This window comes from Phyllobates terribilis, unplaced genomic scaffold (genome assembly GCF_046119375.1).
Source record: "Phyllobates terribilis strain yellow unplaced genomic scaffold, ASM4611937v1 Scaffold_4__5_contigs__length_816908805, whole genome shotgun sequence".
Classification (NCBI taxonomy): Eukaryota; Metazoa; Chordata; class Amphibia; order Anura; family Dendrobatidae; genus Phyllobates; species Phyllobates terribilis.
Window position 1 is genome coordinate 508,508,021 of NW_027362764.1, and position 144,179 is coordinate 508,652,199.

The following is a 144,179-nucleotide window of genomic DNA, read 5'->3' on the forward strand; positions in this document are numbered from 1 at the left end:
ATAGCCGGCACACTGTACCGCAGCGCGGCTCCACTCCCATGGGTTGTAGTGAATATCCATGGTCTTTAATAGTGGGCACATAGACCGCAGAGCGCAGCAGGAACCACGCTGCAGTACAGTGTGCGCGCTCTCACACTGTGTGAGGGCGAATGGAAGGGACGCCATGCGTGCCCTGCCATGCGCGGCCCACACAGTGAGAGTGTCAGCAGCGCGGGACAGCACTGGAGGAGAGAGGAGGTGAGTATGATTGTTTATTTTTTTGTGGGCAGCAGGATGGAGGCTCAAGGGGGCCAAGCATACCAGGATGGGGGCTCAAGGGGTGCCAAGCATACCAGGATGGGGGCTCAAGGGGTGCCAAGCATACTAGGATGGGGGCTCAAGGGGTGCCATACATACCAGGATGGGGGCTCAAGGGGTGCCATGCATACCAGGATGGGAGCTCAAGGGGTGCCATACATACCAGGATGGGTGATCAAGGGGTGCCATACATACCAGGATGGGGATCAGGGGGGTGTCATGCATACCAGGATGGGGTATCAAGGGGTGGCATGCATACCAGGATGGGGGAATCAAGGGGTGCCATGCATACAAGGATGGGGATGAGGGGGTCCATACATACCAGGATATGTGATCAAGTGGTGCCATGCATACCTGGATGGGGGCTCAAGGGGTGCCATACATACCAGGATGGGAGCTCAAGGGGTTCCATACATACCAGGATGGGTGATCAAGGGGTGCCATACATACCAGGATGGGGATCAGGGGGGTGCCATGCATACCAGGATGGGGTATCAAGGGGTACCATGCATACCAGGATGGGGGAGTCTAGGGTTGCCATGCATACCAGGATGGGGGTGAGGGGGGCCATACATACCAGGATGTGTGATCAAGGGGTGCCATGCATGCCTGGATGGGGGCTCAAGGGGTGCCATACATACTAGAATGGGGGATCAAGGGGTGCCATGCATACCAGGATGGGTGATCAAGGGGTGCCATGCATACCAGGATGGGTGATCAAGGGGCGTCATGAATACTAGGATGGGGGATCAAGGGGTGCCATGCATTCCAGGATGGGGATGAGGGCCACGTATACCAAGACGGGATGGGGACCACGTATACCAAGAAGGAGGGGTCATACATACCAGGATGGAGGATATTAACAGAATTGGGGAACATTAATCCAATACAAGTGTCAGCAGCAGACTCCCTCCCCTATAACAGGGCATCATGACCACATTTTTTGCTTAAATATTTTTTTTCCTATTTTCCTCCTCTAAAACCTAGGTGCGTCTTATGGTCCGTTGCGTCTTATAGTCCAAAAAATACAGTATGTATATTTTACCAAAATAGCTCTCCAACCATTCTTCCATTTTAAAAGTCTCACAAGATCCTTTGTAATGGAGGATGGAGGAGGTAATGTGACTGCTATGATGTAGTTTTCTAAACTTGCCCATCTATATTGATCTTGTTTTTGGTTTGCTGTGGACAAATATAACCTTGAAATGAGGACAAAATTTTGCTGCAGAACTTTAGGAAACACACATACGTTTATTCCGAAATATCAGTCAGTGAGAAATAAACTTTGACAAGTCAGGTATTAAAACTTTACAATATATTACAGTCTTTTAAATACTATAAGGCTGTGTGCCCACGTAGCGTTTTTCAAGCGTATATGCTGCGGAATTTCCGCAGCGTAAACGCTTGAAAAACGCATGTAGATCCGCACCCCATGGTCCCCAATGGCATTCCGCAATGTCAATGCCCATGCTGCGGATTTTTCCGCAGCGTATATGCTGCAGTCAAAAATCCGCAGCATGTTCATTAATTTTGCGGAAGCGCTGCGGAATCAATGTGCGGATGGTACCCAAGTCTGGAGGAGAGGAGACTCTCCTCCAGACCTGGGTACCAAAGAACCTGTAAAAAAAAGAATAAAATAAAGTTTATACTTATCTTCTGATGTTTTCCCTCCGTCGCGCTGTTGTCTGAAGGACCTGCCACGTCATTGAGTCATGTGACCCACCACATGACTCAATGACGTCACCGCAGGTCCTGCACACAACAGCGTGAGCCGCTCAAGACTCCGGACGGGGCAGAGAATGCATCAGAAGGTGAGTATAAAGTTTATTTTTTTATTTTTTACCATTCTGAACAAGTTGTCAAGCACTTTTCCAAGTGATGCTTGGAGAAGTGCTTGATAACCCGCATGCGGAAATGCATGCAAAGACGCCTCACAAACGCTTCTACCTGGCGGGAAAACCGCATGTAATATCCGCATGCGATTTTCCCGCCAGGGAGAAGCGTAAAAAATATGCTTCAGGTCCGCAACGTGGGCACATAGCCTAAAACTTCATAAAAAATAGTCGTCTTTGTTCCTATACTTCAGCAATGTCTCTTTGGTAGATGGCGGCCATTGTACATTGTTTCACCTCAAGTGGAATGAAAATTTACATAATCTATTGATTCTTTTTTACATGGTTTGTGGTAGATGAATCAGTCTTTTTAGTGAATGATCGTTGTGGATCATTAGATGACCTTTGTGACAGAAGAATAAGTACAATAAGCACTACAATATGGAAGTAAAAATATATGGACCTGAAAGACACAAGCACAATTTCACTACATCAGGATAAGCTTATTAAATGTTGACAATGCAATGAGATATCATTGTGAATGGTATCTTATGTGTCCACTAGTGATGAGCGAGCACTAAAATGCTCGGGTGCTCAAAGCTTGGGTCGAGCACATTGGAATACTCGGGTGCTCAACCCGAGCAACGAGCCCAATGTAAGTCTATGGGAAACTCGAGCATTTTTCTGGTGGTCCCCCCCGGCGGTCTGCAGAAGGTCAAAAATTGCCCAAATCGATGGGAACGGTGCTCAATTAAACGTCAGGCAGGCAGAATATATAGGCAGAAAGGCAGGCAGGGTATATAGGAGGGTGCATCAAAAAACATAGCAGGGCACTTGGAACACACTAGTACCCTCCGATTTTCATGCAACCGTCTCTTTAGAAAAGCTGGCCGGCAATTCATTAGCGGCATACACCGGTACCCGACAATTTAGAACAGAAAGAATAGAGCATCACACATAGATTAGATAGATAGAAACAATTCAGTCACATATATAATAACTACAGTGACAGTGTTGGTTACTGTACTTGTTATTTAGTGTTAAAATAAAGGATTTCTTAAAAAAAATAATAGTGTTTTTGTCTCTTTAAACCCTTCCCGACCCGTGTCACAGCGTCTGTGACATGGAAATCAGTTCGTTCCAGACCCATGTCACAGCGTCTGTGACATGGAGGGATCGCGCCCCTGCAGCGCCTGCGAGCGGGGTCGCTCAGGTGTCACAGTTGCTACTGCAACTGGACATCCTGAAGTTGACCCCACGGGGGGTGGATTAACCCCCCCGTGCCTGGGACCCCTCCGATTGGCAGTTTCATTTTCACTTTTAGTGAAACTGCCAATCGGAATGAATTAAATATTTCACCAATGAAAATTGGTGAAATATTTAAATCTGGGCATGGCCTGATGCTTATAGCATCAGCCATTGGCTGGGGGGAGTGTCACCTCTGTCCCCCTCTCCCCCCAGATCTGATTGGGGGGATAGCGTCACATGGATACTAGCCCCAATCAGATGTGGAGGGAGTTGTTCACGATGGCTGAAACTCCCCAGCTCCTTCCCATCCCTGGATCGTCCGCTGCCGCCGTGGACCCTCTGCTGCTGCCCCTGTGGACCCTCAGCTGCTGCCCCCGTGGACCCTCTGCTGCTGCCCCCGTGGACCCTCTGCTGCTGCCCCCGTGGATCGCTTCTGCCGCCGCTGCGGATCGTCTGCTGCCGCCGCCGCTGATCCGCAGCAGGTAGTATTGCCCCCACTCCCCCCCGACCCCCCCTCCACCCCACTCCACTCCCCCCCGACCCCCCCTCCACTTTCATACCTGCACCCCGACCTCCGCTCCCTTTGCTCCCTCTCCCACGTCTTCATCCACCGGCTGCAGCTCTCCTTCTGACAGCCGGTGGACTGTGATCACAGGCAGCAGCAGGCTCAGTGTAAATACCCTGCTCCTGTGATCACACCCACCATCCCCCAGTCCCAGTGATATCACCCCCCACCTCCCAATAATCACCCCCTCCCCCCAGTGTTCACCCCCCCTGTCCCCAGTGTTCACCCCCCCGTCCCCACCCCCCCGTCCCCAGTGTTCACCCCCCCTGTCCCCAGTGTCCACCCCCCCATCCCCAGTGTTCACCCCCCCATCCCAGTGATCATCCCCCCCGCCGCAAACGCAGTGATCACCCCCCTGCTGCTGCCGACTCCTGGTCCCCTTTCAGCCCCAGTAATCACCCCCCTGATGCTGCCGGCCTCCTACCCCCCTTGCTGCTGCCGGCTCCTGCCCCAGTGATCACCCCCCTTGCTGCTGGCTCCTCCATCTCCTCAGCCCCCTCCTACGCCTGACCACCCCCTCATGCGCCCCGTGTGCCTGAGCGCACCCCCTACGCCTGACAGCCCCCTACGCCTGACAGCCCCCACACATGACTGCAGAAGGTTACACCAAGCACACACACACACACGTACACTCACACTATAATAAAGTTTCGACTTATTTTTTTTTTTTTACACACGTACACAGCACACAAAACGTCCCGCCCGTCCTGCTCATCCCAGTCTAGGGCGTACTCAGCTGAGGAGGCTATGTCAGGTTGGTGTGTGTCTTGTAGTGTATGTGAGGTTGTGTGTGTGGTGTATACACTGCACTATACCACACCGCACACCAACCTGACATACACTACACAATGGTGTCCGCTAACAAATTGGAACCATGTTGCGTTTGGAGAGTCCCTGTGTGCCCAAACATTGGAGCTCCCCCACAAGTGACCCCATTTTGGAAACTAGACCCCCCAAGGCACCTATATAGATGCATAGTGAGCACTTGGAACCCCCAGGTGCTTCACAAATTGATTCATAAAAATGAAAAAGTGAAAAAAAAAACACTTTTTCATTTTTATGAATCATTTGTGAAGCACCTGGGGGTTCCAAGTGCTCACTATGCATCTAGATAGGTGCCTTGGGGGGTCTAGTTTCCAAAATGGGGTCACTTGTGGGGGAGCTCCAATGTTTGGACACACAGGGGCTCTCCAAACGCAACATGGTGTCTTCTAACATTTGAGCCGACAATTTGTTAGCGGACACCATGTTGCATTTGGAGAGTCCCTGTGTGCCCAAACATTGGAGCTCCCCCACAAGTGACCCCATTTTGGAAACTAGACCCCCCAAGGCACCTATCTAGATGCATAGTGAGCACTTGGAACCCCCAGGTGCTTCACAAATTGATTCACAAAAAGGAAAAAGTGAAAAAAAAACACTTTTTCATTTTTATGAATCAATTTGTGAAGCACCTGGGGGTTCCAAGTGCTCACTATGCATCTAGATAGGTGCCTTGGGGGGTCTAGTTTCCAAAATGGGGTCACTTATGGGGGAACTCCAATGTTTGGGCACACAGGGGCTCTCCAAATGCAACATGGTGTCTTCTAACAATTTGAGCCGACAATTTGTTAGCGGACACCATGTTGCATTTGGAGAGTCCCTGTGTGCCCAAACATTGGAGCTCCCCCACAAGTGACCACATTTTGGAAACTAGACCCCCCAAGGCACCTATCTAGATGCATAGTGAGCACTTGGAACCCCCAGGTGCTTCACAAATTGATTCGTAAAAATGAAAAAGTGGAAAAAAAAACACTTTTATTTTTACGGATTAATTTGTGAAGCACCTGGGGGTTCCAAGTGCTCACTATGCATCTAGATAGGTGCCGTTGGGGGGTCTAGTTTCCAAAATAGGGTCACTTGTGGGGGAGCTCCACTGTTTAGGCACATCAGGGGCTCTCCAAACGCGACATGGTGTCCGCTAACAAATTGAATGGAAAATCGGCTCAAATTGTTAGCGGACACCATGTTGAATATGGAGAGCCCCTAATGTGCCTAAACAGTGGAGGTCCCCCACAAGTGACCCCATTTTGGAAACTAGACCCTCCAAGGCACCTATCTAGATGCATAGTGAGCACTTGGAATCCCCAAGTGCTTCACAAATTGATCCGTGAAAACAAAAAAGTACTTTTTTTTCACAAAAATTTTCTTTTAGCCTAAATTTTTTAATTTTCACATGGGTAACAGGATAAAATGCATCCTAAAATTTGTTGGTCAATTTCTCCTGAGTACACTGATACCTCATATGTGGTCATAAACCACTGTTTTGGCGCATGGCAGGGCTCAGCAGGGAAGGAGCGCAATTTGACTTTTGGAGCTAATTTTCCATTCAAAAAGTGAAATGGCGCTCCTTCCCTTCTGAGCCCTGCCATGTGCCCAAACAGTGGTTTATGACCACATATGAGGTATCAGTGTACTCAGGAGAAATTGACCAACAAATTTTAGGATGCATTTTATCCTGTTACCCATGTGAAAATTAAATAATTTAGGCTAAAAGAAAATTTTTGTTAGAAAAATTAAAATGTTCATTTTTTTCTTCCATGTTGCTTTAGTTCCTGTGATGCACCTGAAGGGTTAATAATCTTCTTGAATGTAGTTTTGAATAGCTTGAGGGGTGCAGTTTTTGGAATGGTGTCACTTTTGGGTGTTTTCTGTCATGTACACCCCTCAAAGGAACTTCAAATGTGATGTGGTCACTAAAAAAATGGCTTTGTAAATTTTGCTGGAAAAAAGATAAATTGCTGATGAACTTTGAACCCTTCAAACTTCCTACCAAAATTTTTTTTTTTTCCAAAATTGTGCTGATGTAAAGTAGACATGTGGGAAATGTTATTTATTAACTATTTTGTGTCACATCACTCTCTAGTTTAGCAGAATAAAAATTAAAAATTTGAAAATTGCGAAATTTTCAAAATTTTTCCCAGATTTTTGATTTTTTCACAAATAAATGCAAATATTATCGACCTAAATTTAATACTAACATGAAGCCCAATATGTCACGAAAAAACAATCTCAGAATCGCTAGGATCCGTTGAAGTGTTCCAGAGTTTTTACTTCGTAAAGGGACACTGGTCAGAATTGACAAAAATGCCAAGGTCTTTAGGGTCAAAATAGGCTGGGTCCTGAAGGGGTTAAAAAAGCCGGCCGGCAATTCATCAGCAGCATACACCGGTACCAGACAATTTAGAACAGAAAGAATAGAGCATCACACATAGATTAGATAGATAGAAACATGTCAGTCACATATATAATAAGTACAGTGATAGTGTTGATTACTGTACTTGTCATTTACTGTTAAAATAAAGGATTTATTAAAAAAAAATTGGCGTGTGGTTGCCCGTAATTTCAGTCTCTAGCGGAGGTTAAGCAGACGACTGGGGCAGATGTTTGAAGCCTGGGAAGGGGGTAATACCCACGGAGCTTCCCAGGCTACTAATATCAGCCCCCAGCTGAATACCTAGCCTTTACTATTAAAATGGGGGACCCAAAAAAAAAATGACGTGGGGTCCCCCCTATTTTAATAGCTAGCAAAGGCTAGGCAGACAGCTGGGGGCTGATATTAATAGCCCAGGAAGGGTGCCATGAATATTGTCCCCCTCCCATGCTAGAAACACCAGCCGTCAGCCGCCCCAGAAATGGCGCATCCATAGGATGCGCCAATTCTGGCACTTAGCCTCGCTCTTCCCACTGCCCTGTAGCGGTGGCAGTGGGGTAATAGGGCTGGGGTTGATGTCAGCATATAATGCCAGCTGACATCAAGCCCAGGTTAGTAATGGAGAGGCGTCTATAAGACACCCCCATTACTAACCCCATAGTCAAAGTTAAAAAAAAACACAAACACCCAGAATAAAGTCCTTTAATTGAAATAAACACACAATTCTTTAATGTTCTAAATTAAACCATACTTACCATCACGCCCATTCCAGCTGAAGCCAATGTCTTCTGCAATAAAAGTAAAATAATAAAGCAACCTCATCCTTACCTTTCCATGGTTTCCAGGACGGCTCCAGCTCTGCTACATTCCCATGACAGGCTGGATCGCAGCCGAAAGCTGCCATCCAGCTTGCCATGCCGCAGACACTGAGAAGCGCAGGCATGTTTGCGGTCCTCAGTGTCTGGCTGTGACGGCATCCAGATGAGCCGAGTTCATGTCCAATGAATTCAGCTCACCTCATGCATGTCACTAACAGAGTGGGAGAATTCTCCTGCGCTTGCGGTGAGCATGAGAGAATTCTCCTGCGCTAGCCTGGGAGGGGGCCAATATTCATGGCACCCTTCCTGGGCTATTAATATCAGCCCCCAGCTGTCTGCCTAGCCTTTGCTAGATATTAAAATAGGGGGGACCCCATGTCACTTTTTTGGGGGGTCCCCCATTTTAATAGCTGGTAAAGGCTAGGTATTCAGCTGGGGGCTGATATTAGTAGCCTGGGAAGCTCCGTGGGTATTACCCCCTTCCCAGGCTTCAAACATCTGCCCCAGCCGTCTGCTTAACCTCCGATAGAGACTAAAATTACGGGGAACCCTACACCAATTTTTTTTTTAATAAATCCTTTATTTTAACACTAAATGACAAGTACAGTAACCAACACTGTCACTGTACTTATTATATATGTGACTGACATGTTTTTATCTATCTAATCTATGTGTGATGCTATATTCCTTCTGTTCTAAATTGTCGGGTACCGATGTATGCCGCTGAAGAATTGCCGGCCGGCTTTTTTAAAGAGACGTGTGCATGAAAACACTATTATTTTTTTTTTTTAATAAATCCTTTATTTTAACACTAAATAACAAGTATAGTAACCAACACTGTCACTGTACTTATTATATATGTGACTGACATGTTTTTATCTATCTAATCTTTCTGTTATATTCTTATATGCTATATTCTTTCTGTTCTAAATTGTCGGGTACCGGTGTATGCTGCTGATGAATTGCCGGCTTTTCATGTTTCACTGTGAGCACTGTTCCCATCGATTTGGGTAATCACTGTAATGCCATAACCACCATGGCTGTGACATTACAGTGAGTGGCAGACAATCCCTGCATGATTGTTGCTCTAAATAGCGCCAAACATGCAGGACGGGGACCCGAGCTCCCGCCTGAGCATCTCGAAAGTACTTGGCGAGCTCCGAGCATCTCGAGTACTGAGATGCTCAGGCGAGTACCGAGCAGTGGCGAGCATGCTCGCTCATCACTAGTGTCCACCCTTCTTTTCAGCAAATTTCTTTAAAGAGGACCTTAAAGCAGTTTAAACGTGGTAAACTGGCATATCAGGAAAACATAGTTTTTATTTTATTTTCCTCTCTGTTGTGGATATATTAGCTTGTAAAGTTTAGTTTATACTTTATGTTATAGTTCAACTGAGTTTTACCATAGTTTTGTCTCTGGGGCGTGTACTTCTTCCCCTGCAGGAGGTTGACCAATCATAAGCAGCAACACACAGGTGTCCTCTGGTGTTTGTTGATCTCTGAGTTTATTTTATCTATCATAACAAACACTTACAGATCTCATATCACAGTGCTGTCAGCTTTGACTATCCCCCCACACTGTCTGCCATGAGATGGGTTCTAGAAGGGTTAGTAATGATACATAAGTCAGCTCTGGTGTATCTCTACATAGTAACTGCAGAGATCAGTGAGGAGAGGAGGATGTGTCCTTTTTCCCTTGCAAGACACTCCCTTGTTATGATTGGTCAACCTCATGCAGGAAAAGAAGTACAGTGGCGACCAAAAGTTTTGTCTGGTTGTTGTGATGCCATTTCCAGGGTAATGAATGAAGTTGTCATCATGCTAGACCTTAATTTTAACCAAAATGCTTTTGAATATAGGTATGGTCAATTAATTAAAGAAAACTGACTGCAAAAAAGTTTTGCATATACTATTTTTTGATCACAACATAGACAGTAATTCATTGTTTCCGATGCCATAACGCAGTATTTTGTAGGATAACCTCTTGCTTTAATTACTGCACTACACTGACGGGGCATTGAAGCCACTAGGGTACTCAAGACATCTTGAGGGATCTTGCTCCATTCCATTTGCAAATCTGCAAACAATTCATCTTTATTGCTATGGGTATGGGCCCCAACCCATTGCCCTAACTCATCCCAAAGGAGCTCTATAGGGTTTAAATCAGGTGATTGGCTTGGCCATTGCAACAGGCGAATATTTTTGTTTGCTAACCAATTTTTGACAAATTGGATGTGTGCTTAGGATCATTGTCTTGCTGGAATTTCCATCCTTTGCTTACTTTGGTTTTACTATGTGGCAGCATTACCTTCTCCAGTATATCATTGTATAGGGTAGCATTCATATTTCCATCAATTCTATGCAGAAGACCAATGGCAGATGCAGAAACGTAGCCCCAAACCACGATATTGCTACCACCATGTTTTACTGTAGGTGTTTGTTACCTTACCATCATTACGTTTTCCAATTGGACGGTATATATGGAGCTTGCCATCACTATCAAACAGATTGAACTTGGATTCATCCGACCACAACACCTTAGACCAATCTGTCTCTTTCCATTGGTTCTGTTCTTTGGCAAATTCAAGTTGGACCTTACGGTTCTTTGCAGACATGAAAACCTTCTTTACTGGAACTCGTGCGTTCAACCCTACTGCTCTTAGCCATTGCACCACAGTTTGGCGACTCACTTTGACCCCATATTCTTCGTTCATTTCGTGCGAAATCTGTACAGCATTTTTATGGACAGATACTGACTTTTTCTTAATAATGTAATAAACTCTGGAGGAAGTTTTCCGTGATCGTCCACTTCTAGATTTGTCAGCTGTTCCATAACCTTCTTTTTCTTTCTTTAATATACATGACACCTGACTCAGAAAACAGTTGAATTCCACAGCTATCTCTTTTTGGCTTTTGCCTGACTTCACTCTCAGGATAATATGCTTTCTGACATCTGGTGATAAATTTGACTTTGTCTTTGCCATGTTTTAACCTAAAAACACACATAAAAAAATAAATAAAATTTTAGGCAAAATTCGACTACCCATGAGAAAATATGCAAAACATTTGGCCCAACAAATGTTGAAAATTAACAGATAAAGGGATAAAACAATGTCAAACACAATTTTCTTCCCTTTAGCTGACAACCATTTGCTTCCAGTTTACTAAAATCACCAGGAAAATGACATCACAACAACAAGACAGAAGTAATCACACGTTTAAAAAAAATGCAAAACTTTTGGTTGCCACTTTATGTGCCCCAGAAAATATCTCTGGTAACACTCAGTTGAACTATTGCATAAATTAGAATCTAAACTTTACAAGCTAATGACTCCGAAACAGAGACGGGAAATGAAAAAAATCAAAACTACAATTTGCTCAGCTCTGCAACCACAAGTCCATTATATCCATGATGTGGCCAGTTTAACGTGCTCAAACTGGTGAAAGGTCCTCTTTAATGACTCTAAATTCTCATTATACAAATTCAATAAATTATCAAGAAATACTAGCAAAAGTCTTGAGAAGATACAATCACATTACAACCCCTGAGAGCTTTGGCAATATATAGCATAAACATCTCCCAACAGAGTATTAGCATTTTTTTTTGAAAGCTGATAATCTCACGCCACCCATCTCGGAATACGTCTAGCCAAAAGAAAAGATAGTTAAAGTCTAGAGATGATGTGAATTAATTTACAGGGCCATGTCCAGCGGCCACGTCAGTAATCCATCACCGCTATATGGGAGGCCTGAGAACTGTCTCTTACCTGACAGCAGCCACGGCTCCTCTTTTGATTAGCTGGCATGGCGCTAGATAGTAATGCCAATAAAGTTATTTATACTTTAGTATCAGCAAATATTTTTTTAATACATACTTGTACAACTTAATGGTTGGTTCAGTTGCCAACAGGAAAAAGGGAGCAACAGTGTAGGAAATTGCCAGCTGGGTTACAATCCATGTGATGATGTCATAAACAAATTTTCTGAATTTGGAGGAAATAAAGTAATGGCGAAAAATATTCCGCATCTGTAAAAAGAAAATAGTTACATTCATTGCAGATTCCAAAATTTTGAACCAACTTGTCAGTAACAAATGGTAAAAGTTTCATCTTGGTGCTTGAACATGCTGACAAAGAAACCAGTATGACTTTTCCCAAAAATGTTTGCATGGATATTAGCATCAACAGACTTGCTAAGACACTATTTGTTTCCATAGAACTATTATCTGAGTGTGCTCTGATTTGGATAGAGGCCATTGTGAAAAAAGGAGGTGAGCTCTGACCATAACCTATTGTGGATGGCTCATCCTGTGTTATCTGCTAAAAATAGAGGTGTTACTTTTGATTGTAATCCTAACTCTGATGATAATGAGACTGCTGCAAAGTTGAAAGCTAAGTCTAGTATAAGGCCTAGTGGCCAGTGTGAAACTTACAAGATTTTTGTTTTGTGTATAGTGTTATGGAAAATTGTTGCATTTCACATAAAAAACATTTGTATGTGATGACATTCCCTTAAAGAGGATTTCTGCCAAAAATGTGTTAAAGTCACTGCTGAAATTACATGACTTGTGATTGTGTCTTCTTTCTTCTATTTTGACTGTGTAAAGTCAAAAAATTGCCAAAAATTTGAAATTAGAATGATACAGTTTGTGGTGGGTCCTAAACCCTTAAAATCCCCACTTATAGAGACTCTTCTATCTTATAAGATTCACCGGAAATTGTTAGCATATGCCATTACTTTATGATCAGTAGGTGCCCAGCATTGGAGAACCTTAACAATCCTTAGAATGAGGATGTTACAGCCCTGGTTTAGCTATGCTGCCACTGTGAAGTTTTCCTACACAAGTGCTCCCGTACAAGGAACTGCAGTCAACCCCATGTACTTGAAAAGCGGACGTGCTGCAGCCTTCATTGTCAGGATAAGTGGGCATCTGATCCCTAACGATATGCCATCACCTTATTTAACTGTCGCCATGGTAATAACAGTGACAGATTATTTATATGTTGCATGTATACCAACTCAAACTCAAGCTCAATGTGTATGCTTTTTCTTCGATTTTTGCATTTTGTGCAAGTTAGGACGCGGCCTCCCATCTTTGAGCAGGACAATACATTTAAAAAGCTTCCCAAGGCTGAGGTGTCCAGAGTTCGTGACCCAGTCCTTTGTATGCCTTTATTCACACAGATCATTTCTAACATATGGTAAGGTTTTAATATTACACAGTGTAGGACCTTCCTGAAGAGGGTCACCTTGCCGTGGTGGGATGGCTTTTAAGGTATTTTTGATAAAAAAAAAAACAGTGTTACTAAGAACCCTAGGTTACTTAAATGCACTTTTGCTTTTTACTCATATAGTTACAGCAGGGTTTATGTTCATTTTGTTTCTTGTAGGTTTGTCTGTTTTATGGCCAATGTGAACATGCGTTTATATGTTGCATGTACACCAACTCAAACTCAAGCTCAATGTGTGTGTTTTTTCTTAGATCATTCTAAAACCAGTTAAATAATACACTATCCCCATACTTACTCCTCTTGCAGCCCACATCACAGGGATGGCAGTAAGAAACGTGAAGTAGTATCCAGGATAAACACCATGCCAAACAGCAGAAAGAATAAATGTTAAACCTGTGCGATATTTCGGTGCTCTGTCATAGCAAACTCTGCAGGGGAAAAAAAGTTTCAAATAAAAAGACATCTGTTAAATACATTCTCTATTTCATATGCATTAGTTGATACCAAACAAGGATAGGCAGGATAATGAGCCCCAGAGTTACCCCAAATCCTGTACCCAGGGATCCAGTGTTTGACTCTCATTTCTACAGTACATGAAGCATTTCTCTCATAAAGCAGCAGAACATTTGGATTAATGATTTACATGTTATCAGATTATTGCCATGAATAAAAATAGGTAATTAACATATTTGTATAGAAGGAAAGCATGTAACATATTTTACCATTGATTTTAGTAGATTTAGCATATAATAATTTACCTTTTTAACCAAGCAGCAGTCTGGATATTCCAATTGTCTATATACATTTTAAAACTCGTAGCCATCTAGAAGAATGAGAGACGACAAACACATTTATTATTGCCAGTAGCTGCTTAAGATTCAATTATGTAACAAGGAATTCAGCGGTATATAGCCGTGCCTTAAGGCAACCTTGTCTCTAGACTGACTTAGTGGCAAGGACATTCTGGGTTCTTAACCTATGGCGTCTAGTCCACTCAGCTAAATTTTCACGCTCCAGTAACCATGTTTAATGAATAAAAGACTGTAATCAGAATGAACTAGTCAAACCATAAATTATACTGCAGTCTAAAATGAAAAACAAGCAATTCAAAATGTTCTAATTTTTTTTACAAATATTGACATATAAAAAATGCACCACTCAGCAAATAGGGAAAGATAAAAGTAACTGAATAAAAAACACTAGTTATCTGAAATATGTTTAACCCTTTCGCACCAGAGCCAGTTTTCACCTTCCTGACCAGACCCAATTTTTTCAATTCTGACCATTGTCACTTTATGAGATAACTCTGAAACATTTCAACGTATCCCAGTGACTCTGAGAATGTTTTTTCGTGACACATTATACTTCATGTTAGTGGTAAATTAAGGTCAATATTTTTTGCCATTATTTGTGAAAATATCAGAATTTTGGCAAAAATTTGGGAAATTTCACAATTTTTAAACTTTTTTTTATGCACTTAAACCAGAGAGTTATATCACATAAAATAGTTAATAAATAACATTTCCCACATGTCTATTTTACATCAGCATAATTTTTGAAACATAATTTTTTTGTTAGGAAGTTATAAGCGTTAAAAATGTATCAGCAATTTCATATTTTTCCCCAAAAATGTAGAAAACCAATTTTTTTAGGGGCCACATCACAGTCATATTGAAGTGACTTTGAGGGGCTTATGTGACAGAAAATACCCCAAAATGACACAATTTTAAAGACTGAACCCTTCAAAGTGCTCAAAACCACATTCAAGAAGTTTATTAACCCTTCAGGCGCTTCACATGAATTACAGCAATATGAAAGGAAAAAAAATGTAAATTAAATTTTTTTCCCTAAAAAATGAGGGAAAAAGCAACAAATTTTGCATTTTCGCAAGAGTAACAGGAGAAAATGGACCAAACAACTTGTTGTGCAACTTCTCCTGAGTATATAGATACCCCATATGTGGTGGAAAATTATTGTTTGGGTGCATGGCAGGGTTCGGAAGGGAAGGAGCGCCGTTTGACTTTTGGAACTCAAAATTCGCTAGAATAGATAGCGGACGCCATGTCGCGTTAGCAGAGTCCCTGATGTGGCTAAACAGTGGAAACCCCCCAAAAGTGACCCCATTTTGGAAACTACACCTCTCAAGGAATTTATCTAGATGTGTTGTGAGCACTTTTAACATGCAGGTGCTTCAAAGAATTTTATACCTCTCGAGAAATTCATCTAGGGGAGTAATGAGAATTTTTAACCCTCAGGCGACTCACAGAATTGTATAACATTGGGCTGAGTAAAAGAAAAATTACATATTTTTTCCACTACAATGTTGGTTTGGCCCTAAGTTTCTATTTTTCAAAAGGGGTAATAGAACAAATTGTGCAACAAATTGTACTGTTCATTTCCTCCTGAGTATGCCAATACCCCATATGTGGTTGAAAATTACTTTTGAGGCACAATGCAAAGCTCAGAAGGGAAGAAGAACCATACTACAGTGCATATTTGGCTGCTATGGTTTGCATGTGCCATGTCATGTTGGCAGAGCCACTGAGGTACTAGAACAGCAGAACTCGCCCATAAGTGACCCCATATTACAAACTACACCTCTCAATTAATTCCCAGCTTGTACTTCAGGAGACAATCACCCCGTAAATTAAGCGGGCTCTCATCACTAGAGAAATGCCAAACATGTGGACGCTAAATGTAGTTTAGGCACACCGTGGGGCTCAGAATGGAGGGAGATATTTGGATTGATTTGGGAGAGCAGATTTTGCTGGATTTCATTTTTTTTTGGGGGGGGGGGGTTCCAGAGTCTTTGTGCTACCAGTAACGTGGAAACCCCCTATGTTTCCGAATATATCCCCTAAGGGATCCATTCACTATAATGGGGCAGCAGAGTTTTAGACGTGCAAAAAACACTTTATAAGATGGACACAGATGGATTATAGGCCAGACAGCGTCCACAGTGCCTTCATCTGCCTCATTATAGGGAATCTTCCGCCGGGGGTTCTGTCTGAATCACGTATTTCAGAGATTCACACGGAAACCCTGGTGTAAGCGCTCAGCTTAGAGCACAGGATAAATGTGCCGAGCCTTACTGCGATCTTTGAGGAAGAATAAACAAATCAACAGGAGGTTAAGATGTGTTTTTATTTATTTTTTACGCCGTTCCTTGTGCGGTATAAGCGATTAGACAACTTTATTGTTCGGGTAGGTGCGATTAAAGCGATAACCAGATTCATATAGTTTTTTTTTTATGTTTGGCTGCTGTCACACACTAAAAGACGCTTTTTATAAAAAAAAAGTTTTGCATCGCCACATTTTGAGAGCTCTAATTTTTCTATATTTGCGGGATGAGCTGATGTTTTATTGGTACCATTTTCAGGCACATGACATTTTTTGATTGCTTTCTAATCAGATTTTTGGGATGCAGAATGAACAAAAACCAACAATTCAGGAATTGTTTTTTATGTTTTTTTTAATGTCATTTATCGTGTGGTAAAATTGATAAGGCAGCGTTATTCTTCGAGTCAGTATGATTATAGTGATAGCACATTATTATTTTTTTATGTTTTGACGTTTTTACACAATAAAAACTATTTTATAGAAAAAAAATTGTTTTTGCATCGCTATATTCTGAGATCTATAACTTTTATTTCTCAGCTGATAGAGCTGTATGGCGGCTTGCTTTTGCTGGATAAGATGATATTTTCAGCTATAATATTTTTATTTACTTTTGACTTTTTGACTGCGTTTTATTCCATTTTTATTGGGCAGTATGATGAAAAAGCATCGTTTTTTGTCAAGTTTGTTATTAATTTTGCTTCCTTTGTTCACTGAAGGGGTTAACTAATGTTACAGTTTTATAGATTGCGTCGTTCTGGCGATACCAAATATCAAATATGTGCACATTTTTTGTTTATTTATGTTTTTACATAAACATATACAGTTGAAACCACAAGTTTACATACACTATATAAAAAGACACATATGTATGTTTTTCTTAATATCTGACATGAAATCAGAATAAACTTTTCCCGTTTTAGGTCAATTAGGATTACCATAATTTTTAATATTTGCTAAATGCCAGAATAATGAGAGAGAGAGAATGTTTTAAGGCATTTTTATTACTTACTGCAAAGTCAAAAGTTTACATACATTTCATTAGTATTTGGTACCATTGCCCTTAAACTGAATGACTTGGGTCAAACGTTTGGGATATCCTTCCACAAGCTTTTTACAATAGTTGATCGGAATTTGGGCCCATTCCTCCTGACAAAACTGGTGTAACTGATCCAGGTTTGTAGGTTGCCTTGCTCACACCTGCCTTTTCAGCTTTGCCCATAAATTTTCAATAGGATTGAGATCAGGGCTTTGTGGTGGCCACTCCATTTTTTTTTTAAATCTAACTTTTTTTTACTTTGTCCCTCTATGGGACTCCAACTTTTATTTCTCTGCAAGTCTCTGTATTGCAAAGCATGAGACCTGTCAGTTTTAAAATGGCATATCGCCTGTTAGACCCTGCTTCTGGCTGGGTCTAACAGGCCACCATAGCTGGCAGACCCGAAGGTCATCATTTGACCTCTGGCTGCCATGACAACCCTCGGGTCCCCCATGATCACATCGCAGGGGTGCTAGAGGGCTGAGAGAAGGATCCCACTCCCTCTCACAATCTTCTAATTGCCATGATCGCTATTGATAGTGGCATCTAGAAGATAACACCCCATGTTAACATCATCGGAACCTAAGTCAATCAGGTCCTGATGGTGTGAAAAGCTAGCGTTCTACACCGGAATCTCGGCGCTTACAGATGTGTGGTTCCGAGTGCTGCAAAGCCGCCGATCGTAATCTAACATTGGCACTGCACAAAGCCCAGCAACCAGTGATATTTATTTACCATCGGCGGTTGGAAAGCGGTTAAACAAAAAAAAAAATAACATACTTCTGAAGAAGGGAAAAAAGCTATATTCACCCTCAATCCTGCATTCTCAGCAGGGGCAGCAAGTACTGATGTCCAGTTCTTTAGTTACCTTACTGCTGAGGCCTGTCACTGGCTGAGGCAGTCAGGTGGCTGGAACAAGATGTCATTCAAGGCACATCCACTGACATACAATTCCAGTCACCTGACTGCTGAAACCAATCATAGGGAAATTAACTAAAGAACAGGATGTCATAGCTTCATGTACCGGCTGAGAACAGGGCATTTCTAATTGTATTTTTACTGTGCTGGTTAAAGGGATTATCCCATGAAAAAAGTACATTTTAAGTAATAGATCTTGGAATAATAATAACTCCAATAACAATTGGATACGTTAAAAAAATGTTCCTGTGCTGAGATAAACTTATAAATGTGCCCCTGCTGTGTACTGTGTAATGGCCTTGTCTGACCATGCAGAGCTGCTCCAGTTCATGGTCAGCACTTACCACAGCTCCTGGACATGGGAGGAAGCATAAGTCACTTACTGTATAAGTAAGTATACAAAGGAGAAACAGCAGGGGCTCACAGCTGCTGTTTTCTTAGGCAACATGTTTTCTTGTCTGTTTTACACATTTGAATATAGTGAGTATTTTGAACCCACATGAGCCTCACAGAAGTTTATAACATTGTGAAGTGGAAATAAATTTCTACGATTAAAATGTTATATTAGCTGCAAATTTTTAATTTTCATAAGAGGTAATGGGTAAACTTTTTGCACTAAGAAGTCGCTAGAAAAGGTTAAGGACAAAAATAAAGAGAATATTATATTTTGCACAAAATGTATGAACTAGGTGCACTATTTTGCAGAATTTAGCGTAAAAACGTCAAAGAATACCATAAGACAAAACAAGAAAAGTGACAAAAAAAAATCTGCAAACGATGAATCGGGCCCAAAGTGTTTGCAAATGTTGAAAATAATGTAAAAGTACATTCACTTCATTATAATAATACTATTTTTTGTTTCTATACCGCCAACATATTTAAACTTTAAAATTCATTCATTATCGTATTAAAGGGAACCTGACAGGTGATTCATCCTGCCCAAACTGCAGGCAGCGTGAATTAGAGCATGGCTGCACGAGTATAGCCACTTGAGAGAGACCTGTCAATCACCTGCAGTGGTGCTGGGAAATGGCATGTGGAGGCAGTGTCGGACTAGTTTCATCTACTGCTATGGTCCCCAGCCAAATCTTTTGAGTACATGTTCTCTGAAATGCCGGAGCGTTTCAGAAAACAATCTACCTAGCTGCAATTGTGCAGCCAGGCTGCAAATCATGCTGCATACAGTTTGGGCAGCATGAATTGCCTGACAGGTTCTCTTTAATAAGAATGAGATTATTATTTACAAAACACATGTTTCTTTAATGAGCCATTTCATTGTAAACTCACCTCTATATTCCATATATTAAGATTACTAATTAGATCCCATCGAAAGTGGCCATTCTCATCTATTCCATTAAATCCATACCCTGCGGCATTATTTACTGCATCGGCTACACAAAGAAGAAATAGTACAAAGACAAGATATTAGTACCAATTAATAGCAAGCATAATATAACAAAAATATAATAAATGTAAGTAAATAACAGAAATGCAAACATTTCTAGGATTGCACCAGTTTCATTATCTATGTTACTACTTACAAGTAGATTGGGACCCATTTACCAAAGCAGTTAATATGTCAATTGATGTTTGCTTAGCTTGCATTTAAAGCACAACTCCGGTGTTTTTTTTATTGCACTGCAGGAGTGGTACTTAAAAAATAACTCCTCTACCCCCTGTCTCATAGTCAGCTTCTGGCGTTTTCATCTGTTTGGCATGTAAAAGTTTGGGCACCCGTGGTCAAAATTACTGTTATTGTGAACAGTTAAGCAAGTTGAAGATGAAAGGATCTCTGAAAGGACTAAGGTTAAAGATAACACATTTACTTTGTATTTTAGACAAAATATATATACATATATAAATACATATATATATATATATATATATATATATATGTATATATATTGTCATTTTTTACATTTTAAAGATTACAAAAAGGAAAATGGGCAGATACAAAAGTTTGGGCACCCTTGGAAATTTGTGTGCTCATATAACTTTGAAATGAAAAAGGTGGAGGCCCACAAAGCCGGAGAAGGCTATAAGAAGATAGCAAAGCGTTTTCAAGTTTCCCTTTCCTCAGTTCGAATTGGCAGTTAACAGGAACAGTGGAGGTCAAGATAAGGTCTGGAAGACCAAGCAAAATTTCAATAAGAGCTGCTTGTAGGATTGCTAGAGAGGCAAATCAGAATTCCCGCTTGACTGCAAAAGACTTTCAGAAAGATTTAGCAGACTCTGGAGTTGTGGTACATTGTTCTACTGTTCAGATACACCTTCACAAATATGGCCTTCATGGAAGAGTCATCAGAAGAAAACCTCTCCTGCGTCCTCACCATAAAATTCAGGGTCAGAAGTATGCAAAAGAACATCTAAACAAGTCTGATACATTTTGGAAACAAGTCCTGGGGACCGATGAGGTTAAAATAGAACTCTGGCCACAGTGATCAAAGGTATGTGTGGAGAAAAAAGGGCACAGAATTTCAGGAAAAGAACATCTCGTCAACCATTAAGCATGGGTGTGGATCATTCATACTATGGGGTTGTGTTGCAGCCAATGCGAACACGGGGAACATTTAACGGGTAGGGGGAAGAATGGATTCAATGAAATTTCAACAAATTCTTGATAAATGATGATGGAACTTGATATTCGGATTCAAAGAATTTTTATTTCAAACTAAAATACAACCGGTTTCGACTTCTTTGAGTCTTCCTCAGGTATAACATCATGCATATAAACAGATCTATCTACACACTTTTTATAGCAGATATCCTTGCTTGTCATTTTGGGTGGAGACTGAAAGATCTGTTTTTCAGACACACCCAGATACTCAGATATGCAGGATTTTGCACTCTGAGGAATCTAACAAAACCCATATACTAAATGACTTTCATAAAAAAAAAAAAAAAAATTTTTACACACAAATTTTTTCTTTTTTTTCCTCCTTTCCTTCCTTCCTTCACACAAAAAGTATTTTCTTTTCTAAAAACACTATAAATATAATTATAATTTTACCATATATAAAATGTCTTCTAAAATGTTATTGAACATACTAAAAGTTTAATTTCATACAGAAATGTAAAATCCTGCAAAAATGTACATTATGACAAAATTTAAAACCTTTTCTTTCTTCATATTAAAACCATTATCAAATACAATTTGGTAGAAAAAAAAAAAAAAAAAAAAAAAAAATATATATATATATATATATATACACATATATATATATATACATACATACACATATATACACATACATGCACACATGCATATATACACATGAAAAAATATATATATATATGCATGCAAATGCATACCTGTCGACATTTGCATGTCAAATACCCTCTATAATATCATTTAATCCATCTGGGTATAATGTACCCAGACGGAAGATCCAATATGATTCTTTCCGGTTTAAATTTTGTACCCTATTAGTACAATTCTCAGGTATTTGCTCCAACGGGGTCACGGAAATATTAAATATTTTATTATGCTTCAAACATAAGTGCCGAGATAAGCTCTGTTTTAAAAACCCATTTTTGGTATTGTGCCTGTGGCCATTCATACGGGATCGTAGGGACTGGATGGTCCGACCCACGTATTGCAGGCCACAGGTACAGGTAATGACATATATTACAAAATCACTATCACATGTTAATTTTTGTGTGATTGCTATAGTTTCACCCGTACTGTACGATGTAATGTACTGAGTCATATGATTGATGATTTTGCAGGTACAACATTTTCGGGAGCCACATCGATGGACCCCCGATTTGAAAGCATCCGTTTTATTTGTCCTAGTTTTTTCTTTTTTCTTAATACATTCCTGTTCCCCATCTTTGGTCATTCTGAGATTACTAGGGGCAATTATACCCTTCACTATTTGGCCCCTACGAAAGGTAATATTGGGTCTATCTGGTAGAAGTTTTTTCAAAAATGTATCCTTTTTCAACAAGTACCAGTATTTATTTAAAATGTTTCTTATCTCCGTATTACTACGATTGAAAGCGGTAATAAAGTTATACTGCCACCCATCTTTTTTTCTTTCCTTATTCTTATTAATTATCTGCTTGGGCTTTTCTCCTCCTTCCTTCGTTATCCCCTCCTCCACATCCTTATTTTTGTTATTCTCTCTAGATAAGCACTCCTGCTGAGTTCTTGCTAGATTAGTTCTGTATGCTGCCATAATTAATCGTTTTGGATATTTCTTATCTGTAAACCTATTGATCAGAATTTTTGATTGTTCCACATAATCTTCCTTATTTGTACGACCACAGAATCATTTTGTTTTTTCAAAAACCTATTATTATCTACCTCTAATGCGGTTCCTATGGAGTTTACCTGACCAGAGGTTTTTGGTTTTGTGGCAACTTCATTATTTTTAGTCACTCTCCACCCCGGCTGCGGTTTCTCCGGATGTTTATTCACAGGTCAATAAAGAAAAAATAAATTTCCTCGATTTAGAAATATCCCATAAAAATAAAAAAATCAGCACTAAAACGTACTTTAAGAAAACTGATACTAATGGCTTCCTTGATTTTCGGAGCGCACACCATCAAAAATGGAAGCAAAACATTCCTTATAGCCAATTTCGTCGAATTAGGAGAAATAATACAAATAAGGAAGATTATGTGGAACAATCAAAAATTCTGATCAATAGGTTTACAGATAAGAAATATCCAAAACGATTAATTATGGCAGCATACAGAACTAATCTAGCAAGAACTCAGCAGGAGTGCTTATCTAGAGAGAATAACAAAAATAAGGATGTGGAGGAGGGGATAACGAAGGAAGGAGGAGAAAAGCCCAAGCAGATAATTAATAAGAATAAGGAAAGAAAAAAAGATGGGTGGCAGTATAACTTTATTACCGCTTTCAATCGTAGTAATACGGAGATAAGAAACATTTTAAATAAATACTGGTACTTGTTGAAAAAGGATACATTTTTGAAAAAACTTCTACCAGATAGACCCAATATTACCTTTCGTAGGGGCCAAACAGTGAAGGGTATAATTGCCCCTAGTAATCTCAGAATGACCAAAGATGGGGAACAGGAATGTATTAAGAAAAAAGAAAAAACTAGGACAAATAAAACAGATGCTTTCAAATCGGGGGTCCATCGATGTGGCTCCCGAAAATGTTGTACCTGCAAAATCATCAATCATATGACTCAGTACATTACATCGTACAGTACGGGTGAAACTATAGCAATCACACAAAAATTAACATGTGATAGTGATTTTGTAATATATGTCATTACCTGTACCTGTGGCCTGCAATACGTGGGTCGGACCATCCAGTCCCTACGATCCCGTATGAATGGCCACAGGCACAATACCAAAAATGGGTTTTTAAAACAGAGCTTATCTCGGCACTTATGTTTGAAGCATAATAAAATATTTAATATTTCCGTGACCCCGTTGGAGCAAATACCTGAGAATTGTACTAATAGGGTACAAAATTTAAACCGGAAAGAATCATATTGGATCTTCCGTCTGGGTACATTATACCCAGATGGATTAAATGATATTATAGAGGGTATTTGACATGCAAATGTCGACAGGTATGCATGTGCATGCATATATATATATATTTTTTCGTGTGTATATATGCATGTGTGCATGTATGTGTATATATGTGTATGTATGTATATATATATGTGTATATATATATATATATTTTTTTTTTCTACCAAATTGTATTTGATAATGGTTTTAATATGAAGAAAGAAAAGGTTTTAAATTTTGTCATAATGTACATTTTTGCAGGATTTTACATTTCTGTATGAAATTAAACTTTTAGTATGTTCAATAACATTTTAGAAGACATTTTATATATGGTAAAATTATAATTATATTTATAGTGTTTTTAGAAAAGAAAATACTTTTTGTGTGAAGGAAGGAAGGAAAGGAGGAAAAAAAAGAAAAAATTTGTGTGTAAAAATTTTTTTTTCTTTTATGAAAGTCATTTAGTATATGGGTTTTGTTAGATTCCTCAGAGTGCAAAATCCTGCATATCTGAGTATCTGGGTGTGTCTGAAAAACAGATCTTTCAGTCTCCACCCAAAATGACAAGCAAGGATATCTGCTATAAAAAGTGTGTAGATAGATCTGTTTATATGCATGATGTTATACCTGAGGAAGACTCAAAGAAGTCGAAACCGGTTGTATTTTAGTTTGAAATAAAAATTCTTTGAATCCGAATATCAAGTTCCATCATCATCCTTCAGGAGCGCATATTGCTGGGAAAAAACATTTACAAAGTGGTATTGCCTATGAAAGCTCTGTCCAGTGCTCTCATCAGCTCCCAGATTTCTGCAGCAAACTGAATGGAAAGAGGAATGGAGTGATCCACTGATTGGATTTACATGCTTTACCTCAAGATACCAAATAGGTGAGTGGATTTATACTGAGTATATACCCTTGGAATCTAACTACTACACTTAGAAGCCTGCGCTTCCTATTTTCTCTCCCTACAATCCCCTCTTGTTTCATAACAAATTCTTGATGCCAACATAACACCATCTGTAAAAAAGCTGATGTTGAAAAGAGGATGCCTTCTAAAAATGGATAATGATCCTAAACACACATCAAAATCCACAATAGACTACTTCAAAAGGCACAAGCTGAAGGTTTTACAATGGCCCTCACAGTCCCCTGATCTGAACATCATTGAAAATCTGTGGCTACACCTCAAAATAGCAGTGCATGCAAGACAATCCAGGAATCTCATAGAACTGGAAGAATTTTCCAAGGAAGGAAGAATGAAAATCTCTCAGACAAGAGTTTAAAGACTCTTACCTGGCTACAAAAAGCGTTTACAAGCTGTGATACTTTCAAAAGGGGATGCTACTAGGTACTAACCACGCAGGGTGCCCAAACTTTTGCATCGGCCCATTTTCTATTTTGCAATTTTTAAAATGTAAGAGATGAAAATATATTTATTTATTTGCCTAAAATACAAAGGAAATGAGTCATCTTTAACTTTAGTCCTTTTAGAGATCATTTCATCTTCAACTTGCTTAACTGTTCACAATAACAGTAATTTTGACCAGGGGTGCCCAAACTTTTACATGTTACTGTATAAAAGATGAGGTCAACATCAAATGAGAACTTGCTTGTTTGCGAACTAATTAATGGCTTGTTTTACAGCGCAATGATCAAGAACAAGTTCCTATGAACATTTGTTTAACTCATCATCAGTCTGTGTCATTGGGCCCTTGTTATACTATTGTGCACTAATGAACTACATCTCTGGCATTTGGTTACTAGGTCAGGATCACCGATTTAACAATACACTGATTTTTTTATTATTTCATTTGATCTTATTACAATAGTTATCAGTTGTCCAAAAACTTTACTTACCTGCAGATATAGTGACAATCTGAGGATAAATAGCATTTAATTCATGTCTAGCTGGTTTACTTGTGCTGCGACTATAGGAAGAAAATGAAATTATATTGTCCGTGCCACCATTAATTTATAGCCATCGGGGTGGTGCAGGGAGTGGTTACAGTCCCTGCTCACCATTTAGTGTAATCCCTCCCTGGCACATTACTTGGCAGCCTGGTCTGCACACATAAACTGTAGAGCAGGCTGTCAAAGTTCCTGGGAGGGTTTACAGTTGCACTCACGAAAACAGTCAGCGGTGACTAACTGCACTGGTCCAATGACTAGAAGCGAGCGGCAGCAGAGAGGATAAAACTTCATTTTTTCCTAATAGCCGCAGCGCCAGTAAGCTGGTTAAAAATAATTTAAAAGCTATTTACTTGAAGATTACCCTTTTATCAGCAAGTAAATAGTGTTTCTGAATGTGACAGGTTCCCCTTGAAGGGAATCTGTCAGCAGATTTTTCTATTTAATCTGAGAGTAGCATAATATAGGGCAAGTGTCACGCAGGGTGTGGGAGAGACTTAGTGCAACACAGAGGGAAGAGGGAAAGAGAGCCCAGACACTAGGGAAAGGGGGAAGTAGAGACCTCTTAGTCCGGGCTAGTGTCACCCTGTCTCAACTACCGTCCCTATATTGGCTCTTCACCAATCGCCACACGAGTGCCTCGCCCTGACTTTCGCTGGCGTATGGCTAAGGCTAGGGAAGGGAGGAGATGAGCACTAGTCGATCTCCACTAAACTCTATAGACAACAAGGGTAGACAAACAGGGGGGCGATTGCCTAGCTTTAGACGACTCCAGACAAATGTGCACACGGCCTCAAGCTCCAGAGAGGACAAAATACTGCTGTGCTAAAGCCTCACAAGTAGTAATGAATATCGCCGCCACCTCCCTCTCCCCACACCAGGTATTTATACACTCAGGCCAGGGAGCTATTTCGCCAGAGGGAGGTAGTCCTAGAGAAAGCCAGCCTTTAAGAAGATGTCTGTAATACCAAACGTAGAGATCTCCTACTACCAACTGCAGGGCGACTGTCTGTCACCTCTGACGCACCTGTGACAGCAAGAGACCCCGATTCCAGGGATGTGTCACTTATTAGGCTATGTGTTGTTGCAATCAGCATTTTATCAGCAGGAGATTAACACTACAGGACTACAGCTCAAGCACAGCCCAGTCAGGCTAATCTGTATAACCCCGCCCCTACCACTGTGTAGCAGCTTGCTCACATTGCACAGTTTACACAGGAAGCTACCAGTCAGGGGTGTGGGCTGGATTATATACAGTTTAACTCTTAGATCAGCTACATCTCCAACAGAGGAAACAGGTATTCTATGAAAACTTCATCAAGTAGCCCAGTAAGTGATACATCCTTGGAATCTGGCTTTCTTGCCCTATACTATCCGGCTATCAGATTATATAGCAAAACCCTGCTGACAGAGTCCCTTTAATAAGATTCTGTCAGCAGGTTTTTACATATGGAAGTAGCAGTATGGCTGCATACATGCTTGTCACTCAACAGAAATTATACTTTTTTTTGTAGAGATCTGATGTGTCAGTCATAAGAAATCAAGTGTGGAAGCTGTATGTAAAGCAGGCTGGAAGTGGGCACTTGGGGGCGTGTCAGGGCACTTGGGCTGCTTTTTACAAGTGCATTGACATGTCCCAAGTGCACTTTTCTATTTCAACCTGTGTTTTTCGCATTGAATTTATCAAAATGGTGCACGTAATTTATTTATTTTGTACAAAGTCCAAAACTGACTTTGACTTTACCGCCTTCACAACATGGGCAATTTCTGTTTTTGCGTTTTTGTTTTTTCCTCCCCTTATTCCCACAGCCATAACTTTTTATTTTTCTTTCCACATAGACATATGAGGGCTTGTTTTTTTGCGGGACAAGTTGTACTTTTGAATAACACCATTCATTTTACCACATAGTGTACTGGAGACCAGGAAAAATTTCAAATGTGGAGAAATTGTGAAAAAAACGCAATTCTGACATTGTTTTTTGAGAATTGTTTTCACGGTGTACATTTTGTGATAAATATGACTTCACAATATGATTCTGATTATCAGTACGATTATGGCAATACCAAACATGTCTAGAATTATTTATCATTTTAGTGGTTAAAAAAAAAAATCTGAAGTTTGCAAAAAAATATTTTTTTGAGTGTCGCCATTTTCCGAGGCCCATAGCGGGTTTTATTGCTCGGTCGATGAAGTTGTGTGACGGCTTATTTTTTATAAGGTGAGACAAAGTTTTTTATACCATTTTGGAATAGATGTAACATTTTGATCATTATTACAGCATTTTTTGTGGAGTTACAGCGACCAAAAAAACGTAGTTTTTGACGTTCTTGATTTTTTTCATTTACGGTGTTTACCTTATCTTTATAGATCAGACTTTTTTGAATTAACTGATACCACATACTGTATGTGTAATTTTTTTCATTATCTTTATTTTTAATGGAGGAAAAGAGAGGTGCTTTGAACCTTTATGTTTTTTTACATTTTTTTATATATTTTTTAAAACATTTTTTTTTAGTTTCCACTGTTCTTGTTAGTCCCCTTTGGGGACTTGAAGCTGTGATCGTCTAATCGCCTAAGATATATACAGCAATGCTAAAAGCATTGCTGCATATAGCAAAAATCACAATCTCCTTTGAAGCCCGGCCACAGCCGATGGGCGCATGGAATGATGCCGGCACATGTTAAATGCCGCTGTCAGAGCTGGAAAGAAGCACTTAACAGGTTAATAACTGCGATTCTTAGAGGCAGGTCCTGGCTATAACACACAGTCATGACCTGCCGGACATGGGGCAGGTTCACCTTGTTAGCAGGCTCCATACTGCCGCTTCCGACGTTTAAACAGGAAAAATCACACGATTCGCAAAGTGTCGCTAAAAAATGAGCCAAGATAACTAGTGTTCATTAGACCACTGCAGCTGGGGACTGGAGTAGACTTGAGAAAATTTGCCAACTTTTTAAAACAGGTCGCATTTCATGAATCTATCTAAAACATCTGGAAAAGCTACATTAAAAAAAATCAAAACACTAACTAAAGGAAGGAACAACACATCCCACGATAGCTTAGAGCAGGTTTCTCCGCTGTGAAATGTAATGATACAGCCTTGATCTCCTGGTCTAACCTCCTGCACAATTCCTGTATTGTGGGGAGAGGGGCAGTGCAGCTGATTTTAGCCGTGTCACATTACAAACCTTTCTATCAGCTTTCCTGATTACTGTATGTGTCAGTATCACATTTATGTCTGCTGTGCTCAAGCAACTTGTAATCACGTTGCGGACAGATCAGGCTGCTATTATGTCTCACACAGGAGTAACCTGCTTGTTCTGGGCTACTCCCATGAAAGATGTAATGAGACCCTGCTTTTATCACACTGCAGAACCAGCTGAGCACAGCAGTCAAAAGAGTGATTACTGACACATCTCCGGACAGGCATTGTGGGGAGGTGAAGTACAGCAGAGGTGACCAAGTTCGGAGAGGAGGAGAGCTGATAGAAGGATTTGTAATGTGACACATCTAAACTGCCCATCTCCCCACACTGACACATGTAGAAGGTTAGAACAGGAGATCAAGGCAGTATTATTACATCTCACACACCAATAAAACAGCTCTAAGTTATTGTGGTGAGTGTTCTTCTCTCCTTTGAGAATTGCTGCCTGCTTATGATTGGTCAGCGTCCTATACTGGGGAAAAAAGTTCATAGGAAAGCAAATTAAAAACAAAGTTTTAGTCCGCTCTGCAGCCAGTGAAAGGTCCTCTTTTTATGAAATCAGTCAACCCCCTGAATCTCATTTTTTTCCTTAGCATTTAAAACAATATTTGATAATATATTAAAAGAAGAAAATTACTGTTATTTGACATCACAAACCCAATACAGCAGGACTTGGGTCTGTATTTCAGCCATTTGTCCACTCAGATAAAGTCTGCTGATCACAATGCGACTATTTCCTACCACTCATGATGGGCATAATCAGGGTTCAGCAACAAAGCAGTCTTTACCTTCTGTATGACATAAGAGTTTTCGTATATTACCGGCCATAGCCTGAAAGTAACTCACCTAATGTCCAAGCAAAGTAATATTTCGGTTTACAAGCCATTAAGGAAATATAGAGGTAAACAAGCTTCCAAAGTAAAGAAGATTCCTCAATGAACTTGTCGTCCAACATATACATAAGCGGGACAGCTTTGGATACAGTTAGGAAGAGAATCAGTGACACCACACAAATCAGGAGTTTGGCAATCACAGCTTTCTGGGGAAAACATGAACAAAACAGCAACAGTTAAATGTGTCAAATAAATACAATGCTTAAGAACGCTGACATTTTTCATTTTTGTGCTTTTGCTTTTTTCTATCCTTTTTTCAAGAGCCGAAACATTTTGATTTTAAAGACAACAAAGCCATATGAGGCCTTGTTTTTTGCTTGACAAATTATAGTTTTTCCCTTTATCATATGATGCCCTCAAAAATGGGAAAAAAAACTCCAAAGAGGATATAACAGTGCCTCAAATTCGCGATTGTTTTGGGTTTTTTTTTTTTTTTTACAGCTTTCATTGTGTGATAAAGGTGACCTGAAAACATGATAATTCACTTATGGCAACAAGAAATTTGTATACTTTATTAATATGTTAGTAATAAAAAACAAATTCAGAACTGGCTCTTCAGCAACTCTATCATGATCTTCGTAAATATCTAAATTAATATCACTATTAAGAAAAATGTTTATACCTGTCCATATGTACTAATTCTAAATCTCTGATACAACATTATGCACTTATGTAATCAAAAGACTGGTCAACCAACTGCAGGACTTTCCCCCTCCTTCCCTCAATATCCACTCTACGCACCTCCCTTAAAGGGAATCTGTCAGCAGGTTTTTGCTATGCAATCTGAAGACAGCAGGAGATAGTTGCTGAGACAGAATTCAGGGATGTGTCACTTGTCAAAGTGCATGCTGCTGTTTACTAACTGTGAAGGATTTATCACTTAAATATTAACATTGCCGGACTAGTCCAGCAACTAAGCACCTCACTGTCTATGGACTTTGTACATTGAGAGACTAGTGTGGGCGGGGTTAGCTTTCTCAGCTCTGCTTCATTCTAAATCTAAAAGCTTTGATTTTGTCAGAATGGCTGCACCCAGTAATCTAAGTGATACATCGTTGGATTCAGCTTCTCTTTGCCTACATCATACAGCTCTCAGATGAGGTAGCAAAAACATGCTAACAGATTCCCTTTAACCTGTATTTGCCCCCTAAATCATGATTGATTTTGTTGACTCCTTCTGCCCTATTTTCTCTGATCAAAAATAAATAGAAGAATACACGGATGTGTGTGTAATAGAAGGAAAAGTTGTAGCATTATTGAAATCACAGGATGGATAGACATGTTACTGATATACATATCATGAAAAAATGGAAATAACATTTTCAAAACATATCCATTTATGCAGCATCCAGTATGAGCACCATGCACCGAAATACAGGTAATACTTACAGGTCTTGGTTTGCTATCAATATGGTTATTAATGGTTGTAAACAAAGCCATATGTTACTTATACTAGTGGAAGCAGCCTGCATGGCCTAAACGTGCTACTATTGGCTGCAGTGTCTCTGGACTTTTCTTTCATCGTTCCAAGATCCAGCAGATCGTGATTTGTGTGCCCAAGTGCATTCAGCATGGCAGAAAATCCCTCAGTCAAACATTAATAACCTCAATAAAAACATGCCAAGGCATGTAAGTGCGTGTATTTCTGTGTGTGGCACTCATACTTGATACTCAAATATACTGAAGATGATGTTTTGAAACTGTTGTTTCCAGCTTTTCATCTTTTCATATCATTAGCATGTCTATCGATCCTTTTACATCTTGGTGTTGCAATTTCAATATTGAGATGTGTGTTTGTATTTAAAATTAATAATCCTATATGGCATTTTTTTCTAACTGAACACCAGAACTACTGTATTTCAGTCGCCATACCCCCCTCTCCACCCCAAAATGCATAAAAAGTGATCAAAAGTTGTTTATAACCCAAAACTATATAAATAAAAATATCAGCGCGGTCCCCCCTCCCCAAAAAAACAAAAGTCCATCAACTGAAAAATAAAAATGTTACAAATCTCAGAAAATGGCAAAACAAACCAAAGAATATATACCGTATTTTTCAGACTATAAGACACACCGGACCATAAGACGCACCTAGGTTTTAGAGGGGGAAATAGAAAAAAAAATTTAAGCAAAAAATGTGGTCATGATGCACTGTTAAGGGGAGGGGGCCTACTGCTGACACTGTTATAGGGGTAATGTTCCCCAATTCTGTTAATATCACCCATCATAGTATATATGGACCCCTCATCCTGTTATACATGGCCCTCATACCCATCCTGGTATGCATGGCACCCCAATCCTCCATCCTGGTATGCATGGCACCCCAATCCCCCATCCTGGTATGCATGGCATCCCCTGATCCCCATCCTGGTATGCAAAGCACCCCTCGTCCTGGTATGCATGAAATCCCTCATCCTGGTATGCATGGCACTCCTCATCCTGGTTCGCGTGGCACTCCTCATCCTGGTATGCATGGCACCCCTCATCCCTCATCCAAGTATGCATGGCACCCCTCATCCTGGTATTCATGGCCCCCCTCATCCCTCTTCCTGGTGTGTATGGCACCCTTCATCCCTCATCCTGAAATGTATGGCATTCTTCATCCCTCTTCCTGGTATTTATGGCACCCCCCATCCCTGATCCTGGTATGCATGGCACCCCTCATCCAAGTATGCTTGGCACCCCTCATCCTGGTATGTATGGCCCCCCTCATCCCTCTTCCTGGTATGCATGGCACCCCTCATCCATCTTCCTGGTATGCTTGGCACCCCTCCATTCTGGTATGCTTGGTACCCCTCATCCCTCTTCCTGGTATGCTTGGTACTCCTCATCCCTCATCCTGGTATGTATGGCCCCCCTCATCCCTCTTCCTGGTATGCATGGCACCTCTCATCCCTCTTCCTGGTATGCTTGGCACCCCAGCATCATGGTATGCTTGGCACCCCTCATCCCTCTTCCTGGTACAATTGGCACCCCTCATCCTGGTATGTATGGCCCCCCACCCCATCCCTCTTCCTGGTATGCATGGCACCTCTCATTCCTCTTTCTGGTATGCTTGGCAGCCCTCCATCCTTGTATGCATGGCACCCCTCATCCCTCTTCCTAGTATGCTTGGCACCACTCATCCCTCCTCCTGGTACGTATGGCACCCTTCATCCCTCATCCTGGTATGTATGACACCCCTCATCCTGGTATGCATGGCACCCCTCATCCAAGTATGCATGGCACCCCTCATCCTGGTATTCATGGCCCCCCTCATCCCTCTTCCTGGTGTGTATGGCACCCTTCATCCCTCATCCTGGTATGTATGACACCCCTCATCCTGGTATGTATGGCCCCCCACCCCATCCCTCTTCCTGGTATGCATGGCACCTCTCATTCCTCTTTCTGGTATGCTTGGCAGCCCTCCATCCTTGTATGCATGGCACCCCTCATCCCTCTTCCTAGTATGCTTGGCACCACTCATCCCTCCTCCTGGTACGTATGGCACCCTTCATCCCTCATCCTGGTATGTATGACACCCCTCATCCTGGTATGCATGGCACCCCTCATCCAAGTATGCATGGCACCCCTCATCCTGGTATGCATGGCCACCCTCATCCCTCCTCCTTGTATGTATGGCACCCTTCATCCTTCATCCTGATATGTATGGCATTCTTCATCCCTCTTCCTGGTATGTATGGCCCCCCTCATCCTGGTATGCATGGCACCCCTCATCCCTCTTCCTGGTATACTTGGCACCCCTCATCCTGGTATGTATGGCCTCCCTCATCCCTCTTCCTGGTATGCATGGCACCCCTCATCCATCTTCCTGGTATGCTTGGCACCCCTCCATCCTGGTATGCTTGGCACCCCTTATACCTCTTCCTGGTATGCTTGGCACTCCTCATCCCTCATCCTGGTATGTATGGCCCTCCCCTCATCCCTCTTCCTGGAATGCATGGCACCTCTCATCCCTCTTCCTGGTATGCTTGGCACCCCTGCATCCTGGTATGCTTGGCACCCCTCATCCCTCTTCCTGGTACGCTTGGCACCCCTCATCCTGGTATGTATGGCCCCCCACCCCATCCCTCTTCCTGGTATGTATGGCACCCCTCCATCCTGGTATGCTTGGCACCCCTCATCCCTCTTCCTAATATGCTAGGCACCACTCATCCCTCCTCCTGGTATGTATGGCACCCTTCATCCCCCATCCTGGTATGTATGGCATTCTTCATCCCTCTTCCTGGTATGTATGGCCCCCTCATTTTGGTATGCATGGTACCCCTCAGCCCTCTTCCTGGTATACTTGGCACCCCTCATCCTGGTATGCATGGCACCCCTCATTCCTCTTCCTGGCATGCTTGGTACCCCTCCATCCTGGTATGCTTGGCACCCCTCATCCCTCTTTTTGGTATGCTTGGCACCCCTCATCCTGGTATGTATGGCCCCCCCTCATCACTCTTCCTGGTATGCATGGCACCCCTCCATCCTGGTATGCTTGGCACCCCTCATCCTGGTATGCATGGCACCCCTCATCCCTCTTCCTGGTATGCTTGGCACCCCTCCATCCTGGTATGCTTGGCACCCCTCATCCCTCTTTTTGGTATGCTTGGCACCCCTCATCCCTCTTCCTGGTATGCTTGGAACCCCTCATCCCTCTTCCTGGTGTGCTTGGCACCCTTCATCCCTCCTCCTGGTATGTATGGCCCCCCACCTCATCCCTTTTCCTGGTATGCATGTCACCCCTCATCTCTCTTCCTGGTATGCTTGGCACCCCTCCATCCTGGTATGCTTGGCACCCCTCATCCCTCTTCCTAGTATGCTTGGCACCCCTCATCCCTCCTCCCGGTATGTATTGCACCCTTCATCCCTCATCCTGGTATGTATGGCATTCTTCATCCCTCTTCCTGGTATGTATGCCCCCCCTCATTTTGGTATGCATGGCACCCCTCATCCCTCACCCTGGTATACTTGCCACCCCTCATCCTGGTATGTATGGCCCCCCTCATCACTCTTCCTGGTATGTATGGCACCCCTCATCCCTCTTCCTGGTATGCTTGGCACCCCTCCATCCTGATATGCTTGGCACCCCACATCCCTCTTCTTGGTATGCTTGGCACCCCTCATCCTGGTATGTATGCCCCCCCCCATATTCCTCTTCCTGGTATGCATGGCACCCCTCATCCCTCTTCCTGGTATGCTTGGCATCCCTCCATCCTGGTAGGCTTGGCACCCCCTGATCCCCATCACGCTGCAAAAAAAAAGAGAAAAACAATTATACTCACCTCCTCTCTGCTCCAGAGCTGCAGCCCGCTCTGCTGCCGACACACTGATCTCACCGTGTGAGCCGCGCATTGGATCACTGCCATGCACCCTCACACTATGAGATGCTCTGCCAGAATAGTCACTGCTCCCCACACCGGGACTGTGTGCGTTGGGAGCAGTGACCATTCACTCTCTTTAATAGCGCGCACACTGTACCAAAGTGCGGCTCCTGCTGTGGCCGGCGGTCACGTGCGCCCGCTATTAAAGAGCATGAATATTCACTACAACCCATGGGAGTGGGTTGTAGAGAATATTCATGGTCTTTAATAGCGGGCATACATGACCGTCGAGCGCAGCAGGAGCCACGCTGCGGGTACAGTGTACGCTATTAAGGAACATGAATATTCACTGCTCTCCACGCCCATGGGCGTGGGGAGCAGTGAATATTTATTTTCTTTAGTAGCGGGCACAGTGTAGGCTGCAGCAGGTGCCTGCTGCCTCCTGTGCCCCGCTCATCTCCCACCACCCACAGCCATAGTATACCATATATATTCGGACTATAAGACGCACCCCCACTTTCCTTCACAATTTTGGAGAACAAAAGTCAGTCTTGTAGTCCGAAAAATATGGTATATTTTAAGTTCTAAATTATTATACGTATATGTACAGTATATATACACACACAGTATATCACAAAAGTGAGTACACCCCCTCACATGTTTGTAAATATTTGAATATTTTATTATCTCTTTTTTGGGACAACACTGAAGATATGACACTTTGATACAATGTAAATTAGTCAGTGTACAGCTTGTATAACAGTGTACATTTGGTGTGCCCTCTAAATAACTCAACATACAGCCATTAATATCTAAACTGCTGGCAACAAAAGTGAGTACACCACTAAGAGAAAATGGCCAAAGTCCCAAAGTCTAAAGCACACAAAGTATTTTCGGTTTACAATATATTTCTCAATATACAGGCCAATATGTTTGCCAGTTAACAATACTTTCATTTTTTCATAAGATAATCTAAAAACTATCTGGAAAACTAGAACATGGTATAAATGTAGTGCTTACATTAGGAGAAGGGTCTGTAAATGTAGTAGAGTCTTTTCCTTTGTTTCCTACTAATTTTGATTGTATATGTCGACCTTCAATAAATCCAACATACTCATTGAAATTGGTACATGGCCCTGCCAAGATACTCATAAAATTGAGATGATAGCTAATGTACTCCAGAAAAGTTGGTTTTCCCCTGCAAAAATAATCAGAGCAGAAACTACAGTAAGTAATAGTAGCATTTTGACTGTTCCCCAATATCAATAGCACAAGCTGTGAACCAACACAGACAGATATAAGTAAGTACATAAAATACAACTAATCATAGAATAATACTAGATCCATTGTCAGCAATAATATATTGACTCACACTATAGATTCCTTACTATAGGTAGATCTAAAACAGCAATTGAATGATTGAAATCAAATCTGCAAAGTTTTCAGATTAAAGAAAATCTGTAAGCGGGATTTCACACCCCAGTATATTTATATATGAATGTAGCTCTTTGAAAGACAAGTCTAGTAATACCTTTACATGGCCAGTCCGTTCCTCCATTACTGAGAAATCAACGTTTTAATTGACAAGAAAATGAGACTAACGAGATACTTGTAGATTTAAAGCCTATGTCACTTCACCTCTATTCCACGTCTATTTCACCTCCTCCTGCTTGACTGATGGCTCCTTTGCCTAAAGTCACACAGCAAAAAGGTTATCTGCCAAACAGGAGGAGGCAGCATTGAGCAGGGAATAGAGCTGGAGTAGCAGAGGCTTCAGATCTACAAATAGTTTTTCTGTGTCATTTTCATATCAATTCAAATGATGATTTCTCAGTAACGAAGGAATGGACTGGCCATGTATAAGTATCAATGAACTTAGAAAAACATTAAATGAAATTATAATTTAAAAGAATATCTGTCAGCATGATTTCACCCCACCCTCCACCCCTCCAAATTATTCATAAATTACAATGCAGCACAACAGATATTAAAAGCTACTCAAGATTTTCTTCTCATAAGACTTTTCTGAAATTAATGTTAACACCATTAGTTATTCTAGCTGCATGTTCACATGAGTGTGGATATTTTTTCCTATCTACATCCTAGAATCTGAATTTCCTCGCACTAATACTGTACAATGCAATAGAAAGTGCTTACATTATAGCATCTTTTAGTTGTTGCTTGCTGAGCATCTCTGGGTTTTTGCATATTCCTACAGGAAATACAGGACAAAAAAAATTAGCTGCTTTTTATTTATCAGATCATACTTGACCATTTTGTTTCCAAGTCTGCTGTAAATGTAAATGTTCCAGACGTCCTTCACCCTAAGGCTAAGTGCCCACGTTGCGGAACTGAAGCATATTTTTTACGCTTCTCCCTGGCGGGAAAATCGCATGCGGATTTTACATGCGGTTTTCCCGCCAGGTAGAAGTGTTTGTGAGGCGTCTTTGCAGCGTCTTTGCATGCATTTCCGCATGCGGGTTATCAAGCACTTCTCCAAGTGATTTAAGCATCACTTGGAAAAGTGCTTGACAACTTGTTCACACTATATAAATCCATGCAACCGGCATGGATTTATATAGTGTGACCAAGTAATAGTTAAAAAAAAGAATCAGAATGGTAAAAAATAAAAAAATAAAGTTTATACTCACCTTCCGATGCATTCTCTGCCCCGTCCGGAGTCTTGAGCGGCTCACGCTGTTGTGTGCAGGACCTGCTGTGAAGTCATTGAGTCATGTGATGGGTCACATGACTCAATGACGTGGCAGGTCCTTCACACAACAGCGCGACGGAGGGAAAACATCAGAAGATAAGTATAAACTTTATTTTATTCTTTTTTTTACAGGTTCTTTGGTACCCAGGTCTGGATGAGAGTCTCCTCTCATCCAGACTTGGGTACCATCTGCACATTGATTCCGCTGCGCTTCCGCAAAATTAATGAACATGCTGCGGATTTTTGACCGCAGCATATACGCTGCGGAAAAATCCGCAGCATGGGCATTGACATTGCGGAATGCCATTGGGGACCATGGGGTGCGGATATACATGCGTTTTACAAGCGTTTACGCTGCGGAAATTCCGCAGCATATACGCTTGTAATACGCAACGTGGGCACGCAGCCTAATACATTATAATTTGTAAAATAGGAGAGTGCAGAACATAATGTAGTTCTATCTGCAATGTATTCTCCAAATCAGGATAGGTTTCCCTACTAAACAGCATAAGAATAGTGGGTACGGAAAGTAATCAGACCCCGTTAAATTTTTCACTCTTTATTTCATTGCAGCCATTTGATAAATTCTAAAAAGTTCATTTTTTTTCTCATTAACCCCTTAAGCCCCGAGGGTGGTTTGCACGTTAATGACCAGGCCAATTTTTACAATTCTGACCACTGTCACTTTATGAGGTAATTACTCTGGAACGCTTCAACGGATCCCCCTGATTCTGAGACTGTTTTTTCGTGACATATTGTACTTCATGATTGTGGAAAAAATTCTTCGATATCACTTGCGTTTATTTGTGAAAATAACGGAAATTTGGCGAAAATTTTGAAAATTTTGCAATTTTCAAAATTTGAATTTTTAAGCCCTTAAATCAGAGAGATATGTCACACAAAAGAGTTAATAAATAACATTTCCCACATGTCTACTTTACATCAGCACAATTTTGGAACCAAAATTTTTTTTTGTTAGGGAGCTATCAGGGTTAAAAGTTGACCAGCGATTTCTCATTTTTCCAACAAAATTTACAAAACCATTTTTTTAGGGACCACATCACATTTGAAGTCACTTTGAGAGGTCTTTATGACAGAAAATACCCAAAAGTGACACCATTCTAAAAACTGCACTCCTCAAGGTGCTCAAAACCACATTCAAGAACTTTATTAACCCTTCAGGTGCTTCACAGGAATTTTTTGAATGTGGAAGAAAAAAATGAACATTTAACTTTTTTCACAAAAATGTTACTTTAGACCCAATTTTTTTATTTTCACAGGGGTAACAAGAAAAAATGGACCCCAAAATTTGTTGTGCAATTTCCCCTGGGCACACAGATACCCAATATTTGGGGAAAAAACACTGTTTGGGCGCACGGCAGGGCTCGGAAGGGAAGGAGCGCCATTTGACTTTTTGATTGTAAAATTTGCTTGAATAATTAGCGGACACCATGTTGTGTTTGGAGAGCCCCTCTGTGCTCAAACTTTGGAGCTCCCCCACAAGTGACCCCATTTTGGAAACTAGACCCCCCAAGGCACCTTTCTAGATGCATAGTGAGCACTTGGAACCCCCAGGTGCTTCACAAATTGATTCGTAAAAATGAAAAAGTGAAAAAAAAACACTTTTTCATTTTTACGAATCAATTTGTGAAGCACCTGGGGGTTCCAAGAGCTCACTATGCATCTAGATAGGTGCCTTGGGGGGTCTAGTTTCCAAAATGGGGTCACTTGTGGGGGAGCTCCAATGTTTGGGCACACAGGGACTCTCCAAATGCAACATGGTATCCGCTAACAAATTGAATGGAAAATCGGCTCAAATTGTTAGCGGACACCACGTTGCGTTTGGAGAGCCCCTCTGTGCCCAAACTTTGGAGCTCCCCCACAAGTGACCCCATTTTAGAAACTAGACCCCCCAAGGCACCTTTCTAGATGCATAGTGAGCACTTGGAACCCCCAGGTGCTTCACAAATTGATTCGTAAAAATGAAAAAGTGAAAAAAAAAACACTTTTTCATTTTTATGAATCAATTTGTGAAGCACCTGGGGTTCCAAGTGCTCACTATGAATCTAGATAGGTGCCTTGGGGGGTCTAGTTTCCAAAATGGGGACACTTGTGGGGGAGCTCCAAAGTTTGGGCACACAGGGGCTCTCCAAACGCAACATGGTGTCCGCTAACAATTTGAGCCGACAATTTGTTAGCGGATATCATGCTGCATTTGGAGAGTCCCTGTGTGCCCAAACATTGGAGCTCCCCCACAAGTGACCCCATTTTGGAAACTAGACCCCCCAAGGCACCTATCTAGATGCATAGTGAGCACTTGGAACCCCAGGTGCTTCACAAATTGATTCATAAAAATGAAAAAGTGTTTTTTTTTTTCACTTTTTCATTTTTACGAATCAATTTGTGAAGCACCTGGGGTTCCAAGTGCTCACTATGCATCTAGATAGGTGCCTTGGGGGGTCTAGTTTCCAAAATGGGGTCACTTGTGGGGGAGCTCCAAAGTTTGGGCACACAGGGGCTCTCCAAACGCAACATGGTGTCCGCTATCAATTTGAGCCGACAATTTGTTAGCGGATATCATGTTGCATTTGGAGAGTCCCTGTGTGCCCAAACATTGGAGCTCCCCCACAAGTGACCCCATTTTGGAAACTAGACCCCCCAAGGCACCTATCTAGATGCATAGTGAGCACTTGGAACCCCAGGTGCTTCACAAATTGATTCATAAAAATGAAAAAGTGTTTTTTTTTTCACTTTTTCATTTTTACAAATCAATTTGTGAAGCACCTGGGGGTTCCAAGTGCTCACTATGCATCTAGATAGGTGCCTTGGGGGGTCTAGTTTCCAAAATGGGGTCACTTGTGGAGGAGCTCCAAAGTTTGGGCACACAGGGGCTCTCCAAACGCAACATGGCGTCTGCTAACAATTTGAGCCGATTTTCCATTCAATTCGTTAGCGGACACCATGTCGCGTTTGGAGAGCCCGTGATGTGCCTAAACAGTGGAGCTCCCCCACAAGTGTCCCCATTTTGGAAACTATACCCCTCAAGGATTTTATTAAGGTGTATAGTGAACATTTTGAACCCAGAGGTACGGCACAGAATTTGTTTACATTAGGTCATCATATTGAATAAGTTGTCATTATTCTTGAGCGCAAGTGCTCGCTACTTGAGTTTGCATCGGGTACTCAGGTATGCACCATGTACAGCGTGTGCTCGAGTGACATGCTCGAGTCCCTGCTCCGCATGTTTCACGGTTATTAGACACCCAAAAAAAAACATGCGGGGATCGCTCGTGCATGGCAGGCAATCCCCGTAAAGTTTTTTTGGCCGCGAAGCATATGGGGCAGAGACTCGAGCATGTCACTCAAATACCCACGATACTCAATGCATACCAGAGTACCCGATGCAAACTCAAGTAGCGAGCACTTGGGCTCAACACTAGTCGCCATATCGTCATCTTTTTTTCTTACTTTTGAAAAAAATACCAACCCCAGCCCTAACCCTAGCACAACCCTAACCATAGCACAACCCTAGCCCTAGCAGAACCCTAGCCCCAGCACAACCCTAGCCAGAGCACAACCCTAGCCCCAGCACAACCCTAGCCCCAGCACAACCCTAGTCCCAAACCCAGCCCTAACCCTAGCCCAATCCTAACCCAAGAGTTTATTTTTGAAGCCGTTCCTTGTGCGGTATAAGTGATTAGACAACTTTATTCTTCAGGTCGGTGTGATTACAGCAATGCCAGAATCATATGGGGTTTTTATGACTGACAGCTGTCACACACTAAAAGACGCATTTTTTGTAAAATCTAGTTTTTGCATCGCCATATTTTGAGAGCTATAATTTTTCCAGATTTTGGCAGACAGTCATGTGACGGCTCGTTTTTTGCGGGATGACTTGACGTTGTTATTGGTGCCATTTTCAGGCACATGACATTTTTTGATCGCTTTCTATTCCGATTTTTGGGAGGCAGAATAAACAAAAACCAACAATTCAGGAATTGTTTTTTTTTTTTTTTTTTATTCTGTTCCGCGTGTGGTAAAATTGATGAGGTAGCTTTATTCTTCGGGTCAGTACGTTTACAGCGGTACCACATTTGTATCATTTTTCTATGTTTTGGCGCTTATACACAATAAAAGCTATTTTATAGAAAAAAATATTTTTTAGCATCGCTTTATTCTGAGAGCTATAACTTTTTTATTTTTCGGCTGATGGAGCTGTATGGCGGCTTGTTTTTTGCGGGACGAGATGACGTTTTCAGCGGTACCATTTTTATTTATATGCGTCTTTTTGATCGCGTGTTATTCCACTGGCGGTATGGTGATAAAGCATTGTTTTTTGCTTCGTTTTTTTTTTTTTTTTTTTACCGTGTTCCCTGAAGGGGTTAACTAGTGGGACAGTTTTATAGGTCAGGTTGTTCCGGACGCGGCGATACCAAATATGTGTACTTTTATTGTTTTTTGTTTTTTTTTTTATAATAATATTTATTGATGGGTACATTATATTTTTATTTTTGGTGGATTATTTTTTTTATATATTTTTGTAAATTTTTTTTTTTTTTTTCCACTTTCAGACAGTTTATACACTTTATTACTTTGTCCCACTCTGGGACTTTCACTTTTTTTTTCTCTGATCGCCTGCATGGCATAGGAATGGAGCACCATCCCTATGCCATGCAGGCTGTCAGCGGTGCACAGTGCGAAGATTGTTTGGAGATGCACTGCGCATGTCCAAACAATCTTCCTGCTGTCTGGTGACCCGGATGTTGTCATGACGACATCGGGTCGTCATGGCAACACCCAGGAAGCCTTTGCAGACTGCGCTGGAAGCCGGAAGAGGAGGTGAGTATCGGCGATCACCTCCCCTTGCCCCCGCAATGCCGCGATCGACTTCGATCGCAGCATCGCAGGGGTTAATGTGCTGGGAGCGGTGCAGGACCGCTCCCTGCACGTAGTACCGGGTGTCAGCTGTGACAATAAGCTGACACCCGGCGGCGATCGCGCCCGCACAGCCTGTGTGCGCGCGCGATCGCGATGACGTACTAATACGGGTCTGGCTCTTAAGTCCCAGGGCACAGACGCGTATTAGTACGTCAGATGTTGTTAAGGGGTTAAAGTACACTCTGCACCCCATTTTGACTGAAAAATAAACAGAAATGTAGACATTTTTGCAAATTTATTAATAAAGAAAAACTGAAATATCACAGTCATAAGTATTCAGACCCTTTGCTCAGACACCCATATTTAAATCACATGCTGTCCATTTTCTTGTGATCCTCCTTGAGATGGTTCTACTCCTTAGCAGTCTGTAAAAGGTTATGAAGCCATTTCTAAAGCTTTGGGACTCAAACCACAGTGAGAGCCATTATCCACAAATGGCAAAAACATGGAAAAGTGGTGAACCTTCCCAGAAGTGGCCAGCCAACCAAAATTACCCCAAGAACGCAACGACGACTCATTAAGAGGTCACAAAAGACCCCACAACAACATCCAAAGAACTGCAAGCCTCACTTGCCTCAGTTAGGCTGCGTGCCCACGATTACAAGAGTTTTTGATACGGAATTTCCGCAGCGGAAACGCTTGTAAAACGCTTGGTAATCCGCACCCCATGGTCCCCAATGAGAATCCGCAAGTTCTATGCCCATGCTGCGGATTTTTCCGCAGCGTCTATGCTGCGTTAAAAAATCCGTAGCATGTTCATTAATTTTGCGCTTCCGCAAGCGGAATTGCCTTATTCAATGCATGAAAAAATGCAAGGCAATTCCGCATGTCGAAAACGCGCGAAAAAACGCCCGATAAACGCTTGCGGAATTCCGCTTGCGTTTTTCCGGGAGAGGACTTGCAGAAATGAAGCAGAAATTTTCTGCTTCATTTCTGCAATGTGGGTACATAGCCTTAAGGTCAGTGTTCATGACTCCACCATAAGAAAGAGACTGGGCAAAAATGGCATTCATGGCAGAGTTCCAAGACAAAAACCACTGCTGAGCAAAAAGAACAAGACTTCTGGAAGAATACTCTGTGGACTGACAAGACAAAAGTAGAAGTAACACAGCATTTCAGAAAAAGAACATCATATCAACAGTAAAATATGGTGGTGGTAGTGTGACGGTCTGGGGCTGTTTTGCTGCTTACAGGACCTGGAAGACTTGCTGTAGTAAATGGATCCACAAATTCTGCTGTCTACCTGAATGAGAATGTCCGGCCATATGTTCGTGACCTCAAGCTAAAGCACACTTGAGTTATGCAGCAGGACAATGATCAAAAAAACACCAGCAAGTCCACCTCTGAATGACTTAAGAAAAACAAAATTAAGACTTTGGAGTGGCCTAGTCAAAGTCCTGACCTTAATCCGATTGAGATGTTGTGGCATGACCTTAAAAAGGTGGTTCATGCTAGGAAACCATCCAATGTGGCTGAATTACAACAATTTTGCAAGGATGAGTGGGCCAAAATTCCTCCAGAGCGTTGTAAAAGACTCATTGCCAGTTATCACAAACACTTGATGTAAATTGATGCTGCTAAGGGTGGCCCAAGCAGTTATTAGGTTTAGGGGCAATCACTTTCTCACACAGGGCCTTGTAGGTTTGGATTTCTTTTCCACTTAATAATAAAGACCTTCATTTAAAAACTGCATTTTGTGTTTACTTGTGTTATCTGAAACATTTTAGTGTGACAAACATGCAAAAGAATAAGAAATCAGGAAGGGGGCAAACACTTTTTCACACCACTGTATATATATATTTATATATATATATATATATATATATATATTCCATGCATTGGAATCGGAGGTGTATATTCCATACGCTCACTGGGAGTTCCCCAATAACCGGCCTAGCAGTGAGAACAGCCACGGCCACGTCCATCACTCATCAGTGTATGTATGTTGAGTACCCCGTTGTTATGTATGGTTGTCCTGAGGAAGGAGTCGGTGGACTCTAAAATGCGTAGACAATAAACCTACATTTTTATCCATACTAATGGTTTGTCGTGACTCCAGTGAGTGCAGAAACAACTTTCTTTCCCAATATCTACTGTATCTCTAAACCACATTTAGCGTCCACATGTTTGGCACTTCTGTAGTGATAAGAGTCTGCTTAAGTTACAGGGTGCGTATCTCCAGAAGCAAGAGCTCGGCATGAAGTACTGGGCACTACACTGGCAGATTTGCAATTTTCGCTTGGCAACATCCACTGCTGCTTGTTTCTGGAAAACACCCATGGAGTCAAAATAGTCATTAAACCTGTAGATAAATTCCCAGAGGGGTGTAATATCCAAAATATGGTCACTTGAGAGAAGATCCTGCTCTTCTGCCACTTAAGAGCTTTGATTATGGAGTCCGCAAACTATTGTATGATAAATTGTTCTCCAACAGTCAAATAGCGCTTCGTCCATCCCGAGTCTAAGAGGTACTGTACAGCCACATATGGGGTGTTGCCATTTTCAGCAGAAATTGCGTGACAAATTTTGATGCCATTTTTACCCATTATCCCATGTGAAAATGTTAAATTTGGGGCTAAAACAATATTTTTGTGATAAAAATTAAATTATTTTTTCTTCACTGCCCAATGGTATAAAATTCTGTGACACACTTCTGGTGTCAATTTGATCACAGCACACCTTGATGAATTCATTGGGGGGTGTAGTTTGTAAAATGGGGTTATTTATGGAGGGGTTCTGCTGTTCTGGCACCTCAGGGGCTCTGCCAATGTGACATGGCACCGTCAAGCCAGTCCAGCAAAATCTGAACTCCAGTATTGCGATTCTTCCCTTTTGAGCATAGCACTGTGCCTCAAAAGTATTTTTTGACCACATACGGGGTATTGGCGTACTCAAGAGAAATTGAGTAACAAATTGTACCATTTATTTTCTCTGATCATCTCTTTTGAAAATGAAAAACTTGTGGCCAAAGCAACATTGTAGCGGAAAAAATATTCCATTTACTCAACCCAATGTTATACAATTCAGTTAATCGCTTGAAGCAAAAATACTCACTACACCACTAGATGAATTCCTCAAGACGGTAGTTTCCAAAATGGGGTCACTTGTGCGGGTTTCTGCTGTTTTGGCATGTCAGGGGCTCTTCAAATGTGGCATAGCATCCCCAATCTATTCCAAAATTGAGCTCCAGAATTCATTTGGCACTCCTTCCCTTCCAAGCCCTGTGCCCAAACAGCAGTATTCTACCACATATGGGGTATCGGTGTAATCAGGAGAAAATGCACAAGAAATTGTATTGTCCACTTTGTCCTGTTTCCCTTGTGAAAATGAAAAATTTGGGGCAAAACCAACATTTTCTTTTCATTTTCTTGGCTCAACATTATAAAATTCTGTAAAGCACCTGTGGGTTCAAGGGTTCAAGGTGCTCACCACGCCTCTAGATAAGTTCCTTGAGGGATGTAGTTTTCAAAATGGGGTCACTTGTGGGGAGTTTACATTGTCTAGGCACATCAGGAGCTTTGCAAACACGACATGGCGTCCGCTATCGATTCCAGCCAATTTTGCGTTCCAAAAGTCAAATGGTGCTCCTTCCCAAACAGTAGTTTTCCACCACATATGGGGTATCAGTGTACTCAGGAGAAGTTGCACAACAAATTGTAAGGTCTATTTTCTTCTGATACATTTTTATGGGAAAATATCATTTTTTCATTTGCACGACCAGCTCTACCCTCACCTACTGTATCCTCACCTATCCCTTGTAGACTGTGAGCCCTCATGGGCAGAGTCCTCTCTCCTCCTCTACCAGTCGGTGACTTACCGTATTTTCCGGCGTATAAGACGACTTTTTAACCCCTGAAAATCTTCTCAAAAGTCAGGAGTCGCCTTATACGCCGGGTGTCATCTTATAGGGCGTATACCCTTATAGTCCGAATGTTGGGGCAGGAGGGGGTATATATATATATATATGTGTGGGGAGGGGGTGAATATTCATCCCCCTTAATAGCGCTGCGGCTACGCTGTGTGCTGGCTATTAAGGAGCATGAAGTCACTGCTCCCTGCGCACACAGTCCCGGCGTGGGAAGCAGTGACTTCCGGCAGCTGATCTCTCCTTGTGAGCCGCACATGGTAGTGTCGTCATGTGCGGCTCGCATGGAGAGATCAGTGCGGGCAGGCAGGACGCAGCGCTGGAGAGAAGAAAGGTGAGTAGGAGAGTTTATTTTTTTTATGTGAAGCATGATGGGGATTAGGGGGACCATGCATACTAAAATAAGGATGAGGGGGCATACATAACAGGATAAAGGTGAGGGGGCCATACATACCAGGTTAAGGCTGAGGGGGGCATACATAACAGGATAAAGATGAGGGGGCCATACATACCAGGATAAGGATGAGGGGCCATACATACCAGGATAAGGATGAGGGGTGCCATGCATACCAGGATAGGGATTAGGGGTGCCATGCATACCAGGATAGGGATGAGGTGTGCCATGCATACCAGGACAGGGATGAGGGTGCTATGCATACCAGGACAGGGATGAGGGGTGCCATGCATACTAGGACAGGGATGAGGGTTGCCATGAATACCAGGACAGGGATGAGGGGTGCCATGCATACCAGGATGGGGATTGCTGTGCCATGCATACCAGGATAGGGATGAGGGGTGTCATGCATACCAGGACAGGGATGAGGGGTGCCATGCATACCAGGACAGGGATGAGGGGTGCCATGCATATCAGGATGGGGATTGCTGTGCCATGCAGACCAGGATAGGGATTAGGGGTGCCATGCATATCAGGATAGGGATGAGGGGTGCCATGCATACCAAGATAGGGATGAGGGGTGCCATGCATACCAGGATAGGGATGAGGGGTGCCATGCATACCAGGATGGAGGGGTTCCATGCATACCAGAATGGAGGTATGCCAGGCATACCAGGATGGGGATGGGGGCCATATATAAAAAGAAGGGGGGGCATATATACCAGGATGGGGGATATTGTCAGAATTGGGGGACATTACCCCTATACCAGTGTCAGCAGAAGACTCCCTCCCCCTTAAAAGTGCATCGTGAACACATTTTTTGCTTAAATTTTTTTTCTATTTTCCTCCTCTACAACCTAGGTGCATCTTATGGTCCGGTGCGTCTTACAGTCCCGAAAAATACGGTATTTATGGTAATTTATAAGACCTCCCTGTCTCCAAGACTATCAGAGCGGTAGCACATTCCTCTGGCCCGCCCTTGTATCCTATTACTGGTACCTCCTCCTCGGCCTCCTGAGGACTGCAGTGAAGCGGCGCAGACGCGCATGTGCGCGAGTGAAAGAGGCGTGTTTTTCTGGGCACAGCACCGCTCTTTCTCTTTTTTCCATACCCCGGGCGTCCCAGGCGCCTGCAGCTTGCTTCACTTACACTTTACTGGTGAGGCACCCCCTCACCTCGTCACTGCAGTCCTCAGGAGCGAGATCAGAGAGGCGGAGAAGGAGGTACCGGTAATAGGATACAAGGCCGGGCCAGAGGGATGCGCTAACGCTCTGATAGTCTTGGAGACAGGGAGAGCTGGGCAGGCAGGGAGAGCTGACCAATCTAAGCAGGATTTGTATACAACAACCAGACAATCGCCGGTAAGGTTCATCACTTTAAAATTACCATATTGAAATAAAATCTGATTTTTTTTAAATTTTTACCATATGTGCGTTAGAAGAGGAGTAGTCTTATACGGTGAGTATATCCCAAACTCTATATTTTAACTGGAAAAGTTGGGGGTCGTCTTATACACCCAGTAGTCTTATACTCCGGAAAATACGATACATTGTTCATGATTATTGTACTTGTTTTTCATTACGTATACCCCTTTCACATATAAAGCGCCATGAAATAAATAACGCTATAATAATAAATAAGAATATTAAGAATAATAATAATAATTTTCAAGTTTCAACGTTATGAAATTCTTCAACATTGCTTTTATTCCTATTAAGCACGTGAATGGTTAATAAACTTAGTGAATGTTGTTTTGAGGACTTTGAGGGGTGCAGTTTTTAAAATGGTGTCACTTTTGGCTATCAGATAGGCCTCTCAAAGTCACTGAGGAAAACTGAGAAATTGACGTCACCGCTCATCACAGTCGCCAGGTGTCACGGAGTGCAGCGAGAGCCGGGAGTGGCTGCAGCTCAAAGTTCTGTGGAGCGTCAGAAAGAGGTTCAATAGCCCTTGATCGTTGGAATCGAGGAACGTCGTGGGAAGCGCTGGACTACGTTAGACCTGTGTGGTAACTTTGCTTTCTAATAAAATGGTGAATGAGGGACAGTCTCTTGTTTTTATTTCTTTTTATGACTTCTAGATTTCTATTTGTGGACTATGTCGGATTCCCTGGACTACGTCAGACCTGCATGTCTTTTTTTAAATAAATTGGTGAACCAGGCAAAGAGTTGGGAGTGTTTTCTAAAATAAAATATTTTAGTGCTTTTTTTGTTTTTACTTACTGGGTTAGTAATAGGGGTGTCTGATAGACACCTATCCATTACTAACACCGGGGCTTGTTGTCAGCTGTATTTTGTGACAATTCACAGCTGACATCAACTCTAACTACCATTACTCATATTGGCAACGCACCAGGGCAATCGGGAAGAAACAAAGCGAAGCACCAGAATTGGTGCATCTAATGTGATGCGCCACTTCTGTATCATACAAGCATTGTTTTTGAAGCAGAAGACTCTTAAGGAAAAACATTTTCCTTAAGCATCTCCTTTGATATCCTTTGCGCCAATTTTGCATTGGCTTTGCCACCTTTTATAGTTGATATACAGTACAGACCAAAAGTTTGGACACACCTTCTCATTTAAAGATTTTTCTGTATTTTCATGACTATGAAAATTGTACATTCACACTGAAGGCATCAAAACTATGAATTAACACATGTGGAATTAAATACTTAACAGAAAAGTGTGAAATAACTGAAAATATGTCTTATATTCTAGGTTCTTCAAAGTAGCCACCTTTCGCTTTGATGACTGCTTTGCACACTCTTGGCATTCTCTTGATGAACTTCAAGAGGTAGTCACCGGAAATGGTCTTCCAACAATCTTGAAGGAGTTCCCAGAGATGCTTAGCACTTGTTGGCCCTTTTGCCTTCACTCTGCGGTCCAGCTCAGGTCTGGTGACTGTGGAGGCCAGGTTATCTGGCGTAGCACCCCATCACTCTCCTTCTTGGTCAAATAGCCCTTACACAGCCTGTAGGTGTGTTTGGGGTCATTGTCCTGTTGAAAAATAAATGATGGTCCAACTAAACGCAAACCGGATGGAATAGCATGCCACTGCAAGATGCTGTGGTAGCCATGCTGGTTCAGTATGCCTTCAATTTTGAATAAATCCCCAACAGTGTCACCAGCAAAGCACCCCCACACCATCACACCTCCTCTTCCATGCTCCACGGTGGGAACCAGGCATGTAGAGTCCATCCGTTCACCTTTTCTGCGTCGCACAAAGACACGGTGGTTGGAACCAAAGATCTCAAATTTGGACTCATCAGACCAAAGCACAGATTTCCACTGGTCTAATGTCCATTCCTTGTGTTCTTTAGCCCAAACAAGTCTCTTCTGCTTGTTGTCTGTCCTTAGCAGTGGTTTCCTAGCAGCTATTTTACCATGAAGGCCTGCTGCACAAAGTCTCCTCTTAACAGTTGTTGTAGAGATGTGTCTGCTGCTAGAACTCTGTGTGGCATTGACCTGGTCTCTAATCTGAGCTGCTGTTAACCAGCGATTTCAGAGGCTGGTGACTCGGATAAACTTATCCTCAGAAGCAGAGGTGACTCTTGGTCTTCCTTTCCTGGGGCGGTCCTCATGTGAGCCAGTTTCTTTGTAGCGCTTGATGGTTTTTGCAGCTGCACTTGGGGACACTTTCAAAGTTTGCCCAATTTTTCGGACTGACTGACCTTTATTTCTTAAACTAATGATGGCCACTCGTTTTTCTTTACTTAGCTGCTTTTTTCTTGCCATAATACAAATTCTAACAGTCTATTCAGTAGGACTATCAGCTGTGTATCCACCAGACTTCTGCACAACACAACTGATGGTCCCCACCCCATTTATAAGGCAAGAAATCCCACTTATTAAACCTGAGAGGGCACACCTGTGAAGTGAAAACCATTTCCGGTGACTACCTCTTGAAGCTCATCAAGAGAATGCCAAGAGTGTGCAAAGCAGTCATCAAAGCAAAAGGTGGCTACTTTGAAGACCCTAGAATATAAGACATATTTTCAGTTGTTTCACACTTTTTGTTAAGTATATAATTCCACATGTGTTAATTCATAGTTTTGATGCCTTCAGTGTGAATGTACAATTTTCATAGTCATGAAAATACAGAAAAATCTTTAAATGAGAAGGTGTGTCCAAACTTTTGGTCTGTACTGTATAAGATATATCAACTTCCAAGTGGAAGCCACCTTAAAGAGGTTGTCCACTACTATACAAAATGCCCCAATGTATTTAAACAGTGGAGATAAGTGTTTTTGTAAATACCTTCTGCTGTGCGTCTTGCCTGTGAGCGGTGCTATCGGTGGCCGCTCACAGGCATCACGTGACCCCGGCTGTAGCCAGCTCTGGCATCCGCTGAAGTCACGTCAAGTTCCGTCTGCAGCCGGAAACACTTATCTCCACCGTTTAAATACATTGGGGCATTTTATATAGTAGTGGACAACCTCTTTAATAATGGTCAGGTCCCTTATTTCAGTCGCTTCATGGATTTCAAAGCTTGAAGCTGTTAAAAGAAGTGAAAAAAGATGGAATATATGAGCAAGTTGTTTTGACATTGCTGTACACATGTTCATTCATTTCGGCATTTTTTTGCCATTTTTTTTATAGGGGTTCCAGGAGGTACCTTCCTGGAAAAAAGTTGTGTACATGAACCCTGATGGTTCTCTTGTGGTAATCTTGTAGTGGAGGTGCCTTATGGGTTAAAAGACCGAACTCTGATAACTATACTGTAACTTTAAGGAGCTGTTTGTGTTCACAGAAAGGCTAGTAAAAGCTGAGTCACTGCCATTAAGTGAAATGTGTACACAGCCTGAGTGCTGTTCATTTTTATCAAGGAAAACAATGTCAAGTTTGACCAGGCATTGCTTTAATAGAATGGCATATTCATCAACACAGCGTGTGCCCTGTTGATTGCTTGATCGGACACAGGTGTTAGTATGGTGTGCCAATGTTCAAACATCTCACCCACTTAATTTAAAGTCAGACAAATATATTAGAACAATTAGCAATTAATTCTCATAATCCTAAGAAGATGGTAATAGGGTGTAAAAGATAAGGGAACGCTTCAGTTACGGAGATGGGAATGATGACACAAGCAGCACATGCTGACAACTTTCTCCCATGGGATTCAAAGAGCCATTTTCTAACAGAGATTTTAATAAGGCAGAAAATTTGTCCAAGTCCTCCTCAAAAAGTCAAAAGTCCCCAAAACTAGGAGGTTCTGCTCAGTTTCTGTTCCAAAAACTCTACAAAAAGACTTTGTGTGCACATATCCTAAGGGTTGTGTTCACACGGAGTCTTTTTGCTAAGTCTTTCGAGCGGAAACTCACCAAAATCGTCCTCAAAAACAAGGAGTTTCTGCTTTAGCAAGAAGACGCAGTGTGAACACACCTTTAGGCCTCTTTCACATGTCAGTATCTGAGGTACGAGTGGTGACAGTTTCCACACGTACCGGAGAAACTGACACACGTAGATCAATTCAATTCAAATCAATGGGTTTGCGCACATGTCAGTGTGTTTTCGCGGATACATGGTCCGCAAAACGTACCACACGGATGACATACGTGTGTCATCCGTGTGACACGTACCGGGGCCTAGGAATGGGGCTGTTCCCAACGCCGGTGCTGAACGCTGCCCTCATCTTGGTTCCCTGCCGGAGCTGTGATCAGCACCAGCAGGGACAATGATGAGGGAAGTCTGCTACCGTTGTCCCCACCTGTAAAATTAAGAATAAAATAATAAAATCCATGTATTAGCCTCTCCAAGGTGTCCCCTGCTGTAATCCATGCGACAGCTGAAGCCGAGGAGCCAGGGAGAATGAGCGGCTCCGGAGCTGCAGCTCAGGAGCGGTGTCCTGTCACTCACTGAGTGCAGCTCCGGAGCTCATTCTCCCCGGCTTCTTGGCTTCAGAGATCACATGGATTACAGTGGGGGACACCAAGGAGAGGTGAGTATATGGATTTTATTATTTTATTCTTATTTTTACAGTTGGGGACACTGGGAGTAGACTACCACTACCCTCATTATGGTCCTTGCTGGTGCTGTTGGGAACAGCACTAACTGTAGCGCTGATTCCCAGGTGCCTGTCCGTGTGATCCTGATGCGGCACACGTGCCGCACACGGATGCAGCACCTAAAACACACACGGGACACAGATATCTCTGGTACCGTTTTTTCCAGTACCGTAAATATCCGGACGTGTGAAACAGGCCTTAATCTGCTGTTCATAGCTGAAGCTCGGGCAAGATGGCTGTCCCTATAATAATGTAAAGAAAATGCAATACTAATAAACATAAGAAGCATCAGAAAATAATACCAGATTAGTCAAAAACAGGATGTATCAGAATATATTAAATATATGTTAATAAGATTCATTGCTCTCATCATAAAACGCTTTGAAAAACCTAGCAGCTGTACATCTAATGCCCCTCCAATAAAATAAGACATCTTACCGTCATGTAGCTGGAAAGCCAAAGTTGTGATTTTTTGTGTTACAATCATCAAGGGACTGCAATGAAAAAGTATGATGCCGTTAGACAGATCTCTACAAATATGTAATGCTCCCAAAATAAATGGCAATTAATATGATAAAAAGATCCCTCATTTTAATATATGACTATACAATGTTTCTTCATGGCGTCCGCTATGCATGTTACCGGAGACAATTAAATGCATATATTTTCAGATATCTCTCTCCCCTCACATCCCATTTTCTAATGTGCCCATCAACAGCTTCATTAGCATGTGGACATATCATTGAATGTACTAAATGTCAGAATAATGAGGAAGTTCCTGAAAGGCAGAGTATGCAGCAAGCAGAAGGAATACATACACAATACATGGGCAAAAGTACAGAATGTGAACAGCAAACATTACACCCATACGTTCCTGCTAATACTGCAACTTATGGTTAATATCTGTTTTCATTGAATACAGATTTTCCCATCAATGAGGTGACAATTGGTACTCATAAAATTCTATGGAGAACTGCAATTGTTAGGCCGGGGTCCAACTAGCGTATGGCATTCGATGTGATAGCATTGTGAGGTGACAATTGGTGCTCATGAAATTCTATGGAGAACTGCAATTGTTAGGCCGGGGTCCAACTAGCGTATGGCATCCAATGTGATAGCATCGGATGCGATATGCACATCGGATGCCATATGGTAATGACATTCACAGCAGAGCAGGAGCCAAATGTCAGTGCTCCGACCCTCTCGCACAGAGAGGATCGCAGCACAGCTGCGGAGGAGCCAGAGAAAGTAATTTCTCCATCTCCCCTGTTGCTGGCATCAGCGGGGATTGCACTGCACTCGGGTGATATCCAAGTGCAGTGCGATGTTTCACACACACCCGTATATGGGTGCGTGCGATCCTAATGCAGCATGCTGCGATTTCTTTCCAGCTTGATCCCAATTCGATCGGCGCTGGAGAAAAAACTGCCACTGAGCACAGAATCATAGGATTAAATTGGTCCAGATGCAATCCAATTTTTTATCGGATTGTATTTGTCCGATTTAATCGCAAGTGAGAGCGAGCCCTTATTTCAGGAAAACTTGCAGCATAATGTCTGTGTCGGCTTCTCCTCCTCTCCTCTCTATAAAATGTTACAATCACCAACTGTCATCTAAGTAATGAGAAAGTCTGTCTTCACTGAATGCAGATTTTACTTAGAATGGAGAGTAAATGATCAGTTCAGAGGAAGAAAGAAGCAAATTTCTCTTATCAGATATATTACAAAGATGCTTATTTTTAGGTGTACTATTGATTTATGGAATAAAAATATTAAAGTGACAGTTACTCTGTAATAATAAAAGTAATACCAAAAGGCATTTTAAAAAGGAAAAAAATATATATTTAACATTACATAATGAGACAAAAAAACATAGTTCAACTAAGGAAATGTGCACAAGATGACTTTTACACACGGGCACATTTTTTTGCATTTTTGTGGTGCAGAGTACAGAACATCTTCACAACGGAAAGCGCCTGAAGAATGGCCAGTGAGCGTCTTTTAACTGCTTTCACAAAAATGTTACTTTAGACCCAAATTTTTTTATTTTCGCAAGGGTAACAGGAAAAAATGGACCTCAAAATTTGTTGTACAATTTCTCCTGAGCACGCCGATACCCCATATGTGGGTGAAAACCACTGGTTGGGCGCACGGCAGAGTTCAGAAGGGAAGGAGCACTGTGTGACTTTTTGAACGCAAAACTGGCTGGAATCGAGAGTGGATGACATGTCGCATTTGCAGAGGAGCCCCTGATGAGCCTAAATAGTGGAAACTGCACTTTGACCCCATTTTGGAAACTACACCCATCAAGGATTTTATCAAGGGGTATAGTGAACATTTTGGACCCAGAGGTACGACACAGAATTTGATAACATTAGATCATCATATTGAATATGTTGTCATTAGTCTTGAGCGCAAGTGCTCGCTACTTGAGTTTGCATCAGGTACTCACCAAGTATCGCGGGTGCTCGAGTGACATGCTCGAGTCCCCACCCCGAATGTTTCACGGTTGTTAGATACCCAAAGAAAAACATGCGGGGATTGCTCGTGTATGGCTGGCAATCCCCGCATGGTAATTTTGGCTCTATAATAACCACGAAACATGCGGCGCGCGGACTCGAGCATGTCACTCGAGCACCCGATGCAAACTCAAGTAGTGAGCCCTTGCTAGTTGCCATATAGTCATTTTTTTTTCTTTACTTTTGAAAAAATCCCAACTTTAACACAACACTAATCCTAACCCTAACACAACCCTAACCCTAACACAACCCTAGCCCTAATCCTAACACAACCCTAACCTTAACATAACCCTAACACAACCCTAACCCTAATGCAACCCTAACCCTAACACAACCCTAACCCTAACATAACCCTATCCCAAGGGATCAATTCACTATAATGAGGCGGCAGAGTTACTCTGGACTCCGTGTGGCCTCTGTTTAGCGGTGTCCTATTTTTCAGAGGTTAACAAAACTGTGGCCAACGGTACTTTTATGCACACCTAATGAAAAGACGGACATCGTGGGATCACAGGCCAGACGGCATCCATGGTGCCTCCATCTGCCTCATTACAGCGAGTCTTCCGCCGGGATTCCTTCTGAATCACGTATATCAGAGATTTACGCGGAAACCCCGGTGTAAGCGCTCACCGCAGAGTGCAGAATAAATGTGCGCTGAGCCTTACTGTGATCTTTGGGAGGCAGAATGAACAAATCAGCAGCAGGTGAAGAATTGGTTTTATTTATTTTTTTACGCTGTTCCTCGTGCGTTGTAAGTGATTAGATGACTTTACTTTTTTACCGTGTTCACTAAAGGAGTTAATTAGTGGGACAGTTTTATAGGTGAGGTCGTTCCGGATGTGGCGATACCAAATATGTATACTTTTATAGTTTGTTTTTTTTCTTTTTTTCATAATAATATTTATTTATGGGTACAATATATAAATACAGTTAGGTCCATATATATTTGGACAGAGACAACATTTTTCTAATTTTGGTTCTAGACATTACCACAATGAATTTTAAACAAATCAATTCAGATGCAGTTGAAGTTCAGACTTTCAGCTTTCATTTGAGGGTATCCACATTAAAATTGGATGTAGGGTTTAGGAGTTTCAGCTCCTTAACATGTGCCACCTTGTTTTTAAAGGGACCAAAAGTAATTGGACAATTGACTCCAAGGCTATTTCATGGACAGGTGTGGGTAATCCCTTCATTATGTCATTCTCAATTAAGCAAATAAAAGGCCTGGAGTTGATTTGAGGGGTGGTGCTTGCATTTGGAAGGTTTTGCCGTGAAGTAAACATGCGGTCAAAGGAGCGCTCCATGCAGGTGAAACAAGCCGTCCTTAAGCTGCAAAAACAGAAAAAACCCATCCGAGAAATTGCTACAATATTAGGAGTGGCAAAATCTACAGTTTGGTACATCCTGAGAAAGAAAAAAAGCACTGGTGAACTCATCAATGCAAAAAGACCTGGGCACCCACGGAAGACAACAGTGGTGGATGATCGCAGAATAATCTCCATGGTGAAGAGAAACCCCTTCACAACAGCCAACCAAGTGAACAACACTCTCCAGGAGGTAGGCGTATCAATATCCAAATCTACCATAAAGAGAAGACTGCATGAAAGTAAATACAGAGGGTTCACTGCACGGTGCAAGCCACTCATAAGCATCAAGAATAAAAATTCTAGACTGGATTTTGCTAAAAAATATCTAAAAAAGCCAGCACAGTTCTGGAAGAACATTCTTTGGACAGATGAAACCAAGATCAACCTCTACCAGAATGATGGAAAGAGAAAAGTATGGCGAAGGCGTGGTACAGCTCATGATCCAAAGCATACCACATCATCTGTAAAACACGGCGGAGGCAGTGTGATGGCTTGGGCATGCATGGCTGCCAGTGGCACTGGGTCACTAGTATTTATTGATGATGTGATACAGGACAGAAGCAGCCGAATGAATTCTGATGTATTCAGAGCCATACTGTGTGCTCAGATCCAGCCAAATGCAACCAAACAGATTGGTCGTCGTTTCATACTACAGATGGACAATGACCCAAAACATAAAGCCAAAGCAACCCAGGAGTTTATTAAAGCAAAGAAGTGGAATATTCTTGAATGGCCAAGTCAGTCACCTGATCTCAACTCAATTGAGCATGTATTTCACTAGTTAAAGACTAAACTTCAGACAGAAAGGCCCACAAACACACAGCAACTGAAAACCACCGCAGTGAAGGCCTGGCAGAGCATCAAAAAGGAGGAAACAGCGTCTGGTGATGTCCATGAGTTCAAGACTTCAGGCAGTCATTGCCAACAAAGGGTTTTCAACCAAGTACTAGAAATGAACATTTTATTTACAATTATTTAATCTGTCCAATTACTTTTGGTCCCTTTAAAAACAGGGTGGCACATGTTAAGGAGCTGAGACTCCTAAACCCTTCATCCAATTTTAATGTGGATACCCTCAAATGAAAGCTGAAAGTCTGAACTTCAACTGCATCTGAATTGTTTTGTTTAAAATTCATTGTGGTAATGTCTAGAACCAAAATTAGAAAAATGTTGTCTCTGTCCAAATATATATGGACATAACTGTATATATATATATATATATATATATATATATATATATATATATATATATATATTTTTTTTTTTTTTTTTTTTTTGGCTGTTATTATTATTATTTTTTTTTTTAAATTTACAACTTTTTTTTACTTTATTCTCACTTTTTTACTTTGTCCCACTATGGGACTTTCACTTTCTGCAGTCTGATCGCAGTTATAATGTATAGCAGTGCAGGATCACTGCTATACATTATAACCTGTCAGCCCTGCAGACACAAGCTAGTTTGATCATGCACTGCGCATGATCAAAGTAACTTGCTGATGTCTGGTGACCCGGATGTCGTCATGGTGACATCGGGTCACAATGGATACGATCGGGAGCAGAGGGGCTGCTGTTTTAAAACAGCGATCGAGAATAAGTGTTTAGCACTGCCCGGCGGCCGCAATTCCCGCGGGTATAAACTGTATGTGACAGCTGACACCCTGCAGTATCGGCCTCAGCCGGTTTTGCAGATTAACACCTTAAATACAATTGTGTCAATCGTGACAGCAGTATTTAAACAGCTGCAAGGGGTTTGCAAGAAAGCCTTTTGTAACCATCGGACCCCCGCGATGAGACTCATGGATGCTGATGGTTACCATGGTATCCTGAGGTCAAATGATGACTCCAGGGTATGGTGGCTTGTGAGATCCAGCTAGAGGGCTCATACCGATCTGAGTTCCTGAAGAAAAGGACGAGTGTCATGCAAGTGTCATGCGAGTACAATGCGATTTTTCTCATCTGGCATCCGTATGACATCCGAATGACATGTGTATGCAATTCGTACAATGCGATTTTAACGTCAGCTTTTACATAGTTTTCAAAGTAAATATTCTTCAATACATACGGTATATAGATAGAAATATGTGAGTCAGATATATAATCAGTACTTTGCGTGTGTTGCTTACTGTACATGTATTTAAGTAATGAATAAATAAATAAATGAAAGAAAAAAATAGTGTGTTGTCCCCCATAATTGTTATTAACCAGCTGAGGGAAATCTGACAGCTGGGGTCTGATGTTTCTAGCCTGGGAAGGGGGTAATACACATGGAGCTTCCCAGGCTATTACTATCAGCTCACAGTTGTATACTTAGCCTTTACTGGTTATTAAAATGGGGGTCCCCCTATAATTAATAACCAGCAAAGGCTAGGCAGACAGCTGCGGGCTGATATTAATAGGCTAGGAAGGTACCATGGATATCGTCCCTCTCCCAGACTAAGAAAATCAGCTCTCAGCCCCCAGAAATGAGATGCGCCAATTCTGGCGCTTAGCCTCCACTCTTCCCACTTGCCCTGGTTAGGTGGCAAGTGGGGTAACAGTATTGGGGTTGATGTCAGCTTTTTATTGGCAGCTGACATCAAGCCCAGGGGTTAGTAATGGAGAGACGTCTATAAGACGTCCCAATTACTAACCCCATAGTCATATTGTAAAAAAAACACATCCAAAATAAAGTCCTTTAATTGAAAGAAAGACACTGACACCTTTATTTGAAATAAACAGTCCCCCCCTCTTTTACCCATTTATTATGGAAAAATGAAAAATAATAAAGCACTATATCTCTCACTTTTCCGACAAGAATATAAACCATTTTTCCCAGGACGAGTCTAGCTCTTCATCTAGATGCCTTGCTGAACGGTGGCATGATGCGACCTGTAGAGTCGGCATCTCTGCCTCCTGCTAGGCAGAGACGCCGATCCCCTCACCGCCGCCGTCCCGGTCCAGCGTCCTCCAGTTCCCCTGCTGCTGCCCTGGGTGCGCGCACCTCGCGCAGTTTCCCAGGCACTGTGCTTAGGGCGCGCGCGCGCGCTCCCTCCCTCTTAATGGGGCCACACGTGCCGTCCTAAAGAGTCACCGGCCAAAGGCCGGAAGACTACTCCTATTTAAAGCACCTCCTCCAAAATGGAGGTGCCTGTGCAAGATTGTTGTTTGCGTGCTAACACTCTCCTCAGTCCTCAGGTCCCTGTGCCCGCCCGCTTGTCTATCAGCCGTGCCCGCCAGCCTGTCTATCTGCCGTTCCCGCCAGCCTGTCTCTCAGCCGTGCCCGCCAGCCTGTTTACCTGCCGTGCTCGCCAGCCTGTTTACCTTCCATGCCGGCCTGCCTGCCTGCCTTGCTCACCTGCCTGTCTACCTGTATCACCTGTCTGTCTACCGGCTGTGCTCATCTGCCGTACCTGTCAGCTTCAGCCATCTGACCCGTGGGAGTCACCTGCTCTCACACAAAGTCGGTCCCAGAGTGGCACCTGGTTCACCTTCCCGGACCCTCCTTGGTTCACGGAGTCGACTAAGAAGCCGTGTGGCCAGGGTCGGTCCGGGTAGGCACTTAGTCACGCACCTCTGGTGCCTCCTTGCTTCACAGCACAGAGGTTCCACCACCCGGACCAATCCCGGCATCCAGAATAGACACTGAGCTGCACATGATAATGCAGCATCAGTACCTCGCGGTGATGTGAAAAGGGTGAACAGATTTCATAGCCAATGAACTCCGTTCACCTCACTGATGTCAGTACTAGCGTGAGAACTTTCTCATCTTTAGATTTAGTAGAGCTAAATGCATCGCAGGACAAATGGATTATCTTCTTGTCGGACAGGTGAGGAATATGGTGGCTTATAAAATTTCAGAGGACCCCACGCCATTTAGTAAATTAGCTAAATACATGAACATTAAACTACACACGCACTGTACTAATTATATATGTCTCTAACATCTCTCTATCTATCTATCTATCTATCAATCTATTCTATGTACAGGGGCATCTCACTAAATTAGAATATCACCAAAAAGTACATTTATTTCAGTTCTTCAATACAAAAAGTGAAACTCATATATTATATAGAGTCTTACAAACAGAGTGATCTATTTCAAGTGTTTAATTCTGTTAATGTTGATGATTATGGCTTACAGCCAATGAAAACACAACAGTTATTATCTCAGTAAATTAAAATAATTACCAAAAAAACACCTGCAAAGGCTTCCTAAGCGTTTAAAAAGGTTCCTTAGTCTGTTTCAGCAGGCTCCACAATCATGGGGAAGACTGCTGACTTGACAGATGTCCAGAAGGCAGTCATTGACACACTCCACAAGGTCCCAGAGTTCCAATTTTCATTTGGAAATCAAGGTCCCAGAGTAGGGAGGAAGAGTGGAGAGGCCCACAATCCAAGCTGCTTGAGGTCTAGTGTGAAGTTTCCACAATCAGTGATGGTTTGGGGAACTATGTCATCTGCTGGTGTAGGTCCACTGTGTTTTATCAAGACCAAAGTCAGCGCAGCCGTGTAACAGGAAATTTTAGAGCACTTCATGCTTCCCTCTGCCGACCAGCTTTTTGGAGATGGAAATTTCATTCTCCAGCAGGACTTGGCACCTGTCCACACTGCCAAAAGTACCAATACCTGGTTTAAAAACGACAGTATCACTGTGCTTGATTGGCCAGCAAACTCGCCTGACCTTAACCCCATAGAGAATCTATGCGGTATTGTCAAGAGGAAGATGAGAGACACCAGACCCAACAATGAAGACGAGCTGAAGGCTGCTATCAAAGCAACCTGGGCTTCCATAACACCTCAGCAGTTACACAGGCTGATCGCCTCCATGCCACGACGCATTGATGCAGTAATTGATGCAAAAGGAGCCCCGACCAAGTATTGAGTGCATTTACTGAACATACATTTCAGTAGGCCAACATTTCAAATTTTAAAAACATTTTTCAAGCTGTTGTTATAAAGTATTCTAATTTACTGAGATAATGACTCTTGTGTTTTCATTGGCTGTAAGCCATAATCAAGAATAACAGAAATAAACACTTGAAATAGATCACTCTGTTTGTAATGACTCTATATAATATATGAGTTTCACTTTTTGTATTGAAGAACTGAAATAAATTAACTTTTTGATGATATTCTAATTTAGTGAGATGCACCTGTATATACTGTATTTATTCTATTCTTATAGGTCACACTGTGAATTTACAGTACTCGGCTGATGAATTGTCGGGTTTTCTAAGAGATGGGTGCATAAAAATCAGTAGGCACACACATGGTCCATGTGCTGTGCGATTTTTTTTCCTTCACCCATTGACTTGCATTGGCAAGTCTCGTCCAACATACATGGACACTCGCAGCATGTTGCGATTTTTTTTCTCAGTCAAATCTGAGCTGAGAAAAAAATAAATCCCAGATGGGCAGGGAATCATTGAATAACATTAGTCACACACAAAACATAAGAGCAAAAATTTGCTATAGCAAACAATTGTTTTGATAGATTCTCAAAAAAGTGGTTAAGTTAGTCGGAAATTTTTTCTTAATCATCTAAATTTTGACGCTCAATTCTTCAAGTGGTTATAATTTTAACAGTATATGCATTTATCTTATTTGATTATTTAAATTTTATTGATACAAACCTTTGTAAACCTGAGTTCTTCCTTCTATATGTTTGTAATGTTTTTTTCCCTTGTATTTTCCCTTACCCTTGTAAACCTTCCCTTATTTTCTTTGTTAATTTGAAAATTAATAAAAATTATTGGAATTGAATAACATTAGTCAGAGTGCAATCCGATTTTTTGTCGGATTGCACTTGTCCGTTTTTCACGCAGATGAGTGAAAAATTACAGTCTCATACATTGCAGTACATGAGTACCGCAGTGTATGAGACCAGTGATCAAAATAAAAATTAAACATGTTCCACAGTGGGACTAAATAAAAAAAAAGTTAAATAAAATATGTAAAAAAGTTTTAAAAAAACACACAAATCACAAATAGCCGTTTCACCACTCAAAACTCAGTGTTTGTGATAAAACAAAAATAAACAAAAAACGCACACATAATTGGTATCGCCAAGTCCGGAACTACTCTCTCTATAAAACTGGCAAAAATATTTATTCTGTATGGCGAACACTGTAAAAAAAATAATAAAAAATCTGCCAAAAATATCACTTTTTCATCATACTGACTCACAAAAAAATGAATAAAAAGCGATCAAAAAGTTACATGTAAAAAAAAAGGTGTAAATGAAAACGCCAAACCATCCCACAAAAACAAGCCCTAATTTGGCTCATTCGGCAAAAAAAAAATAAAAAAATACAGTTCTCATAATATGACGGTGCAAAAACAAATTCATTTTTGTAAAATATTGCTTTTAGTGTGTAAAAATAGCAAACTATAAAAAAACTATATAAATCTGGTATCGCTGTAATCGTACCAACCCGACGAACAAATCATTCTTATCACTTTTACCGCACGGTGAACGGCGTAAAAGAAAATAGATGAACATAAAGGTAACAAAAAAGTCTGCAACTCGTCCCACAAAAAATAAGCCCTCATACAGCACTGTTCACCAATTAATGAAAAAGTTACAGCTCTCAGAATATGGCGACTAAAAAAACTACTTTTTATAAAAAAGCATTTTTACTGTGTGATAGCAGGAAAATCTAAAAAAAACTATACAAATCTGGTATCGCTGTAATATAACTTATACCGCACAGTCAACCGTGCAAAAATAAAAATAACTATTCTTTTACTGCTGTATATATATTCATTCTACCTCCCAAAAGTCGGAATAAGGCTGGGCTCACATTTATCCTGCGCTCTCCGCTGAGCGCTTACGTCGGGGTTTCGATGTAAATTCCTGAAAGTCGCGATTCAGACAAAACCCCCAATGTAACCACTCACTTATAAGGCAGATGGAGTCACTTTGGACTGGTCTCTGTTCCGACGGTGTCCCATCATTTTAGGTGTCTTTTTAGGGCACAAGTGTGAGCGACCGCAGATCTGTGCACGACTAAAAAGATGCCAAATGAACTCCAAAGTGTCTCCATGTGCCTTATTATGGTGGGAGGTTCCATCGGGGTTTCACCAGGAATTGCATTTTTGTGGGATTTACACGGAGCCCCAAAATAAGTGCTCAGCGTAGTACACAAGATTGTGACCCCAGCCTTATTCTGGAAGCGATCGAAAAATATTATGTACCCCAAAATGTTACCAATAAATACCCCAATTTATCCCGCACAAAACCAGCTCCCACTCAGGTCCGTCATATGTCACTGGAACTATAGGAGGTTCCCATGTTACTGGCAGAACAAAGACTCTAGAATGAACTCTCAAATGAAATCCAGCTAAAACTGTGCTCCCAAATCCAAATGTCCCCTCCTTCTGATCCCCACTGTGCTTAAACCGTAGTAAGCAGCCACATGTTTGGCTTTATTGTAGTGGGGAAAGAGGTCTTAACAATTTACGGTGTGTGTCGCCAGAAGCACAAGTTGGGCGCAATGTATGGAGTCTCTACACTTTTTGGGGGCACATTGTATGGGCACTAAACTGGCAGATTTGCAATTCTCCAGAAAAAAAGCCTTGTGTGGATGTTGCAAAATAGTCACTGCAGCCATAGATGAATCCATTGATAGGTGCAATTTCTACAATGGGGTCACTTTTGGGGGGTTTTCTGCTGTTCTTGCACTTTTGGGGCTCCACAAATGTAGCCTGTAAATTATTCTACCAAAATCTGTGCTCCAAAAGCCAAATAGCGCTCCTTCCCTTTCAGCCCTGACGTGTGGCCTAGCAGTAATTTCTGACGACATATGGGGTATCATCGCGTTCTAGAGAAATTGTGCAATAAATTATGGGGTCCAGTTTCACCTATTAACCCTTATGTACATGACAAATTTGAGGCAAATACAAAAATTTCATATTTCTACATTTCAATGTTAATAAATTCTGTGAGGCACCTATGGGTTCAAAATATTTACTACACACCTAGATGAATTCCTTAGGCAGTGAGGTTTCCAATATGGGGTCATCTGGGGGGGGGGGGTCTGCTGTTCTGGCACTTCAGGGGCTCAGCTTACATGGAGCCCACAATCTATTCAAACTAAATATGTGTTCTAAAAGTCAAGTTGTGCTCCTTCCCATCCGATCCCTGCTGTTTGCTCAAACAGTAGTCTACAACTACATTTGGGGTACTGCCACATGAGGGAGAAATTGCATAACAAATTTTGGGGTCCAATTTCTTCCATTACTCCTAGGGTAAATTATAAATTTGATGCTAAAACAGTATTCTATTGGAAAAATATTATTTTTTGTTCTCACTTTTAAATGTTATATATTTTCGAGAATCACCTGTAGGTTAAAAATGCTCAGTACACCCCTAGATGAATTCCTTGAGGGGTCTAGTTTCCAAAATGGGTTGACTTGTGTGAGAGTTTCTGTTGTTTTCGCATTTCAGGGGCTCTTCAAATGCAACATGGCATTTACAATCTTTTCCAGACAAATAGCGCTCTTTCGTTTTTCTGAGCCCAGCCATGTTCCCAAACAGAAGTTTTTGACCACATATGGGGTATCATCATGTTCAGGAGAAATTGCGTAACAAATTATGGGGTCCATTTTCACATATTATCTATTGTGAAAATTACAAATCTGGGGCTAAAACAACATCTTGGTGAAAAAAATGAAAATTTTCAATAGGATAACCTAATGTTATCAAATTCTGTGCAGTACCTGTGGGCTCAAAATGCTTACTATACTCCTGGATAAAATCATTGAGTGGTATAGTTTCCAAAATTGGGTCACTTGTGGGGTGTTTCCACTGTTTCGGCACATCAGGGGCTCTCCAAATGCGACATGGCATTCGGTCTCGATTCCAGCCAATTTTGCGTTCAAAAAGCCAAATGGTGCTCCTTCCCTTCCGAGCCCTGCTGTGCACCAAAACAGTGGTTTTCCCTCACATATGGGGTATCAGCCTGCTCAGGAGAAATTGCACAACAATTTTTGGCATCCATTTTTTACTGTTACTTTTGTGAAAATAAAAAATTTGAGGCTAAAAGACTATTTTTGTGGAAAAAATTTGATTTTTCATTTTCACGGCTCAACGTTATAAACTTCTGTGAAGCACCTGGGGCTTCAAGGTGCTCACCACGCATCTAGATAAGTTCCTTGAAGGGTCTAGATTCCAAAATGGGGTCACTTGTGGGTGCTTTCTACTGTTTAGGCACATCAGAGGCTCTCCAAACACGACATGGCGTCCACTCTCGATTCCAGCCATTTTTGCGTTCAAAAAGACAAACAGTGCTCCTTCCTTCCGAGCCGTGCCATGTGCCCAAACAGTAGTTTTCCCCCACATATGGGGTATTGACGTGCTCAGGAGAAATTGCACAACAAATTTTGGGGTAATTTTCTCCTGTTACCCTTGCGAAAATAAAAAAAATTGGTGCTAAAGTAAAATTGTTGTGAGTAAAAGTAAAATGTAAATTTTTTCCTTCCACATTGCTTTAGTTCATGTGAAGCACTTGAAGAGCTAATAAACTTCTTGAATGTGGTTTTGAGGACTTTGACGGTTGCATTTTTCAGAATGATGTCACTTTTGGGTATTTTCTGTCATAAAGGCCCCTCAAAGTCACTTCAAATGTGATGTGGTCCCTAAAAAAATGGTTTTGTAAATTTTGTTGGAAATATGAGAAATTGCTGATCAACTTTTAACCCTTCTAACTCCCTAACAAAAAAAATATGTTTCAAAAATTGTGCAGATGTAAACGAGACATGTGGCAAATGTCATTCACTAACTATTTTGTGTGACATAACTCTCTGAATTTAGAACACAAGACTGAAAAGTTTGAAAATTGCTAAATTCGCCAAATTTCCAATATTTTCACAAATAAACGCAAGTCATATAGAACAAATTTTACCACTATTAAGAAGTGAAATATGTCACAAAAAACAGTCTCAGAATCACTGGAATTCGTTGATGCGTTGCAGAGTTAGTACCTCATAAAGTGACAATGGTCAGATTTCACAAATTTGGCCTGGCCACTAATGTTAAAATTGGCTCAGTCAGTAAGGGGTTAAATAGGTTTTGGAGTGGACATGTTTGAAAATGAAGTTGTTTGCACATACTCAAAGCCTAGAATCTAAAAGTCATTATCTTCAATTCATAATTTTAGATTTTCACAAAAAAGTAACTATTTGTCTTGTGGTAATCGCTCACAGTTTTTGCACAAACTCATAAAAAATGGAGCCAGTGATTCATGCATTTTGCACAAAAATCAAAAATGCTCTTTAGTTTTATTCTTAACCTATTTTGTAACTTTTTAGAGCACATAGTATTGTGTTTAGTTAAATTGTTGCAAAAATTGCGCCACATTTTCAGGCATATATAAAATACACTGCTCAAAAAAATAAAGGGAACACTCAAATAACACATCCTAGATCTGAATGAATGAAATATTCTCATTGAATACTATGTTCTGTACAAAGTTGAATGTGCTGACAATAAAATCACACATGAAGTCTGCCATTGTCCTGCATTAGGAGCAACCCAGGGCCATCCGCACAAGAATATGGTCTCACAAGGGGTCTGAGGATCTCATCTCGGTACCTAATGGCAGTCAGGCTACCTCTGACGAGCACATGGAGGGCTGTGCGGCCCGCCAAAGAAATGCCAGCCCACACCATTACTGACCTGCTGCCAAACCGGTCATGCTGCAGGATGTTGCAGGCAGCAGATCGCTCTCCACGGCGTCTCCAGACTCTGTCACGTCTGTCACATGAGCTCAGTGTGATCCTGCTTTCATCTGTGATGAGCACAGGGCGCCAGTGGCGACTTTGCCAATCCTGGTGTTCTGTGGCAAATGCCAAGTGTCCTGCACGGTGTTGGACTGTGAGCTCAACCCCCATCTGTGGACTTCGGGCCCTCATACCACCCTCAAGGAGTCGGTTTCTAACCGTTTGTGCAGACACATGCACATTTGTGGCCTCCTGGAGGTCATTTTGCAGGGCTCTGGAAGTGCTCCTCCTGTTCCTCCTTGCACAAAGGCGGAGGTAGCGGTCCTGCTGCTGGGTTGTTGCCCTCCTACGGCCCCCTCCACGTATCCTGGTGTACTGCCTTATCTCATGGTAGAGCCTCCAGCCTCTGGACACTACGCTGACAGACACAGCAAACCTTCTTGCCACAGCTCGCATTGATGTGCCATCCTGGATGAGCTGCACTACCTGAGCAACTTCTGTGGGTTGTAGAGTCCGTCTCATGCTACCACGAGTGTGAAAGCACAGCCAACATTCAAAAGTGACCAAAACATCAGCCAGAAAGCATTGGTACTGAGGTGTGGTCTGTGATCCCCACCTGCAGAACCACTCCTTTATTGAGTGTGTCTTGATAATTGCCAATAATTTCCATCTATTGTCTATTCCATTTGCACAACAGCATGTGAAATTGATTGTCAGTGTTGCTTCCTAAGTGGACAGTTTGGTTTCACAGAAGTTTGATTTACTTGGATTCATATTCTGTTGTTTAAGTGTTCCCTTTATTTTTTTGAGCAGTGTAAATGTAGGTGGGGTTGGACTGGAGCACATTTACAACAAATTTGTGATTTTGAGAAGTTGGAAATGATAAATCAGGCGAAAATATCTGGATATCCTAAAGTCCATCCACAGTGACAAAGTTATAAATAAAACAGACAAAAAAAAAAATACTTTAAAAAAGGCGCAAGTGGAAAGATGAATAAGGTGCAAACAAAAGGAGCAAAAGAAAAAAGTAAAAAAACAGGTGCAAATACAATGATGAATCTGGCCTACAATGTCTGCAATTTCAGCTTTTACAGGGCTAGTCATGTTTACTTTGATTATTCAGGTTTATGATCATCATGCAAATGTGTGGATCATCAGAGTTATACAACTGATATCAGACGAACTAGACAAATGTTTTTACAAAAAGAAAATCCAGCTCCAATAGGCATAAAATCTTGGTTGGATTTATTGTATACCCAAAAAAGCATTTTGGATTGCTGGTGATAGCAATATAACAGTCATAGTATAACAAATGTACCAAACAGGCAGCTCTCTCTATATGTGCCTTATAACTACTGATGGTGGGAGTACAAGAACACATGGAATAGCAGGTGCAGAATAATAAAGAGTACAAGCACTTGACAAATCACATGTACACAACCTTCCAACAATATTCACATGACACAGGATAGACAAATAACAAGAACAAATACATATCATATCATCAAACCCCAAACGCCTCTCTGTTGAGAAGCTTTTGTTTAGATCACCTATGGGACATCATAATGTGTAAGTAGAAAAAAAATGCAGCACTCTAATGCAAAAAATGGTTTCAAAGAAACATCTTCTTTAATACTTAAAACATAAAAAACAACAATGTTTCAACTCACATCTGAGGCTTTATCAAGCTTAATAAAGATGCGAGTTGAAATGTTGCTGTTTTTTTATGTTTGAAATAATAAAGAAGATTTTCTATTGAAACCATTTTTGCATTGGAGTGCTGTTGTTCCTTTCTACTTATTTGTCTTGATGAGGGCCGATGTACTCAGGTCTTATACTACAAACACTATTCTATTAAATGGATCGACTTGATTAAGCTCATAATAACGGGCTGTTTTTTTTTCCCCTTTTTCCATTGTGTACGGTATGGTCACCATCATACTGTGTGTGGGGTGCTGTGGGGGCCATCATAATGTGCATGGGGAGCTAAGGACACGATTAGTGTTCAGCGAACGTGCTTGGATAAGGTGTTATCCGAGCACGCTCAGGTGCTAACAGAGTATCTTCGGCATGCTGTCTAACAGACACAAGACATGCAGCCGTGGCGACGTGAACATATTTTTTGAGCACGCCGAAGATACTCTGATAGCACCTGAGCGTGCTTGGATAACACCTTATCCAAGCACGTTCACTCAATACTACTCACGATCATATTGTGTGTGGAAGACTATGGGTGCATCATACTGTGCATGGGTGGACGTAGACAGGAGTCACAGTATAGACACGGCAGTTTAAAAAGGGACAATATAGAGAGGATGACACACTGAAGATGGGGACAAACTCATGAGGCAGCATGGCAATAGGGACAGCGGCGAGGGGGGAAATAGAAGAGAGAGGACAGCATAAAGTAGAAAAAAAGGGGTGGTAATGGTTCATAAGGGTTATGGTTCAGACATTTCTGGCCCTTTTCCCTGCGAGTGGTGGTTGTGTATCGCCCTCCAGGCCCCTTCCATCTGTTCCTGGGTCACTTTGCCTCCTGACTTCCACACTTGGTATCCTGTGATATTGCCACTCTCATCATGGGAGACTTTAACATCCTTATTGATAATCCGCTCTCCCCATCTGCCACCCATCTTTTATCTCCAACTTCACCTCCTGGCCTTTCACAGCATACTAACTCTTCTATGCATGAAGATGGGAATACATGGACATGATCTTCTCCCGTCTCTGCTCCTTACATGATTTTACTAACTCCCCTCTCCCATTCCCTGACCACAGCCTTCTTTCATTCTCTGTCAAGAACTGTCACCCAGCTCAGGACACTCCTACCTACCACACTTAAAGAAATATATGTGCAATTAATACCCAGAACCTTTATGAAGAATTTACAGCCACCATCGGGCCCAATCTTCTCCTTCTCATGTCCTGACTCAACTCAAACATTATAATGAAACACTGGAAAACGCCCTGGATGAAAATGCACCTCCTACACATAGAACGATTCAAATAGGATATACTGTAGATGTGGTTTTCTGCGCTCGTGATGAGGTTCCCCGGATGAAACCAGGACACACAGAATGAAGCAATATGCGGTTTTATTATCTACGCGTTTCAAAGATCTCCAACTTCTTCCTCAGGATACAACCACAGACGGTCTCCCGCTTACTAAGCTCTTCCTCCTCCAATCTATCCTGAATGCAGCAGCCAAGCTCATATGCCTGTCCAACCGCTACAACGATACCTCCACTTTGTGCCAGTCATTGCAATGGGTTCCCATTCGCTATAGAATACAATATAAACATCTCTCTCACCCATAAAGCTCTCCAGCTCTCCACAGTTCTGCACCACTCTACATCTCCTCCATCATCTCTGTCTACCACCCTACCCATGCCCTCCGTTTTGATAATGGACTAAGACTAATATTCTCAATCATCAGAACCTCCCACTCCTGTTTCCAAGACTTCTTACATACTGCTCCAATTCTCTGGAACACACTACCCCAGACAATTCGATTAATTACCAATACCAACAGTTTTAAGCATGCCCTAAAAATGCATTTCTTTAGACTGGCCTATCACCTCACTTATGTTACTATTAACGTTTTGACCTTCCAACATTTTCCTCTGAATCTAGTCCCTTGTATCATCTGTCTACACACCCTCCATGCACTTTATAGCACTCTGTATCTGTGCATTACTTGAATACCCTATTTGTTTTATTGATGGCTGGACCATACATGACAATCACTTTTTACTATTTATCTTTGGTGCCTCCCCTATTTCCTCATAGATTGTAAGCTTGCAAAGAGAGCCCTTATTCCTCTTGATATCGGTTGAATTATATGTTACGCTGTAATATCTGATATTGTCTGTACATGTCCCATCTGAATTGTAAAGTGCTGGGGAATATGTTGGTACTTTAGAAATAAAATTATTATAAGGGGGGGAACAAAGAAAAGGTTATAGGTCATAAGGGGTGATGGTGTGTTATCAAAGTTCATAAGGGTGGACGGTGTGGAGGCTATAATTCACAGGGGTGGATGGTTTTGAGGTTATAGTTCATAAGGGCGAACACTGTGGCAGTTATAGACCATAATGGGTGATGGTGTGATATAGTTCATAAGGCAAGATTCTGTGGCGGTTATAGATTATAAGGTATGCTGGTGTATTATAATTTATAAGCATGAACGGTGTGCAGGCTATAGTTTCTAAGGATGATGTGAAGGAAGTATTTTATAGAAGACATTATGAAAGTTATCTACCATAAGAAGGACCATGTGGGAGTCATATTTTGTGCATAGAGCTCAGTGAGTGGCAATTATTATTCAGGGGCTCAGTGTAGGGAAGATATTTTTATGACACTGTTATTTTAAGGCCACTATAGGAGTGGACATATCATTGGTGCAACCTGTACTGCCGCACAGGGGCACAAGAGGTAAGGAATAGTGCATTATGATGAGCTATTGGACTGCAGAGGGCCCATTTACTGTTCATGCAAAGAAGCCTTTTTCTGTTTCTGTCCGACAGTGAGCCACTATGCTGTGCTGAAGAAGACCGGAAAAAAAGGAAGATTGGAATAACACAGCCATCATCTGCTGGGAAAGATCCGCATCTTTCCCAGCAGATGATGGCTATGTTATTCCAAACTTCCTTTTTTCCCTTCTTTCTCCCCGAGCCAAAATCAAAGATAGACACCCAATGTATGATGTTACAGTTCAAGTTATGTCCGAAAAAGGTTAAAACATGTGTAGTATATTAAATATATACTAGGAAAATTACTCATGGAAAAAAAAAAATCTGCTATCCTGCAGGAGGCAAACCATTATAAAGAAAACCTATGTCATACAAAAGTTTGGAAGTATATACTCTTAAATGGACAGCATATACTTACCCAGAAAAATCTGTAGTGAGGATACCATAGTTAAATATATACACTCGGTTAATCTGGCACAGTGTTAGGTATCCAAGAGCAAGTATAAAAGAGTAACTGAAAAACATAACAGAAGTGTCTGTACATGGAGCATTACATGTTATAGAAACAAACATCATTATCATACTTCATCACAATTTACTATCGAACTTCTTTTCTGCAAGTGAAGAATCAGTAATTTGAGATTATAAATTGTAGTTATTTCTACTAAGCTTTTAATATACCTTAACCCCACCCAAAGGTTCAAAAGTCTATGGATTATGAGCACGAAAAAAATTTCAAGTCTGTGTACAAACAAGAATAGGAGCAGGACTCAATCTTCAGATTTATGCCCCAATATTGAAATTCTGAGCGGATGCCCTAAACGGTCAACCACATTGGATAAACATGACATAGTTTCATATATCTGTGGGTAGCAAAGTTGTCTAGTCGCCCAGTTTGTACTGAATCAGCAGCCACTTTGGGCTAATAATCAACTTTTCTTTGCAGTGGGGTAATGGCAGCTCAGGATGAGGGGAAATAGAGACAGTTGCCATAGGTGCAATATACTTAAGGGCACAAAATTTCAAAAGAACGAAATAAAAAGAAAGTAGCAGTGACAATGTTTGTGTCAAAGATCTGGGGCAGTGCACATGCCCCAGACTGCTACTGTCACGGGTGTGTCAGGTGTAATAGACAGTCGCTCTGGATCTGGCTGTCGAAGGTCACTGCACTTGGCATTAGAGACGCCGTCTTAAACCTTCTTCCTTTTGGAACCAGCAGCAACCTCCCTCCTGCTGCTGATTGACACACCCTTGCCTGGGAGTTAAAAGCACTCAGTTTGCTCCAGGGAATCGCCAGTGATACTTTTTACCCTTGAGCTGGCTTGGAGCACTTGCAGTTGGCTTGCTTCTTCTCTGGTGCCCTTGGCGTTTCTCCTCTGGTGTATGCTCAAGCTAAGTTCATCCCCTTTGTTTGTCTACCTTGTCTTTAGTTTGTAGTTGGGCCTGACCAGTGCTCACCCCTCCCTATCTAAGGCCAAGCTCTAGGGACATCCAGGACTTAGGGTCGTGCTCGGCGATAGGTGTGGAACCTACATAGGGACAGTAGAGTAGGCAGGGTGATATTAGATCTACCTAGGAGTCTCCCCCTTTCCCTAGTGTTTGGGCTTCCTCCCCCTCTTCCCTTCATGTTGCACTTAGTCTTTCCCACACCTTGCGTGACAGCTACCCAGGTTTCGCAGGCAAGCAACAATTTGTACTGATATCAACATGACGCCCAAATAGCTGTATACTGCCTTCAGGCGCCTGCCACACTACTCTCTGTTCTGTAGGCCATCAGTGCCCAAGAGCAGGTGGGGCAATGACATTACTACATTGCGCTGTCTGTGCCAGGTCACTCTGTGTGCAGTAAAGAAGAGGACTTGGTCACTCAGACTAGGCGAATTTAAACATTTATGAAGAGGGCACACATGGGGCATAATTACCTTTTAAGGGGCACAAAGAAGACATTAATGCATTCTAAAGGGGACATTATTGGTTTTATGATGGCACTCAGGTAAAATATATCTCTCCCCAGGCACTGGTAACCCCTATTATGCCACTGTACTGGGGTAATTTTGTTTTAGTTTTTTTCTCCTACATGTAAGAGGGCATAACATATAAATGTAGTAAAATAAAGCAGGCATCAATCAGACTTACATAGAATATAAAACTTCCTCTCTGGATGTTATATGAACATACATTTTTTGTTCTGAAGCTTAAGTACCTGTGTTTCTCCAAAAATAAGACACGGTCTTATATTATTATTTGCTCCAAAAGATGTGCCAGGGTTTATTTTCAGGGCATGTCTTACATTTCATGAACAACAATCCCCAAAAGAAAATATATTAACAAAATTTAGATAAAATACAATTTATTGAAAAATGCTAATTATCCCCTTTCCGACATGTGCCATACATGTACGGCACATGTCGGGTCTCTCCCTTTCCGGGGACATGACAGCTGATCTGATCAGCTGTTATGTGCCCCAAACAGCTTTGGGTGGAATCGCGATCCATCCGCAGCTGTTAACATGTTAAATGCCGCTGTCAATCTCTCACAGCGGCATTTAACATGGCAATGGCGGAAGGACGTCATTAGTCCCGCCCATCGGCGCCTGTGTCACATGACCGCGGGTCGCCGATGGGTTGGCATGACAACCCTGGGTCTGCAGGAGACCCCTGCGGTTGTCATTGCTGGGAGGCTATGAGCGCCGCCCAGTGAGCATTTCTGCTACACACAGGCGATCTGATCATGGCCCCAGATCCCGAAAAATGGAGACACTATGGGCCTTGGAAAATTTTGACTTTTTCTTTAACAAACTTTGGATTTTTTTTTCAACACTTAAATAAAAATTAACCTATACATGTTTGGTGTCTACAAACTCATAATGACCTGGAGAATCATAATGGCAGGTCAGTTTTAGTATTCAGTGAACATGGTAAAAAAAAAAAAAAAAAAAACAACTGTGGAAATGCACTTTTTTTGCAATTTCACTGCACTTGGAATTGTTTTCCAGTACACGATATGGTAAAATAAATGGTGTCTTTCAAAAGTACAACTTGTCCTGCAAAAATTAACCCTCACATGGCCATACTGACCGAAAAATAAAAAAGTTATGGCTCTGGGAAGAAGGGAAGCAAAAAACAAAAAAGCAAAAATGGGAAATGGCCCGGGGGTAAAGGGGTTAAAATATAAATGTATTAATTAACCAGTAGATAACACCATATAAGAAATAAATAGGGAAAGGTATGAACACACAAATTATTGTAGTAATCCTGAGTGGAGTATTCATCAAATGATAAGACCTACAATTTCCAAAAGGAATTTTTCCTAACATGTATATGACAACTAGATGTGATATCAATTCCTTTTGGAAACTATAGGTCTTTTCATTTGATGAATTATTTGTTATGTAGTGACATCTATCGGTTAATTGATATATTTCTATTTTAATTTGCATTTTCAATAAATTGTATTTCATCTAAATTTTGTTAAGAAATTTTGTGTTAATCCTATTACTGGTTCAGTTGTTCATTTTCTTATCTCACCTGCTGTTCTCATAGTGCAGAACCATATATACCAGCTCTATAGTGGCGGGTACATACCGTATTATGGTTTAAATTACCTCCTTACGTTTACAATTATTATTCTCTATGTACTTGGACTAGGGGCTCTGGAGTTGGAGTCGGTGTCCATTTTGGTGGAGTCGTAGTCGGTATAAAATGGACCGACTCAGTCTCCTAAAATATATAATAAATTGGGTACAGTAGTTCAGTGCAGTATATGCTGTAAAATTTTTCATAAGAATTTGAGAAAGTTATGAAATGTCCTATAAATGTCTGTTCTGTTCCTGATCTAAGGATCTCGGCTTTTAGTTGAGATGAATCTGTGCTGCACTTTATGTACATGCTCAGTAGTGAGGCAGTGCTGTGGAGTCGGAGTCGTGGAGTTGGAAAACAGGAAAATTGAGGAGTCGGAGGTTTGGCTTACCGACTCCACAGCCCTGCTAGGACTGATTGCTAATATTGGTTTACCCCCAAAAGAATCACACTAACCAGGCCCCAAACAATTTTGGTAGCGTTGGCAAGTGGATGGGCTCTCACACACAAATCTGCATCATTGTCGGGTCCCCCTGACAGCAGCTGGTTCCCCCTGGTGACCAGAGGCAAAAAGAATGCTCGCGCTCGGAAGCGGAGTGATACTGGTACCCGATCTTTGAGTGAGAGAAGCAGTGTAATGCAGCTGGAATGGTGAGGGACCTGACAGTGACATAAATCTCTGTGTGAGAGCCCATCCACCATCAGCACTTGCCAACTCTGTTTGGGGTCTGGTGAGTGCTATTCTTTTGGTGGTGTCTGCTTTCTTTTGGGATGTCTGCTTTCTTTGATGAAGAGTCCTGCTGTATTCTTTAATTTTTTTAGCTGGCTGGACACTTTCTTATTGAACCACACCTAGGGCTTATTTTTGGAATAGGGCTTATATTTCAAGCATACCCCAAAAACCCTGTAAAATCATGCAAGGACTTATTTTCAGGGTAGGTCTTATTTTTGGGGAAACACGGTACATACTTTTAGACGTTGCAATGAGCTAAGTGTTTTTGACCAATGTTAGATTGATGCATTTTCCATACCTGTGAATGTTTTCAGTATGTGCAAAGATCATGATGCAGTAGCTCAAAAGAACCAAAGAAAATATGTGCAAAGAGTACCTAAAACATAAGAGACCAAACATCTGTTATCACACATGATTTCACCTAGAGTTTGTGTGCTCTTTCAATATATCCATTTTTAATACAGATAAATCAAAACCAAAATTACACCAGAGCAGATTTAGATGTTCAAACTAGCTTTCTCCTGCGTTGATTTACCCAATAAAAATAAAATCTAACAAACCTATTATAAGTCAATAAGATGTTTTACAAAACAGTCCCTCATATTCATCATGGGAAAAACTGAAGCTATGATGCCAGTATAAATGTGAACACACCTGTATGATGCTAAACAAAAATGGAGACTCCAAAAGAGGAGCCTTTTTCTCCACACAGCAGCCCGTTCTAAGTTCACAGGTCCAGTAACCATACTTTAGAACAGATCCAGACGCATACGTTGACGAAAAGTTGTGCAGACACAACTGTTTTGTCCTACTGAAAAAAAACTGATCAACTGGATCCCTTTTTTTTAACATTGAAGTCTATTTAAATCTGATCACCAATAAAACTGATCCTTTTCAAATAGGAGAAAAACATATAGCTACTTAATGGATCCGTTGTCCATAGACTTCAATATTGAAAAAAACGGATTCCATTGAAATCAGCTTTTCTCAGGCGGACAAAAAAGTTGTGTCTGAACAACTTTTTTGTCAACTGATTGCTGCTGCATCCGTTCTAAAGGATGATTACTTATCCTAAGTACATAAATATCAAGATGGCGCTTTGTAGATCAGTCGTAAAGCTATAGTCTGCTGAAACAAGTTGTACCAAATATGTTAAGTTATTAATAAATTTGCATCTTTGGGCTGTCCATGCACCAGACGTTTAAGTAGCTAGGAGATGGTGAAGATTTCAGCTACAATGTACGTCATGTTTCTGGCATACATTATAGTAAATCTATTGCACTGCTGTAAGCCATGCCCCTTTTACGAAGCCACATCCACTTAAAGAAATGTGCTGGGTCAATAGGTTGTAAAATTTATTGCAAATACTACTTTCAAGTTTTGCAACTTTTACTCCAGCTTTGTAGCATACAAGATATGATGAATTCCCCCTTGTGTCCAATGTCCTCTCCTATCACCCTTATTAGCCAAGCTGTTCAACACGTTTTGTGCCACTTTGTTGGCTGATACGAGAATGGATCTGTTCACATACCAAAAGTAGGATGAAAAAAAAGCAGGAGGATTTGAGTTTTCTGCCCTGCCAAGGACACCGGTGTAAAAAATCCAGGATCGCAGGTGGATGGAACAAGGAGACCAGAAAGGTTAAAATGTTTATTGTAAATGCGTTTCAAATTTAACAAACTTCTTCTTCAGGACAAACCACAAATGCAAGACAAACTCAATGTGTATACTTAGACAGTATGTTCAAATAAAGGTGCGAATGAAGGCATATGAGGAGTCAGATGACCCATCAATTGTCAATTTGAATAAAGCATGCCAAGATGAAGAATGGAAATTAAGTCTATACAATGACATCAGGATATATTACTAAAAAGTACTGCAATAAAACCATCATGGTGATAATATGGATAGGTCCAGAAACAAAAAAATATATATACAGTACAGACCAAAAGTTTGGACACACCTTCTCATTTAAAGATTTTTCTGTATTTTCATGACTATGAAAATTGTACATTCACACTGAAGGCATCAAAACTATGAATTAACACATGTGAAATTATATACTTAGCAAAAAAGTGTGAAACAACTGAAAATATGTCTTATATTCTAGGTTCTTCAAAGTAGCCCCCTTTTGCTTTGATGACTGCTTTGCACACTCTAGGCATTCTCTTGATGAGCTTCAAGAGGTAGTCACCGGAAATGGTCTTCCAACAATCTTGAAGGAGTTCCCAGAGTTGCTTAGCACTTATTGGCCCTTTTGCCTTCACTCTGCGGTCCAGCTCACCCCAAACCATCTCGATTGGGTTCAGGTCTGGTGACTGTGGAGGCCAGGTCATCTGGCGTAGCACCCCATCACTCTCCTTCTTGGTCAAATAGCCCTTACACAGCCTGGAGGTGTGTTTGGGGTCATTGTCCTGTTGAAAAATAAATGATGGTCCAACTAAACGCAAACCAGATGGAATAGCATGCCGCTGCAAGATGCTGTGGTAGCCATGCTGGTTCAGTATGCCTTCAATTTTGAATAAATCCCCAACAGTGTCACCAGCAAAGCACCCCCACACCATCACACCTCCTCCATGCTTCACGGTGGGAACTAGGCATATGGAGTCCATCCGTTCACCTTTTCTGAATCGCACAAAGACACGGTGGTTGGAACCAAAGATCTCAAATTTGGACTCATCAGACCAAAGTACAGATTTCCACTGGTCTAATGTCCATTCCTTGTGTTCTTTAGCCCAAACAAGTCTCTACTGCTTGTTGCCTGTCCATAGCAGTGGTTTCCTAGCAGCTATTTTACCATGAAGGCCTGCTGCACAAAGTCTCCTCTTAACAGTTGTTGAAGAGATGTGTCTGCTGCTAGAACTCTGTGTGGCATTGACCTGGTCTCTAATCTGAGCTACTATTAACCTGCGATTTTTGAGGCTGGTGACTCGGATAAACTTATCTTGAGAAGCAGAGGTGACTCTTGGTCTTCCTTTCCTGGGGCGGTCCTCATGTGAGCCAGTTTCTTTGTAGCGCTTGATAGTTTTTGCAACTGTACTTGGGGACACTTTCAAAGTTTTCGCAATTTTTCACACTGACTGACCTTTATTTCTTAAAGTAATGATGGCCACTCGTTTTCCTTTACTTAGCTGCTTTTTTCTTGCCATAATACAAATTCTAACAGTCTATTCAGTAGGACTATCAGCTGTATATCCACCAGACTTCTGCACAACACAACTGATGATCCCAACCCCATTTATAAGGCAAGGAATCCCACTTATTAAACCTGACAGGGTACACCTGTGAAGTGAAAACCATTTCCGGTGACTACCTCTTGAAGCTCATCAAGAGAATGTCAAGAGTGCGCAAAGTAGTCATCAAAGCAAAAGGTGGCTACTTTGAAGAACCTAGAATTTAAGACATATTTTCAGTTGTTTCACACTTTTTTGTTAAGTATATAATTCCACACGTGTTAATTTATAGTTTTGATGCCTTCAGTGTGAATGTACAATTTTCATAGTCATGAAAATACAGAAAAATCTTTAAATGAGAAGGTGTGTCCAAACTTTTCGTCTGTACTGTATATATGTAGTACACACATATATATATATATATATATATATATATATAATTTTTCCAGATATAAAAAACATATATGTGTATATATATATATATATATATATATATATATATATATATATCTCTCTCAAAAGAATGCAGCAGCATTCCATATGGCCAAGATATGTCAACAATGAAAATAATTAAAATATTAGATCTAAAGTGTTTTGCTTAGCAACAAGTACTTACAAACAATGAAGGTTTTTAGCGCATAAATTGGCCAATTCATGTGTGCCCATCAACCACGGCAAGGTAACCCTCCCCCTGAAGGGTAACTACTCTGCCTAACATGCCACTTTTGGGCTACAAGCCTACAACTAAACGAACAAACATGTCTTCTTCTGGGCTAAAAACACCTACATTTAAAAGGCAAGCAGAGCTGTTTATACAACACCTGCTGGTTAATGGAAGGAGTGCAGAATCAGGCAAGAGGCAGTTATACCCCCTTATAGTAATACAAACCAGAAAAACCTGACCAGCACCTCCTAGCGTGAACTGGTGCCAGCTGCCGTAACTATAAAATATATCAAAAGAAAGCAGCAGCACTCCATATGGCCAAGATATGTCTTAACAATGAAAATAATGAAAATATTAGATCTAAACAGTTTTGCTTAGCAACAAGTACTTACAAACAATGAAGGTTTTTAGCGCATAAATTGGCCAATTCATGTGTGAATTGGCCAATTTATTTTTCCTGATATATATATATATATATATATATATATATATATATCAGGAAAAATAATATGGTATAATAATATATTATTTTTACAGATATTTATGTTTTCTTTCTGGACCTATCCATATTATTACCATACCTGTTTTATTGCAATAGTTTTATTGATAACTCATAATGTCTTGGAATATGTTTTTTCCCCCTTTTTTCCGTTCATCTTGACAAGCTTTATGCAAATTGACAATTGATGGGTCATCTGACTCCCCTTTATTTGAAAATACCGTCTATTTTACTATACACATTGAGTTTGTCTTGCATTTGTGGTTTATCCTGAGAAACAAGTTTGTTAACTTTGAAACGCGTTGACAATAAACCTCATTTAATCCTTTCTGGTCTCCTGGCTCCATCCGCCGACAATCCCTTGATTTTATCCATCGACGTCCATAGCAGTGCAGGAAAACCCAATTCTCCTGCTTTTTCTTCATCCTATATCTACCTTTGGGTCGGCAGCAGCCATATTGAAGTGTATGTTATGTTTTCACAACCTAGCCAGGTGAGCAATTCTCTATATCTCAGCATCTTTGTTAGTAGGATAAGACCCTATTGAGCTACATTTTTCCAGTTTATCTCCATTGCACATACCAAAAGTGCACAACCATTTAACAGTAGTGTGAGGCTGATGACAAATGCACTTGCGCTCCAGTCACATTAAGTAAAGTTAAAAATTTGTCATGCCATAACAATTTTACATAAAGTCATAGTGCAGGAAAGCATATCGCTGAAGCCATAATCATGAAAGCATTTACAACTTACCATCCAAAGCAAAATACTGCAAGGTAAATACCAATAATTGTGGCAATGCCATGGCGGATAGTGGCATGTGCTTGTCTTGGACTTAAGTACGTGCGGAACCACACAGCAATGACAAGAGCAAGTAGCTGACACGTCACAAAGTTCACCTAAAAGAAGAAAAAAATATTTTCTGACTTTATTTCAAGCCATTACTAGTGTCATGGCCTGTGTTCATAATGGAGCAATAACAGCCACGGAAAATTTACAGTTATTTATTTGAAGAAAAAAAAATGTATATATATATATTATATATACATAAATATATATTTTTTTATTTTAGTTTTTTAAAGGCAAAATATTTTTCAATTATTCTTACTGCCAAAAAAGCTGAACCAATGGAATGAAAATGATAACACAAATGTGAAAAGAGTCTTAGTTAACCATAATGTTGGAAAAATTCTAGAATCCAGTGCAGAAATTTTCTACTTCTGCATTGAGCGGAGAGAAAAAAAATCTAAACCCATTGAACAAATAAGTCATGTGACATAATTTGAAATATATTTTACTAAGCTAGAAAACTAGCAAAAGGGAATAATAAATTCCCCTAAAGTATTTTATATCTGCGTTGTACACCATCATATTATATCACTGTTCCCATACCAATTCATACTGGAATAAAGTGCATAAAACCAGTACCTCACAAGCAAACCTTTTTATTGAGTAAAAATTAATTCATATCTGTCAGACAAGCACTTTTATTCTTGGACCGGTCAGGTGTGTAAATTGCAGGCGTGACTAGTTCCGTGTGCCCGTCTGTATAGCAGATGGCTGCAGGAGCTGTCTGCTCTTACATGCCTCAGTCTGGTCCATTTTACGTAAACATGCTGTGATTTTTTGCTCATTTGTAGTAGCCCATTGCGCATGGACAGTTCATGGACCGAAAAAAGTCTGTGTGTGAATTTAGGCATAATTCATGTCAGTAATTCTTGTCTAGTAAGCAAAATACAGACTAATTTTCATCAGTCTACAAAATGTGATTTTAAACCATTTTTGGTCCACGTTACCGTCTTTACCATCTGTGGTTAACAGTTTTTCACGTGTGAGAAAGAAACTGATGGAGCTTTCCCAAATATTTCCTATCATTAGTGGAAATGGACAGCGCACAAATGCACCTCAAATGGATGGGTGAGATTGGTCGGTAAATCAGCCATGGCCCGGGACGGTTCAATGAAAAATGCCCACAGGAAAGTTGCCCACAAGGAAAGCTACCCACACAGAAAATTGCCCACACGGACAAAATAACAACAGTTTATTAAAACAGATTACTAAAGAGGGCTAATTCTGCATTCACGCATGGAAAACTGGCCACATGCCGGTTCAGCCGGGGTCACACTGTACACCGGCTCAGGAGCAATATGTCATATTACAGGTCATGGGGGAGGTGATAACGTTTTATCGGTACAGCCGGGGTCACACTGTACACAGGCTCCGGAACTATATAACATATTACAGGTCGGGAAGGGGGGGTTATAACTGTTATTTTGTCCATGTGGGCTATTTTCCATGTGGGCAATTTTCTGTGTGGGCAACCTTCCTTGTGGGCAATTTTCCCGTGGGCATTCATGGCTGTGAGCATTTTTCCTGTGGGCATTTTTCCTGTGGCCATTTTTCTGGTCACCTCCCGGGACATGTGAATAGGCTCATGGACTAAAAATCCATGCTCTTAAAAATCTGCAAGTATGATTACTATTTATCAATAACACATTTACATATAAACTCAGGCAACAGGTCTACAGAAGATAGGTGAATACAGCACTCGGCTACCTCTGTGAGTCCCGTAGACTTCCACACACTTATCAGGCCACCTCACGGGTCTGAGTTACTCCAAGGATCATCTTTAAAACAAAAGTCCAACTATTTGTAAAAGTTGTAATTACCTGTCAAAGTAAATTGCTGCATTTCTAGGAAAAAAGAACAAAAACCACAAAAAAAAAAATCGACTCCATTTTTTCCTTCTCTCCCTCTTTCTGCTGCTAACCTGTGCTGTTAGGGATGAACCCTGGACAGAATCGGTCATCCTTCACCTCTGACAATATAACACCTTCCTACTTCACCTGTAGAAGGAAACATCTCAGCTATACTGCTATGCTACTGCGAAGATCAAAGTATTAATGTGCAGAGAACAGGCTGTGGGGGAATGACTGAGCATGTGTAACATCAGCACTCCAGCGATTCAGTGACCTTGCACATTGCTATAGTTAGTATACCAGGTGGTACAATACTATTTAAGTAAATGTGATAACCCTGCACCAGATGATGCCATGGTGCTGTTTTATTCTGGATGTGATGACATATTACACATTGCCCATGAGGCCCTGTTGCAGGAACCTACTCTCCCACCAATACAGTCATGGCCAAAAGTATTGAGAATGAGACAAATAGTAATTTTTCCAAAGTTTACTGCTTCATTTTTTGTAATGGCAATTTGCATATACTCCTGAATGTCAAAGAGTGATCAGCTTAACAGCAATTACTGTACTTGCAAAGTCAATATTTGTCCAGAAAATGAACTTTAACCCCCAAAACACATTTCAACATCATTGCAGTCCTGCCTTAAAAGGAGCAGCTAACATCGTTTTAGTGATTGATCCATTAACACAGGTGTGGGTGTTGATGAGTACAGGGCTGGCGATCAATCAGTCATGATTAAGTAAGAATGACATCACTGGACACATTAAAAGGAGGCTGGTTCTTGGTATCATTGTTTCTCTTCAGTTAACCATGGTTATCTCTAAAGAAACACGTGCAGCCATCATTGCACTGCACAAAAATGGCCTAACAGGGAAGAGTATCGCAGCTACAAAGATTGCACCTCAGTCAACAATCTATCGCATCATCAAGGAGAGAGCTTCCATTGTTGTCAAAAAGGCTCCAGGGCGCCCAAGAAAGACCAGCAAGCGCCAGGACCGTATCTTAAAACTGTTTCAGCTGCGGGATCGGACTACCAGCAGTGCCGAGCTTGCTCAGGAATGGCAGCAGGCTGGTGTGAGTGCTTCTGCACGCACTGTGAGGCGGAGACTCTTTGAGCAAGGGCTGGTTTCAAGGAGGGCAGCAAAGAAGCCACTTCTCTCCAGAAAAAACATCAGGGACCGACTGATATTCTGAAAAAGGTACAGGGAGTGGACTGCTGAGGACTGGGGCAAAATCATTTTCTCTGATGAATCCCCTTTTCGATTGTTTGGGACATCTGGAAAACAGCTTATTCGGAGAAGAAGAGGTGAGCGCTACCACCAGTCTTGTCTCATGCCAACTGTAAAGCATCCTGAAACCATTCATGTGTGGGGTTGCTTCTCAGCCAAGGGAATCGGCTCACTCACAGTCTTGCCTAAAAACACAGCCATGAATAAAGAATGGTACCAGAATGTCCTCCAAGAGCAACCTCTCCCAACCGTCCAAGAGCAGTTTGGCGCCCAACAATGCCTTTTCCAGCAAGATGGAGCACCTTGCCATAAAGCAAAGGTGATAACTAAATGGCCAATGGAACAAAACATAGAGATTTTGGGTCCATGGCCTGGAAACTCCCCAGATCTTAATCCCATTGAGAACTTGTGGTCAATCATCAAGAGACGGGTGGACAAACAAAAACCAACAAATTCTGGCAAAATGCAAGCATTAATTATGCAAGAATGGACTGCTATCAGTCAGGATTTGGTCCAAAAGTTGATTGAGAGCATGCCAGGGAGAATTACAGAGGTCTTGAAGAAGAAGGGGCAACACTGCAAATATTGACTTGCTGCATTAACTCATTCTAACTGTCAATATAACCTATTGGTACTCATAATATGATTGCAATTATATTTCTGTATGTGATATAAACATCAGACAAACACTAATAAAAACCAGAGGCCAGCAGATCATGTAAAAATATAATTTTGGTGTCATTCTCAATACTTTTGGCCATGACTGTACATGCCACATCATCAACGACGTCCTACGAGTGCTGGATTCACTCCTTGCCACTGAGCATGCGTTCTTACCACACATGCTCAGTGTTACTGCAGTAAAGGGGGGAGAGCTACAGCACAAGCTCATTATAGTTATCTTGGTGAAATGGATTATTTTCACAGAAACTTCAGGAGCTAGTTGTCAGAGACATAAAGTGCTTTTTTTCTGTTTTATGAAGTCTCTTACAAGCATGAAAATTGCATACATTTTTATTATCTATGCAATGAATACAATACTAAATTGTTGGACAACCCTTTTAAGACCATTCCCACAAAATCCACTACCTTGAAAGGTATTATTATTTATTATTATTATAGCGCCATTTATTTCATGGCGCTTTACATGTGAAAAGGGGGTATACATAGCAAAAAAACATTTACAGTAATCTTATCAGAAAGAGTCAGCGACTGGTACAGGAGGAGAGAAGACCCTGCCTGCGAGGGCTCACAGTCTACAAGGGATGGGTGGGGATACAGTAGGTGAGGGTAGAGCTGGTCGTGCAGCGGTATGGTGGAGCGAGGGTTACTGCAGTGTCCAATTTCATAATTTTCAGATGCATCCAGTGCATATTGTACTGTTAGATTATAACATTACTCATATGGCTGTAACTATTTCCTGACAGACTGTTATATTCAAACAGAAAAATATTGGAAGCATTGGAGCATACAAGTTCCTACACACGATTATGAAAAGGTCAATGATACCCAATGACCTGCTATATTTCAGTTCTAAAAAGGAATTAAAGGGGTTGCCCACTACTTTGACAACTCCTCTTAAATGTTTGAGTCCTTTGGGTAAAATAATAAAAGCTTATACTCACCTACTGCATCAGCGCGGAGTCTCCAGGCGCTTGAATGACATAGATATGACACGTGAGCACTGCAGCCAATCAATGCTCGTTGTGTGGTTGCAGCCTTTACCATGTCATCAAAGTCGATACCCACTTTGATGGAATATTGAAGAGCAGAAGTCGATCTGCAAGCGCTGGCTAGCCGTAGTGCTCGCATGACATGATTATGTCAGGTGAGCGCCGGGACTCTTGGTGCTGACATCACTGGAATGCACCGGTGTGGAAAGCAAATATAAAGCTTGTCTTATTTTACTCAGAGGACTTGGCCATTTAAAAGGATGTGTCCTAGTACTAGACAACCCCTTTAATATTACTGAACATCTCAAACCTGTTCAACATCAAGTCCATACACTATAGTGAAATATAAAATGTGTATATACTGGTATACTCACTAATACCTTTAATTAGAAAATCACAATCTTTTAATCTAACAAGGTAATTGTTATAGTACATTAAAATGGCAATTGTCTTGTCATAATGACAGAAACCTGTCCTAGAATGTTAATAGAACAAATGCCTGTGAGCATATGTCCGTCACTTATCTTCATGTGCAGGAAGATGTGCTCCCAGTGGATAATCTGATCTAATAAAAGAAATATCAGGGGTGCTGAGTTAAGAAGAGGCTGTTCACACTGTTGTCACTCTGTCTTTCTGATCAAATACTGGAGATACCAGAGGTACAGAGGTAAGATGAGGCTGCTCACACTGCTGTCAACCCTGTTTTTCTGATAAAATCCTGGAGATACCAGAGGTACTGAATAGTGTTGAGCGAATGTGATCGGATAAAGGGTTATCCGAGCACGCTCGATTCCTAACCGAGTATCTTCGGCGTGCTCGTAAAATATGTTTGCGTCGCAGCGGCGGCATGTCTCGCATCTATTAGACAGTTGCAACACATGCAGGGATTGGCTGACAGACAGCCGCAACACATGCAAATATTGCCTTTTTAACAGCCGCAAGACATGCAGCCTCGGTGAGGTGAACATATTTTGCGAGTACGCCGAAGATACTCGGTTAGGACTCGAGCATGCTCAGATAACGCCTTATCCGAGCATTTTACCACAACACTAGTACTGAAGTAAGAAGAGGCCACTCCCACTGCTGTTTCTGATCATTTACTGGAGATACTGAGGTAAAAAGAGGCTGCTCTCACTGCTGTCCACCCTGTGTTTCTGATCTAATACTGGAGCTAGCAGAGGTATTGAGGTAAGAAGAGGCTGCTAACACTGCAGTCCACCCTGTCTTTTTGATCGAATACCAGTGATACTAGAGGTGCTGAGATAATAAGAGGCAGCTCATACTTCTGTTCACCCTGTATCTGATCTAATACTGGCAATAGCAAGAGTGCTGAGGTAAGAAAAAGCTGCTCACACTGCTGTCCACTCTGTCTTTCTGATCAAATACTAGAAGGACACCAGAGGTGTTGAGAGAAAAGAAGAGGCTTCTCACAGTGCTGCCTGGCGAAGTTCCTACTGCACATGCTCACAAGCACCTTTCCTATTAACATTCCAGGGCAGATTTCTGTGAGTTTAACAAGAGAAAAAGGGTGTAATTTGCTAATTAAAAGTTATTTAGGAATTTATTGATAATGGCTTTTCATTTATTTCTTTTGCATTCTTAGAGAAACCCTTTAATCCTTGTTGCATAAAGTAATAAGAAAAGGATTTGGTAAATAAATTAATGCAAGCTGTTTTAAGTCAATTGGGCAAGTTTGATTTTTCAGTAAGATTTTATGGCACTCCTTAATTTAGTCCAATAATAACAGCGTCTTTGCTTGTGCAATTATATGGGCTTGCAGTTTGTAGCCGTAATTATTCTGAAAGAGGAATCAGCATGTTTTCTCTGTAGGCTTGGGCTCCACTCTAAAGTTTGGCAGATGCCAACACTTCTCCCTCCAAGAATTACAGGATTATTCTGATTCATAACTAGGCATCCTTCTCAGTCCTCAGCCTCGAGATGGTTGGCAGATGGGAAGCCACATACACATCCTTGTGTAAGTGGATGAGGAAAGCATTTTGCTCCTGGTAGTTTGTGGTCAGCAGAAGGCAGAGTACAAAAATGTGAATATAAATTTTCCCTTGAAGAACAAATCTGAAGATGACTTACCTTACTCATCTTGATCCAATGTTAACATGCTACATTTATTAACCCCTTAAGCACACAGCGAATAGTGAGATTTTTTTTTGTCTCCCAAAGTTAATTTGTATAAAAAAAAAAACATTACTTTATTGATTTAGAACCAAACTTAGCTATTTCTGTATATAATTTATGATGGAAAAGTTTGCTTTTTGGCTGTACCTTTTATTTATACACATTATAACCTTGTTTCCTCCAGTTTGGACGCTCTCCAGTTCAGATCTCTGAGCAGCGTTTTTAAAAGATTTTTTTCTACTGACTGCTATGTTCCAGGGGTTAATATTACGCAGCAAAAGTATATTAACACTCAGCAATTCGTACATGGTGACAGCGGATACGACAGGGTTGGGGTCCCATATTGTACCAGGGGTGGGTATGAACTTACATCTATTAAGTCATTTATAGCAGAAATATACAGAGAATGTAGAGAAATGTAGCAAAATGGCACCTGTTTAAGTAACAGGGTAATACATGATCACTGCAAGGTTTTCTGGAGGGTTTATGATTTGCACGGCATGGTAACAACAACTTTCGGATTGCAACATGATCTCTATTCACTGTAACTATACTGCGAGTTAGAAGCGGCATAGAACAACGCTTTGTGAACAGGGGAGCTCTCTACGATTTCCATTTGTGTTATGACAGGATTTGCTGCCAGGCATCACTTTTTACATATGTAAAAACAGAGATGAAAAAAAAATGTTATAAAGTGTTTTCTTCTCTCAGGGCTAATATTAATGGGCAATGTAACCATATTTCCTAGGATAAATTAACATGTTTATATCCTCTTATACGGAGATTTAAGGTATGTGCCCACGATGCAGAAATGAAGCGTTTCTGCATGTTCTTGGCAGTCAAAACCGCCTGCAGATTTTACACGCGTTTTTGACGCGTTTTTATATGCGGATTTGACTTGCATTTTTCAAATGCATTGGGACCTCAAATCCGCATGCAGAAACGCACAAATAATGGACAAGCTGAGGATTTTTCCGCAAGGAAAATCCGCTGTGGAAAATTCCACAGCATGGGAACAGAACATGCAGATTTTCACTGGGGATCATGGGGGGCGGATTACCAAGCGTTTTGCAAGCGTTTACGCTGCGGAGATTCCGCATCAAAAACGCTTGAAAAACGCATAGTGGGCACACAGCCTTAGGCATGGATCGGATAATAGTTAAAGTCGAATTGTTCCATTTAATGAGAAGTCCTTTACCAGCAAAACCTGTTCTCCAAGTACAGAGGGCTTGAGCATGATTCCACCATATCAAAGAATTGGACTGCATTCCAGACGACACGACAAATATAGATCTGGACTCATTTAACATATACTCCTGTATTTGTATGAACACCATCAACTTAGCAGCAGCTTCATCTCATTTGGGGTCTCCAGCAACATTTGGATTCTAACAATCGGGCTCTGCACAGCTCTGTCTGCATAGAGCTTATATGCACATAGTTGTTCTGTGCGCTGTTCACTGTCTACAGGACTGCCGCACCTAGAGCGCTGCACTAAGCTTTCTCATAAAAATTGACATGCTGCGGATTTCAAAAACGCACCACAGGTCAGTTTATACAGCATATAAAAAAAAGCACAGTGAGCATGAGATTTCTATAAATCACATTCCCTTTTCTGGAACTGTAATACGCTGTGTTCCTTGCACAGGGAAAGTACATAGCATCAAAAACTCATCGTGGGAACTTGACCTAAAACTAGTAGAACACGAGTCAATTATGTTGCTAAAAAAATAGATTATAGCAGCCAGAAAAAGACCAGTGCAGCTTATCACCACCTCAGTGAAATATGGCTCCCCAATAAGTAGGGTGCACATCACTGGTGAGGTCAGCCTCAAAGTTGAAGAAGCACAGCCATATACAATGGAGCGGAAATCGAAGGAAGGAAAGGCGTGTGAGTAAAGTTTAGAACTTTGTTCCACCTTCCTTATTCAAGGGCAGTTGAACAACCCAAAGGGAATGAACTGATTTACTCTAAGGCTGCGTGCCCACGATGCGTTTTTTAAGAGTTTCCGCAGCAGCAAAAACGCTGCAGAAATGCTTAAAAAACGCATGGTAGAAGGCCTGCCATGTTCCCCAATGATAATCCGCATGTGCTGCAGACCTGGGTACCATAGAAAACTGTAAAAAAAAGAATAAAACAAAAAATAAATATATATTTAGCTTCTGGCGGCCCCCGCTCTCCTTCTCTTCACTTGCCGGCAGTTCGCGATGTACTGAAGGACCTGCGCTGCCGTCAGAGTCATGTGACGGGTCACGCGACGCTGACGTCAGAAGGTCCTTCAGTGTACCGCTGCCGGCAGCCGGGACGGTGAAGCAAGCCAGGGCGGGCCATCGGAGGGTAAGTATATATTTATTTTTTTATTTTTTGACATTCTCTCGGGTCACACTATATAAATCCATGCTGTTTGCATGGATTTATATAGTGTGACCAAATTGACATTTTCCAAGTGATGCTAAAATCGCTTGGAAAGCGCTTGTCAACCTGCATGTGAAGAACGCTTCACTTCCGCTTGTCCCTGGCAGGAAAACGCATGTACAATCCGCATGTACAATCCGCATGTACAATCCGCATGCGTTTTTTTCTTCCAGGGAGATGCAGAAACGCTCAGGAAAAAATCCTGAGCATTTCTGCATCGTAGGCACATAGCCTAAGGCCACGGCCCCACTATCAGTATTTGGTCAGTACTTTTTCTCAGGAGTGGGAGCCGAAACCAATAATGGGTGATAAATGCATAATTGGTGCACTTGTTTCTATTAGGGCTCATACTCATCTGCGAGAAAAACGGACGAGTGCCATCCAATATGCTGCGTATTGCCGTGTTTCTCAGACGAGACTCGCCAATGCAAGTCAATGGGTGTGAGAAAAAAATCGCACGGCACTTGGAGGATGTGAGTGCTGTCCGATTTTTACGCACCCGTCTCCTTGAAAACCCGACAATAAATCAGCCGCGTACAGTAAAATCACAGCAGGACCGACATTATAGAAAAAAAAAATAGATATATACATAGAATAGATAGTTTGAAAGATGTCAGTGACGTATATAATTAGTGCAGTGACTGTGTAGTTTACTGTACATTTATTTTAGCATAAAATTAATACATTTCTTAAAAAAATGGTGTGGGGTCCCCATAATTTTATTAACCAGCAGAGGCAAAGCGGACAGCTGTGGGCAGATGTTTATAGCCTGGGAAGGGGGTTATACCTATGGAGCTTCCCAGGCTATTAATTTCAGCTCTCAGCTGTATACTTAGCCTTTACTGGTTATTAAAATGAGGGAACCCCAAAAAAAAATGATGTGGGGTCCCCCCTATTTTAACAACCAGCAAAGGCTATGTAGACAGCTGGGGGCTGATTATTTATAGCCTAGGAAGGGGTCAATTCTGGCTCTTAGCCTCCGCTCTTCCCACTTGCCCTGGTGCAGTGGCAAGTGAGGTAAGGCTACATTCCCACCACCCGGAGCCAGTTGCGCCCCCGACGTTATGGAGAAACCGCCGGCGGTTTCCGCTCAATATGCTAATGAGTGACACCATTTTTTTTTCCACAATGCGGACTTTCCTCATAGAAATTAGGTCTATGGGGAAAGCCCTCATGCGAACCCGTCAGAGAAATTGACATGATGCGGTCTAGAAAGACGCGCCGCATGTCAGTTTCTGCGGGTGTGCCACAGACGCATATTGGACATGGGATTTCTACAAATCTCATCCACTATGGTGTAACATCTGGCCACTGCAGTTTGCACGCAGCGCACTGCGTCCAATCCGCAGCGGATACTGATCGTGTGCACATAACCTAATAGGGTTGGGGTTGATGTCAGCTTGATATTGACATCTGACATCAAGCCCAGGGGTTAGTAATGGAGAGGCGTCTATAAGACGCCCCCATTACTAACCTCACAGTCAAATAGTGAAATAGAACACCAACACCGAGAATAAAATAATTTATTTGAAATAAACACACACACTCCTTTAATATTCCTAAACGGAACCAAAAGCATTCTACTTACTGTTACGCCCATTTCATTGAAGCCCTTGTCACCTGCAATAAAAATAAAATAATAAAAGCCACCTCATCCTCACCTCTCCGTGAAGAAAATAATACATTTGTCCCGTGACAGGTCTAGTGCTGCTACATCTAGATGGCAGGCTACATAGTAGCTTGATGTGACCATTCAGACTACCATCCTGCATAGAAACTGAGGTGCGCATGCTTGCACACCTCAAGTGACTAGCAGTAACGTGATAAAGTTGAGCGGGGTTCACATCCAATGAACACCGTTCACTTCACTGACGTCACCACAAGCGTGTGCACCTCAGTGTCTCTGCAGGATGGCAAGCTGTATAGTTGCATCAAGCTACTATGCAGCCTGCCATCTAGATGTAGCAGAGCTAGACCCTTCGCGGGACAAATGGATTATTTTCTTCACGTCGGAGAGGTGAAGATGAGGTTGCTTCTATTATTTTTGGGCGTAACGGTAAGTAGAATACTTTTGGTTTAATTTAGAAGTATTAAAGGAGTCTGTGTGTTTATATCAAATAAATTATTTTATTCTGGGTGCTGGTGTTTCATTTTACTATTTGACTATGGGGTTAGTAATGGGGGTGTCTTATAGACGCCTCTCCATTACTAACCCCTGGGCTTGATGTCAGCTGCCAATACCAAGCTGACATCAACCCCAACCTAATTACCCCACTTGCCACCGCACCAGGGCAAGTGGGAAGAGCGGAGGCTAAGTGCCAGAATTGGCGCATCTTATCGATGCGCCTTTTCTGGGGTGGCTGAGAGCTGATGTTTGTAGTCTGGGAGGGGGCCAATATTCATGGCCCCTTCCTAGGCTATAAATAATCAGCCCCCACCTGTCTGCCTAGCCTTTGCTGGTTGTTAAAATAGGGGGACCCCCACGTCAATATTTTTGGGGGTTTCCTCATTTTAATGACCTGTAAAGGCTAAGTAGAGCTGATATCAATAGCCAGGGAAGCTCCATTGGTATTACCCCCTTCATAGGCTCTAAACATCTGCCCACAGCTGTCCGCTTTCCCTCTGCTGGTTAATAAAATTATGGGGGACCCCACACCATTTTTTTTTTTTTTAAATCTTTATAATTTAATATTAAATGAAATGCACAGTAAGCAACACAAGCAAACCACTGAATATATATCTCACTCACATATTTATATCTATGTATATAAATTTCTATTTTTCTGTATTTATCTATCTATCTGTATATATAGCTATATATCATATATATATAGATATATAGATATACAATGCTCAAAAAATAAAGGAAACACTCAAATACATCGTAGATCTGAATGAATGAAATATTCTCATTGAATACTTTGTTCTGTACAAAGTTGAATGTGCTGACAACAGAATCACACAAAAATCATCAATGGAAATCAAATTTATTAACCAATGGAGGCCTGGATTTTGAGTCACCCCCAAAATTAAAGTGGAAAAACACACCACAGGCTGATCCAACTTTGATGTAATGTCCTTAAAACAAATCAAAATGAGGCTCAGTATTGTGTGGCCTCAGCGTGCCTGTATGACCTCCCTACAATGCCTGGGCATGCTCCTGATGAGGTTGTGGATGGTCTCCTGTGGGATCTCTTCCCAGACCTGAACTAAAGCATCCGCCAACTCCTGGACAGTCTGTGGTGCAACGTGACGTTGGTGGATGGAGCGAGACATGATGTCCCAGATGTGCTCAATCGGATTCAGGTCTGGGGAACAGGCGGGCCAGTCCATAGCTTCAATGCCTTCATCTTGCAGGAACTGCTGACACACTCCAGCCACATGAGGTCTGGCATTGTCCTGCATTAGGAGGAACCCAGGGCCAACCGCACCAGCATATGGTCTCACAAGGGGTCTGAGGATTTCATCTCGGTACCTAATGGCAGTCAGGCTACCTCTGGTGAGCACATGGAGGGCTGTGCGGACCTCCAAAGAAATGCCACCCCACACCATTACTGACCTACTGCCAAACCGGTCATGCTGAAGGATGTTGCAGGCAGCAGATCGCTCTCCACGGCGTCTCCAGAGTCTGTCACGTCTGTCACATGTGCTCAGTGTGAACCTGCTTTCATCTGTGAAGAGCACAGGGCGCCAGTGGCGACTTTGCAAATCCTGGTGTTCTGTCGCAAATGCCAAGCGCCCTGCACGGTGTTGGTCTGTGAGCACAACCCCCATCTGTGGACGTCGGGCCCTCATACCACCCTCATGGAGTCAGTTTCTAACCGTTTGTGCAGACACATGCACATTTGTGGCCTGCTGGAGGTCATTTTGCAGGCCTCTGGCAGTGCTCCTCCTGTTCCTCCTTGCACAAAGGCGGAGGTAGCGGTCCTGCTGCTGGGTTGTTGCCCTCCTACGGATCCCTCCACGTCTCCTCGTGTACTGGCCTGTCTCCTGGTAGCGCCTCCAGCCTCTGGACACTATGCTGACAGACACAGCAAACCTTTTTGCCACAGCTCGCATTGATGTGCCATCCTGGATGAGCTGCACTACCTGAGCAGCTTCTGTGGGTTGTAGAGTCCGTCTCATGCTACCATGAGTGTGAAAACACAACCAACATTCAAAAGTGACCAAAAGATGAGCCAGAAAGCATTGGTACTGAGATGTGGTCTGCGGTCCCCACCTGCATAACCACTCCTTTATTGTGTCTTGATAATTGTCAATAATTTCCATCTATTGTCTATTCCGTTTGCACAACAGCATGTGAAATTGATTGTCAATCAGTGTTGCTTCCTAAGTGGACAGTTTGATTTCACAGAAGTTTGATTTACTTGGAGTTATATTCTGTTGTTTAAGTTTTCCTTTTATTTTTTTGAGCAGTGTATATTAATTTATATATGCAGTGAATAATATTTCCTTGGAAAACTATGTGTAAATGACCTAGAGAATTCCTCTATGTAAAAGCCTATGTTAAAATCACATTGCAATCGCATGACAATCGGATGTAATTGGATTTTAGGTGAGAAAATCGCATGGTACTCGCATGAAAATCGCATGACACTCGCATGACACTGGTCCATTTTTTCGGTCCCAATATCGGAACTTTTTTTTCACACATATGGGTATGAGTCCTTATACCTTTTCTCTGATTGTTCCTCACCTGGCTTTGGCTCCCACTCCTGAGAAAAAATACTGCCCAAATACTGATAGTGGGGCCGTGGTCCCAAAGAAAAAATTCCCCTCCTGATCCACATTGATTACAAAGGTTCAACACTGAAACAAAACATTTTAAGCATCTACATAAACTTAATGTTATTTTGTTCTAAGAAATCATCTAAACCTTAGTGTCTACTTGATCCAGAGATTTAAAAATAACCTGTCAGCAAGTTTTTGCTATGTAGTCTGAGAACAGCATGATATATGGGCTAAGACCCTGATTCCAGTGATGTGTCACTTCCTGGGCTGTGTTGCTGTTTAAATAAAATCAGTGGTTTGTCAGCAGGAGATTATGACTACAGCAGTAGGTGTCTGTGCCTCCTAGTCAACTGTTTTGTGTAAACTGCACCCCCACAATAGACATCTTTTTGTCTATTATCTTTTTGTTATACAGGGCTATGAATTCTTACCACTGCTAGATCTGCAGCTGAGAAAACTGTGATTGTATCAATATGACAGCATGCAGAGCAGAAAGTGACACATGGCTGGAATCAGGGTCTCAACCCCTATCTTATGCTGCTCTCAGCTTACATACCAAAAACTTGGTGACAAATTCCCTTTAATGCTTTCCATTTCATTAGATGGGAATGCTTTTCTTTGGGAAGCATTATTATAGTAAATAAATCAAAGTAGGATATGTTAGTATAAATTCTGGAAATGTCCTATCTTTTATATATAAGAACTCAGAAGTTTCCTCTTTATGTCTTTGTTTAGATAGGCTGGGTGGCCAGTAAGGCCGTGGCCCCACTATCAGTATTTGGTCAGTATTTTTTCTCAGGAGTGGGAGCCAAAACCAGGAGTGGGTGGTAAATGCAGAATTGGTGACTTGTTTCTATTATACCTTTTCTCTGATTGTTCCTCACCTGGTTTTGGCTCCCACTCCTGAGAAAAAATACTGACCAAATACTGATCAAATACTGATAGTGGGGACGTGGCCAAAGGCTATTATCAGGACCAGTCACCTAACTCTCCTAGTCTTCTAAGGCAAATGTATCTAGTAATACAAAACCGGAATGATTAGATCTCAAGTAATAAATGATTAAGATGTTGTCCCAACTGGGTAACCAGTGTCCATGTCATATTAGAGCAAATTACATAATTTGGGGAAGAGCCAGGAGATCTCTAGCTCAACAAAGAGCCATTATTTTTATCTTAATACTAAATTAATAAACCAAGGCTCCAGGAGTGGTCTAACGTGTTTAGACATGTCTACACCCTAGATAGAAAACCAGGCTGACAATAGGTACAAATCTTGTAGGGACACTCGAGTTTTGTGTGCACATGATACAACGGCATGCGTAGTGTGTTGTAATCTATTAGGCAATACAGTTACTAGAACATAAAGCTTGATGTTGTGCAAATGTATTTCCAAACTGAAACTGAAATCAACTTGCAACATCTCATCTAATTTTTGAGAGAGTATTGAGAAAAGTATATTGATTAAAAAGAAAAACTAAGTTATGGGCAGATTGACTAAGAGAGTGCAACACAATTCCTTATCAAATAAAGCGAGAATTCTGGTGCACGTGCCATGTACCACATTTAGGCTGTGTGCCCACGATGCGTTTTTTAAGCGTTTCCGCAGCGGCAAAAGCGCTACAGAAACGCTTAAAAAAACGCATGGTAGAAGGTCTGCCATGTTCCCCAATGATAATCCGCATGTGCTGTGCACATGCTGCGGAAATTTCCACTGTGGGTTATCATTGCGGAAAAAAACGCAGCACTACCAATTATTTTGCGGGAAGCGCTGCGTTTTCGCCGCCATTGACTTGCATTAGATCGCATGGATTACGCATCACTGTATCTGTAGATGCGCATTCCATGCGTTCTAATGTGCGGATGATACCCGGGTCTAGAGAAGAGGAGACTCTCCTCCGGACCCGGGTACCATAGAAAACTGTGAAAAAAAGAATAAAATAAAAAATAAAGATTATGTTTACCTTCTGGCGGCCTCCGGTCTCCTTGTCTGTGCTTGCCGGCAGTTCGCGATGGACTGAAGGACCTGCGCTGACGTCATAGTCATGTGACGAGTCACGCGACGCTGACGTCGGCAGGTCCTTCAGTGTACCGCTGCCGGCAGCCGGGACGGAGGGAATCAAGACTGCGGGGGCCATCGGAAGGTAAAAGTATACATTATTTTTTAATTTTTTTACATTCTGTCGGGTCACACTATATAAATCCATGCCGGTTGCATGGATTTATATAGTGTGACCAAGTTGTCAAGCACTTTCCAAGTGATGCTAAAATCGCTTGGAAAGCGCTTGTCAACCCGCATGCGGAAATGCAAGTGAAGAACGCTTCACATCCGCAAGTACCTGGCAGGAAAACGCATGTACAATCCGCATGTACAATCCGCATGTACAATCCACATGCGTTTTTTTCTGCCAGGGAGATGCAGAAACCCTCAGGAAAAAATCCGGAGCATTTCTGCATCGTGGGCACATCGCCTTATCAAAGGTTTTAGACACTTTATATGTGAGATGTGGTGGTCATGTTTTATTGCGATCTGAGCACAGTTTGTGTTTCACAGACATATGAATTCAGGCTAATTTGGTAAAATACACCAAATTTACTAAAGGTGTTAAACATACAGGTGCATCTCACAAAATTAGAATATCATCAAAAAGTTAATTTATTTCAGTTCTTCAATACAAAAAGTGAAACTCATGTTATATAGAGTCATTACAAAGTGATCTAATTCAAGCGTTTATTTCTGTTAATGTTGATGATTATGGCTTACAGCCAATGAAAACACAAAAGTCATTATCTCAGTAAATTAGAATACTTTATAACAACAGCTTGAAAAATGTTTTTAAAATCCGAAATGTTGGCCTACTGAAATGTATGTTCAGTAAATGCACTCAATACTTGGTCGGGGCTTCTTTTGCATCAATTACTGCATCAATGCGGCGTGGCATGGAGGCTATCAGCCTGTGGCACTGCTGAGGTGTTATGGAAGCCCAGGTTGATTTGATAGCAGCTTTCAGCTCGTCTGCATTGTTGGGTCTTGTGTCTCTCATCTTCCTCTTGACAATACCCTATAGATTCTCTATGGGGTTAAGGTCAGGCGAGTTTGCTGGCCAAGCAAGCACAGTGATACTGTTGTTTGTAAACCAGGTATTGGTACTTTTGGCAGTGTGGACAGGTGCCCAGTCCTGCTTGAGAATGAAATTTCCATCTCCAAAAAGTTTGTCGGCAGAGGGAAGCATGAAGTGCTCTAAATTTCCTAGTAGACGGCAGCGCTGACTTTGGTCTTGATAAAACACAGTGGACCTACACCAGCAGATGACATGGCTCCCACTAGACCTCAAGCAGCTTGGATTGTGGGCCTCTCCACTCTCCCTCCAGACTCTGGGACCTTGATTTCCAAATGAAAATGGCATCTCTGGGACCTTGTGGAGTGTGTCAATGACTGCCTTCTGGACATCTGTCAAGTCAGCAGGCTTCCCCATGATTGTGGAGCCTACTTGAAACAGACTAAGGAACCTTTTTAATCGCTTAGGAAGCCTTTGCAGGTGTTTTTTTGTTAATTATTTTAATTTACTGAGATAATGACTTCTGTTTTCATTGGCTGTAAGCCATAATCATCAACATTAACAGAAATAAACACTTGAAATAGATCACTCTGTTTGTAATGACTCTATATAATATATGAGTTTCACTTTTTGCATTAAAGAACTGAAATAAATTAGCTTTTTGATGATATTCTAATTTTGTGAGATGCACCTCTATATGGCTGAAATCAAACAGCCAGTGTCTGATACATGCTGCCCGTGGATCTGCATGTATCAGCTGTCAAGTTACCTTTAAAAGAGAATGTGTGGCAAAATGAATCTTTTTTAAAAAAAAATTGTATATTATGTTACAGTTTATGCATAAACATATCAAATTCAATGATGTAATGTTTTGTTGTTTTTTTTTTATAACTTTTTAACTGCGCAAATATTTCAGCCCCAGCCATGGAGACTGCAGTCGGTGACTCTCCACTACCAGTGTTTCCCAAACTCCTGTCCTCAAAGCCTCCATCACATTATGTTTTCAGGATTCCCTTAGTATTGCACAGGTGAGAGAACCTGTGACAATTTCTGAAGACTTGAAAAAAATTCCATTACCTGTGCAATACTAATGAAATCCTGAAAACATGGGTTCCTTGAGGGCCATGAGGACTGGAGTTGAGGAAACACTAGCCCAAAGTTGTGCACTGGGTTCCAATTTTCCTATGTGACCTGAGCGGAGCCGTCATGTCATTGTGGCTCCGCTCAAATCACAGTAATTAACAGTGACTGCTCATCACATCCGGGCAGCAGCACTGTGGCGGTTATTTCAACCAGTGACCTGTACTCACCACTGGATGAAGTCACCGCCGCAGCCCTGGTGCCTGGATATAATGAGCACTCTCCAGTAATTACTGAGATCTGAGTGGAGCTGTCATGTCATTGCAGCAATCATATCACAATAATAACCGGTGACCAATGAGCACACGTCCGGACACTAAGGCCCCAGCAGCGTATCATCAAATGGTAAGTACATATCACTGGATGAAATCACTGCCGCAGCTCTGGTGCCAAGACCTGATGAGCAGTCACATCTAATTACTGTAATCCGACGGCTTCACTCAGATGATTGTAATTGCCCTCTGAGTCGTGTATATAAACCTATAATGTGTGTGTGTAACATACAGTCCACATAGACATGTTCTTAATCCCATCATGAGAGATACAGCCTGCACAGCCATGTATCTAATCCAATCATGATATACAGTCCATATAGCCATGATTCTAATGCTATCATGTGTGATACAGTCTACTAAATTGTGTAGTTAATCTTATAATGTGCGATACTGACTGATGAACTGTGTAATGGCTGTGATCTAAGCGCTGCAGAAGCATTGATGTGACTGCTCCGCTCAGATCTCTCCAGTGAGCTGCACAATGCCAACTAATAGAAATGGAGCTGCCAACTGTTCTAGGTGACACTGTTCACATCTTGGAATTATGTTGCAGTCACAAACAAAATGGCTCTACATTGTGATCCAAAACTTAATTATTTCTTAACCTTTTGCAAATGCTCAGAATGGGAGGACCACATTCACTGCAGTCGTTATGTGAGCTAGCAATACTCTGGATTTTCATGACGAATGTCAGCAACTGCCCCCCTAGTGTTTCAAAGTATTCTTAATCAGTTTTCATATTTTTTACCAATAAAAATATATAAATATTAAAAGAAAAATGTAAAACATTAATGCTTTACTTTTTTTATGACACATTCCCTTTAAAGGAGTTGTCCACTACTTTTCAATGTATGATCGGCCGGGGTCCCGCACGTGGCACCCCCGCCGATCAGCTGTTATAGGTGCCTGCGGAAGTGCTTACCTGCTTTGCTTGGCCGTCCATCTGTAGTGGCCGCAGTGGGGTACTACACATCCGCCTCCCATTCAATTGAATAGGAGGCGGATGTGAAGTACCCCGCGGCGGCCACTACAACTTGACGGCCAAGCACCGCAGGTAAGGACTTTCGGCCTGCAGCTGCCGCCGCCAGCACCGATATGAGCTGATCGGCGGGGATGCCGCGTGTGGGACCCCGGCCGATCATACATTGATGCCCAATCCTCTGGATAGGACATCAATGTGAAAGTAGTGGACAACTCTTTGAAGTGTAGATGAAGCTTAATAGAGGAGGTATGGTCAAGTGCGGCCCAATAAATTAATCATAATTTACTCTATAAAGTTGGCATCAATTACAGCAGATATGTAGTCCTGGTAATTACTTTAGTACATTTCTGACGTGGTGCTTGCCTTTTAAAAGGGTTATCCAGCAACCATCATCACTCATTTCCGCATTGGAGGTGAGCAGTACTGATGACGCTCCACATGTGCTCGATCGCAGGCATTGTGCACATGTTCTTTTCATTAGAATAAATCGAGCAGATGTGTATGCAGATGTGTGGGTTGTAACATTATCGACACCGCTCACTTCCGATGTGGAAGTGTGGACCAATTAATGATTTGGTGCATCTTACTCCAGTGCATCCTGGGTGAAGATTGGCGTACAAAACATCAATCTTGATGAATCGACCCCTAAGTGTCCACGGTGTTAACCCTGTAGGGGTACTTTCACATATACCAATTCTACATGGAGAGAAATCCATTAGAATCATGGTTTACATGCAGTTTACTAATGCAGTAGCTTCTACCTGGAAATCTAAAACACATAAGAAAAAATTTGGGCATGCAGAAGTATTAAAAAACTATAAAATTATAGTGTTTTTTTTTTACCAAATTCGTAAAACACCGATTGAGAAAAGTACTTCTGCTTAGGACGGGTTTTGAAAGAACTGTCTCATAAAAGATCCACTCATAACCACAAGAGAGAGGAAAATGTGCAATATATTAAACTAAAGGGCTATAGTGGAGGTTTCTATCTAGAGTACAGCATTAGCTGTATGCCAGTCACCTCCAGGTTATATATAGAATGTTTCTCCGCTACATTCCAAGATGTTACATCACGCCGCAGGTGCGGCCTTCACAGCCAAGTAAAGGTTTCTCTTTATTCCTAGTGCAGGGTGGTGCCAGCACGTTACAGGTACCCGCTGGTACAGGCACATATCAGGCCATCAGGGGAACTAAATGCAAATATCACAATACTGACTGTTTCATTCTGTTTTACAGAAGAGAGTGAACATCTGCAGTAGAATAAATATTTATAGCAACAATGAAAAGAAAAAACTTTCCTCATGTAAAGAGTCCTAACAAACACCTGGTTATGTTCTCTTAGATAAGAAACTAAAGCTCAAAGATGTTTGAACAAAAAGAAGGAAGTGTATTTAGAATATACTGCTTCCTAACAACTTCCCTCCTCACCTCCTCCTCCATCGGAGTGCTGCCTTAGTCATCAGTCATATGTTATTTGGGTGTATTAGGGTAATAGAAAGTGCACCATAATTGCTTACGAAGAGTACGTTCACATGTACAAGTGGAGTCGCGCAAAATTTCGGTGGCTTTTTAAAAAAACAAGCAAAAACATTTGGAAACTCCAAACTCTGCCCACACTGCAGAAGAAAAAAACAGGCGAGCATAGACTTCAAAAAAGGCTTAAAAAAAAGGAATTGGGTGCAAACAAAAAAAAAAAGGTACAAAACATATAAAGCTAGACAAAAAACAGGAGCAAAGGCAATGATGCATTGGAGCGAAATTGATGTGCAATGTAGACTTTTAACTCCCCTGCACATCAATTGTTTGTGCGAATTCACTCACTGAACAAGAAAGGGTGAAATCTGTACCAAATATGCCACAAAATCCACATGTAAGGCCACGTTCACATGTTCAGTATTTGGTCAGTATTTTACATCATTATTTATAAGCCAAAATCAGTAGTGGGTAGTGTTGAGCATTCCGATACTGTAATATCGGGTATCGGCCGATATTCGCGGTATCGGAATTCCGATACTTAATTCCGATACTTTTACAATATCGAATACCGGAATCGGAAGTTCCCATAATGCCTGCGCTCTGCAGTGTCTGTGAAGGATGACAAGTTGGATGGCAGCGCGATCCAGCCTGTCATCAGAATGCCATCCCAGCGGGGGAGAATTCTCCTGATTGTTTAAAAGCCGGCGCGCGGTAAAAAGCCGCCGGCTTTTAAACAATCACACAGCCCCATACTGCTTCCCCGCAGCCTCCCACCCCGATCCTCCGCTCCCCTCGCCACCTCCAATCCCAATCGTAAATTAGGACCGGGCGGGGAGCGCAGCACCAAGGAGCGAAGGACCCGGGCGGGGAAGCCGGCAGTGAAAAGACTTCACCGCCGGCTTTCCCGTTCTGTGCTGCGCTTTCCCGCCGGTTATTTCAAATGAACAGCTGAAGTATCAGGTGATGCCGATCAGCTGTTCATTTGAAGTCGCCGCGGTGCCCTCAGAGGGTTCATGTGAGTTCATGCTTCACTGCATTGCATGAACTCACATGAACTTTCCCACGGCCGCACAGGTCAGCCACACCTCCCAGACCATCAGCCCGTCATGATTAGTGTGTGTGCGGGGTGTGTGTGCGGGGTGTGTGTGCGGGTGTGTGTGCGGGGTGTCTGTGCGATGTTTGTGCGGGTGTGCGCGGTGTCTGTGCGTGCAGGCAGACATAGGCCGATGTGACACTACTACTCCCATCGGCCTATGTCTGTCCCCCGTCCACTCGTGCCAGCAGGATCAGCTCGATGGGAGCAGTAGTTCCCATCAGCCTGATCCTGCTATTTAAATTGCCCTACTGTGTCCCCAATAAATGTTAAATACATGTCATTGGTGGCCAGTGGTTACCTAAAAGAAATTAGTTCATACATTACCTGTCCCCGCCGATCGCCACCTAAAATAAAGTAAAAAATAAAAAACTACACCTATACTCACCTAGACACCTAATTCCCCGAAGCCATCGATCTCCTGTAATAAAATATAAAATAATAAACCACAACCTTATCCTTACCCCTCCGTAGTAGTCCACGAGTGTCCCACGAAGATCTCCAGTTCAGAGCAGCCACATAGAATGTGACCGCTCTGAACCGCTGCCGCCGCTAGAATGACGGGGCCGTAAGGGTTCACCGGAGTTCAGGCAGCGCTGCTCCGGTTAGCTCCTTTACGGCCCTGCTGTATCGTGAGAAATTCCCACGGTACAGCAGTGCCGTAAAGGAGGTCTCCGGAGCTGCGCTGACTGAATGCACTCCGGTGACCTCAGTCAGTGGCTCCCGCTGCCGGGAGCGGACGTGTTCCCGGCAGCGTGAGCTTACAGCAGCCATGCACAGCTGTCACCTTCTCCAGATGTGACAGCTGTGCATGGGAGATCAGCGCAGGAACGTGGACAGGTAACTATTATTTTTAGTAAACTAAGAATTAAATAAAATGGTGTGTTTTATTTCAAATAAATTATTTTTTTCTGGGTGTAGTGTGTTTTTTCTTTTTAACACTTTGTAGGTTAGTAATGGGGGTGTCTTATAGACGGCCATCATTACTAACCTGGGCTTCATGGCAGCTGGCGCTGACATGAACCCCACCACTATTACCCCCTGCCACCGCACCAGGGCAGCGTGGAAGAGCGAGGCTAAGTGCCAGAGTTGGCGCATCCTATGGATGCGCCATTTCTGGGGCGGCTGACGGCTGGTGTTTCTAGCCTGGGAGGGGGCCATTATTCATGGCACCCTTCCTGGGCTATTAATATCAGCCCCCAGCTGTCTGCCTAGCCTTTGCTAGCTATTAAAATAGGGGGGACCCCACGTCATTTTTTTGGGGGGGGTCCCCCATTTTAATAGCTAGTAAAGGCTAGGTATTCAGCTGGGGGCTGATATTAGTAGTCTGGGAAGCTCCGTGGGTATTACCCACTTCCCAGGCTTCAAACATCTGCCCCAGCCGTCTGCTTAACCTCCTCTAGAGACTAAAATTATGGGGGATCCCATGCCATTTTTTTTTTAAATAAATCCTTTATTTTAACACTAAATGACATTTGAGGAGTTAATAAAGATGCAGTCCCTAAATTATTATTTATTTTTTAATTAATTTTTCCCAAAACTTTTGACGTGGGCTTCGCCATATTTTTGTATGCCAGCCAGGTACAGCATCCAGCTTCTATGAACGCGCCATTTTCCGGGGCGGCTGCGGACTGCAATTTTCAGCGAGGGGCAGAAAGCTTGGGCCTCCCTGCGCTGCAGATTCCAGCCCCCAGCTGCCTAGTTGTACCTGGCTGGACACAAAAATAGGGAGAAGCTCCACGTTTTGTTTTTTTAAATTCATGAAATTCATGGAATAATTAAGAAAAAAAGGGCTTCCCTATATTGTTGTGTCCGGCTAGGTACAAATAGGCAGCTGGTGGTTGGGGGCAGCCCGTTCCTGCCTGCTGTACCTGACTGGACACAAATATAGGGCGAAGCCCCACATCAATTTTTTTTAATTATTTCATGAATTTCCTGAAATGATTTAAAAAAAATTGACGTGGGGCTTCGCACTATATTTGTGTCCAGCCAGGTACAGCAGGCAGGAACGGGCTGCCCCCAACCACCAGCTGCCTATTTGTACCTGGTTGGACACAACAATATAGGGAAGCCCTTTTTTTCTTAATTATTCCATGAATTTCATGAAATAATTTAAAAAAAAATGCGTGGGGCTTCGCCCTATTTTTGTGTCCAGCCAGGTACAACTAGGCAGCTGGGGGCTGGAATCCGCAGCGCAGGGAGACCCAAGCTTTCTGGGCCACCCCCGCTGCAAATTGCAGTCCGCAGCCGCCCCAGAAAATGGCGCGTTCATAGAAGCGCCATCTTCTGGCGCTGTACCCAACTCATCCAGGGCCCTGGTGCGGTGGCTCACTGGGTAATAAAGGGGTTAAGGCCAGCTTGGCATTATCAGCTGGCCCTAAGCCCGAAATTCATGGGGTCACGCCAATATTAGACATGACCACCATGAATTTCTAGTAAAGTATTTAAAAAAACACAACACCCAGAAAAAAGTCCTTTAATTGAAATAAACACACAATTCTTTATTGTTCTAAATTAAACCATACTTACCATCACGCCCATTCCAGCTGAAGCCAACGATCTCCTGCAATAAAAGTAAAATAATAAAGCAACATCATCCTTACCTTTCCATGGCTCCCACGACAGCTTCAGCTCTGCTACATCGAGATGACAGGCTGGACCGCAGCAGAACGCTGCCATCCAGCCTGTCATCCCGCAGACACTGAGAAGCGCAGGCATACTTCCACTCCTCAGTGTCTGGCTGTGACGGCATAAAGATGAGCCGAGGTCATGTCCAATGAACTCAGCTCACCTCATGCACGTCACTGACAGCGTGGGAAAATTCTCCTGCACTCAGCACTTCAGCGTGAGAATTTTCCCACGCTGTCAGTGACGTGCATGAGGTGAGCTGAGTTCATTGGACATGAACTCGGCTCATCTGGATGACGTCACAGAGAGACACTGAGGAGCGCAAGCAAGCCTGCGCTTCTCAGTGTCTGCGGGATGACAGGCTGGATGGCAGCGTTCTGCTGCGGTCCAGCCTGTCATCTCGATGTAGCAGAGCTGGAGCTGTCCTGGGAACCATCGAAAGGTAAGGATGATGTTGCTTTATTATTTTTCTTTTATTGCAGGAGATCGTTGGCTTCAGCTGGAATGGGCGTGATGGTAAGTATGGTTTAATTTAGAACAATAAAGAATTGTGTCTTTATTTCAATTAAAGGACTTTATTCTGGGTGTTTGTGTTTTTCTTTAACTTTGACTATGGGGTTAGTAATGGGGGTGTCTTATAGACGCCTCTCTATTACTAACCTGGGCTTGATGTCATCTAGCATTATAAGCTGACATCAACCCCAGCCCTATTACCCCACTGCCACCGCTACAGGGCAGTGGGAAGAGCAAGGCTAAGTGCCAGAATTGGCGCATCCTATGGATGCGCCATTTCTGGGGCGGCTGACGGCTGGTGTTTCTAGCCTGGGAGGGGGCCAATATTCATGGCACCCTTCCTGGGCTATTAAAATCAGCCCCCAGCTGTCTGCCTAGCCTTTGCTAGCTATTAAATTAGGGGGGACCCCATGTTATTTTTTTGGGGGGGTTCCCCCATTTTAATAGCTAGTAAAGGCTAGGTATTCAGCTGGGGGCTGATATTAGTTGCCTGGGAAGCTCCGTGGGTATTACCCCCTTCCCAGGCTTCAAACATTTGCCCCAGCTGTCTGCTTAACCTCCGCTAGAGCCTAAAATTAAGGGGAACCCCACGCCAAATTTTTTTAAAATAAATCCTTTATTTTAACACTAAATGACAAGTACAGTAATCAACACTATCACTGTACTTATTATATATGTGACTGACATGTTTCTATCGATCTAATCTATGCGTGATGCTCTATTCTTTCTATTCTAAATTGTCGGGTACAGATGCTGAATTGCCGGCCGGCTTTTTTAAAGAGACGGTGCACGAAAACACTAATATTTTTTTAAATAAATCCTTTACACCAAATGACAAGTACAGTAAGCAACACTGTCACAGTACTTCATATATATGTGACTGACATGTTTCTATCTATCTAATCTATGTGTGAAGCTCTATTCTGTCTGTTATAAATTGTCGGGTACCGATGCTGAATTACCGGCCGGCTTTTTTAAAGAGACGGTGCACGAAAACACTAATATTTTTTAAAATAAATCCTTTACACTAAATGACAAGTACAGTAATCAACACTGTCACTGTACTTCATATATATGTGACTGACATGTTTCTATCTATCTAATCTATGTGTGATTCTCTATTCTTTCTATTCTAAATTGTCGGGTACAGATGCTGAATTGCCGGCCGGCTTTTTTAAAGAGACGGTGCACGAAAACACTAATATTTTTTTAAAAAAATCCTTTACACTAAATGACAAGTACAGTAAGCAACACTGTCACAGTACTTCATATATATGTGACTGACATGTTTCTATCTATCTAATCTATGTGTGAAGCTCTATTCTGTCTGTTATAAATTGTCGGGTACCGATGCTGAATTGCCGGCCGGCTTTTTTAAAGAGACGGTGCACGAAAACACTAATATTTTTTAAAATAAATCCTTTACACTAAATGACAAGTACAGTAAGCAACACTGTCACTGTACTTCATATATATGTGACTGACATGGTTCTATCTATCTAATCTATGTGTGAAGCTCTATTCTTTCTGTTGTAAATTGTCGGGTACCGGTGAATGCCGCTGATGAATTGCCGGCTTTTCATGTCATTCTACATTATTCTTAGTTGTTTTACTTCATGTAGAATTAACCTACAAGGAAAGAAAGGGTTTATTTTCATTCCGATATTTGTGTCCCATTGACTTGCATTGGTTTCCGGTATCGGAATCGGCGATATCCGATACTTTTTGGGTATCGGCCCGATCCAATCCGATACGATATTTCCTGATATCGGAAGGTATCGCTCAACACTAGTAGTGGGACAATCAGAGGAAAAGTATAATAGAAACCCGTCACCACTTCTGCATTTATCACCCACTCCAGGCTTTGGCTTACTATACTGATGTAAAATTCTGACCAAATACTGAACATGTGAAGGTGGCCTTACACTTACGGATTTGGCTACAGATAAGCTGCAGAAAAATCTGCATCAATTATGCAAAGTGTGAACATTGTTCAGATTTGGGCATCCTTAAATACATGTGAACTTACGCATACAAACGTCCTTGCTGACCCAAATGCCTCTGCTTTTGTTCCTACATTATCCCTAATTTGGAAATGGCCAACAGCTCTGGATCATAAAAATAGATTTATCAGTACATGGCTGGATTTACACATTCATGTTTTACAGTCCAAATGCAGACCACGAAGCACAGACTAGCTGCAGGTGTCCTGACCTAAACTCGACTATATATGTCTAGAAGGCCACGGCCCCACTATCAGTATTCAGTCAGTATTTTTTCTCAAGAGTGGGAGACAAAACCAGGAGTGGGTGATAAATGCAGAATTGGTGACTTGTTTCTATTATACCTTTCCTCTGATTGGTCCTCACCCGTTTTTGGCTCCCACTCCTGAGATAAAATACTGACCAAATACTGATAGTGGGGCTGTGGCCTAAGACGGTCGAATTTAGGTCAATAGACCTGCCGGGGGTTTATGCATCATGCTTCGTACTTAGATTGTGAGTGTGATTCAAGCCTAATATGTTGTCCTAGCTGCATATTATAGGTCCACAATACCAGAGAAATGCACAATCCTAAATTTTGAGAAATATGTGTATTTAGACTTGTCAGGAGAGATCACAGCTCCTTTTACAACAAGGTAACGCTAGCAGCGATATTGTTTTCATTCATGGAAAATTATAGGGGTTTTCCCAGGAAACATATTTATCATAGGTGATAAATGTCATTTTAGGTAGACCCATTTAGAGATTTCTGTCCCTCTTGGTTAGTCAAGGCCTGCAAGTGTAAAGAAGTTGTTTAGCTAGATTCTTTCCAGCACACCAACTCTGCAGTATGTGGGTCTGGATCTGTCTGCCTGTTGTCTTCTATTTTTATTAAGGTTACAACTTAAAGGGGTTTTCCACTACAAGGACAGCGCCTTCTCAATCTGAATGTTTGCCACAGTTAAAATAAAAATACTTATATTCACCTCCCATGCTGGCGCCATTCCAGTGGCGTCGGCACTCGCGTTCCCGGGACTCATGTGAGGTTGTTGCGTCCCGTGAGCCCTGCGCCCAATCAGTTTCACTGTCCCCACCTTCGAACGAATGGAACATCAACAGTAAGGCAGGACTGCGGCTGATCTCTGACTTCCTCTTGATGCTCGATTTGTCTGAAGGCGGGGCCAGTGATGCCATCGCTGATTGGGCGCAGGGCTCACGTGTCATAACAACCTCCCGTGAGCCCCGGGAGCGCGAGTGCTGACACCACTGGAACGGCGCCGGCACAGGAGGTGAGTATAAGTGTTTTTATTTTAACAGAGGCAAACATTCAGAGAGAGAAGGGGTTGTCCTAGTAGTGGACAACCTTTTTAAAGGGCTACTCTCAAGTTTGAAAGTCATTCCCTATCCACAGGATAGGAGATAATTTTTTGATCGCTAGGGGTCCGACCGCTGTGACCCTCCGCAATCCCAAGACGTGAAGCTCTGAAGACCCCCCCAGATGAAAGGAGCAGAGGTCGATTATGCACACTATTCATTCTAATGGGAGCGTTAAAGATAAGCCGAGTGCGGCTCTCCGCTATCTCCGGCGCTCCCATTAGAGCGGTCGTGCACATGATCGATCTCTGCTCCATTCAGCAGGAAGCTCTTCAAAGTTCCTGTTCTTAGGATTGCTGTGGGCCACAGCAGTCGGACCCCTAGGGATAGGGGATAACTTTCAAACTTCAGAATAACCCTTTAATCATCTTAAAGGGGTTTTCCACTTACAAAAAAGTGGACCACAAACGCTCTAAAATAACAGAGCAGGTACTCACTCTCCCCAGGTTCCTCGCTAGCTACCCGAAGATGCTCAGGAATCATTGAATTGGCTGCAGTGGTGATGTCACATCTACAGCAAGAATCAGCACTGTAGCCAATCACTGAGCTCAGCAGCTTGTGCCATCTACCTCAACAACAAGACCCGGGCAGTGGCAGGGAGCCGGCGCAGCACCATGGAGGGTGAGAACCTGCTCTGTTCATTATTTTAGAACATTTGGGGTTCACCTTCAAACTCCATTCATTGTCTGTGTGACTTCTAGAGAAAGGCAAGGACAGAAATCGGCTATTTCTGGCAGACTCATCGACATCAGTCTTCAAGACTTCTCCCATGCTTCCCCCGTACTGTGGAACTCATTACCCCAACCAATAAACTCACCCCTATCATTGAAACAACCGGAAAACCCACCTTTTTAAGAACAATCTGCAATAACCCTGAGGCCACCACGCTGCAATCCAGCAGCTTCTACTCTTATCCCCTCCTCCCTGTAAACTGTAAGCCCCGCAGGCAGGGTCCTATTTCCCATGGTGCATGTCTGTCACTCAGCCGTGTTGATTTATACCTTGTCACATATTGTTTAAGGGGTTTTCTGGGCTCTAGACAAATACTGTCACAATTCCCCTGTAGTCAGAGCCCGAGTGGGCGATCATTAGACTGCAAGTCTGAACAATGAACAATAGAACATTGAGAGGAGGATGAGAATCTAGTCGGCACATGAGCGCCCACCTGCACTGGGCATGCATTCAGTAATCTGCAGGCACACAGATATGTCTACAGCCCTGAACACCCCTTTAATTGCTCCGTGCTCCGTTCAGACGTACAGCCCTATAAATAATAATGATTTCCGGGGGCCGTCACCATTGGACCCCACTACTAATCACTTGCACAGGGGTCCCAATCAATGGCAGAAGAGGTGATACTAGTATGTACAGCAAATGACAGCTGAGACCAGTGATTGGCTGCAGCGATCATGTGAATAATTTACAGGTCGACATTACTTTTGGTGCCGGGGGCACAGGAGTGAATTAGGATCGGTAAGTGGATATACGGGGGAGACAGGAGGGGAATATCCCTCTGTTTAGCATTTTTAATAAACTCCGCATAAGTATTTTTTTTCCAGGATACAATACAAATATATAAAGCGTCACCTCCTATTTGCCTTTATGGTCACACATCTATTGCTGCCTGCGCCCTGCAGCTCTGGTGTTTACCCACTGGTGTATATCATAGTGGGCACATGGCGGGCAGCTGGGGTGACTGGCACTAGAGGCACATTATATAGGGAAGTAGTATATGACTTGGGATTTACCCTGCTGCCATCACTTATATATGTAGGAACATCCCTTTAAGAAATAATAGAAGATTCTGAGAGTGTAATGAAGTGATAATGAGAAGCACATAATACAGGGAGCAGAGGAAAGCAGAGGGCAGAGGAGAAGGGGGCAGAGGAGAGCAGAGGGCAGAAGAGAGCAGAAAGCAGAGGAGAACAGAGGGAGGAGGACAGAGGAGAAGGGGGCAGAGGAGAGCAGAAAGCAGAGGAGAACAGAGGGCAGAGGAGAAGGAGGCACAGGAGAGCAGAGAACAGAGGGCAGAGGAGAGCAGAGGGCAGAGGAGAAGGGGGCAGAGGAGAGCAGAGGGCAGAGGAGAGCAGAGAACAGAGGGCAGAGGAGAGCAGAGGGCAGAGGAGAAGGGGGCAGAAGAGAGCAGAGGGCAGAGGAGAACAGAGGGCAGAGGAGAAGGGGGCAGAGGAGAACAGAGGGCAGAGGAGAGCAGAAAGCAGAGAACAGAGGGCAGAGGAGAGCAGAAAGCAGAGAACAGAGGGCAGAGGAGAATGGGGCAGAAGAGAAGGGGGCAGAGGAGAGCAGAGGGCAGAGGAGAGCAGAGGGCGGAGGAGAAGGGGGCAGAAGAGAAGGGGGCAGAGGAGAGCAGAAAGCAGAGGAGAACAGAGGGCAGAGGAGAAGGAGGCACAGGAGAGCAGAGAACAGAGGGCAGAGGAGAGCAGAGGGCAGAGGAGAAGGGGGCAGAGGAGAGCAGAGGGCAGAGGAGAGCAGAGAACAGAGGGCAGAGGAGAGCAGAGGGCAGAGGAGAAGGGGGCAGAAGAGAGCAGAGGGCAGAGGAGAACAGAGGGCAGAGGAGAAGGGGGCAGAGGAGAACAGAGGGCAGAGGAGAGCAGAAAGCAGAGAACAGAGGGCAGAGGAGAGCAGAAAGCAGAGAACAGAGGGCAGAGGAGAATGGGGCAGAAGAGAAGGGGGCAGAGGAGAGCAGAGGGCAGAGGAGAGCAGAGGGCGGAGGAGAAGGGGGCAGAAGAGAAGGGGGCAGAGGAGAGCAGAGGGCAGAGGAGAAGGGGGCAGAGGAGAGCAGAGGGCAGAGGAGAGCAGAGGAGAGCAGAGGGCAGAGGAGAAGGGGGCAGAGAAGAGCAGAGGGCAGAGGAGAAGGGGGCAGATGAGAGCAGAGGGCAGAGGAGAACAGAGGGCAGAGGAGAAGAGGGCAGAGGAGAGCAGAAAGCAGAGAACAGAGGGCAGAGGAGAGCAGAAAGCAGAGAACAGAGGGCAGAGGAGAGCAGAAAGCAGAGAACATAGGGCAGAGGAGAGCAGAGGGCAGAGGAGAAGGGGGCAGAAGAGAGCAGAGGGCAGAGGAGAGCAGAGGGCAGAGGAGAAGGGGCAGAGGAGAGCAGAGGGCAGAAGAGAGCAGAGGAGAGCAGAGGGCAGAGGAGAAGGGGGCAGAGGAGAGCAGAGGGCAGAGGAGAAGGGGGCAGATGAGAGCAGAGGGCAGAGGAGAACAGAGGGCAGAGGAGAAGAGGGCAGAGGAGAGCAGAAGGCAGAGAACAGAGGGCAGAGGAGAGCAGAAAGCAGAGAACATAGGGCAGAGGAGAGCAGAAGGCAGAGGAGAAGGGGGCAGAAGAGAGCAGAGGGCAGAGGAGAGCAGAGGGCAGAGGAGAAGGGGGCAGAGGAGAGCAGATGGCAGAGGAGAGCAGAGGAGAGCAGAGGGCAGAGGAGAAGGGGGCAGAGGAGAGCAGAGGGCAGAGGAGAAGGGGGCAGATGAGAGCAGAGGGCAGAGGAGAACAGAGGGCAGAGGAGAAGAGGGCAGAGGAGAGCAGAAAGCAGAGAACAGAGGGCAGAGGAGAGCAGAAAGCAGAGAACAGAGGGCCGAGGAGAGCAGAAGGCAGAGGAGAAGGGGGCAGAAGAGAGCAGAGGGCAGAAGAGAAGAGGGCAGAAGAGAAGGGGGCAGAGGAGAGCAGAGGGCAGAGGAGAAGGGGGCAGAAGAGAAGGGGGCAGAGGAGAGCAGAGGGCAGAGGAGAAGGGGGCAGCAGCACCTCTCACCTGCTCCAGGGGCATGTGCAGGGCATCGCTGAGCGGCTGCAGGGCGGTGGAGCCCGTAGTCCGGGCAGACCTGTTGCCTGGAGCCTCCATCACTTCCTCAGCACCGCCTCACCCGCAGGAGAGCGGACACCGGGGACCCAGGAAACCAGGCGACCGTGTCTGTAGTAGCCACCAGATCCCGCCCACAGGCCGTGGACCAATCACAAGTAGCTCGTCTTCCCCGGGTGGGGCCGCTCACACCTTCCCGGTACTTGTCAAACCGGGCGAGTGAGTGTGAGGTGAGGAGGCAGCACCGCGGCTGGCATCTCCCGCCGCCTCCTGCTAGTGCCATAGCCTCGTGCTCTTCTCTCCGGACTAATGGCTAGTACTCAGCAATAGTGGCCACTGAGCCTCTACTCTCCGGGGCGGCCTCACTGCTGCTATGGACCTCCGCACCTGTGCTGTCTCCTCCACACCTCTTCCAGTTTTTCTGCTTAGAGGCGAGGGGACATCCTTTTCTTACCTAAATGCCTGTATTTTTCACTACAAATAATTTTTGCAGTTGGGTTTTGTTGCTAATTTTGCATCCTCCAGCCTCTGTGTTACACTACAGCTAGCTGCAGAATGAGGTAACTGAGAATCAGTCAGTCAGCCCACTGTGACGGACTGGCAGAGAGTTTATAATCCTTATCTGCCTTTTTCTGAGCTCCTCTCAGTTTATTTATGAGCATAGAGCATATTATAAGAGCCAAACTGTGTAAAATATTAGGGGTTATCCTGGAGTTTGCTTATTTGGGGCTAAGAATTATCATCAGCTAGTTGCTAACTACAAGCTGTTCTGCCCGAGGATCTCTGCCTACTCAGTGGTCACAGATAGTGTTGAGCGAGCACTAAAATGCTCGGGCCGAGCTCACTGTGATACTCGGGTGCTCGACCCGAGCAACGAGCCCAATGTTAGTCTATGGGAGACCCGAGCATTTTTGCGGCAGCACCCCCGGCAGTCTGTAGAAAGCCTAAAAAGTGCCCAAAACGATAGTGACAGTGCTCAAATGACATGGGGACAGCATGGGGATCGCCCCGGAAGCATTTCTGACCCCCAGGTCACTGCTGTCAACAACGTGGTCAGAGGTATTAAGCCACTTTTACGGGCTCACAAGAAAACGTTCACAAACAAAACTGAAACTGTTTTCCTGTGAAATATGTTAAGGAACATCCTTTCCAGGGTAAAGACTTGTGTATAAGGTAACATAAATAACCAAAAACAAAAATACTCCTCCACACCTTGGACTATGTTCACAAGTAGGATTTTTCATGCGTTTTTGCACATTTGTATGGCTTTCAACCGTGACAAATGCATTCACCGGGAAATGTCATTTTAACATTTTACAACCTTATCTGGCCATGTGCTGTGTGACACATGCATACAGTGCTGAAAAGACATGGGAACAGCATGGGGAAGACCCCTGGAAGCATCTCTGACACCCAGGTCACTGCCTAAAAGTGTGCCCATCAGAAGTGATCCTTTCCGCATCAGAAGATGCAGACTTGCAACTATCCCCATGCAAGTCCTTGTCCCAGGGCAGTGTTCAATTGTACCTCCCCCATTCCTTGCAATGCAAGCGCAAATATGCAGCCAACCACCCACCCACCCGCAGGCTGCAATACCATACTGCTAGCTTTCACTTGAAATGGGGCCTTTTAGTTTGGAGGAGGCCGAAGCTGGCCACTACCTCATGGCTGCTTCGGCAGCGAGGTATCCATACTCAGTCCCCAGCTGCTGGGTGTCCATGCTCGGTCCCCAGCCGCCAGGGGGCGGCCGGGTGTCCATACTCGGTCCCCAACCGCCCCTATTTCTCCTGTCACCTTCCCCCACACTTTTCTTAGCCTGGCCTGCTTTCGGGCAGCATTGGACGAGCCCACCAGAGAACCAGACTCCTCCGGTGGGCCCTGGCTTCTCCATCAGGGGAGTTGAGAGTGCCAAGGTGAGGGGCATGATGATGATGATAGAAGTTAGCATCTGCTTTGTTTTCTTTTAATGCAAGCGTAAGTGTGCAGCCTGCCACCCACCCACCCCCAGGCTGCAATGCCATACTGCTAACTTGCGCTTGAAATGGGGCCTTTTAGTTTGGAGTAGGCCGAAGCTGGCCACTACCTCATGACTGCTTCGGTGGCCTGGTATCCATACTCAGCCGCCCGGTGGCCGGGTGTCCACACTTGGTCCCCAGCCGCCAGGGGGCGGCCGGGTGTCCATGAACGGTCCCCAGCCGCCCCTATTTCTCCTGTCACCTTCCCCCACACTTTTCTTAGCCTGGCCTGCTTTAGGGCAGCATTGGATGAGCCCACCAGAGAACCAGACTCCTCCGGTGGGCCCTGGCTTCTCCATCAGGGGAGTTGAGAGTGCCAAGGTGAGGAGCATGATGATGATGATAGAAGTTAGCATCTGCTTTGTTTTCTTTTAATGCAAGTGTAAGTGTGCAGCCTGCCACGTACCCACCCCCAGGCTGCAATGCCATACTGCTAGCTTGCACTTGAAATGGGGCCTTTTAGTTTGGAGTAGGCCGAAGCTGGCCACAGCCTCATGGCTGCTTCGGCGGCCTGGTATCCATACTCAGTCCCCGGCGGCCGGGTGTCCATACTCGGTCCCCAGCTGCCCCGCGGCCGGGTGTCCACACACGGTCCCCAGCCGCCTGGGGGCGGCCGGGTGTCCATAAACGGTCCCCAGCCGCCCCTATTTCTCCTGTCACCTTCCCACACATTTTTCTTAGCCTGGCCTGCTTTAGGGCAGCATTGGACGAGCCCACCGGAGAACCAGACTCCTCCGGTGAGCCTTGGCTTCTCCATCAGGGGAGTTGAGAGTGCCAAGGTGAGGAGCATGATGATAGAAGTTAGCATCTGCTTTGTTTTCTTTTAATGCAAGCGTAAGTGTGAAGCCTGCCACCCATCCACCCCCAGGCAGCAATGCCATACTGCTAGCTTGCACTTGAAATGGGGCCTTTTAGTTTGGAGTAGGCCGAATCTGGCCACTACCTCATGGCTGCTTCGGCGGCCTGGTATCCATACTCAGTCCCCAGCCGCCCGGCAGCCGGGTGTCCACACTCGGTCCCCAGCTGCCAGGGGGCGGCCGGGTGTCCATACTCAGTCCCCAGCCACCCGGCAGCCGGGTGTCCACACTCGGTCCCCAGCTGCCAGGGGGCGGCCGGGTGTCCATACTCAGTCCCCAGCCGCCCCGCGGCCGGGTGTCCACACACGGTCCCCAGCCGCCTTGGGGCGGCCTGGTGTCCATAAACGGTCCCCAGCCGCCCCTATTTCTCCTGTCACCTTCCCACACACTTTTCCTAGCCTGGCCTGCTTTAGGGCAGCATTGGACGAGCCCACCAGAGAACCAGACTCCTCCGGTGGGCCCTGGCTTCTCCATCAAGGGAGTTGAGAGTGCCAAGGTGAGGAGCATGATGATGATAGATAGAAGTTAGCATCTGCTTTGTTTTCTTTTAATTCAAGTGTAAGTGTGCAGCCTGCCACCCACCCACCCCCAGGCTGCAATGCAATACTGCTAGCTTGCACTTGAAATGGGGCCTTTTAGTTTGGAGGAGGCCGAAGCTGGCCACTACCTCATGACTGCTTCGGCGGCCTGGTATCCATACTCAGTCCCCAGCCGCCTGGGGGCGGCCGGGTGTCCATAAACGGTCCCCAGCCGCCCCTATTTCTCCTGTCACCTTCCCACACACTTTTCTTAGCCTGACCTGCTTTAGGGCAGCATTGGACAAGCCCACCAGAGAAACAGACTCCTCCTGTGGGCCCTGGCTTCTCTATCAGGGGAGTTGAGAGTGCCAAGGTGAGGAGCATGATGATGATGATAGACGTTAGCATCTGCTTTGTTTTCTTTTAATGCAAGCGTAAGTGTGCAGCCTGCCACCCACCCACCCCAAGGCTGCAATGCCATACTGCTAGCTTGCACTTGAAATGGGGCCTTTTAGTTTGGAGGAGGCCGAAGCTGGCCACTACCTCATGGCTGCTTCGGCGGCCTGGTATCCATACTCAGTCCCCAGCCGCCCGGCAGCCGGGTGTCCATAAACGGTCCCCAGCCGCCCCTATTTCTCCTGTCACCTTCCCACACACTTTTCTTAGCCTGGCCTGCTTTAGGGCAGCATTGGACGAGTCCACCAGAGAACCAGACTCCTCCGGTGGGCCCTGGCTTCTCCATCAGGGGAGTTGAGAGTGCCAAGGTGAGGAGCATGATGATGATGATAGAAGTTAGCATCTGCTTTGTTTTCTTGGAATGCAAGCGCATGTATGTAGTAGCGGCTAGGCCTGAGGTAGTCAGCGTTTTGGCGCATATCCTACCTCCTCCCAGGATTGCTGGATGTTTTGCTGCTACTATCCAAGTTCTATGACTCCCGTTAAAACAAAGCTTCAGGTGATAAATGATGGATGAGGTGGTGGCAAAGGAGAAAGAGCAGGAGGAACAGGGACCATTCACATCAATATCAGGCCAGTCAACCACACATGTCTTGTAGGATATGTTTCTGTAACAAAAGGAGCGGTTCGGCTACACAGTTATAGGGCATACAGTGAGTGCAATGCCTACCAAAAATTTAGAGGCACTCCAATGCCCCTTGGAAGTGACATGGAGGTCAGGGGGCCTTAACTAAACCATTTTTTCCATTTATAGCAACTGGGTCTCCTGTGCACTGCTGGCCTAAGCAGTGAATGGAAGGCTTTCCAAAAATTATGAGGAACTGCAATGCCCCTTGAAACAGACGTGGATTACAGCGTACTAAAAACCTTCTACCCATTATTGGGGAGTGGGTCTCCCTTAGTGTTCGCCTATGCATTGAAAAGCAAAAGCTGACTAAAATTAGGAGGAAATGCAATGCCCGTTGGAAGAGTCGTGGAGGTCGCAGTAGCTTAACAAGACGGTTTTAATGCCCCTTGGAAAAGTGGTGGAGGTCACAGTAGCTTAACAAGACGGTTTGAATGCCCCTTGGAAAAGTGGTGGAGTTCACAGTAGCTTAACAAATTAACAAAATGGGGTCACTTGTGGGGGAGCTCCAATGTTTAGGCACACAGGGGCTCTCCAAATGCGATCTGGTGTCCGCTAACAAATTGAATGGAAAATCGGCTCAAATTGTTAGCGGACACCATGTTGCGTTTGGAGAGCCCCTGTGTGCCTAAACATTGGAGCTCCCCCACAAGTGACCCCATTTTGGAAACTAGACCCCCCAAGGCACCTATCTAGATGCATAGTGAGCACTTGGATCCCCCAGGTGCTTCACAAATTAATCCGTAAAAATAAAAAAGTGTTTGTTTTTTTCCACTTTTACGAATCAATTTGTGAAGCACCTGGGGGTTCCAAGTGCTCACTATGCATCTAGATAGGTGCCTTGGGGGGTCTAGTTTCCAAAATGTGGTCACTTGTGGGGGAGCTCCAATGTTTAGGCACACAGGGGCTCTCCAAACGTGACATGGTGTCCGCTAACAAATTGGAACCATGTCGGGTTTGGAGAGCCCCTGTGTGTCTAAACATTGGAGCTCCCCCATAAGTGACTCCATTTTGGAAACTAGACCCCCCAAGGCACCTGTCTAGATGCATAGTGAGCACTTGGAACCCCTAGGTGCTTCACAAATTGATTCCTAAAAATTAAAAAGTATTTTTTTTTCCACTTTTTTATTTTTCCGAATCAATTTGTGAAGCACCTGGGGGTTCCAAGAGCACACAGGGGCTCTCCAAACGCAACATGGTGTCCGCTAACAATTTGAGCCGATTTTCCATTCAATTTGTTAGCGGACACCATGTCGCGTTTGGAGAGCCACTGTGTGCCTAAACAGTGGAAACCCCCCACAAGTGACCCCATATTGGAAACTAGACCCCTCAAGGATTTTATCAAGGGGTATAGTGAACATTTTGAACCCAGAGGTACGACACAGAATTTGATAACATTACGTCATCATATTGAATAAGTTGTCATTAGTCTTGAGCGCAAGTGCTCGCTACTTGAGTTTGCATCGGGTACTCAGGTATGCACCATGTACTGCGTGTGCATTATTTTTTAGCATCGCTTTATTCTGAGAGCTATAACTTTTTGATTTTTCGGATGATTTAGCTGTATGGTGCCTTGTTTTTTGCGGGACAAGATGACGTTTTCAGCGGTACTATTTTTATTTATATTCGGCTTTTTGATCGCGTGTTATTAAATTTTTTGTTTGGCGGTATGATGATAAAGCATTGTTTTTTGCTTCGTTTTTTTTTTTTTTTTACCGTGTTCACTGAAGGGGTTAACTAGTGGGACAGTTTTATAGGTCAGGTCATTCCGGACGCGGCGATACCAAATATGTGTACTTTTATTGTTTGTTTGCTTTTTTTCACAATAATATTTATTGATGGGTACATTATCTTTTTATTTTTGGTGGATTATTTTTTTTATTTTTTAAAAAATATTTTTACAATTTTATTTTTTTTTTTTTTTCACTTTCTGAGAGTTTTTACACTTTTTTACTTTGTCCCACTCTGGGACTTTCACTTTTTTTATTCTGATCGCCTGCACAGCATAGGGATGGAGCACCATCCCTGTGCCATGCAGGCAGTCAGCGCTGCACAGTGAGAACATTGTTTGGTCGTGCACTGCGCATGACCAAACAATGTTCCTGCTGCCTGGTGACCCGGATGTTGTCATGACGACATCAGGTCGTCATGACAACACCCGGGAAGCCGCGGCAGACAGCGCTGGAGGCCGGAAGAGGAGGTGAGTATACCGATCACCTCCCCTTGCCACCGCAATGCTGCGATCGACTTCGATCACAGCATTGCGGGGGATAATGTGCCGGGAGCGGTGAGGGACCGCTCCCTGCACATAGTACCAGGTGTCAGCTGTGACAATCAGCTGACACCCGGCGGCAATCGCGCCCGCACAGCCTGTGTGCGCGCGCGATCGCGATGACGTACTAATACGGGTCAGGCTCTTAAAGCCCAGGGCACAGACGCGTATTAGTACGTCATGGGCTGTAAAGGGGTTAAAAACAATATTTCAATGCCCCTTGGAAGAGCTGTGGAGTTCAGAGTGGTTTAACAAGACGCTTTTAATGCCCCTCGGAATCGACGTGGAGGTCCCAGTAGCTTAACAAGACAATTTTAATGCCCCTCGGAAGAGACGTGGAGGTCGCAGTAGCTTAACAAGATGGTTTTAATGCCCCTTGGAAAAGTGGTGGAGGTCACAGTAGCTTAACAAGACGGTTTTAATGCCCCTTGGAAAGGTGATGGAGATCACAGTAGCTTAACAAGACAGTTTTAATGCCCCTCGGAAGAGACGTGGAGGTCGCAGTAGCTTAACAAGACAGTTTTAATGCCCCTTGGAATAGTGGTGGAGGTCACAGTAGCTTAACAAGACGGTTTGAATGCCCCTTGGAAAAGCGGTGGAGGTCACAGTAGCTTAACAAGAGGGTTTGAATGCCCCTTGGAAAGGTGGTGGAGGTCGCAGTAGCTTAACAAGACGGTTTTAATGCCCCTTGGAAAAGTGGTGGAGGTCACAGTAGCTTAACAAGACGGTTTTAATGCCCCTTGGAAAAGTGGTGGAGGTCACATTAGCTTAACAAGACGGTTTTAATGCCCCTTACAAGAGCCATGCAGTACAGCATATTACAAACATTATTCCCATTATTGGGGAGTGTGTCTCCCATAGTCTTTGCTTATGCCTTCCAAGCAAAAGATGCCAAAAATTAGGAGGAAATGCAATGCCCGTTCGAAGAGTCGTGGAGGTTAGAGTTAGTTAAAAACAACATTTCAATGCCCCTTGGAAGAGCTGTGGCGTTCAGAGTGGTTTAACAAGACGCTTTTATTGCCCCTCGGAAGAGACATGGAGGTCCCAGTAGCTTAACAAGACGGTTTAAATGCCCCTCAGAAGAGACGTGGAGGTCGCAGTAGCTTAACAAGACGGTTTTAATGCCCCTTGGAAAAGTGGTGGAGGTCACAGTAGCTTAACAAGATGGTTTGAATGCCCCTTGGAAAAGTGGTGGATGTCACAGTAGCTTAACAAGATGGTTTTAATGCACCTTGGAAAAGTGGTGGAGGTCACAGTAGCTTAACAAGACGGTTTTAATGCCCCTTGGAAAAGTGGTGGAGGTCACAGAAGCTTAACAAAACGGTTTGAATGCCCCTTGGAAAAGTGGTGGAGGTCACAGTAGCTTAACAAGACACTTTTAATGCCCTTCGGAAGAGACGTGGAGGTCGCAGTAGCATAACAAGACGGTTTTAATGCCCCTTTGAAAAGTGGTGGAGGTCGCAGTAACTTAGCAAGATGATTTTAATGCCCCTTACAAGAGCAATACAGTACAGCATCTTAAAAATATTATTCCCATTATTGCGGAGTGGGTCTCCCACAGTCTTTGCTTATGCCTTCCAAGCAAAAGCTGACAAAAATAAGGACGGAGGAACTTTCAATAATGGCAACACGGACCACGGTCACCCTGGTGGTATAGTGGTGGTGGAGGCTGAGGATAAGGAGAAGAACATAAAACAGTTGAAATGAGGAAGCGTATACCCATGTGTGGGTGTGAAGCGGTGCATGTGAATACACCTCCCGAAATAACACAGTGGATTTGACTTTATGTTACTCTGCTGTCATTTGGTGGTGATGAGAAGTCTGGCCCAATCCAGCCCTTGTTCATTTTGATAAGGGTCATCTTGTCAGCATTGTCAGTTGACAGGCGAGTGCGCTTATCAGTTATAATTCCCCCAGCGGCACTAAAAACATGCTCCGATAACACGCTAGCGGCAGGGCAGGCCAGGACCTCCAAGGCGTACAGAGCGAGTTCATTCCAAGTGTCCAGCTTGGATACCCAATAATTAAAAGGCACAGAGCAATCACGGAGGACGCTGGTACGGTCGGGAAGGTTCTCCCTCACCATCTTTTGAAACTTTCCACTCCTTGTGAGAGTACCCCGCGCCTCAGGGTCTGTCCGAAGGGAGGGTCTGAGAAAACTGTCCCAGAACGTTGACAGTGTTCCCCTGCCTCTGCTGGATTGGAGTTCCGTCTCTCTCACATGTACGCCTTGGTTGGGCAATGAACTGTGACCTCTGCCGCTACAGTGTTCAGATTTTTTTTACAGGTCTGCAGCAAGGGCCTTCTGGTACTGCCCAATTTTTGTAGACCTCTCCACCTCAGGAATAAGAGAGTGAAAGTTCTCCTTGTAGCGGGGGTCTAAAAGTGTCACCAACCAGTAATGACTGTCACCGAACATTTTGACAACGCGAGGGTCACGGTTAAGGCAGCGTAACATAAAGTCAGCCATGCGTGCCAGACTGGTAACGGGCAAGACTTCCGTGTCCTCACCAGGATGACGACTGACCATGCTCTCCTCCTCCTCCTCCTCCCCCCTGTCCTCAGGCCACCCACGCTGAACCGACGGTATGACAGTTGTACAGGTACTACCGTCTACAGCGCATGATACAAGCTCCTGTTCTTCCTCCTCCTCCTCCCTCATTGTCCCCCAATGCACGTTGGGATGAGATGAGGCTGGGCCGTGTGTAATCGACCGCTACGGCTTCTTGATCTATCTCATCATTCTCTGGCTGCAATGCCTCCTCTTTAATTCTCTGCTGAGAGCGTTGCAAAAGACAGACAATTGGAATGCAGACGCTAATGATGGCGTCATCGCCACTCACCATCTTGGTGGACTCCTCAAAGTTTGTCAAGATGGTACATATGTCAGACATCCAGGTCCACTCCTGAGGTCTTATGTGTGGAGTTTGACCTGAATATCGACGGCCTTGTTGCAGCTGGTACTCCACAACTTCTCTCTTCTGCTCACAAATCCTTTGCAACATGTGGAGGGTAGAGTTCCAACATGTGAGGACATCACACACCAGTCGGTGTGACGGAAGCTGCAAACGCTGCTGCAACACAGCAATGACGGCGGAAGCTGTAGCCGACTTGCGAAAATGAGCTGACAGGCGGCGTACTTTGACGAGCAACTTGGGGTACGATTTAAGAAACTGCTGAACCACGAGGTTAAGCACATGAGCCAGGCATGGTACGTGTGTGATCTTGCCTCGCCTCAGAGCCGCCACCAGGTTACGGCCATTGTCACACACGACCATGCCTGGATGTAGGTTCAGCGGTCTCAGCCACAGATCTGCCTGGTCTTTCACAGCTGTCCACAACTCACAAGCAGTGTGAGGTTTCTCACCTAAGCTTATGAGTTTCAGCACAGCCTGTTGCCGCTTGGCGGAGGCAGTACTGCAGTGCTTCCAGCTTGTAACTGATGTGGTGATATCTGAGATGGAGGCTGAACATGAGGAGGAAGATGATGCGCAGGAGCTGTACACTGTGGTGGCAACTCTGACTGACATAAGGCCCGCAATCCTCGGTGTGGGGAGGATGTGTTCCGTCCCAAGGTCCGACTGGGTCCCGGCTTCCACTATGTTTACCCAGGGTGCCGTGAGGGAGATGTACCGTCCCTGGCCACAAGCACTTGTCTATGTGTCCCTTGTCAGGTGGACTCTCCCAGTAACTGCGTTGTTGAGGGCACGGCAGATGTTTTGGGACACGTGCTTGTGTAGTGCGGGGATGGCACACCGGGCAAAATAGTGTCGGCTGGGGACCGAGTACCGAGAGACAGCCACCGCCATAAGGTTGCGGAAGGATTCCGTCTCCACCAGCCTAAAAGGCAGCATTTCCAACGCAAGCAGTCGTGAAATGTGTGAATTTAGGACTGTGGCCTGTGGGGCGTTGGCTGCAAATTTCCGCTTTCGTTCAAAGGTCTGGGATATGGACAATTGAACGCTGCAGTGGGATGTGGACGTGGACGTTGATGCTGTTTCTTGAGAAACTTCCATAACAAGTGAAGACTGAGAGGAGGGGGCATCTTTGCATGCAGTATGGACAGGGGATTGCCTTGCACACACAACAGGGGGTTCTATTGCACGCACAACAGCGGAAGAAGCAGTGGTGACACCCGCTGACACTGGTCGTGGACCCTCGGGTTCACCCCACAAAGTCGGGTGCTTTGCTGCCATGTGCCTGATCATGCTGGTGGTGGTCAGGCTGGTAGTTTTGTCACCCCTGCTGATGCTGGCATGGCAGGTGGTACGAATGGCCTTTTTGGGGTTATCAGCAGAGTCTTTAAAAAAATTCCAGACTCTGGAAGACCTACAGGTTGTACTGGCAACGTCCCTCGTGTTGGTGTTACGGGGAACTGTTGCCTGCCTTCTGTGTGCGGCCACCACACTGCTTCTTCCTGCCTGTTGGGGTACTCTGCCTCCCTCACCCTGTGTGCTGCTGGCCTCGCTCTGCATGTCCTCCTGCCACGTTGGGTCAGTTACTAGATCATCCACCACCTCCTCCTCTTCCACTTGCGCACCACGATCCTCCTCCTCACTTCCTGGCAATTGTGTCTCGTCATCGTCCACCTCTTGTGACAAATTGCCAGCGTCGACTTCCTGTGGCCGTGGCTGTTCAAATATTTGGGCATCGCTACATGGGATCTCCTCTTTCACCACTTCAAGCGGAGCAGGCGAGGGGCACAAATCTGGAAATGGACCATTGAACAGCTCTTCAGAGTGTCCAAGTGTGGGATCAGTTGCTCTCTGACGACACTCGGCATGATGGGAGGAAGGAGCATCAGGGTGAGGAGGAGTATGCGGTCGAGACTCACGGCTACTAAGATTTGACCGTGTGGAAGACAGACCGGAGGTGGTGGTGCCCAGGTAACTGGAAGTATTATCTGCTATCCAATTAATAACCTGTTCACACTGATCAGTTCGCAATACTGGTGTTGTTCTGTGCTTCCCTAGTAATTCGGTCAAGAAGTGGGAGCGAGAAGATGTGGCTGTTGGTTGTGGCACATTTTCACCTTGGCCACAGCCCCGTCCTCTGCACGCACCATCACCAGAACGTCCAGTTCCAAGTCCCTTGCCACGCGCCTTGCCCATTGTAAATGAAGTAAAATAGCTTACAGTTGCACTATCAATGGAAAAAGGGTAATAGAAAGTAGATTAGAACCGTGGAAGAGGAAAACCACAGTTCTATTTCTCTGGCCTACACCCGACTCTTTTAAACAATCTGAAAAATCAGGGAGAAACTATTACTGTTTTTCTTTACGGAAAAAATACCAAAAGCTGAATAATAGAGATTTTTTACTGTGGAATGGCAAAACCACAGTTATTGTTTACTGGGGTACACCAGACAATTTTAAATAGATATATTTGCGGCTGAACAGTGAGCGACACACTCAAACTGGGTTTTTTTAGGTAAAAATGGCCCATAAGTGGATAATGCAGAGGTTTGAACCGTGGAACTGCAAAACCACACTTCTATTTCTCTGGCCTACACCAGACTATTTTCAACAAATATATTTGTGTCTGAACAATCAGGGAGACACTATTAAATTTTTTTTTACAGCAAAAAATGCCAAAAGCAGGATAATAGAGATTTTTTACCGTGGAACGGCAAAACCACAGTTATAATTTACTGGTGTATACCAGACTCTTTTAAACAGATATATTGGTGTCTGAACAATCAGGAGACACTATTACTGTTTTTCTTTATGGCAAAAAATGCCAAAAGCAGGATAATACAGAGATTTGACCCGTGGAACTGCAAAACCACAGTTCTATTTCTCGGGCCTACACCAGACTATTTTCAACAGATATATTTGTGTCTGAACAATCAGGAGACACTATTACTGTTTTTCTTTACGGCAAAAAATGCCAAAAGCAGGATAATAGAGATTTTTCACCGTGTAACGGTAAAACCACAGTTATAATTTACTGGTGTATACCAGACTCTTTTAAACAGATATATTGGTGTCTGAACAATCAGGAGACACTATTACTGTTTTTCTTTATGGAAAAAATACCAAAAACAGGATAATAGAGATTTTTTTACCGTGGAACGGCAAAACCACAGTTATAATTTACTGGTGTATACCAGACTTTTTTAAATAGATATATTTGCCGCTGAACAGTGAGCGACACACTCAAACTGTTTTTTTTAGGTAAAAATGGCCCAAAAGCGGATAATACAGAGGTTTGAACCGTGGAACTGCAAAACCACACTTCTATTTCTCTGGCCTACACCAGACTCTTTTAAAAAATATATTTGTGTCTGAACTGTCACAGACACACTTTTTTTTGTGGGGGGGGGGCACCAAAAGGTTAATAAGATGGGTATTTGTACAGTGTGAAGGAGGAAAAAAAAAAGAGGATTTAGATGAAAAAAAAAGGATTTTTCCTGGCCCTCGAGACCTGGAGCTAAGTCCAGCAATTTCAGCAACAGGAGCACACAGGACTGTAATGCAGCGTTTGTTGGTATAACCACTGCGTCTCCTATACAGCTTGCCTGCCTGATATCTTTGATGGATATTAGTCCTGAGAAGGACTGTTTGTTTGATCTGGCAGCCTTTACAGACCCTACACTAACTATTTCGCAGCGCTGTCCCTACACTGTCTGATCCCAGCCGTCTGTGTCCAAGATGGCGGCGCCTGGTTTTAAATACTCGAGGTGACGCTGTGCGGCCAGCCAATCAATGTAATGCCCACAACCAACATGGCTGCGGCATTACAGTGACTGGCTGGCAATCCCTGCATGTTCATTGGCTCTGTAAAGAGCGCCAAACATGCAGGGCGGAGACCCAAGCTCCCTCCCGAGTAACCCGGAAATGCTCGGTGCTCGCCGAACATCCCGAGTAGCGTGATGCTCGGGCGAGTACCGAGCAGTGTCGAGCATGTTCGCTCAACACTAGTCACAGACAGCTGCTGCCTGCGATTCTCCTGCTTCCTGTGACCACACTTCAATAGAGTTGCTTCTTCTCTTCCACTCTGCTCTGTCCACGGGCGTCACTGCCGATGTCATGCTGATTGACAGCCAGCTCCCTGCAGTTAGGCAGCAGGGAGCCGACTTTGTGTCAGCATGACATCAGCAGTGACGCCCCATCGACAGAGCAAAGTAGAATAGAAGAAGAAGCTCTGTCAGGGCAAAGGAAGCTGGAAAGGCTCTATCTGAACCAGCAGAGATTACGCAGGCAGGGTCGGACTGGGGTGTTGAGGCCCACAGGGGAATTCACTCTAGGAGCCCACCCTACAGCTATATTCAAATATCTGTAAGGCATTATCCCCATTCTAGTGGAGTGTCGACTGTAAAACACAGGCGGCTTCTGCACATCTACTGTGCGCCGCCATATCTGGGATGAACAATGTAGTTTGCATTAACCCTTGGGTTTTTGCGGTTTCATTTTTTGCTCCCCTTCTTCCCAGACCCATAACTTTTGTATTTTTCAGTCAATATGGCTGTTTTAGGGCTATGTTTTTTTGCGGGACGAGTTGTACTTTTGAACGACACCATTGGTTTTACCATATCGTGTACTGGAAAACGGGGAAAAAAATTCCAAGTGCGGTGAAATTGCAAAAAAGTGCAATTCCACAATAATTTTTCGGGTTGTTTTTTTTTACCATGTTCACGGAATGCTAAAACTGACCTGCCATTATGATTCTCCAGATCATACCAAACATGTATAGGTTCTTTTTTAAGTGGTGGAAAAAAAATCCAAAATTTGGAAAAACAAATGGCGCCATTTTCCGAGACCCGTAGCGTCTCCATTTTTCAGGATCTGGGCCAGGTGAGGGCTTATTTTTTGGGAGTCGAGCTGACGTTTTTATTGATAACATGTTGGTTGTAGATACAATGTTTTGATTGCCCGCTATTGTATTTTATTCCAAGGTTGCAGCGACCAAAACATAATTCTGGCGTTTTGATTTTTTTCTTGTTATGCCGTTTATCGATCAGATTAATTCTTTTTATATATTTGTATTATTTATTGTTATAGCGCCATTTATTCCATGGCGCTTTACATGTGAAAAAGGGGGTATACATAGCAAAAACAATTACAATAATCTTGAACAAAAATGTAACAGCAAACTGGTACAGGAGGAGAGAAGACCCTGCCTGCGAGGGCTCACAATCTACAAGGGATGGGTGAGGATACAGTAGGTGAGGATAGAGTTGGTCGTGCAGTGGTATGGTGGAGCGAGGGTTACTGCAGGTTGTAGGCTTGTCGGAAGAATTGGGTCTTCAGGTTCCTTTTGAAGGTTTCCACGGTAGGCAGGAGTCAGATATGTTGGGGTAGAGAGTTCCAGAGTAGGGGGGATGCACAGGAGAAATCTTATATGCGATTGTGGGAAGAGGAGATAAGAGGGCAGTAGAGAAGGAGATCTTGTGAGGATCAGAGGTTCCGTGTAGGTAAGTCCCAGGAGACTAGATCACAGATGTATGGAGGAGACAGGTTGTTGATGGCTTTGTATGCCAAGGTTAGGGTTTTGAACTGGAGTCTCTGGGCAATGGGGAGCCAGTGAAGCGTTTAACAGAGAGGAGAGGCTAGGGAATAGCGGGGGGACAGGTGGATTAGTCAGGCAGCAGAGTTTAGGATAGATTGGAGGGGTGCAAGAGTGTTGGAAGGGAGGCCACAGAGCAGGAGGTTGCAGTAGTCGAGGCAGGAGATGATGAGGGCGTTCACTAGTGTTTTTGCAGATTCGTGGTTGAAGAATGTGCGGATTCGGGAGATGTTTTTGAGTTGGAGTCGGCAGGAAGTGGAAAGGGCTTGGATATGAGGTTTGAAGGAGAAGTTAGAGTCCAGTGTTACCCCAAGGCAGCGAGCTTGTGGAACTGGGGAGAGTGGACAGTCATTGATTTTGATGGATAGGTCAGTTGGGGGGTTGAGGGAGATGGTGGAAAGATTATGAATTCAGTTTTATCCACATTAAGTTTTAGAAATCTAGCAGAGAAGAAGGATGAGATAGCGGACAGACATTGTGGGATTCTGGTTAGTAAGGAGGTGATATCAGGTCCAGAGAGGTAAATCTGTGTGTTGTCAGCATAGATATGATACTGAAAGCCGTGAAACTCTGTGAGCTGTCCCAGGCCGAGGGTGTAGATTGAGAAGAGCAGGGGTCCTAGGACTGAACCTTGGGATCGGGCAATTCTGAACGCAGCGATACCAAATATGTGTATTTTTTCTTTTTTTTTTAATGGGGTGAAAGGGGGTGATTTGAACTTTTATATATTTTTTATTTTTTTTATATTTTTAAAAACATTTTTTTTCACTTGTCACCTGCTTCAATAGTCTCCTTAGGAAACTTGAAGCTCCTATCATCTGATCGTCTGTGAAACACATAGCAGGGCTTCAGCCCTGCTATGTGCTGCAGTAATGCTCATCTGCTAGGAGCGCCGGCCACTGGGCGACGCTCATAGCAAATTGGCTATGACAACCACAGGGGTCTCCTGCAGACTCCGGGTTGTCATGCCAACCCATCGGCGACCCGCAATCATATGATGACGTGCCAATAGGTGGGTCTTATGACTCACCTCCAGCGCGGCCATTTTAAATGCTGCTGTCGGAGTTTAACAGCGGCATTTAACAGCAGTTGTTAGGGGCACATGACAGCTGATCAGATCAACTGTCATGTGCCGAAAAAGATGCGGGCTCATCGCCAGAGCCCGCATCAAACGGGGAGGTGATCTTGGACATACCTATACGTCCAAGACATTTAAGGGGTTAAAGGGCTTCTTTGGTTAAAACAAGTTATCACTGATCCATGGGCTCCACGGGATAGGTGATCGGTGGGGTCCAACCACTGGAAACCGCAGCAGAATACGTTTTATCCCTGACAGCATATAGTGACCAGATAATACCACATACAAGGGAAAAATACCGCCACACCATGACCAGACCATATAGTCACCAAATATACTACATACAAGGGAAAAATACTGCAACACCTGTGACCAGACCACATTTTACCATCACATAGTGACCGAATAATACCACATACAAGGAACAAATACTACCACACCATGACCAGACCACATATCACAACATAGTGACCAAATAATACCACATTCAAGGAACAAATACTGCCACACCATGACCAGACAACATATTACCATCACATAGTGACCGAATAATACCACAAACAAGGACAAATGCCACCATACCATGACCAGACTAGATATTCCACCACATAGTGACCAAATAATACCATATACAGTACAAGGGAGAAATACCATCACATCATGACAGGACCACATATTACCACCACATAGTGACTGAATAATACCACATACAAGGAACTAATACTGCCACACCATGACCAGACGACCACATATTACCACAACATAGTGATTGAATAATACCACATAAAATGAACAAATACCATCACACCATGACCGGACCACATATTACCACCACATAGTGACCAAATAATACCACATACAAGGGCAAATATTGCCACACTATGAACAGACTACATATTGCTACCACATAGTGACTGAATAATACCACATACAAGGGACAAATACCGCCACAACATGACCAGACCACATATTACCACCACATAGTGACTCAATAATACCACATACAAGGGAGAAATACTACCACAACGTGACCAGACCACAACTTACCACCCCATAGTGACCGAATACTACAATACTGATCATGAATAAAAAACACAGTACTAACAACACTGTTATTACCACAGTGAGATTATACATAAGAGCTCTGTGTATAGTATACAGTGTATCGGTAATGCAGTGATCACCAGTGACACTATACACAGGAGCTCTGTATATACTATATAATCTTAATAATAATCTTTATTTTTTTATATAGCACTAACATATTCTGCAGCACTTTACATACATTATCGTCACCCCATCGGGGCTCACAATCTAGATTCCCTATCAGTATGTCTTTGGAGTGTGGGAGGAAACCCACGCAAACACGGGGAGAACATACAAACTCCTTGCAGATGTTGTCCTTGGTGGGATTTGAACCCAGGACCCCACTGCTGCAAGGCTGCAGTGCTAACCACTGCGCCACTGTGCCGCCCTATATAGTGTAAGTGTACATGTAATACACTGACTCACCAGTGACTTCTCTAGGTGGAGTCCTTCATCTTCGCTTTTCTTTTTCATCTGGCACAGACTGCCATTACTTCTTCCAGCAAGGACTCATCTCTGCAGAAAATAACACATCAATAGATGATGGCTTCTAGAGCACATTCCCCCCTTTTTCCCCAATTTTTACACTACGCCAGATGAAGAAAAAAAGCAACATAGTGCTGAACTGCACAGTAGCTGGACCTCCCTTTTTTGTCCTCCCCCACACACACACCCCAACCCCAGTGGAAAACAGTCTCCTAAAAAGAAAATTATATCATAGCAGTAATAATGTCCCCTAATTGGCCCCTACAGTAATTATGTTGCCCACTTGCCACCATAAATTAATAATGTATGTTAATCATTCTGGCCCCATGCAGTAATTAAGTCCCTCATCCTGGCCTCCTTTATTTAAGATTTTGCCCCATTCTGGGCCCCTATGTTTCCCCATCTTGGGCCCCTATGTCCATCATCCATGGACCCTATGTTCCCCCATCTTGGGACCCTATGTTCCTTGTCCAGCTCGGCCCCCATATGTCCCTCCTGGGCCCAAAATGGCTCATGTCCATCCAGGCCCCCATATGTCCCTTGTCCATCCTGGCTCCCATATGCCCTTTTTCCATCCTTGCCCCATATGTCTATCCTGTCCCCCATATGTCCAGTGTTCATCCTGGCCCCCATATGTCCATCCTGGCCCCCATATGTCCCTTGTCCATCCTGGCCCCCATATGTCCCTTGTCCATCCTGGCCTCCATATGTCCCTTCTCCATACTGGCCCCCAAATGTCTATGCTGGCCCCCATATGTCCCTTGTCCATCCTAGCCCGCATATGTCCCATGTCCATCCTGGCCCCCATATGTACATCCTGGCACCCATATATCCATCCTGGCCCCATACGTACATCCTGGCTCCCATATGTACCTTGTCCACCCCGGCCCCCATATGTCCCTTGTTTTGGCCTCGCTTCATGCCGCATCCACAGAAGAAAATAAAAATCCTCTTACCTGCCTGCGCTCCCACGCCACCCTCTTCTTGCAAATCCAGGGCACTCATGTTAAAATGGACGCCGACCTAGCAGAGGCCAGCGGCTGACGTGCGTGCGCCCGTCTCAGGTGGCGCATGACAGTGATGCCAGACGCTGGTTCAGGTAGTGAACACTGCGCATGCTCGCCCTTGCACATACTCTGCCTGCGCTTTTAAAGAGACCGTGCCCCTAAAAACTTGCAAGCTATTTTTTTTACTCTATCTCTCTCATCCACAGCAAGGGCCCTCCAGGGATTTCACCGATATCCCGCCAGGCCAGTCCGATCATGTACTTATCTACAGATGAAACCAGAAGTTTACATACAGTACAGACCAAAAGTTTGGACACACCTTCCCATTTAAAGATTTTTCTGTATTTTCATGACTATGAAAATTGTACATTCACACTGAAGGCATCAAAACTATGAATTAACACATGTGGAATTATATACTTAACAAAAAAAGTGTGAAACAACTGAAAATATGTCTTATATTCTAGGTTCTTCAAAGTAGCCACCTTTTGCTTTGATGACTGCTTTGCACATTCTTGGCATTCTAAAAATATCACTGCTCTAGAGGAGATTTGCATGGAGAATTGGGCCAACATACCAGCAACAGTGTGAAGATTTACAGAAAACGTTTGACCTCTGTCATTGCCAACAAAGGATATATAACAAAGTATTGAGATGAACTTTTGTAATTGACCAAATACTTATTTTCCACCAAAATTTGAACAAAATTTCTTTCCAAATCAGACAATGTGATTTTCAGGATTTGTTTTCTCATTTTGTCTCTCATAGTTGAGGTCTATCTATGATGTCAATTACAGGCCTCTCTCATCTTTTTAAGTGGGAGAACTCGAACAATTGGTGGCTGACTAAATACTTTTTTCCCCCCACTGTATGTGGTCTGGTCATGGTGTGACGGTATTTAAGATAAGATAAGATATACTTTATTTATCCCGGAGGAAATTGCGGTATCACAGCAGCAGAACACAGATCTCGAACATGACACATATAATAACATAACATTTGGAATGCTTTAGACATTGCTTTTCAGACATTGGCCCTTGTATGTAGTATTACTGGTATGTTGATCTTCATATAGTGGATTGCGTATTGTTGTGTATGGAAATAATTTGGAACAATGACAACAATAAGGAAAAGATTATTTACATTAGAGATGAAATACTTAAAAACTTATCCCCTCCCTGCCCTATGAAATACTATTACACAGTCACAGAAATGCATTTAGAGAGGTTCTTTGGTGAAAACAAGTAGTTATCCAAAGGATAGGCGATAATTTATTGATTGTGGGAGTCCCACTGCTGGGACCTGCACTGACCGGCAGAATAGGGGACATTTATCCCCATTAGTATGGAGCAGCATGTTCAACCGCTACTCATTTCATTCCCTATGGTGCTGCTGATAGGTGCAGGTCTCATCTGCTGGACCTCCACCGATCAATAAATGATCTATCCTTTGCATAGCTGATAATTTGTTTTCACCAGAGAAATCATTTAATGCAAACCACCATAATTGTACATCACAGTTAAGATGTGGGCATAGTACATGCGCAGGGACCACCTGTATTTTACAGTCAACACTCAGCTCTAACAGGGATAACACCTAACAAATATTTGCTTGTAGCTGTAGTGTGGACCCTAGAAACTCTAGTCTGACACTGATCAGGGCTTGTTTTTAGCAGGGTCAGTTTTTTTTATCATTTTTTAAAGTAGCAGTATGATCAAAATGCAGCATATTTGACATGTTTTTTTTTTTTTGTTTTTTTTTTACGCCTTTGATGATCCAGATTAAATTATGTCACAATATTAGATCTCTGGTTGTTCTGGATCCAGCAATACCAATTATGTTTATGTTGTTTGTTAATTTTGTTTTTACATACAGTATAAACAGAGTTTTTAAAGGGAACCTGTCATATCAAAAATGCTATTAACCCGTTCTAAAACCGTACAGTCACCACAGTGTAGGCCCGGCTGCTGGGAGGAAATTTACTTTATTCCTCCTGGCAGCCTCCGGTTTTCAGTCATAGAGGCCACAGTCACTGCTCAGTACATAATGAGTGGCACCTGTAACAATGCTCCTGGCTGTCACTGACATCAGGCTCAGCACTCATGTACTCCGGAGCCGCCTGCCAGTCAGTGTTAGGACGCTGTGACTGAAGCCGTGGCTTTGTGACTGAAAGCCAGAGACTGCAGGGAGGAATAAAGTTAATTTTCTACCGGCAACCGAGCTTTCAGTGCTGTGGCCCCACGGCTTTAGAACTCTATCAACCTGCAGATTAACCCCATTTCTGCAGGTTAATAACGTTTTTTTGACATGACATGACATGACATGAATCCTTTAATGCTAACTTTTTTTGTGCTTTGTTTTGTTTATTCTTTTTGCCTTTTTCAAAAAAAAATGATTGAACTTTTTTCACTTAGTCCCGCTATGGGAATTGGACATTCAATGACATGATCTCCGGTATACTTATGACTGCTACACTGCCATCTGCTGGTAACAGTTAGTAAAACTAGTAATGCCTTTGACATTATTAATTGCAATGTGCCAATAAATGCTGGAAGGAAGGAAACCTGTGAAAAAAACATGGATACTCAGCTCAAGAATTAAAGCTTGAACATTGCACAAGTGTGGAACTGTTCTGAGTTAAAAGTATGTTCTGATGGTGGAACTGTACTTTTTCTTTTGTCTTTTTGAAAAATTGTCATTGTACATGTTAATGTTGTTTATGATTGTATTGAATGTTCCTAGAGATGTCCTGTATTTTGATTTTTTATATCAATATCTTCAATAATAATAATTTGCCATTTAAAAAGAATGAAATTTACATAGTGCTCCATGTAGGTTTTTTTCTGTAAAGCCACATAAGGAAATGTAGACATTGAAAGTAATTACCTTATAACCAAAGAGGAAGTCTATGGAGGAGAGACTGTAGATGTTTTTTTTAGCTTATATGTCTCTATATTCACTATTAGTGATGCTCTCCCATTGCTGTTGTAGAGAGTGAGGCAGTTTGGGGAAACATAAGAATAGCAAATACAGAAAGCTCAAATCATTCACAGTTGTCCTTCTGTTATTAGAATATGACATTCAATAACAATTTTTATGTTTTTAACATGTGGAGACCCACTTTAAAGCTTTAACTCTTTTAGTTAACTATATTCAGTATTTTTTTTAGTAATGAGCATTTGGCTGACTACTAGTTATTATTAGTTATTAAGTGATTAACGTCATATCTTCGGAGTAAACACCCTGCCATAAATCAAACGTCTGCAATAAGAAGTAACTAAAATATTTCAAAACAGCTCAAGCTTAAAACTAGGATTATCCAGAGTAAAACTAGGTGGGGCTGAAGACAATGTTGCGACTAGAAGTGTTCAGATCTTCTATGATCACCCTAATTTTTTTTAGCATGAATTGCAGGTTGTGTATAATATGATGAGATAGTACTGGTAAAACGTACCTAAACTGGAACTGTAATTTCAAGAAACTTAATATATCAATAGTTACAATCTATTAATTGACACTAGAGTTTAAACGGATTGCAGGCATATGGTAATGATTATCCTGATGATAAGATATTAATTTAACATAACCAAAGAAATGATCTGTCCACAATACAGTCAGTTATTGTTTGTATGTAATATTTTCACACGTGGAGCACTCTGGATGATACAGGTGCATCTCACTAAATTAGAATATCATCAAAAAGTTAATTTATTTCGGTTCTTCAATACAAAAAGTGAAACTCATATTATATAGAGTCATTACAAACAGAGTGATCTATTTCAAGTGTTTATTTCTTTTATTGTTGATGATTATGGCTTACAGTCAATAAAAACACAAAAGTCATTATCTCAGTAAATTAAAATAATTAACAAAAAACACCTGCAAAGGCTTCCTAAGCGTTTAAAAATGTCCCTTAGTCTGTTTCAGTAGGCTCCACAATCATGGGGAAGACTGCTGACTTGACAGATGTCCAGAAGGCAGTCATTGACACACTCCACAAGGTCCCAGAGTTCCAATATTCATTTGGAAATCAAGGTCCCAGAGTCTGGAGGAAGAGTGGAGAGGCCCACAATCCAAGCTGCTTGAGGTCTAGTGTGAAGTTTCCACAATCAGTGATGGTTTGGGGAGCCATGCATAGGCGGATTATAATGAGGGCAATCTGGGCTACCGCCCCGGGCCCCGAACCTGCAGGTGACTACCTCTTGAAGCTCATCAAGAGAATGCCAAGAGTGTGCAAAGCAGTCATCAAAGCAAAAGGTGGCTACTTTGAAGAACCTAGAATATAAGACATATTTTCAGTTGTTTCACACTTTTTGTTAAGTGTATAATTCCACATGTGTTAATTCATAGCTTTGATGCCTTCAGTGTGAATGTACAATTTTCAAAGTCATGAAAATACAGAAAAATCTTTAAATGAGGTGTGTCCATACTTTTGGTCTGTACTGTATATGTCTGTATATGTTTGTGTGTGTGCGTGACTGCGTGCGGCCTCCTGCTGAGTATAGATGGCGCCGTGTGGCTTCCTGCTGTCTCTGGGGGGGGGCGCCGTGCGTCTTCCCACTGTGTATAGATGGCGCCGTGCGGCCTCCCGCTGTGTATACATGGTGCCGTGCGGCCTCCCGCTGTGTATAGATGGCGCCGTGCGGCCCACTGCGGTGTATAGATGGCGCCGTGCGGCCTCCCGCTGTGTATAGATGGCATCGTGCGGCCCCTGCTGTGTATAGATGGCATTGTGCGGCCTCCCGCTGTGTATAGATGGCACCGTGCGGCCCCCTGCGGTGTATAAATGGCGCCGTGCGGCCTCCCACTGTGTATAGATGGCATAGTGCGGCCCCCTGCTGTGTATAGATGGCATTGTGCGGCCTCCCGCTGTGTATAGATGGCACCGTGTGGCCCCCCGCTGTGTATAGATGGTGCCGTGCAGCCTCCCGCTGTGTATAGATGGCGCTGTGCGGCCTCCCGCTGTGTATAGATGGCAACGTGCGGCCTCCCGCTGTGTATAGATGGCGCCGTGCGGCCTCCCGCTGTGTATAGATTGCTCCGTGCGGCCTCCCGCTGTGTATAGATGGCTCCGTGCGGCCTACCGCTGTGTATAGATGGCTCAGTGCGGCCTCCCGCTGTGTATAGATGGCATCGTGCGGCTCCCTGCTGTGTATAGATGGCATCGTGCGGCCCCCTGCTGTGTATAGATGGCGCCGTGCGGCCTCCCGCTGTGTATAGATGGCATCGTGTGCCCCCCTGCTGTGCATAGATGGCATCGTGTGGCCTCCCGCTGTGTATAGATGGCACTGTGTGGCCCCCTGCTGTGTATAGATGGCACCATGCGGCCTCCCGCTGGGTATAGATGGCGCTGTGCGGCCTCCCGCTGTGTATAGATGGTGCCGTGCGGCCTCCCGCTGTGTATAGATGGCGCCATGCGGCCTCCCGCTGTGTATAGATGGCTACGTGCGGCCTCCCGCTGTGTATAGATGGCTACGTGCGGCCTCCTGCTGTGTATATATGACTACGTGTGGCCTCCTGCTGTGTATAGATGGCTACGTGCAGCCTCCTGCTGTGTATAGATGGCTACATGCGGCCTCCTGCTGTGTATAGATGGTTGCATGTGCTCAATATTGAGTCATACAATTAATGTAAGGCTATGTGCCCACGATGCATAAATGCTCCAGATTTTTTTTTGAGCGTTTCTGCATCTCCCTGGCAGAAAAAACGCATGCTGATTGTACATGCGGATTGTACATGAGTTTTTCCTGCCAGGTACTTGCGGATGTGAAGCGTTCTTCACATACATTTCCGCATGCGGGTTGACAAGCGCTTTCCAAGCGATTTTAGCATCACTTGGAAAGTGCTTGACAACTTGGTCACACTATATAAATCCATGCAACCGGCATGGATTTATATAGTGTGACCGTAAAAGCATGGTAAAAATTAAATATATAATTACCTTCTGATGGCCTGCCGACGTCAGCGGTCGCGTGACCCGTCACATGACTAAATGACGTCACGGCAGGTCCTTTTCAGACCATCGCGAGCTGCCGGCAAGCCAGGACGCATTGGATGAAAACACCGTGGGCCATCAGAAGGTAAGTATAATATTTTTTTTTATTTTATTCTTTTTTTACAGGTTCTATGGTACCCGGGTCCGGAGGAGAGTCTCCTCTTCTCCAAACCCGGGTACCATCCGCACATTGAAACGCATGGATTCTGCATGTACAGATGCAGTGATGCGGATTCCATGTGTTCCAATGCAAGTCAATGGCGGCGAAAGCGCCACGCTTCCGCAAAATAATTGGTAGTGCTGCGGATTTTTCCGCAATGATAATCCGCAGCGGAAATTTCCGCAGCATGTGCACAGCACATGCGGATTATCATTGGGGAACATGGCAGACCTTCTACCAAGCGTTTTTTAAGCGTTTCTGCAGCGGAATTGCCGCTGCGGAAATGCTTAAAAAACGCATAGTGGGCACACAGCCTAAAAAAAATTATTATAATTAATATTGTGCCAAATTAATTTCACGTGAACTATCACATGATCTATCACAGGGGATCATGTGACATGTCACGTGATACATCAGGTGTGTGGGGGGGGGGGCGCGCCTTCTAAACTGCCCGGGGCCCTTGCTGCTCTTAATCCACCCCTGGAGCCATGTCATCTGCTGGTGTAGGTCCACTGTGTTTTATCAAGACCAAAGTCAGCGCAGTTCCTCAATACAAAAAGTGAAACTCATATATTATATAGAGTCATTACAAACAGAGTGATCTATTTCAAGTGTTTGTTTCTATTAATGTTGATCATTATGGCTTACAGCCAATGAAAACACAAAAGTCATTATCTCAGTAAATTAGAAAACTTTATAGCAACAGCTTGAAAAATGTTTTTAAAATCCGAAATGTTGGCCTACTGAAATGTATGTTCTGTAAATGCACTCAATATTTGGTCGGGGCTCCATTTGCATCAGTTACTGCATCAATGCGGCGTGGCATGGATGCAATCAGCCTGTGGCACTGCTGACTTGTTATGGAAGCCCAGGTTGCTTTGATAGCAGCCTTCAGCTCATCTGCATTGTTGGGTCTGGTGTCTCTCATCTTCCTCTTGACAATACCCCATAGATTCTCTATGGGGTTAAGGTCAGGCGAGTTTTCTGGCCAATCAATCACAGTGATACTGTTGTTTTTAAACCAGGTATAGGTACTTTTGGCAGTGTGGACAGGTGCCAAGTCCTGCTGGAGAATGAAATTTCCATCTCCAAAAAGCTTGTCAGCAGAGGGAAGCATGAAATGCTCTAAAATTTCCTGGTAGACGGCTGCGCTGACTTTGGTCTTGATAAAACACAGTGGACCTACACCAGCAGTTGACATGGCTCCCCAAACCATCACTGATTGTGGAAACTTCACACTAGACCTCAAGCAGCTTGAATTGTGGCCTCTCCACTCTTCCTCCAGACTCTGGGACCTTGATTTCCAAATGAATATTGGAACTCTGGGACCTTGTGGAGTGTGTCAATGACTGCCTTCTGTACATCTATCAAGTCAGCAGTCTTCCCCGTGATTGTGGAGCCTACTGAAACAGACTAAGGGACCTTTTCAAACACTTAGGAAGCCTTTGCAGGTGTTTTTTATTAATTATTTTAATTTACTGGGATAATGGCTTTTGTGTTTTTATTGGCTGTAAGCCATAATCATCAACATTAACAGAAATAAACACTTGAAATAGATCACTCTGTTTGTAATGGCTCTATATAATATATGAGTTTCACTTTTTGTATTGAAGAACTGAAATAAATTAACTTTTTGATGATATTCTAGTTTAGTGAGATGCACCTGTATATGAATTTATACTTGGAGTGCCTGCCATCAATTGTGTCTATTTTATCCACATGAGGTTGGAATTTCATGGGGCCTTAGTCCTGCAACTGTTAATGTGCATAGCATACTAAGCACTTGTAGCCATTTTAAACACTTCTTCAAAGGATGACTAAAGTTAGAATGACACTATCAATTAGCAAGTGTAAAGTTTTCCTCTGAGACTAATGCACAAAACCAATTTTCACAAAGGCATACCAGATTTTTTCTCTGTCGGACTCTGTACTAATCCTACAAAACAAAATTGTGGCATGCTCCATTTCTCTCTGTATGGAGGCATGCTTCCCTCCTTACAAGTATTTCTTCTAGAGTAGAATATGTTCCTACACATGAAGTCTGGCATCTTCAGCCGTGCATCAAAGCTCTGTGGGTGTTAACTACAGGAGTCATCCAGGCACACAGATAACACACATAAGCCTTTAAATGGGTTATCAAGCTAGTAAAAAAATATTTAAAAAATGTGCTAAAATCACAAAAGAAAATCATCTTCCTGATCCCCCCTACTTTGATTCCATGGCTTACCAGCCTCTCACTTTCTACATCCTGTTGCAGAGATGAATGATCAACTGAACGACATGTGACTGCTGCAGCCAGTCACTGATTATAGTGGGTAACTGCTGTGCCCAGTGATTGCCTGCAGTAGTCACATGTCCCTGAATTATAACATCACTGTTACCTGAACCTGACAGATCCCTGTTCAGACTTGAAAAAGCCCTCCTCTGACCCTGGTCTGTCCCTGCCTGACCACGGAGGTTGGGACCCTAAGATAATGCAGTGGCGCCCCCGCTCGATGGCGGCTTACCCTGAATGTCATTAGCAGCTCCTAAGGTGGATTCTATTTATCATTACCAGTCATTTAGGACAACAATGGATCATTCAGAGATTCTCACTGAACTTCTGGAGTGAGTTTGCTGCACTGAAAGTAAAGGGGCCGAATAATATTGCACGTCCCACTTTTCAGTTTTTAATTTGTTGAAAAAGTTTAAAATATCCAATAAATTTCGTTCCACTTCACGATTGTGTCCCACTTGTTGTTGATTCTTCCCAAAAAAATTAGAATTATATATCTTTATACTTGAAGCCAGAAATGTGGCAAAGTGTAGAAAAGTTCAAGGGGGCCAAATACTTTCACAATGCACTGTACAACCAACATAAACTACAGCAAAGTGAATGCATTCAACAAAAACTATCACCAGCAGGAAACACAGCAGGGGACGGTAAATAAAGCTGCATCCGAAAGGTGATAGGGTGGACAAACAGAGTAAATGAAAAACACCTGTTACCCAAAACTGGCAGAAACAAAGATAACAGAACTAAAACATCCAAAGAAAAGGTATATCTGAGGTGGCTCAGCAGAAAGAGAAGCTGACCACAGAACACAGGATCAAGGGTTTGAATCCAGATACATGACAACCAACCAGCAGAGGATTGGGAGTTATTGTAATCAGAACAGCAGGTGAACGATAAGATAATTATGCCTTGTTTTGTTGGAAACATGAATTGAAGGTTAAAAAAAAGCTTTTCTGCAGTATCATAATCTGAACATAGGGACTTTAGGACCCTAATTCTGAATTTGTTATATAAGACTCTTAGATCATGACTTACATATCTATATAGTTGTTCTGTTCATTTAAATGTCTACCCACATTCTTCAAGACAAAAATTGTAATTTCCTGGTTGTTACGGATCTGGGTGGTGGAACCTCTGTGCTTTGATGCAAGGAGGGACCACAGGGGCGTAACTAAGTGCCTACTCGGACCGACCCAGGTCACACGGCGGCTTAGTCGACTCCGTGAACCAAGGAGGGACCGGGCAGGTGAATCAGGTGCCACTCTAGGACCGACATTGTGTGAGAGCAGGTGACTCCCACAGGTCAGATGGCAGGAGTTGACCGGTACAGCGGATGAGCACGGCAGGTAGGCTGGCGTGTGATCCGGGTAGACAAGCAGGCGGGTACGGCGGATAGCCAGACAAGTACTCCGGGTAAACGAGCAGGTGGGTATGGCAGGTAACAGGCAGGTGGGCACGGCAGGTAACTGGCAGGTGCTCCGGGTAGGCAGGCTGGTGGGCACGGCAGGTAACTGGCAGGTGCTCCAGGTAGGCAGGCTGGCGGGCACGGCAGGTAACTGGCAGACTGGCGGGCAGGACTGTTAGACTGACAGGCAGGCAAGGAACCTGAGGGCTGAGGAGAGTGTTAGCACACAAACAACAACCTTGCACAGGCACCTCCATTTCGAATGAGGTGCTTAATATAGGGGAAGTCCTCCGGCCATTGGCCGGGGACTCTTTAGGAGGGTGCACTGCCCCTTTAAGAGGGAGAGAGCGCGCGCCCTAAGCACAGTGCCCGGGAAGCTGCGCGCAGTGAGCACCTCAGCAGCAGGAGAACAGGAAGACGCCGAACCGGGACCGCGGCGGTGAGGGGAACCCCCTCTTCTTTAAGTTCGCAAGAAATTTTTCTAGAAGATGAGGGGCATGAATGTTCTCCCTGGGCTCCCAAGACCTCTCCTCAGGACCAAACCCCTTCCAATCCACAAGAAAGAAAGTTTTTCCTCTTACCCTCTTGGTGGCCGAAATGTTTTCTACCTCAAAGATGTCCTCAGTGGAGACTGGAGCTTGGGTGGTACCTGGATCATCAGAGAAAGAATTAAGGACAACTGGTTTGAGGAGAGACATGTGAAAGGAGTTGGGAATCCGTAAGGAGGCCGGGAGTTTCAGCTTGTAAGCCACCGGATTAATTTGGTTCAGAACCTCGAACGGACCGATGAACCGCGGACCCAACTTGTAAGATGGTATCTTAAGACGAACATATTTGGAAGAAAGCCAGACCTTGTCTCCCGGACGGAATAGAGGCGGATCAAGACGTCTCTTATCAGCATGCTTCTTCATACGCTCTGAGGACTGAAGAAGCGCAGATCTAGTGTCTTCCCAAATTGCAGAAAATTCACTGACGAGGGACTCCGCGTCAGGATTGTCCACTGGACAGGAGACGGGAAACGAAATCCAGGGATGTTGACTGTAGCCCACAAAAAATTGAGTTTTAGCAGAAGACTCGCTCTCATGGTTGTTATAGGAAACCTCGGCCCAGGGCAGGAGCTCAACCCAATCGCTATGGTGAGCGTTGACAAAGTGTCGAAGAAAACTGATGAGGATTTGATTGACGCGTTCCACTTGGCCATTGGACTGAGGATGATAGGCCGAAGAAAAATCCAGCAGCTTGCACGTGGCTCTCCAGAAGCACAAAGTGAATTGAACTCTGCGATCCCAGACAATGTGGAGGCGAAGGCCGTGAAGACGGAAGATGTGATGGATGAAGTCTTTAGCCAGCTACGGTACAGACGGAAGACCAGGCAGGGGAATGAAGTGGGCCATCTTGGAAAAGCGGTCAGCAACCACCCAAATGACAGTACAACCGGCAGAAACCAGAAGATCCGTGATGAAGTCCACTGCAATATGTTGCCACGGAGTGGAAGGCACGGGAAGAGGAAGAAGACGGCCGGCTCGGAGATGCC

General features: G+C 43.2%; 1 protein-coding gene across 2 annotated transcripts; it reads right to left on the reverse strand.

The window, feature by feature from the left end:
- Positions 1–1,528: 1,528 nt before the first annotated feature.
- On the reverse strand, positions 1,529–114,061 carry MBOAT1 (membrane bound glycerophospholipid O-acyltransferase 1). Of its 2 annotated transcripts, XR_012320122.1 has the most exons (14): positions 113,856–114,061; positions 81,446–81,591; positions 76,655–76,732; positions 72,464–72,559; positions 53,423–53,478; positions 37,228–37,282; positions 36,091–36,268; positions 29,718–29,910; positions 19,542–19,645; positions 13,939–14,003; positions 13,476–13,608; positions 11,825–11,976; positions 10,399–10,941; positions 2,457–2,592 (listed from the first exon to the last, which is right to left on the reverse strand). XR_012320122.1 is itself a non-coding variant. In XM_073678840.1 (13 exons), the coding sequence occupies exons 1-13, from the start codon at positions 113,943–113,945 to the stop codon at positions 2,454–2,456; spliced, it is 1,485 nt and encodes a 494-aa protein (XP_073534941.1). In that variant the 5' UTR covers positions 113,946–114,061; the 3' UTR covers positions 1,529–2,453. The 2 variants fall into 2 exon arrangements, 1 of the variants encoding a protein (XP_073534941.1); XM_073678840.1 differs by lacking the exon at positions 10,399–10,941 and having other exon boundaries at positions 1,529–2,592.
- Positions 114,062–144,179: the final 30,118 nt, after the last annotated feature.

Coding starts and splice junctions, on each gene's coding strand:
- MBOAT1 (XM_073678840.1), bottom strand. CDS start 113,945: ATGGAGGCTCCAGGCAACAGGTCTGCCCGGACTACGGGCTCCACCGCC. Junction 72,560..76,654: donor CATACTGAAAACATTCACAG/GTATGGAAAATG, acceptor TATGTTTTTCAG/TTACTCTTTTATACTTGCTC. Junction 29,911..36,090: donor TTACAGACCCTTCTCCTAAT/GTAAGCACTACA, acceptor TGTTTTCCCCAG/AAAGCTGTGATTGCCAAACT.